Consider the following 121,896-nt stretch of genomic DNA (forward strand, 5'->3'; position numbering starts at 1 on the left):
CTAGGCTGTGGTTACTGTTCATCCTTGAGTTGTTCAAGACAGAGAAGAACCCAGGCAGTGGTCTGCCTACTCTAGAAGTCCAATAAGTAGTGCTAACTTTGAAAAGTAATTCTTAGAAGAAAATGTTGTGTCACCATTTGACACAACATTGAGAGAGGGAATGAGGGAGGGCAAAGGCAGAAAGTAGGGAGAAATGGTTTCATCCATGAACTTTTGATGTCTTTCTAAAGGATGCATAATGGGAAAGAGCTCCCCACACTCCACCCATGAGTGTTGTAAGGCATAAAGGTCAACCGAGGAGTATTGCACCAAAGAGAGATGGATCAGAGTTCATTTATAATCTGTGTGTCAGGGAGTCCATGACAATGCAAAATGTCAGCTGCAAACTATCCTTGCGACTTGCAATTGTGGAACCAACCTCACTGTCTCCTTGGTTCAAAAATTGGTACAAGTTGTGAATGAGCCATACATATGCATAGACTCATCCTTACCAAGTCTATAGTATTATATGTAATCACTGCAGGACTTTTTCTAGCTGGACAAGGGGAGTAGAGCATAGAAAATGTGGTTCTTTATTTTAAAAAATAAAAATCTCTGCCTCTACTCACCATCACATTAGGTTATGAAATATACGAGGACAGAAAAAGTAAAGGATGAATTGAAGCAGCATTAGCAACACCAACTAACCACAAATAGCTGGACAACTCAGTCCAAATCCCTGCTCTTGATGGAATTTTACTTAACAGATTCCTGTGGTCTCTAGTTCCCAGGATCCTTGACATCAGGGTAGGGCTTCCCATGATGTATTTATCTGCCCATTCTCAATCTGGAGATACAGTAAGGAGAAGAGGGCTGGGAAGGGAAAAGTTCCATCTGTCCAATGCCATAGGGGGATGAGGCCCCATTTGGGAAAACTTTTATTTTATCCCACAGTCCTATTTGTCTCTGTTTTCTAAGAGCTGGAGAAAGAGAGAGGGAAGAAAAGAGAGAGGGAGAAAGAAAGAATTCTCGTGACTTGGAAGCAGAAGACAATGCCCACACTTAGCAGGCCTCATGTTTGAAATGCTTCCCCAGAAACAGGACAGGCCACCCTACTGTCTTCACCCCAGTGGGCGGGGGGTAGAACAGTTGTTCTTTGGGCAAAGATAACTGCCCAGTTTGGGCTCCAGCCTTGCTTTGGCTTTCACTTCCCCATGAGAATCAAACCACTCAGCCATGAGTGAAGCATACCGACCACACTAAAGGAATTCAGAGACAGGACAGCAGTAAAGACTAGTTTTCCTTACAAGGAAGGTTTCCAGGCAGAGGGTGTGTTTGAACTAGGCCCTCAGGGTCTTCACAGAAGGATTGCTTCTCTAAACCTCCGTTTCCTCATCTTTAAAATGAAGAAACTGGATGGCCCTCAATTTCCTTATTAGCTTGACTCATTGAGAAGAGAAGGGCTTTCCCAGGAAGGGATGCCCGGCCCACCCACAGGTGGAAGATGCTGTTCTTGGAAATGATGCCCTCCCCAGACCCGCCGTCGCATTCACATGGACCACTTGGGGACCGGACATGCTTAACATCTGTCGTGAATGACTCCAGCCGAGCACATCTAGGGAAGAATTAGTTATACCAAGATAGTTATACTTTCCATGTTCGACCTGGGACATAGAAACTGTCTCCTCTTTTCCATCTTTAATGTTGGGGTAGGTTACAACTCACCATTGCTCCCTTGATTTGTCACTTCCAGGCCTGTAACGTTCAAGAGTTGTCACAAAGCCACACAAGGGCAGTAAATGACTAAGGTTCTGGTGCTCGACCAGAAGCCTTCAGAGACCAGTGATTAGCTGGTGACTCCTGGTGAGCTACTTTCCCAACTCTAAAATGTGGCTTGTAATAGTTAATGTAGGTGAAACAGTACAAGGCCAGGGACTGAAGCACTGAACAAGTGTTATTGTTAGTCATCTTTTAAAGACACAGCCATGCCAGTAAAGTGGTCATGAAAAATCTTACCTTCTATTTCCCACTGGGGGATGCTGTAAAATTTGAAGTCATGAGTATTAAAATACATAAACATCTATCTACTCATACATTGAGTTCCATCTACAAGTCTCTGCTGAGGATGGTTACATTGGGGAAAATGTCCCCTGGGGAAGGTTTTTTACCATTTCATTAACCAAACTCCCTTAGATTAGGAAGGTAGATAAACCAGTGTGGGGCAGTTCTGCTCTGTAATAAGTGAGGGGGGAGCAGGCTTCGGGATCTAAGAGGCAATGTTCAAACTGAAACTTCCAGTTGCCCTAAAGGAAATAAGTTTCAGCGCCACTGGCTTTGTTCATGGGATTTCTGGCCATGGCCAAGTAAGAAGATCAACAAATCTCCTGAAAAAGCAACTATAAAGCTGGGCAAATTTGACGAAAACAACGATTTCAGTGCCCTGGAATTTGACCAAAGGCATACAAAAAAATCTAAGAAACATTTATGCATGAAAAACTGCGAAGTACAGTGGAAGTCTGGCATCCTTGCCTGGGAAGGCTCCACCCCCCTCCCCAGGTCAGTGGAGGAGAATGTCCCACCAGGGCAGGAAGGCCGTGAGGACCAGCAGCTTCACAGCTGCAATCAAAAGGCCTTGCCTGATTTGGAGCAGTGGGCCACACCCGCATCCAACTGCACAGTCTGGAAACGACCATCCTGGCAGTGGATGAGCTGGTTATTCTATCAGACTGGGGTTGCGTTTGTGGTCGGGGCCAGCATATTCATGGCTGGGTCTGCGTGTGTGCACAGCAGACTGAAGAAAGCCCAAGCTAGCCGCACACTCCCAGCCAATCCTGAGGTTATACACAAGACACAGAAGGAATGCAAAAAGGCCAGGTGGAAAGGAGAAGCTTGGGGAAGACTTGAAAGTGACCCAGACTTTGCATGTGCCCACCCCCACCCCATCCACTCACAGACCCAGCAGTAGAGGACAGAAGCCTAACTGGCTCCAGGTGCTTGGGCAAAACCTCTGTCAGGTCTAAACAATCAAAAGGCAGAGAGTGTCATACTGGATTAAAAGCCAAGATCCACCTCGCTTTTGTCTACAAGAGATAAAAGACACAAAGATTTGAAGACACAAAGAGATCCAAAGTGAAAGGATGGAAAAAGATATCCAAAACAGTATCCATAAGAGAGTTCAAGTAGGTATACTCATATCAGACATGATAGACTAGAATATAAGACATATTACTAGAGCTATAAAGAAATATTTTATAACAATAAAAAGGTCAATACATCGGGAAATAGAATAATTACAAATGTAATATGTGAGGCCAAAATTGACAGAATTGAAGTTGAAATAAACAATTTCACAATAATAGTTGGATATTTTCAATACCCCCCTCAATAACCAATAGCAAAACTAGATATAAAATCAACAAGGATATAGAAGAGTTGAACAACACTATCAACCAATTTGCTCTGACTTATACAGGACACTCTGACTACAGAATACACATTCTTTTCAAGTGCACATGGAACAGTCCCTAGGAAAGAACATATGTTAGGCCATAAACCAAGTCCCAATGTATTTAAGCAGATTAATTATATGAAGTCTGTTCTCTGACTACAATGAAATTAAATTAGAAATCAAGAAAAGAAAGAACCGGTTCATCTGTACCAACTGGTTTGCAGGGCAGAAATAGAGACACAGATGTAGAGAACAAATGTATGGACACCAAGGGGGGAAAGGGGGGGGGGGTTGTGTAACGAATTGGGAGATTGTGATTGACATATATACACCAATATGTATTAAATGGATAACTAATAAGAACCTGCTGTATAAAAAGATTAATAAAATTCAAAAAAAAGGAAAGAAAGAAATATGGAAATCCCATAATATTTGGAAATTAAACAACACACTTCTAAATAATCCATGGGTCAAAGAAGTAATCACAAGAGTAAATCACAGTGGGCTGAATGTAAATGAAAACACAACATATAAAAATATGTGGATGCAAATAAAGCGGCGCTTAAATGGATATTTATAGCATTAAATGCTTATAGCAGAAAAAGAAGAAAGCTCACAAATCAATAACCTAAAGTTCCACATTAAGAAAGTAGAGGGCTTCCCTGGTGGCGCAGCGGTTGAGAATCTGCCTGCCAATGCAGGGGACACGGGTTCGAGCCCTGGTCTGGGAAGATCCCACATGCCGCGGAGCAACTGGGCCCGTGAGCCACAATTACTGAGCCTGCGCGCCTGGAGCCTGTGCTCCGCAACAAGAGAGGCCGCGATAGTGAGAGGCCCGTGCACTGCGATGAAGAGTGGCCCCCGCTTGCCACAACTAGAGAAAGCCCTCGCACAGAAACGAAGACCCAACACAGCCATAAATAAATAAATAAATAAATAAATAAATAAATAAATAAATAAATAAATAGAAAAGAAAGTAGAAAAAGAAGACCAATCTAAAGACAAAGCAAATAGAAGAAAGATAGTAATAAAGATTGGAAGTGAAATCAATGATATAGAAAACAGAAAAACAATAGAGAAAAATCAATGAAACCCAAATTTGTTCTTTGAAAAGATCAATAAAAATGAGAAGTCTTTAGCTGAACTGATGGAGGAAAAAAGATAAGACACACAAATTCCCAAAATGAGGAATGAAAGAGGGGACATCATTACTGATCCTACCGAGATGAAAAGGATTATAAAGGACTATTATGAACAAATTTATGCCAAAGAAGCTTAGATAAAATGGACAAATTCTTAGGAAGACAAAAATTATAATTACTTACTCATGAAGAAAGAAACAATCTGAATAGGACTCTAAGAAGTAGAAAAATTGAATTAGTTTACAACATCCCACAAAGAAAGCTCAGAACTTGATGGCTTCAAATAATTAAAGAAGATATAATATCAAATAATTAAAGAAGATATAACACCAATCTTTCATAAGCTCTTTCAGAAAATCAAGGGGGTACACTTAACCACTCATTCTGGGAGCCCAGTATTACCCTGATATTAAATCCAGACAAAGACAACCCAAGAAAAGAAAACTACAGACCAACATCCCCTAACGCACACAGATGCAGCTATCTTTAACAAGATATTAGCAAACTGAATCCAGCAACATATAAAAAGGATGATACACCATGACCAAGTGGGATTTACCCCAGGAATACAAGGTTGGTTTAACATCTGAAAAACAATGACCACAATACAGTATATTAATAGAATAAAGGACAAAATCCACATGATCATCTCAACAGATGCAGAAAAGCATTTGACAGAATCCAACACCCCTTTATGATAAAAACTTTCAGCATATTAGGAACAGGAGGGATCTTCCACAACCTGATAAAGGGCTTCTGGGAAAAAACCATAGCTAACATCATACTTACCAGTGAAAAAGTGAATACTTTTACCCTAAAATCAAAAACAAGGCAGCAATGTCCACTCTCATCTGTTCTTTTCAACACTGTACTGAAAGCTTTAGCCAGTAAGATGGAAAACAAAAGAACAACAACAAAAATTAAGCTCATCCAGTTTGGAAAGGGATAAATAAAATCATATTCTCAGAACACCAGATTCCGTATGTAGAAAATGCCAGAGAAGTCACATAAAATTAATAAGAACAAAAATAAAACAAGTTTAGCAAGGTTGCCTGACACAAGAAGCACATTAAATTATCAATTGTATTTTCATATGCTAACAATGAAAAATCCAAAAAGGAAATTAAGAAAACAATTCCATTTACAATAACATCACAGAGAGTCAAATACTTGGGAACAAATTAACAAAAGAAGTACAAGACTTGTACACTGCAAAACTACAAAACACTGTGGAGAAAAATTAAAGATCTAAATAAATGAAGAGATATTCCAGGCTCACAGATTTGAAGTCCTAATATTTTTAAGATGGAAACTCTCCCCAAATTGATGTATAAATCTAACACAATCCCTATCAAACTCCCAGTAAGCTTTTTTGTAAAAATTAACAACCTGATTCAATAAGAAAACTATGTGAAAATGCAAAAGACTCAGAGTAGCCAAAACAGTATTTTAAAAGAAGAACAAATTAAGGACTTATATTACTTAATTTAAAACTTACTATAAGACCACACTAATCAAAACAGTGTGGTGTTAACACAAGGATAGGCATATAGATCAGTGGCACAGAATTAAGTGTCCAGAAATAGATTGTCACTTTTACGGCCGGTTGATTTCTGTGAAGGTTCCAGACAATTAAATTCAATGATGAAAGGGTATTTTTTTTAATTGAAATGTAGTTGAAGTACATTAAGTGTATTATGTTAGTTTCAGGTGTACTATATAATGACTTGACATTTGCATACATTACGAAATGATCACCACGATATGCCTAGTAACCAACTGTTCCCACACAAAGTTATTATAATATTATTGACCATATTCAAAAGGGTAATACTTTCAACAATGTTTCTGCAACAACTGGATGTCCACATGCCAGAAAAAAAAGAACTTAGACCTTCATCTTGTAGTATAAACAAAAAAATTAAGCCCACGATGGATCATAGACATAAATGCAAAAGCTAAAACTATTGAACTCATAGAAGAAAACATAGGAAAAAATCTTTGTGACCTTAGATTGGGCTACACATTTTTACAAATGACACCAAAAGCAAGGTCTATAAAAATACTGATAAGTTGAACTTCAAAATTTAAAACATTTGTGCTTCAAAAGATACCATTAAGAAAATGAAAAGACAAGACATAGACTGGGAGATAATATTTGCAAATCATATATTTCATAAAGGACTTATATCCAAATTATATAAAGAACTTTCTGAACATGTTGATTTAGAAAAAACAAGTAATGCAATATAAAAATGGTCAAAAATGTGAACCAAAATTTCACCAGTGAAAATTAAAACCACAGTGAGATGGTACTACACACTCACTAGGATGTTTTTAATAAAAAAGACAAAATCAACTATGACAAGGATGTCCCAAAACTGTAGCCCTCATATGTTGCCAGTGGGAATTTAAAATGGTGCAGACACTTTGGAAAACAGCCCAGCATTTTCTTAGAAATTTAAAGTTACTACTTGATCCAGCAATTCCACCCCTAGGAATCTACCCAAGAGAAATGAAAACACATACTCACACAAAGATGCACATGCAGATGTTCAGAGCAGTATTATTCATAACAACCCAAAACTAGGAACAATCCAAATGTCCATTAATTGATGAATGGATAAGCAAAACGTGTCAATTGCATGCAATGGAATATTCAGCAATGAAAAGGAAAAAACTACTGATACATCCTGTGACATAGATGAACCTCAAAACACTGCTAAAACAGAGAGAAATAAGCCAGACACAAAAGGCTAATTATTATATGATTCCATTTGTATTAAATGTCCAGGAAAAGCAAATTTATAGAGACAGAAAGCAGATTAGTGATTGCCTAATTAACCTAATTAACTGCAAACAGGTTTGAGGGAACTTTGTGGGCTGATGGAAATGTTCTAAAACTGGATTGTGGTGATCATCAGACAACTCCGTAAATTTGTTAAAGATCATTAAACTGTACACTTATGATTAGTGAATTTAAAGGTATGTAGAGTATGCCTCGACAAAACTGTTTAAAAACTTGAAAACGTGAAATATAGAGATCTAAAAATCCAACTGCAATCCAGTTGGCTCTACTTTGCTATGAAACATTTCTGCTGCTGAAGTTAAGCTAGAATTTGGAATGATTATGTGAATCTAATTGATAGATCTCCAAGAAGATTGGTTTTAGGTACACAATGATATTTAAAGAAATAAACATTCAGTTAATTTCATTGTCTCTACAGCAATTTACTATTTGCTATGCTTTCTTCAGTGCAAGCTACTGCCCTACTCAGGTGGTATTACTGCTCAATGTAAGCAGTAATTAATTAAGAGCTCATCTCCCGTGCTAGAAGAAAGCAGAAGGACAAAGAAAGCCAAACAGATGTGCCCAAAATGAGTTTGATTCTTCTAGCAAGTTTCCTAATTACAAATAATACAAACATGTGCCATGGGTTGGAAAATACTCATTTCCTCTCAAGAATAGCAATAAAATAATTGGCCAGAAAAAGGAGAAACCCTTTAATTCTTATGTACTGGCAGTTGAAATGTGTAAGTATAAAATCAGCTCATGCAATGAATCAACTTTGATCATCATGACCAAGTGGGGAGGATGTTTGTGTGATAGAGGCGAGTTAAAGAAGAAAATGGCTTGTGTTGGGGCGTCAGTGCGTGGATTTGCCTTATCAGGTATCAAGATATTTTGAAACACTAGTAAATTGGCATTGTGATAGATGAACAGACCAAGGAAACCAGAGAACCCGAAACAGAGCCACATAATATTCTATCATATTATAATGAAAAAACAATACCTTAGAGTACATTGAAATTAAACATACTGAAATTGTTGGAAAACAATTGAAAACAGATTCAGCAAACTTTTTTCTGTAAATGTCTAGATAGTAAATATTTTGTGCTTTGTAGACCACATTCATCTCTGTCCCTTCTCCTCCTACCCCTTCTCTTCCTCCTTCATCTTCTTCTACAAACCTTTAAAAATGTAAAAACCACTCTTAGTTCAGAGTCCTGTAGAAACAGACCATGGGCAAGGGCCATAGTTTGCCAACCACTGATCTATAGTATTTATAAATGGAATACATAAATATAAAAATATATAAATATAAACAAAGGGCAGTTAAAATGAATATATAGATATACTTTCTAGACAAATCCTATAAAAATTTGTTGTATCAAAAATTATATTTCGGGGCTTCCCGGGTGGCGCAGTGGTTAAGAATCTGCCTGCCAATGCAGGGGACACGGGTTCGAGCCCTGGTCTGGGAAGATCCCACATGCCGCGGAGCAACTAAGCCCATGAGCCACAACTACTGAGCCTGCGCGTCTGGAGCCTGTGCTCCGCAACGCGAGAGGCCGCGACAGTGAGAGGCCCGCGCACTGCGATGAAGAGTGGCCCCCGCTCGCCGCAACTGGAGAAAGCCCTTGCACAGAAACGAAGACCCAACACAGCCAAAAATAAATATAAAATAAATAAATTAATTAAAGAAATGTTTAAAAAAAAAACTAAATATTAACATTTAAAAAAAAATTATATTTCAAGTTAAGAACTGAGAATAGCTAAAACACTATAAAGAAGTTAGGATGCTTCTTTCCCCAAACCTCAAAATTTATTATAAAGCTATGATGGGGCTTCCCTGGTGGTGCAGTGGTTAAGAATCCGCCTGCCAATGCAGGGGACATGAGTTTGAGCCTGGTCTGGGAAGATCCCACATGCCGCGGAGCAACTGGGCCCGTGAGCCACAACTACTGAAGCCCGCACGCCTAGGGCCTGTGCTCCACAACAAGAGAAGCCACCGCAGTGAGAAGCCCACACACTGCAATGAAGAGTGGCCCCCGCTTGCTACAACTAGAGAAAGCCCATGCACAGCAACGAAGACCCAACACAGCCAAAAATAAATAAATTAAATTAATTAATTAAAAAAATAAATAAAGCTATGATGGTTAAAATAGTATGGAATTAGTGCAAGGATAGACAGACAAACTGACGGGACAGGAAAAACCTAGAAACAAACCCATACATATGTGGAAAAAACAGCATTGCAGATCAGTGGGGAAAAGGTAGCTTCCCCATAAATGACACTGGAAACAATGTTTCCCCATAAGGAAGGAATATGGAATTGGATCCTTGCCTTATACCATCTTACAAACAGGTAAATCAATTTTAGGCACATTAAACACTTAAATATGAAAGCCTAAACTTTGGAACTCTAAGAGGAAAATATAAGAGAATATCTTTGTGATGTCAGAATAGAGAAGGGTATCTTAAATAAAACCCCAAAGTGCTAAAGTGACAAATTTGAATATTTTAAAATTGAGAATGTTTCTTCATCAAAACACCATAAAAAATGAAATGACAAGCCATAAAACGGAAGTAAATATTTGCAACATATATAACCAATAAAGGATTAATATCCAGAATATGTTAAAAGTTCTGACAAATCAATAAGAAAAAGGCAAACCCAACAGAAAAATGGAAAAAGAATGCAACAGTCTCTTCCCAGAAAAAGGAACTGCAAATGACCAGTAATCATATGAAAAGATGATCAACATTGTTAATAATCAGGACATTGTTAATAATCAGGAAAATGGAAAATTAAGCTGTAGCAAGACATTGTTTTGTCCCGAGCAGACTGGCAGATGTTGAAAAGACTGGGAAATACCCAGAACACTTAATACACTCTGGTAGAGGTATAAACTGGTCAAAATCCTGGTGGGGTATAAACCAGTAGAACCAATTTGAAAAATTATATTAATAAATGTAATAATATAAGGACCCAGAAATCCCACTCTTTGGAATTTACCACAGAGAAATTCCTACATTTATATACATATAAAATGCTAGGGAAATATACAATAATTTCGTAACAGCAATGTTTGCAGTAGCGAAAACTTGAAACCACCGAAATATCCAATGGCAGTACAAGATATGGTGTGTTTTTCTGATGGAATACTATACAGCACTGGGGAAAAAAATCAGTGAACCATAATTACACTCATCAATAGGAATGAACCTCACAAATATCAACAGAAAACAGTCTCAGAAGAATCCATACAACATGACACCTTATTTTGTATATGGTTTAAACATATTCAAAATGAAAAAATACATTGTTCAGGGTTACATATATTATGGAAAACCATAAAGAAATGTAAAGAAACAATAAGCAATCAACTTAAGGAAGTGGTTACCTCTCACAGGGGTCAGGGGTGGGTGAGATTTGGGAGGGGCACACGGGCACTTCAGAAGTATCAGCCGTGATCTACTTCTGGGCGGTAGGCACATAGGCATTGGGGTTTTTGTTGTTGTTGTTGTTGTTTTAAATTATTAGCACCTTTTAATTATTATTTATTTATTTATTTATTTATTTATTTATTTGGCTTCGTTTCTGTGCGAGGGCTTCTTCTAGTTGCAGCAAGCAGGGACCACTCTTCGTTGCGGTGCGCGGGCCTCTCACTATCACGGCCTCTCTTGTTGCGGAGCACAGGCTCCAGACGCGCAGGCTCAGTAGTTGTGGCTCACGGGCCTAGTTGCTCCGCGGCCTGTGGGATCTTCCCAGACCAGGGCTCAAACCAGTGTCCCCTGCATTAGCAGGCAGAGTCTCAACCACTGCGCCACCAGGGAAGGCCCAGGCGTTGGTTTTGATGATGATGATGATGTATATCTTGCATATAACATATATAATGTCTTCATAATATATTTTATAAGTTTAAATAAAAAAAATACTTGGCAGAAAGTAAAGTACAGTAAGAGTAAAGCACAGAAAACAAGAGTGTATTTTGTTTATGGACACACACAAATAGGAAAAGCAGAAAAAAAAAAAACCCCACCCCGTCAAGACACTCACTAATACAATAAATAGTGAGTTCCTTTGGAGGAGAATGGTGGGCGGTGGCAGGGATTGCTTGGGAAAGATTACAAAGAGATTTCAACTGTGATCTGTAACTTTCTATTTAAAACATAAAAATAGCTCAAGCTCAGATAGCAAAATATTCCTATTCGTGAACTCTGAGTGCTGGGTACGTAGGTGTTAGGTATCAGGTTGCCAGACCTCGCACAAAGAAAAGCTAAAAACAAAAAAACCCCAGGACACTCAAAGTGAATTTCAGATAAACTACAAATCATTTTTAGTATAAATAATTTTAATACGGTATATGTCCTATTGGGACAGCCTGTGTTTTATCTGGCAAACCTAGTTATATTAATCTCTGTATCTGAAATATAAGAAAAATATGCTTGTCCTGCTCATGTACGTTGTGAAAAATTTGCCAGCAATTACGTATTTAGAACGCACAGAATGAGCAGAGGGGATCACAGAATACCTACTGCCTGTATCTTCAAGTCTTCTGAAAAGGTCCATTTTCTCTGATTACTTAGCTCTGAAACCAGTGTACCTATCATTTATAAATGATAATCATCATTTATTACATGCTAAGCTCTTGACATGCATTATCTCCTTGGATCTCCTTACCCAGCCGTTCCTGGTATTACTGTTCTTAGGTTCCTTATAGTTTCTGGTAGTTGCCCAAGGCTCAGAAATTTGCCAGGGTTGCACAGCTGGTGAGTGCTTCCAAATCCATTGTTCCTTCCACCTGACCTTCGTCAAACATAAACACACACACACACAAACACACACACACACACACCCCGATCTTTCTCCAGGTCTCGCGGTCTCTCTCCTCCCGAACTTCCCCATCACTCTGTGTCTGGGTCCTCCTTTGGCCGGGAGCTCTGGTCACCTGTCTTGTTACCTCTCTACATACAGAACACCCTCCTTCTGAGATCACGTATCACTACCCAGTCCGAGCGTCAAACCTCTGGCTTCTAGTTTCAGCAGAGAGAAGGCACTCAGTACATATTTGCCAGGAGACTGGTCAGCATTTTTCCCAAGGGCGTCCTGGAAGGCAGCCGTGGACCTAGCCACTTCCAAAAGCTCTACTTTAAACACAGAGTCCCTTGCCTTTCAATGGTCACGTTCAAGTGCTCTGATCTCTTCTGGTCAGCAGAGAGCACGCCTGGGTCTTGAAGCCTCTAAGTGGACACCATGCCGGGGAGTCCAGAGATAATTTTCTTGTGAACTTCAGTATAAACAGCCCAAGCCCATGGCCACTACTAGTTTTCAAAATGCCCAACACAAAACCCTTTTTGTCACTCAGAAGGAAGAGTCCCTCCTGCCCCACAGAAGACCAGTTGGCTTCCTTTCAAATATGCTAATTGCCCTGCTTCCAAGTTTCAAGCCCCTTTTTTATGCCTGACTTAAAAATAAAGCCCTGACACTACAGGCTTGAATGGAAATGCTGATGACACTGAGCAGTGAGAACCAACTGCTATTCCAGAAAAGGAAACACGCGCAGAGGCAGCGGGCACGGTTCCAACCTGCGCACAGTAGGGCCGCCTCTTTCCAGCCTGGCCATCAGGCGGCTGCACAGGCCCAGGGCCCAGCCTGATGTCTGCACTGGGGACTCAAGGAAATGTGATCCCATCTTCCTGTTTTCTCCGGATAAAACTGGAGCTAGCTTGGGAATTCCCTGGCAGTCCAGTGGTTAGGACTCCGAGCTTTCACTGCCGAGGGCGTGGGTTCAAGCCCTGGTCCGGAAACTAAGGTACGGTAAGCAGCATGGTGTGGCCAAAAAAATAAAAAATAAAAGTGGAGCTAACTTTGCCTCTTTCAGTTCTGTCTGAGAGAGAGTTTGGACCCCTGCGCTTGGGAGGAGCCATTGCAGAAACTCCAGATAATCCACGTGCACACGTGGACCCAGGTCAGGGTCCTGCCCACTTGTGTGCAGTTTCCCTGTTCCCACTGCCCACTTTGTTTAAGAAGTCCAGGCTGCACGTAAAGCCGCTTTTCCTGGGTGACGCTGAGAGCTGTCGTCATAATCCAAGATCTGGGCCCCGATCCAAACGTTAGCAGCTCCATGTGGACAGCAGCCTTAACGCACCGTGTCAGTGGAGGTTGCCCCCCTATTCTAACCAGAATGAGTGAGAAGCTCGCCCGTGTTTTCATCTCCTTTAATGTAAATTCACCTGTGAGGTTGGTATAATTGTCCTCATTTTACAAATGAGGATCCTGAGCCTCAGAGGTTAAATCAGTTCAACAAATTGCCCTTGACCGCAGTGTGAAGAAGTGAGAGAGATGAAATTCAAAACCAACAGCGAGGGACTTCCCTGGTGGCGCAGTGGTTAAGAATCTGCCTGCTCATGCAGGGGACATGGTTAGAGCCCTGGTCCGGGAAGATCCCACATACCGCGGAGCAGCTAAGCCCTTGCGCCACAACTACTGAGCCTGCACTCTAGAGCCCGCGAGCCACAACTACTGAAACCCGCACGCCTAGAGCCCATGCACCGCAGCAAGAGAAGCCCCCGCTCACCACAACTAGAGAGAGCCTGCACGCAGCAACAAAGACCCAACACAGCCAAAATAAATACATAAACTTATTTTTTAAAAAAAACCAACAGTGAGATGGGATGGGGTTCAGGACACGCTGCCCCCAGTGATGGCACCCCGGCATCGTGAACGCTTCCAGCTGAAGGCGGTTGAGCAAACGGCAGGTGCAAAAGGTCACTGACACTCCCCCCAGCCCTTCTCCCCTGAGACAGGCCATAAATCCCTCATGGGAGAGGTGCCCTCCCCAGAGACAAAGGGACACCGAAAAGAATCCAAGCAAACAGGCCTGGCTAAGTTTCCCCCAGTTTACAACACTTACCTCGCCCTCTTTGACCTTCTGTATTTCTGCACGTCTGCCCGCGTTTCAGCAAACCCAGCAGAAAAGCACTCAGGGCTGACGGTTTCTACGAGTCTTCATTTCTTTATGAAGGCTCCCACGTCACGTAAAATTTATATCCAGTGAACGTGTATGCTTTTCTGCCGCTAATCTGTCTTTGTCAGTTTGATTTTCAGGCCCCGCCAGGGACCCTAAGAGGGTCCAGGAACACTTTTTCCTCCCCTATCGGTGACACACTGCACCCACCCTCGCTACTCAGAGACGGGTCCGTGGACCAGTAACCTCAGTATCACCTGGGAACTCGTTAGAAATGCAATCTCAGCCCCAGCTGGGACTCCTGGATCAGGAATTGCATTTTAACGAGCTCTCCAGGGCTTCCCGTGCATAAGGAGGTTTGAGAAGCGCTGACTGACACCCAGCCCTTCTCCAGTGACCCCTGCAGAACAGAGAGAGGTGAGTGTGGCCCTGTGGGGCTCTTGGGAGGTAAAACTGGGCATGACGTGAAGTGCTGAGGAGAGGGGCGTCCACAGAGGGACCGCACACTGTCACGCTGTGTCCCAGGGGTCTGCCTTGGATGCAATATGGGACAGAAGAAAGCCATAGTCTCTGGACATGGATACATTCCAACCCTGGTTCTGCCGTTTACTAGCTACAAAAGCATGTGAAAGTTGTTAAACCCTCTGGGTCTCAGTTTCTTTCTCTCCAAAATGAGAATAGAGCTACATCGTAGGTTGTTCTGATGTTCAATGAGACTGTGTGTGTGTGTGTGTGTGTGTGTGTGTGTGTGTAAACATACACAATGTGACTGGAATGTCACAGGTCATCAATAAGTGGGTACGTATTAAATATTAATATCCACATTAGATATTATGTCATCCAGAGCCTGAGGGTACATTAAACAGAGTTTTGCAAACACCAGAAACCGCTCTGGCTAGTTCAAGGGGTTCATGAACATCATTAATGGGGTTCACCGTTCATTAGGTGGTTTACGAAACTCACTGTCAGGGGCCGATTTGAGCGGGAGCGTCCTCCCGCCGCCCCGCAGGAGCCTGCCCCCCGAGCTCCCCGCTCGCCCTCTGCCCTCTCCCTCCCGGCTCTGGTCCAAGCCGAGACTCCGCCGTGGCGCATCTCACTGGCGGAGCCTGGATCCCAGTGGGAACGGGTTGCAAGGAGATCTGGGAAACGCGGTTGTCAGCGTGCAGGGGCTGCAGGTCCAGGAGGCACTCTGGGAGGGGAGGGGCTGGATGACGGGGGACAGTCACAGCAGCCGCCACAAGTCTGGGGGCAAGTCTTCACGAGGCCCTAAATAGGACAAGCTGATCTAGGGGTCGGGGCCCCCTCTGGGGGCTGGGGGGGAGGGGTAAGGATAGGTCAGCAGATGCGAGTAACTGGAGAGCAGAATGTCTCTCTGAGCTGCGGAACAGCCGGTAGAGAAGTTCCTTCCGGGGGCTGTGTGGGATTTGCTCTGGGGCAGGGAATTCAGAGGTGGCAGTTGGCAGGACTTTGCGGGGTGACATTAACAGGCAAGCTTTCTCTTTGTGCCCAGGCCTGGCACCCAGCCTGGAACCCACATTCCATCTGGGCCCCCTGATGCCCCCTGCAACCCTCAACCCCAGCAGCCATACTCCCTGGTAAGAGTTAATCCAGAAGGACATGTAAATTAGGGGCCGAGGGCTTGATGAACGACGTAGTCCCGGGGATGTGTCTGAACGTCGCTGGAGCTTTCCGGTAGTGAGTTTCCTGGCCATGGGAGCATGCAAGCGGAAGGTGGACACTCATGAGTCAGGGGTGATTCAGGCACCATATGGAGTATTGGGCCAACTGGCCTCCAGGCCCTTTCTAACCCTGACATGCAGTGCTGCTGTGGGGCCCCATGTCTTAACCCCCCAGAAAGAGGCTGTGGTAGGTAGGAAGGTAGCCACTGGGCAGACTGACAGGGGAGATTTGGAGCCAGGGCTCCTTACAACCTGCAAATCGTTGTCAGAGCGGTGTCTACTTCCCTAGTTCACTTAAGCACCTGACCAAGGGGCTTCTTAGAGGCAATAGTACCCCATCCCTCTATTAGACAATCTAAGCACTGTTCTGTGTGTGATTGACCTGAAACAGTTAATGCTCTTCCCAAAGAGGCCTGGCTTAGGCCCTGAAAGGACGAGAGGAATGCCCGCTTTTACAAACCAGCAAGAGTTGACACATAAAGAGTTGATTCTTTTTGTAATATTATGAATGTCTGTGGACCAGAACTGTTCGAAAATCTGAAACAACAAAACAGAACAAAATCGTGCGTTGTGGGTAGCAGATAGGATTACGGTTAAGTTTCTTTTACTCTTTTATTTTAATTTCTGTGACTATTTTTATAAAGTTTCTTTATAAAGACTTCAGAAAAAGAAATCATTTCTCTGGACTCAGAGGGCATTTCATTAATCACTGTATTAGGAAGATTCAGGACATGTTTCTATATTTGACTCATTTCATCTTTGGTGACTATAGGCCATCAGTGGGTCCAAAGGTCCTGGGTCCATCTAATTCCAAATCTGAGTTGACGGCGGCGTTTTCCGTCTGTGTGTGTCTTTGTTTTGCTTGGTTTGGTTTGATGTGGCCAGGTGGGCAGGTTTGAGGTGTTGGTATCCAAAGAGCAGCAGAGAAACAAGAAGCTCTGGAGTCTTTTGCTTTCTTACAAAAGCAAAAGTATTCCTTGCTGATCCACTGCTATGGTGCTGACCTCTGGGGAAAGATGGCGGCCTGAACCCTTGCCTCTGATTCTGGTCTTTCCTGAAACCCCACTGAACTATAACAGAGAGAACAGGGGAAGAGATACCAAGGTTTTGGAAGCTGGAAAGCAGATCAAAGCCAAATCCGGCAGTGCAGAAAGACAAGATTCTCCACCATTGACATGGCAACATCCTCAAAAACCCCAGGAAAAGGCTGACCGGGCACTTCCGGGAGCGGGGTTGAAGGAGGAGAGCTGCAGGGTGTTGGAGGAGCGGTTAGGTCTGCAGGTGCCCCTACCCCAACTGCCTCTCCGCAGCCCTGTAAGGAGACTGGAGATCTAGTCTATGCAGAAAGCAGACGGGACCATCATGCAGACGAGGACGGGGCCCTGCACTGAAAGGTGGGGGAAACCACACGCGCTGTGCCCACTGGGGTCTGCGGTGGGCAGCCCTCTCCTCTCCCTCATCTCCCAGAACGCCGACAGGCAGGTCCTCACCCCCCACGGAGGATGCTGGGGGCTCAGACGCTGGAGACGCTGACATCACACGGCCCGGGCAGATCACCCCACCAAGAAGCTGATAGTCGACAGCACCTCCCAACCCCAGGACAACGTCCAGCCAGCCTTTTACTCCCCGCTCGGTCATCTTCCCCTCCCTCTCCCCTCCTCTGACAGGCAGGGAGCTGAGTGTCTTTCCGCCTCAGGCCCCACTCCTCTTGGGCTCTCCACCCTTCCCTTTTGATCTTCCCAGTAAAGACACCTTGAACCTCTTCCTGTCAGAGAATAGAGCCTTCCAACTAGCAATGGAGCCACCAAGTCCCTTGCACCTTGTGGAGCCTCCTTCAGTCCCTTCCTACCCCGTCTCCCATCAGAGCTGATTTCCTCACCTCCTCCTTCTCCACCCACTCCAGACTGTCTTATGCCTCACAACCTCCCCAAGTCCGCCTGCCCAAGGAAGGGCATAGAAATCACTATAAACGAGAGACATCTCAATCCTCTTCTTGGCTCAGCAGCACCACTCAACGGTGTTGGCCACCACCTTCTTCCTGAAATACCCTCTTGCACTGGCTTCTACGGCATCCTGTTCTCCTAATTTCTCCCCTACATCACTGGCCACTTCTCAGCACCCCTGGCCGCCTCCTCCTCCCCTCCTCAACCTACCAATCCTGGCGCTCCTCAGGGTTCAGTCCTAGGCTTCCTACTTTTCTCAACTCTACACTCTGTCCTCAGCTGACCCTATTCACCTGTTCCCAAACCTGTGTCTCCAGCTCAGGCCCCACCTCCATGTCCAAGTTCAGATTTGGAGGTCTTGTAGCATCTCCAACTCAGCACGTCCAGACTGAACTCACCATTTCCTTGCCAACGTGCTCCTCCTCCAAAACCGTCCTGGTAAAGGGCCAACATCTGCAGAGAGAGTTGTGTCTGACACCCTCTCTTCACCTCTCATGCTCAAGCCTATACTAAGTCCTGTTGATTCTACCTCCAAACCATATGGCAAATCCATCTTTCTCCATCTCCACAACCACCACCCTAGTTCCAGCCCCCTGCCTCCTGACGGCCTGCCCCACGTTCATTCCTGCTCTCCAGTGTCATGCCCCTGCTTCACACTCTCCAGTGGTTTTCCACTGCTTCTAGGTTAGAACAGAATCTTTAACTTGGCTTCCCAGGCCCAGCCTAACCCAGTCCCTCCTCCAGCTTCCACTTTTGCCTTTCCAGCCACCCGGTCACTCCTTCCCCTCATGCCCCTGGGCCTCTGCACTTATTGCTCCCTCTGTTCACAGCATCCTTCCTTCCTTTCTTCCATCCTGGGTGTTACAGACTGAATGCTTGCATTCTCCCCAAAATTCATGTGTTGAAGCCCCAGTCCCCACTGGGACTATATTTGGAGACAGGGCCATTATGGAGACGATTAAGGTTACATGAGGTCATAAGGGTGGGGCCCTAATACAATGGGATTTGTGTCCATATTAAAAGAAACACCACAGGCCACTGGAGTTTCCCCCACCCCACCCAGGTGAGGACACAGCAAGAAGACAGCCAGCCATCTACACCATCTACAAGCTAGGAAGTGTTTCTTATCAAAAACTAAATTGGCTGGCACCCTTATCTCCAGAACTGTGAGAAATAAATTTCTGTTGTTTATTCTGTTACGGCAGATCTAGCTGATGAATACACTCAACTAACCTCTATCCTTCAGGTCTCTGTTTAAACCACTTTAAAAAAATTGCTGATTCCCCACTCCCATGCCACATTCCCATCTGGACAGGACCCCTGATACCCAGTGTCATAGCAGTTGTATTCTCCTTTGCAGTATTACTTTTCACAATAGCATTAATTAATTGTGTAACTATCAGTGCTTCTCCGCGAGTCTATGCTTGATCAACGTGGAGATAGCATCTGAGTTGTTCAGTGATGTGACCCCAGTGTCTAGCATAGGGTCCAGACACAGTAGATGCTCTATAAATATTTTTAAGATGTGATCATCTTAAAAACAGTCTCTGAATTTGAGGATATCTTTTGGAGCCGTAGAAAAATCTCCCAGTGGGACCTGGGCCTCCAAGGGAATGCTGGCTTTTTCCTTGTGGTCACCAGACTGTCCCTTACAGTGGTTCAAGCCTGTGGGCCCTGAGCTGTATACAAAATGCTGTGGCCTGTAACTGTGTGGTGGTTTGAATGTAGGTCAAATGCTAGGTCTGAATGACAAGCCTGTGATTGACCATCAGCGATGCAATCTGAGTAGATGGTAGTTCATCTGTGCAAGTGCGGGCTAGCCCCTGAGCGCACGGCCTCTCTCCCCAGAGCCCTGACTACACCCAGTTAGTCCCACAGAAGAAGCAGCTCTCGGGCCTTCCCCTGGCCTGGGCTATTTCTGTGCTCGGCCTAACATTCGCGGGTGGAATTGTCCCCACTCGTGGACTAAATGTTTGTATCCCCTCAAAATTCATATGCTGAAGCCCTAATCCCCAATGCAATGGTCTTTGGAGGTGGGGCCTTTGGGAGGTAATCAGGTTAAGATGAGGTCATGAGGACGGGACCCCCCCATGATGGAATTAGTGTCCTTATAAGAAGAAGAGACCAGAGCCGCCTCTCTCTCTGCCACAGGGGGATATAGCAAGAAGATGGCTGTCTGCAAGGCAGGAAGAGAGCCCTGAACTTGCTGGCACCTTGATCTTGGACTTCCAGTCTCCAGAATTGTGAGAAATAAATTTCTGTTGTTTTAACCACCCAGTCTGAAGTACTTTGTTACAGCAGCCCAAACAGACTAAGACCCCCCGCAATACCTCCTCCTCGTAAATCTGCACTGTATTCTCTCCCATCTGGAGATGGCCCACTTCCTCCCAGGGTCTCCGTGGAAGGCGGTTATTGAGTTTATTTTTGTTTGAGTCCTACCTGGGGACATTTTGCTGTCTGTGTAAAGTCTCACTATGAGGAAAGTACCTGCTCTTCATCTCACTCTCTAAACTAGAAAATTCATCTTTAACTAGAGAAAACATCACCTAACAGATTTCATGTGCACAGAGACAGACAGAGTTCACGCTTTCCACCATTTTTCATGCCCACGTGTTCTACTGATTCCTCACAGGTGACTGAGTCATTCCCTACTGTTGATCCAGGTTTTCTGACCTGAACATTTTTATACCGGTCACTTTTTTCTAACTCTTAGATTGTTCCTCAAAGGAAAGTTTCCTCGTTCAAGCATCTGAGTTATTTTATGGCTCTTCTATGAAGCCACAACTTTACGCAGAGCGCCAGCCATGCCCGGAAGAGCCTGCTCCCTCCCACACCCACCCATCCTAGGTCCTGCCGGCTCTCTTTATTTTAAATATTTCTTTCTAGACAGAGTTACGTTGGGATGAACAAGATGCCAGCGCTCAGAAAATCAGTCATCGTTCTGCCAACAATCAGAAATCTCTGCTTGAAGCCCCTTCCGTTCTGATGCTGACACAGCACTGTCCCCATTCTCAAAGCCACAAGTGATTTATTTTTAATATTAGTGATACTTCAAGGGGTTTAAGGGGATGCAGGGTGAAAGGGAAAGCAGACAAATGAACAGATAAGCAAGGAAGTGTTTCCTCTGCCAGCAAGGCACAGCATGCGTCGAAGGCCATCTAGTGGACCCACGTGGGAAAAAGGCTCAGAGCGGTGGCAGGGAGACCTTTCCCCAGGCACCCCGGGAGGGGAGCAGGCCCTTCAGGGCTCAGAGTCCTGTTTCCTCGCAGGAGGGAGAGCTGTAAGTCTCCCCAGCTCCCGTCAGCTCCCACGGACTATCATTTCTCATTTCTTGGAGGAGGCGATAGGACTGATGCGGGTGTGTGGAAACCAGAAGGGAACGAGAAAGAGTTGTTACGTCTACTAGACTGCACAAAGTTGGGGACTCGGTTAAAGGTATGAATCTCGAACACACGCACAACCACGATTCCCATAAATGGAGGCGCCAACGTTGCGGGTTTTTATTCATTCACCAAATGTTACTTGAGTTCCCAGTGTGTGAGCAGTACCGTGCACGTTGATGGCTCCAGCTAGGACCTACCATCTAAAGGAAGGGAAAAGACTTCCCCGTGGAAAGTTAGCTAATGGGAGAAGGCTGTGAGGTGTCAGGGGCGTGAGGTCCCCCTGCAGTAGAGAATCAGAGAAGAAGCTTCCACGGGGAGGTGGAATTTTTTTTCCTCATGGGTTTATTTTTGGTTATAGTTAAACAAAATAATACATACTTATAAAACTTGAAAAAAGCAAAAGTGGACGTTCCTCTCACTCCCCACGTACTTCCGTTCTCAGCAGGTAACCACCGTTTAGGGTTTGCTTTGTGTAACTCCAGGAGATTTTTTCTGCACTGGGTCTTCCTTGCTGCACGCAGGTTTTCTCTAGTTGCGGCAAGTAGGGTCTACTCTTCGTTGCAATGCACAGGCTTCTCATTGTGGTGGCTTCTCTTGTTGTGGTGGTTTCTCTTGTTGCAGAGCACGGGCTCTAGGCACGTGGGCTTCAGTAGTTGTGGCACACGGTCTCAGTAGTTGTGGCTCGTGGGCTCTAGAGTACAGGCTCAGTAGTTGTGGCACACGGGCTTAGTAGCTCTGCGGCATGTGGAATCTTCCCCGACCAGGGCTCGAACCCGTGTCCCCTGAATTGACAGGCGGACTCTTAACCACTGTGCCACCAGGGAAGCCCTCCAGGAGATTTTAAACTGTGCCTTAAAGGATGAAAATGTTTGGTCAGTGGAAGAAAATGGGACAGGGACGGGGTGGTGGGACTCCTTGGAATGGGAAGAGTTAACTCCAGATGGGCACCCACCCCATAATCATTGTGATATACTAATTTTCTGATGGTCTCAGGTCCCTTGAGTTTCTGATAGTACTTATAATTTAAAAAAAAAAAAAGAGAGAGAGAGAGAGGAAAAAGAACTAGTTAATTCATTCCAGATACCTGGCTTTTTTCAGATTCCCCAGATTTTTTTTTCTTCCTTGGTTTGACCACAAAGTGAACCTAAGAGTATGAATCATAAGCCTTCACCTCATGAATGTTTTATTCCAAGAACTTTGACTTTCAGAACTTTTTATATTGCCTTCAAATCCACAGGCAACTCAGTATTTTCCTGCTGCAGCTGGCCCTTGGAAGGAAGGGCTGTGTTTATCTGTAAGTGTGGCGGGAGGGCGTTCCCTCTGCAGCAGCAAGAACTTAACCCCCAATTCGGTTACCAGCAGCCTTGGTCTTTGCAGACCTCCTGGACTAGTTTCTGTGCCCTTCTTCTGGACAACCTGTACTTACCTCTGTCAGAGGACTCAAGGATCCACAGTAAATTGCTGTTAATTATTGGGCTATACGCAGCCCATAATATCCGTGCAGCCTGTCTACCTCAGTGGTGGTCTCAGTGCCTCGGACCTCTGATATTTGCAGAAGGAATGTATGAGTAATGACCATAGACGTTCTCTAGTCAAGAAGGGGCCACAGAGCCAAGCGCATCAGTCACCAGCCACGTGTGATAAGGTGACAGCTCACCCACAGCTGGGCATACTCCCCACGCAGGAAGTCGGATTTAGCCTCCTTTGTGGGTATCCCAGCTTACTCACCCTGGAGGAGAATTAGAACTTTCCAGGCTCCAACTGTCCAGTGCATGACACACTCTCCCTGACCCTTTCCCGGCCACCACTTCTCCAGGCGGCGGTGACCCACAGGCAGGGTGTGCCACAAAATCCTCATTAGCGTACCTCCTGGGTGGTGTCACCCCACGGCGTGTGTTTCCCTTCCCCAACCCCCCCGGACCTGCAGAGGGACCCAGCCCGCCGTACAGAGTGTGGACAGCCCAGCATTCATGTCTCCCCAGACCCCCTTGCCACCGACCTCTTGGTCCACATTTCCTGTCTCTTTCCCTTCTCAGCATCCTCGGGTTCTCTGTGTTACTAGGTGCTGCTACGAGAACAATCCCTCTAAAAATCTTCGAGACCCACGACAGGAAGAGCTGATTTCTTGCTTAAGCCACATGTCCGCTCTGGCTTGGTGGAGGACCTCTGCTCGCTACCGTCATTAAGAGACCCAGGTCGATGGACGTTCCTTCCCCAAACACTATCCCATGATCACAGTGGGATGAGGAAGGCGACACAGCAAATTACGCACAAGCTCCCGAAGCTTCTGGCCATAGTTCATTGGCCAAACAAGCCACACAGCCATGCCTCATCCCAGTGGGTATGCAGTACGGTCCTGCCACGCACAGCAGGACAGCAGAACTGGAACATCTGCACAGCTTTGGAGACGGACTACCAGACTCTCCCTTGCCCGACAGTGTGGTTGGACTTGTTTGTTAGCCAGCCAGGCTAACATTGGCCATCCTGCCCGACTCTCAGCTTTGCCTGTGTCTGCCGTTTTAATCCACCCATATTTGCAGGGGAATAAATCTCTCTGGCTGAGGAAACCAGGCCGCTACTTCCTGCCAGAGGAAGGAACTGATCATCATTCATGGGAGATCAAGAGGCCTATTATTAAACAATATTCCCAGAGAGTTTCCAAACACCTTCTCAGCCAGCAGTTTTCATGCAGCCAGCCAAGGAAGTTCCTCCAACATTGCTCAAGCCCATTTTCTGTGCCAAGGACTCTGGGAGGTGCTGGGCTTATACCTACCGACCACACACTGCCCCTGCTGTGAAAGAACTAACGTGCAGCAAGCAGAGTCAAAAATATCCGAAGCAAACCTTAACCTCGTTTGCTATCCCAGAACCGCAGTGGGCAGGGATAGGCAGAGGAAGGCACCCGCGGGGAGCGAGCCTGGAAACCCAGCATCAGTGGGGTCAGCCGTGCTCAGGAGTGAAGCTGCCTGGGTGGAGAGAGCTCAGCCCACGCCGTTGTCTATGGCAGAGAAGCTGTGTCAGGAAATCGTGTCATTGCCCAACTTGAGGCAGGACAAATAGAACATAAAGTTGTTACTTCCAGCAAACCAAGGCTTTACCAGTTAGTGAGGTGTCTAATGGCTTTTGGATGGCTGCAAGTCTCAGCTTCTCCACCTCCAGGAGGGCCACTCTCTGGGCTGTTTTGTCATCTGTAAAGTGAAGTTTTTGTGAGGCTTAAATGAGATACTATATACAAAGCACTTACCGCAGTGCCAGGAAATGTCAGCTTCTGCTAACGTCACTGGAAGCGGGTCCAAGCACCTGCAGTGGGTACCCAGGGCATTTGACATCTGGAGGGAAGAGTTTTTATCCCCCTCCCTCTTTTACAACAAAACAGTTTTCAGTAGTAATTAAGAAATGGAATAAATAATAATAACAGCCAGAAAAATGCAGTAAAGTTTTCCTTTTACTGAACTTTCTAGATAATGATGACAGCAAAACGTAAAATACAAAAGAAACACCCTGTACAACAAAGGAAATAAATTTCCAGTACAACAAAGGAAAGAAGCAATGGATTAGTGCTTTTTAATTACATTAATGTATTTTTTTATAAAGGAGGAAAAGGTATACCTAAAAATTAGTCCATCATGGTAATGAACAATACTATAGTTTCAGAGCAATTGAATAAAAAAGGAAGGCAAATACAAAACATAAATTTGAATTTTAAATAGTCACATTTTCAAATATCACTTACATTTAATCACGTATTTCATGTATGGAAAATTTGCACATAACAAAAGTATTATACCTGGCAGTTTGCACAGCTTCATGGTTTTAAATTTTAAAAATAAAAACCCCACGTGATCATATAGAATGCCAGAATAGAAGTCATATTCCACTTCGTCTCCACAACTGTACTGCTATCATCCTTTATTTCAAATCTACTGTTTAAACGCAGGAATATGCCGTTCCACAGAGGATTAGACATAAACTCAGAGTGAACTCGCTCAAAAGGGACGCAAGGGTATAGCTGAGCCCAGGCTAATCCAGGGCCAACGGCATCACTGGAATCTTCTGATTCACTTTCCCGTAGTGGACAAAGTTTATTCAGGATTGGGGTGGGCAGAATTCTAAGATGACCCTGAGATTTCCAGCCCCTGTGTCCAGGCACCATCTCCCATTAGTCAATCAAACACTCACTGAGGCGCTGCTGTGAAGGACTTTGCAGGTGGAATGAAGGTCTCCAATCAGTTGGCCTTTTAGGAAGATTATGGAGGTGGGCTCGGCCTGATCACAGGAGCCCTTTCAACCTGGGTGTAGAGTCAGAGACCCAGGAGATCAGAGATTTGAAGCAGGAGAAAGATTGGACTCACTGTGGCTGGTTTGAGGATGGAGGGGCCACATGGCAAGGCCCCCCCCACCTTAGGGGCCGAGAGCAGCCCCCAGCTGACCATCAGCAAGGACGTGGGAACCTCAGTCCTGCCACAACGAGGAACGGAATCCTGCCGCGAGAATGAGCTTGGAGACAGGTTGTTTATCCCCCGGAGCCTCCAGGTGAGGACTCGGGTTGGCTGGCACTGAGCAGAGAACGGGCTGGGCATCACTGTGCTGGATCCTAAGTATCACAGCTGCGAGCTAATGGGCAGGTGACGGGGTTGGTTGGTTTCGTCAGTTTTCAGCTTTATTGAAATATAATCGATGAGCAAATATTGTCTGTATTTAAGACGTACAACTTGATGTTTTGAGATACGTATACATTTTGATGTGACCACCCACAATCAAGCTAATTAACCTGTCGAGCACTTCACAGGGTTACTTAAGCGTTTCTGAGAACACTTAAGATTTAACCTCTCAGCAAATTTCACGTATACAGTATAGTATTGTTCGCTATAGTCACCAAGCTGTACATGAGATCCCAGAACACATTCATTCTGCGTAATGGAAGCTTTGTACCCTTTGACCAACATCTCTCTGTTTCCCTGCCCCCCCAGCCCCTGACAACCGCTGCTCTACTCTGTGCTTCTGAGATTGACTTTTTCTTAGTCTACATGTCAGTGAGCTCATGCAATATTTGTCTTTCTGGGTCCGGCTTCTTTCACTTAGCATAATGATCCTCTGGTTCATCCATGTTGTCACAAATGAATTGCTTTCTTTTTTATGGCTGAATAATATCTCTATATAGATATATAGATGAATATTTTCTCCGTCCATTCATCCGTCAAGGACCTTAGGTGGTTTCCACGTCTTAACTCTTGTGAATAGTGCTGCAGTGAACAGGGGAGTGCAGATGCGTCTTCTATAATGTCTTCTGACGTGCCTTCTAATCAGTCTATCTATACTGATTTCAGTTTTTTGAATGTATGTCCAGAAGTGAGAGTTGTTTTAAGCTACCACGTTTGTGGCCATGTGTTATGCAGAAATAGAAAAACTAATATAATGGATAAGTAACACAAATGTGCTAAAGTTTACATAAACATTATTTAAACATTAGTTTATTTAAACATTATTTGGCTGATTTGTTTCCTTCCCCTCCCACCTTTGCTGTTCAGCTTCCAGCGTTATTCAGCAACAAGTAATTAACCACCATCCCATCTTGGGAGGAGGCTTGGGCCCCATTCAGTCTCCCAACAGCCTGCAGTGCCGTGTGGGGCACTTTCGTTCTATAGCCCCGTCTCCATCCTTGGACTCAGAGGTATTTGGAGGCCCATCCGGAGGACTGGCAGTGGGAGAGCTGCCCACATGGGGAGGCTGCCTGGGAGCCAGCTAAGCCTCGAGGCGCCCTGGGCGGACTCTTGTGTGTGGCTGGCGGTGGAGGGGGGTGGACCAGGGGGACCGGGAAGGCATTGGGAACTGTCCGCTGTGAGCACCCCTCCCTGGCCACCCTCGACATAGGCAGTGTTTCCATCCCTCAGTGGAGCAAACTCAGATCCTCCCTCCATCTTCTGGGCTCTGTGCCTCTCAGACCTGGGGCATCCTCTCCTGATGTGGGGCATGGAACCCAGTCTCGTTCTTGCCACTTCTCCCAAGTATTTTTTTTCTGTGCCCAAAGCCGGGAAACCCCTTTGTCACCTGCTGACCAGTCACGTACGTCCCAAGGAAATGAGCACAGGACAGCCTCTGGTTGAAGTTTGTGCGTATAGTGAACCGCTTCAGGGGCCTTTTGTGAATGATATTCTGGAATAAAATGGTGACTGGGATCAAGTCCCTGCCCTTAGGAACCTCGGGAGCTGGGCGGAGTGTCTCTCTCGTGACCACCCATCTGCCCAGCTTTTCCATCCCATCCACCTGACCAGGAGCCTGGCTGTTTGGCTCTGATGATTGAATTAGGCTTTCTTCAGAGGTGGGAGCAGCTTGGCCTCCCAGCTCCGGTAACTGTTTCCAAACTTACCTCAAGTAACATTATTTTGATATATGTAGCACAAAAGTGTTTAAAGTGCACTTTATAAAAGAATGTGAAAGCTACTTCTACAAACAGACTAAAAAGAATTCTTTTTTTTTTTTTTAAGCAAAAGTGTTCTCATTTTGCCATTCACAAGATGCCTGAGAATGACTTGCAGAAATATTTTTCCCAAAGGTTACAAAATGCCTTGCATCATAGGTGGCTCTTTGATTTGGTAACAAAAAGTGATCACAGTAGCCTATTCACTTACAGAGATACCTCAAGCCTGGGGATACAGTCTAGAATTTTGTAGGCAGTTACTAACAGCTGCAGAAAAAAACACCGTGAATCCTGGGGCGGAGACGAATCATCATAAAAATTATAACAATGGAATCTGCAAGGACTAAAGAGCCGCAACGATAAAATAGCAGTCAGACTAATTTTAGCTGTAGAAACACATCCTATAGCCGACTGGCCTCCCTGGATTTAACCTCAACTCAGGTGAGCACCATTGTGAGCGCCTATTATGTGCCAGGGATGTACATGGGCCATAAAGACCAAGCAGCTGTGATAAGCTCCATCACTGAAAAAGTATCTTCCTTCTAGAAACACAGTGGAGGGAATAACTAATTTTCACCAGGACTTGGGAAGATTCCTGGGAAGAAATCCCTTCTGTCCACCGTTTGGATCTAAGGCAGGGAAACAAGAAGGGAGGAACCCAAAATATCTCGAGGCTTTCTAGCCTGGCTATCAGGACAGGTGAGGCTAACGAACCAAGCCCTTGGGGGTAGGCTTGGAAGGGCATGGGGGCTGAGTCTGCGCACCTGACGTTGGAGGTGCCTGCAGGATTTCACGTGGCTCTTGGGGAATTAAGGCAACAACAGCAACAATATATTGATATTTTCTCTTTTTCTAAGACTACAAACACACTCCATTTCATACTTTTTAAAAGGTGGGCTGCTAATCTTCTATAGCTGAGGTTCTTAAATTATTCTTGGCTATGCACTTGGATGTGTGTGAACTCAGAGCTCTCCTTCGTTTTCTCATCTCATGCCGGGGGAACCCAGATAATTTCTGGTCACAGCTGCAGATCTGGGGTTGTAAGTGATCTCCTGGAAAATAGCCGTAAAGTTGCTGAAATTATCCTTTAAAATGTTTTATTTCATTTCATGACATAAAATACTTGAGCTTTGTTCTTGTGGCTCAATCTTGATTCCTGACATTTCCCCAACCACGCTGTATTATCAAAGAGCTTCATGCATTTTTAAACAAAATGATCCTACTTCCCAGAGCCTTTCATTTCTTTTTTCAAGGGCTTCAACTTTTTAAAGATCAATTACACTTGCAAAAAATTCCAAAACATTACTAATGGTGGCTTCCATTACCCACATGTGAACTTTTAAACTTCTCCTTTAAACACATTCTTGGAAATTATTCAATCTTTTGTTTTTCTAGTAAAGTCATCTCTTTCTTAGTGTGCCATTATTTATGACTATGTAATTAATTTTTCCTTGCCTACCTAAATTTGTTGATGCTTAGAAATTACCCAACTTCGGCAGCATCCAGAATATAGATAAGGATGTAGATTCAATCCCTACCTTCTAAGAAATTCTAAGCTGCAAAAGTATATGTATTATTTTATCTTGATACTAGGATCACAAATTATATTTTTAAAGGTTAACTATGTAAAATATAAGACTTGCACATGGCAAAAATTCACCCAAACAATAAATTAATTAGATATTTAACAAAGCAAAAGAAAGGTACAGGGAAATGTTTGCAAAATATCCAACTGAAATGATTAACATCCAAATTACATACTTACTATGTAAGAGGTCTTACGAATCAATAAGAAAAAAACAAAACCCCCAATAGAAAAACCGGTAAAGAATACAATTACTCTTTTCACAAAAGAAATTCAAAAGGCATGAACTGTGAAAAAGGAAAACAACTTTAGTAATAATTAAAGAAATAAATATTAAAATAGAAATGAGGAAAAAAGCCTTGATTAGATTAACAACTTTTTTTTTTTTTTTAATTGGCTTACAAGACAAACCACAAACGTCTGATGTTGACCAGGATACAAAGACATGGACAAGCATTGTGAAGCATTGTGTGTTTCAGGAAAAGTAGGGACAACTTTTCCAAAAAGCAATTTGATGGTATCTATTAAAAATTTAAACATGCTTCTTAACCCAACAATTCCACGTCTAAGAAAACATACTAAGAAAAGAATCATCCACTGGTAGAGAGAACTCTGTAGAATTTTATTCATTGCTCTATTGTTTAAAATGAGGGGAGGGGATAAGATTTCCTATTTGTTTAACGACAAAAAATATTGCCTATTAAATAACAACAATGAAGCCAGTATTACTGAGGGGGAAATAAAGTTAAGTGATTGAAGTTTTTCCAAAAATGAGAATTCTTTGTTATATATACCATGGAGAGCAGCAATAATTCCTCATTCACTTGACATAATTTGGGGAACCTGGTGGTGGCTGAGTGCTGAGGAATGTCTATCAAACATTAAAATAAGGCAAAGGGCACTTTAAACCAGCGTAATGTTAATAGCTAAGAAAGCTCAGCTGGATCTATCATCATTTATGACAGAATCATTTGTAATAGATACATTAATTATTCATGTGAAAATAGCTCTTATAAAGTAAATTTAAGCATCTATGGAAAAAATTAATATTTCTTAAATCCATTTTTCCCACAATACAATGGTTTGATTTAAACCAGTGACTAAATTAATGAATGAATACTTACAAATTTATTATGAGTTTTGTTGTGACTTTTCAATCTATATATAAATGGAAAGAAACAATAAGAGTTTCAGTGTTATTAAGTGGATTTTGCCAGTAACCTAATCTTGGAGAAATTCCACTGAGTATAATTCCAGACTGACAATTTTCCCAATACATACTGTATATTACTTATTTTCCTAAACTCTTGCATTGTCTCTTGTCTGTTTTTACATTTTTGTTGTATTTGTTATACGTGTGGGGAAAAAAAATAAACTATGCCAAATTGGGATTACGATAAAAGGATGACTGCATTTCCTTTCAGTATTATTTTGGGACATTGTTGAACAGGCCTGCTCAAAGATTATTTGATTCTCTAGGGAACATACCTTTGTTTGAGTTATTAATTACTGCTAACTATGGCCCAGATTCTTAATTACAGGTTTGTGTCCAGTAGATTTGCAAAGATTTCTGTATGGTGAAGAAAGTTACACCAAAGGTTACAGTTTTCTTGCCCTATTAGGATAGTAACTAGTTTTGTCTCTGACACTGAGTCTTATGGGCTGAATTTTGTACCGCTCCCCCAAATTCATATGTTGAAGTCCTAACCCTCAGTACCTCAGAATGTACTTGGAGATAGAGTTTTAAAGAGGTAATTAAGTTAAAATGAGGTCATTGGGGTGGACCCTAATTCAATAGGACTGGTGTCCTTAGGGGAAGAGGAGATTAGGACACAGACACACACACAGAGCAGCCACGTGAGGACACAGGGAGAAGACGGCCGTCTATCAGCCAACCAGAGAGGGCGTAGAAGAAACCTACACTGCCGACACCTTGATCTCTGACCTCTAGCCTCCAGGATCATGAACAACTAAATTTCTTTTGTTTAGGCCCCCAGTCTGTGGTACTTTGTTATGGTAGCCTTAGCAAACTAATACACTTAGCAAAATCATTTCAGCATGCCTTTCCAAACTGAATAAATAAATTCTTGAATTCTCTGAAGAAGCTTTAACGTCTTGCTGAATCTCTCACTAATGTGTTAAATAAACCTTCTATGTTTGTATGAAATTCATGTTTTTAACCTTTTGAACATTATACTTTGACATAAAGCAATGAAATTACCTCCCTATTCTCCTATTGGACATTTATTCCAACTGAGTACTCATTTCCAAATGTCCTATTGTTAATTCTTTTGATATCTGATAACATATCAACCAGTATGTTGTGAGCCAGTATTTTCATCAGCTTTTATATTTTGTTTTTGTATTTTATTTTTAGCATCCCACAGGGACTTCAGTTAGAATGCCCTGTGCCAGCCTTTTTCCAGTTCATCCAGATAGTTCTCCTTCCTTCTTTGTGTTATCTTAGGTCAAAGGTTGCTAAAGGATTTGGGCCACTGAAAGGTCCAAGCCCTGAAAGGCTTTTTACAGAGGACAAGTGGGTGAGGGAAACTGAGGCTTTTCAGGCTTAAGAAAGCTGTTAGGGAGTCCGTCTGGCCCATCACGGGGGAGGGAGGCTTCTCTGCGGGGAGCATGACCCTGGAGATTCTGTATCAGCCCCATTTCAGTGATGTTAGCAGACATACAGTCTAAGAAAGCCCTTTTGCCATTCATCTGGGACCTTATCTTCAATCTCACCCATCAGAATCTGACACTTTATTCACAGCAAGACACCCTCTATTTATATTACAACAACAGCTATGCCACATCTCGGGGGTGGATTAAATTGGGGCCATTTACCTAAGACAGGGAACAGGCCTGATTCTTCAAAATGCAATGGGAGGTAGTTGTTCCTATTTAGAAAGATACTCAGTAATTTTCAATTAGGAAAACATGTATTAGCTTATTCACGGGACTTGGAGGCCACGAGGAAGCCCTTAGCCCAGGGTGGAAAGTGGTATCAGGGTGTCTGGAATAATTAGTTATTAAATAACTATGTAATTAAATAATTCACTTAAAATTAAATAAACGATTCACATAAAAATAAATAAGAAAAATTACATTTCAATTATAATTATAAATTTAGCAAAATTAGCGAGCACTAATGTAGAGGCCTGCTGGGTTGGGGAGGGCACAGGGAAGTAGAAGTCAGTTTGGAGGCTGGGGACCCTGGCCCTGAGTGAGTAGGCCCTGGGACAGGAAACGGAGAAACGACCACGCTTATTTTCTTTCATCCCCAAGAGGAAAAAGCAGTAAATATTTTAAGTGCCTGTTTTCTGGAAGGTGCTGTGCCGTCCACTGTCGGGGCCGGGGGCGTACCTGCTGGACCTGCCGCTGAGCTCAGGGCTGGGATAACAAGAGTAAACACTGTCCCCTTCAGGCACCTGGTGGTCATTGTCTTCACAACCAACCCTGAAGAGGAGCTAGTCTCCTCCCCTTTACAGGTGAGTGAATAAAGATCACGGAGTTAGGAACCTCGCTCACAATCACATAGTGGCCAAGCTGGGTACTAAATTCTGAACTCTGGTCTAATCAGTTCCCCAAATTCATCCTCTGTTAGGACACATGGGTACCAATAATTCCAATGTGAGTCATCAAATGAATTAGGCATGACCTGGAACCAATGAGCATTTTTCTTAAATGTTTTATCTCATCAGCAATAGTGTAACAATGATATGTAGCATTTTTAAAAGAAAATAATCATAATCAACAAAACCCTGTTCATCGACATTTGAAGGATAACCAATGAATCCCTATCTCAGTACCTTACAGCTTATGCCTTCTTCCTGTCTGTTTTGCCCATGATTTGATTATTTTCATTTGTCCTACTTTGGTATTTTTTGCATAGTTGTTTTGTTATCTGACTCTGGTCATGTCCCTAAAGTCCACCTTTGCTATATTGTACAAATTTGATTTTGACATTACACAAGAGTTCTTCTGATATCTTCCTCCAGATGAGGAGAACGAACCCACTCCAGGAATGCATTCAATCAACAAATATTTAGTAAGCTCCTAAAAAATATGTCGGGCACTAACAGTAAGTGCCAGGTTCTCAGGATACAAAAAACGAAAACAAGGTAGTCCCTGACCTTAATACACCTTAGATCTGGAGGAAAGAGAAGTGAACACTTGCAATACAGATGATAGCAACTAGATCATTCAGACCAACCCACCTGCTAAAGGCAACCTTAAAAGGTGAACAAAATATTTTTTAAAGAAAACTGAAGAGCATCATGGAGCTGAGAATGTGACAGTGAAATGCTACCAGGCCAAGATCCAGGAAAGGTAAAAAATCCAGAGGGATGAGTGATGCACTTGGAGTTGCCTTGGTGTGGGGGTATTTTTGAGCTGGAATAAGTGGCTCAGAGGTTCAGCTGCATTTTTAGAGCCTCCTGAACATGTAGGGACAAAAGACAGAGTCCAGAGCCTGCTAAGGGTGGGTACCCTGCTAAATTAATTCCCTACCTCAAGAAGGGACCACAAAGGCCTGATTTTGAGAAATAAGGGTAAGTCGAAGGTAAATCAGCCCTAGCATGGAATACAAACCAGATTTTGAGTCCTTTTGGTGACTCACAAAATCTCTACTACTGAAGATAGTTTAAGGTTATACTCTATTGCTAGAGTACCCACACATCTGACAGACAGAAATGAAAACCTTTTGTAAGGGAAGACAACATTATTCTGAACTTCAAATTATTTCTACATATCATTTCTCAAACATAATGTCAAGCACGTAATAAAAAATAATCAGGCACCACCTCACACCTAATAGGATGGTTATCAAAAACCAGAAAATAACAAGTATTGATGAGGACAGGATAAATTGGAACCCTTGTGCACTGTTGGTGTGAACGTAAAATGGTATAGCCACTGTGGAAAACATTGTGCTGGTTCCTCAAAAAATTAAATGTAGAATCTCCATGTGATCTAGCAATTCCACTTCTGGGTATATAGCCCAAAGTTGAAAGTAGCATCTCAAAGAGATATTTCTATACCTGTTTTCATAGCAGCATTATTCACAACAGCTAAAATGTAGAAACAACCTAAGTGTTCATCAGTGGATGAATGGATAAGCAAACTGTGGTCTATACACACAGTGGAATATTATTCAGCCTTAAAAAGGAAGGAAATTCTGACATACACTACAACATGGATGAAACTTGAGGTCATGATGCTGAGTGAAATAAGCCAGTAGCAAAAATACAAATACTGAATGGTTCCAGTTACATGAGGTACCTAGAGGAGTCAAATTCATAGAGACATGGAAAGTAAAATGGTGGTTTCAAAGGGCTAGAGGGAAGGAGAAATGGGAGAGTTATCATTTAATGAGTGTATAGTTTCCATTTTGCAAGATAAAAAGTGTTCTGGAAATGGGTGGTGATGAAGGTTGCACAACAATATGAATGTACTTATTAGCACTGAATTGTACACTTAAAAATTGTTATGATGGTAAATTTTATGTTAGGTGTATTTCACCACAATAAAAAAAATTGAGAAAATATTTGAAACAAACAAAAAAATTACCAGGCATCCAAGAGACAGATAATATTAATGAGAATTTTCAAGAACAACAAGAATTGGTGATCTTATTAAATTACACCCAGAAAGCAAAGATGATAAGCATGGAGGTTATAAAGATGCTGTTCACTCTGGAGCCCTTGATGACTGATCTGATTTCTTTTATTTTTGACAATGTTAGACGCAGTTTTCTTGTACCTCGAGTATTACACATTAAAGTGCAAAGAGCTGTCAAAAAAAAAAAAACAGTAAAAACAAGGACTCCAGACATGGGAATTGCCATATTATAAAACAACCATGCTCACTATGGTCAAAGAAATAAAAGCTTGAAAATTTTGGCAGGGAATCAGAAGGTGTAAACAAACAGAATCAAGTGTTTGTTAGGGATTCAGGGAAAGGGAGTGGAGGAATAAAAAGATGAAGCACTGGGATATTTAGGACAGTGAAATTATTCTGTATGATACTGTAGTGATGGGTACATGATGTCATGCATTTGTCAAAACCCATTGAACTGTACAACACAGTTAACCTTACAGTAAACATGGGACTTTAGTTACTAATAATGTATCAATATTGGTTCATTAATTGTAATAAATGTACCACACTGATGAAAGATGTTAATAATAGGGGGGTGGGGAGGGAGGAGGTATATGGTATAGTGCCTATACTATTGGCTTAATTTTTCTGTAGACCTGAAACTATTCTAAAAAATGATGTCTACTACTTAGAAAAAAAAAAAGGAGAATCACTAATATTTAAAAAACCAAATAGAAATTTTGGAAATGAAAATTACAATAACAAAAATAATTCCACAGATGAGTTTAACAGCTAATTAGAAACAAATGGAGTGAAAACTGAATGAGTTGGAAGATAGGTCAGAAAAAAAAGCTATCGAGAATGAAGCACAGAATGTGAAAGGGATGAAAAATACAAAAGAGGATTAGTGGCATAAAGAATAGAGTGAGGGACTTCCCTGGTGGTGCAGTGGTTAAGAATCTGCCTGCCAATGCAGGGGACATGGGTTTGATCCCTGGTCCAGGAAGATCCCACATGCTGCAGAGCAACTAAGCCCGTGCACCACAACTACTGAGCCTGAACTCTAGAGCCCACGAGCCACAACTACTGAGCCCACATGCCACAACTACTGAAGCCCACGCACCTAGAGCCCGTGCTCCACAACAAAAGAAGCCACCACAATGAGAAGTCCATGCACCGCAACGAAGAGTAGCCCCAGCTCACTGCAACTAGAGGAAGGCCGCATGCAGCAATGAAGACTTGATGCAGCCAAAAAAAAAAAAGAATAGAGTGAGAAGATGTTACGTACATGCAATTGGCATTCTAGAAGGAAAGGAGAAAGAAAATGGGGCAAAAATCAACATCTAAAGAGATTAAGATAATAGCTAATAATTTTCTAATACTGATGAAAGATATTAATTCCCAAATTCAAAATCTCATAAATTCCAAATAAGGTAAATGAAAATAAATCTATCCATAGACACCTCATAGTAAAATATAACCCTAAAGACAATGAGAAAAACTTAAAATCAGCCAGAGAATTAAAAATAGATTACCTTCAAAAGTTAGACAGCAGACTTCTCAGAAGTGCAGAAGTATGGACCAGAGGGTATGTTTTCAATGTGAAAGAGCATATCTGTCAATTTAGCATCCTATAAGCATCTTCAAGAAATAAGAACATTTCCAAATGAAAACTGAGAGTCTACCAGCAGCAGAATTACACTACAGAAAATTTGAAAATACTCATTAGACAAAAGGAAAGTAATGGCAAATGGATGGTAAAGATGCAGAGGGAATGAAGTACAATGCAAATGATAAATACATAGGCCAAGTTAAATGAATATCAACTCAAAAAGCAATGTAAATTAAAAAACACATAGAATAATTACGTATGACATCTAGGGCGTACAAGTGGGGAGGAGAACAGATGAGGGTAAATTTTCAAGGTTAAATTTTATTGTTCAGGAGGATAAACATACCAGTTATCATTAGACTCTGATAATCATGGCTGCATGTCATAATTTCTGGAGTAACTACTGCAAGAATGACCAAAATTTGAATATCTTTCAAACTAATACTAGGAAATATGTAATAATAAAATAATAAATCAAAAGTAAGCAAAGAGAAAAGAGAAAGGGAGGAAAGATAAAGCAAGTACTAAGAGAGTAGATTTCAACTAAATTATATTAGTAATTACACTAAATGTAAATTTTAACATTTTAAAATTAAGTTTTAAATTAAATGTAAAAATTTAACATTTTAACCAAATGTTACAGTTAAAAACTAAACATTGAATTTCTTTAAAATACCCTAAGCATATACTCTTTGCAGGAAGCACAAGTAAAATATAAAGATGCAGGCAGGTAGAAAGTGAGTTGTAATTTACCTAACACATCTTTTTTTATCCACCCATTTTCTGTATTGATTGATTTACCAGGAAGATAAAAGACTTTAAGATTTCTACACCTAACACCATGGCATCAAAATATATAAGAAACAATTGAAAAAGTACAGGGAGAAATAAATAAGTACACAGTGGTAGTGTGAGATTTTATGAAGAAGGAAATAGGAATAACCTGCAGAATTCATGTTCTTTACAAGCACACATGATTTACTATGCTATCAAGTAAGTCTCATCAAATTTCAAAGGATTGAAATGATTCATAGTGTATTCTCTGACACACTGCAATTATACTTGAAATAAATCACAAAAACACAGTCCTCATGTGTTTGGAATAAGAAACATATTTCTCATAAATCAAAATACAGCTCATAACGTAAGGTAGAAAATTATTTGAGCTATATGATAAAAAATACTACAAAAATAATAAAATTTGCTGAATGCAACTAAAACGGTAATTAGATGGAAATTTCTAGTCTTGAATTCAAATATAAGAAAAGCCTGAATTTAGGGAGCTAAGGGTCAGTGTCAGGAAGATAAAGATAACCCTCTTAAAAAGTACAAAACAGAAAATTATTCTGAAGTAGAAAATAAAAGATGAAAAATAGAAAAATACAATTAGAGAAGATCAACAAAGCTAAAAGTTGGTTCTTTGAAAGAGAAATAAAACTAATAAACATCTGGCAAGAGTTATTAAGAGAAAAATGAAAAGGCACAAGTAACTACTATCAGGAATGATATAGTTCTCATAGTTATAGATTATTAATAGATCTTATAAATATTAAAATGATAAGAGAATATTTTGAAGCACCTTATAATTTAAAAATTACTAGGAAAATTCAATTTACCAAATTGGCCCAAGGGAAAAGAAAAACTAAATAAACCTATAAGTATTTTAAAGTTGGACCTATAATTAAAACTTAAAAAAAAAAAGTCCAGGTTCAAGTGACTTCTAGAGTGAGTTCTATCAAGCTAAAGCCAGTATTGCACAAATGTTTAGGAGAATACAAAATAAGGCAATATTCCCCAACTCAGTGTATGACAAGCATAACTTCATATCCCAATCCAGCAAGTATAGTACAACAAAGGAAAAACATAGGGAATTCCCAGTGAAGAACATAGAAGAAAAAAAATCCTAAACAAAGTATTAGCAATTCAAGTTCAGCAATATTACAAACTATCATATGAAAAGGATAATATATCATGACCAAGTTGAGTTTATTCCAAGAATAACAATCATAATTCGCTACATTAACCAATTGAAAGGAGAGACATCATATGATCATCTCAATAATGCTGAAAAAGTGTTTGATTAAATACAACATCAGTGCATGATAAAACAAAAAAAAATTATCTTAGTAAGTTAGGTAAAGAAAAAAACTTGTGTAATCTGGTAAGTATTATCTATTTTAAGACCACAGTAAGTATATTTAATAGCTAAAGCATTGAAATCTTTCCCTTTGAGATGGGAACAAGACAAGGATACTTGCTATCATCTGTTTTATTCAATATGGTACTGAGGTAACAGTGATGTAAGGCAGGAAATAAACATATAAAGGCAGTAAAGGAAGAAACAAAAACTGTCATTATCCTTAATATAATTTTATCATAGAAAATACAAAATAATCTATAGAGGAGATCTTAGAATTATAAATCAAGTTTAGCAGTATTGCTGGATAGAAAGTCAGCACATAGCATGTGATCCAGCAATTCCAACTTCTAGGTAAATACACAAGAGAAATAAAAAAACATGTCCATACATTGGGAGACTGGGATTGACATATATACACTAATACGTATAAAATAATAAGAACCTGTAGTATAGCACAGGGAACTCCACTTCGCTGTACAGTAGAAACTAACACAACATTGTAAAACAACTATACCTCAATAAAAAAAAATGTCCATACAAAGACTTGCACAAGAATGTCCATAGCAGCATTATTCATAATATCCCAAAGGTAGAAACAACCCAAATGTCCATCAAGTAATGAATGGATAAATAAAACATGATGTATCCATACAATGGAATAGTATTCAGCAATAAAAAGGAAAGAAGTACTGATACATGCAACAACATGGATGATCCTTGAAAACACTGAGCTAAGTGAAAGAAGCCAGATGCAAAGAACCATATATTGTATGATTCCATTCATATTTGAAATATCCAGACTGGGTAAATCCATAGAGACAGACAGTAGATTAGTGGTTGCCTAGGGTTGGGGAGGATGGAGGAGGTGGGGGGGGTGACTACTAAGGGGTGCAGGTTTTCTTTTGGGAGTGATAAAAATGTTCTAAAGTTAATTGTGGTGATGGGTACAAAACTCTATGTATACTATACTAAAAGCCACTGAATTTTACGCTTTACATTCTCTGCTGGATTGAATTTCCTGCCCGAGAGAGTGGGGGAAGTGTCCACTCAGGCTAGAATCTTTTATCTTTAACCACATGGAGAAGCAGGAACTCTCCTACACTGCTGCTGGCAGTGAACATTGCTACAACCCCTTAGAAAATAATTTAGTATGCTGAATAAAAGTGAAGAAATACATACCTTGTGACCTAGCAGTCCTACTGCTAGGCATTTCTGGTAGAACAGAAATGCTTGCACATGTGTACCTAAGGACGTTTCATAGCAACATTATTCAAGATAGTCCCAAACTGGAAGCAACCCAAATATCCATGAATAGTAGAAAGGATAAATAAATTGTAGTATAGTCATACGAGCATGTGGAATGCTATACGGCAAAGACAATGAATTAACTACGACTAGATGCAGCCACATGGATGAATCCTAAAAACATAAGTTAAAAATGTCCTGATGCAAAAAATTAAGTGATTTCATATATAATATTCCAAACAGGTAAAACTAACTATACTGTTTAAGGATGCATATTACTAAGGTGATAAGACTGTTTAAAAAAGCAAAGATGGGATTATCATAAAAGTAAATACAGTGATTTTGTTTGTGGGAGGAATTATGATTGAGAAGGGCCAAGAGAGGCAATATTTCATTTCTTAACTTGGTTGATGGTTACAGGAATGTTTACATATTAGTATAAATTACTATAGAGTCAGCAAACTATGACCTGTGGGCTAAATCCTGCCTGCCACTTGTTCTTACAAATAAAGTTTTGTTGGAACACAGCCTCATTCATTTGTTTACATATTATAAACATATGGCTGTTTTTGCACTATAGTGGCAGAGTTCAGTAGTTGTGACAGAGACCGCCGTATGACCACAAAGCCTAAAGTATTTACTATCTTGTCCTTTACAGAAAACATTTGCCAACTCTTGTTTCATACTAATTTGTTAAGCTGTATTTTATATTTAATGTACTTTTTGTAGGTGCAGTATATCTCACCAAAAAAAAAAGGTTAAAAAAGAATGCAGTGTGATAAGTACAACGATGGCAGTATACTCATGTGGACAGGCTTTGGGGTCACATGGGCAGGGCTTGGAGTCTCATGAGAAGAGCTAGGAGTGTAAGGAGGTACTCTGGGGAGTTGATGCCTGAATGTGTCTTGATGGGTGAATAAGCATCAGTCTTATGAAAATGACAGAGGAACTTCTAATTTCTGGGAATCCAATGGGCTAGGTTACTCAAAATAATACTCCTGCTATAAATCAATGAAAAATAATATATGAAATATTTTTAGGTATATTAAAAGTACCAAAGAGCTGACAAGATAATAAGGAATTACCAAGACAAACATCTACATGGAAACCTAGACAGTCAAGTGAAGCTCTGTTGTTCCTTCCGCCCTGGAAGCCTCTGCCAATCTGGTCAAAACTGAGCTTGGATTTTCTTGGCTTCATAGGACAATGGCAGAAAAATCAACACCTAGGGCATGATCAGGGTGGAGTTGGTCTTAGGGGAGACCCTTCCTCCATAAAGGTGGGACCAACAAAAGGCTATTACTTCAGTAAACATCCCATGAGAGGATAGATTGTAAGGAAAATTTAATCGATACTGAGCAGAGTATAGGAAATAAAAATTTCCTTAAAGTCATAACCACAAGCCAGCCCTTGTGTGGATTTGCAGTCCACGACCATATCACCCGGTGGTCCAATAATACTCAAGCCTTGAGGTTAGTTTAAACATATGCTGGACTAGTAGTGTCCAAGACTGCTGACAAAAATAAGCAAAAATTCTCTCTAGAAGAAAGCACCTTCAGCCTAGGGCAGATAAAACCCCAAAGATAATTTTTCAAAAACAGTGGCCAACACATAGCCAAAGCAAACAAGCATGCAGAGTAACCAGACACCTTGAGCAAGAACTAGTACAGTGGTAGATTAGAGAAACTGAACCGCCAAGACTTCAGATAATCAACTGTCAGACAGAATATATAGCAAATACTTGGTACCTTTTTAAAAAGGAAAGCTCATAAAAATCTATAAAGTTATGTTTGCAAGAAATAAGAAAGTATAAATGTGATACAGCAGATATTAATAATAACCAAGCAGAACTTCTAGAAATGAAAAATACAATAATTGAAGTAGAAACTCAGTAAATGAATTAAACAAAAGAAGAAAAAAATCCATAAAGAGAGATTTAAAGACTTAGAAAATAGACTGAGAGAGTCTAACATCCATTTAATCAGAGTTCCAGAAGGAGAGAAGAGAGAGAATCGGATGGAAGAAATGTTTGAGGAGGTAATGGCTGAAAAGTTTTCACAACCGATGGAAGACACTGATCCATAGATTCCAGAAGCGCCACAAATTCCCTAGAAGGGTAAAATATAAGAAATTCACATCTAAGCCCATTGCAGTGAAGCTGAAGAACACTAAAATCAAAGAGAACTTAAAGGAAGACAGAGAAAAAAGACAAACTGCCTTCAACGAAAGAACAGGCTTACAACTGATTATTCGCTGTCAACAATGGAAGCTAGAAGATGGTGGAATATCTTCAACATGCTTAAGGCAGTAAACACCGTTCAAGAATTCTAAAACCAGTGTAAACATCTTTCAAGAAAGTGAGCAAAATGAAGATATTAAAAAAAAAAAAAACCTGAGAGAATTTTCCAAGAGCAGATCTTCAATAAAGATAATTCTAAAAGACAATCTTTAGGTAGAAGGGAAATGATGGGAGTAGCGTGATGAAAGAAGGAACAAAACAAACAACAAAAGAAAATGGAGAATATATTGGTAAACCAAAAGCAAAATTGCCTGTATAAAAAAATATTAACACTGGGAAGTGGTAAAAAGATAGAATTTAAATAAATGACATCTATATATAAGTAGAAAGGTAAAAGGAATTAAGCATTTTAAAGTTTCTTTTAGGCTAAACAAATCGACAGATTTTGACTTTGAGAAGTTAAATATTTATGTTGTAATTTCCAGGGTAATCATTAAAAAAAAAAAAAAAAGAAGATATTACTTCCAAACTACTAAAGAATAAAAAATGGAGTGATAAAAATAGTAAATTAATCCAAGAAAGGAGAGAAAATGATTTTTAAATTTATCATGATAGATGATGCTCAACAGATAATGAAACTAGTGACACAGACATCATGGTAGGAGGTCACTATTAAATGAAGTGAAAGCAGGCATTCTTTCCCAGCAATTATCAGAGGGAGGCCTAAGACAAGATCACAGACAGAATCTCTGTTTCACCATCTACACAAGCATGTGGGGGACTCAACTGCCCCTAGCTTCCTCTAAAACATTTGATGATTTCATGGTGTGTGTTTAAACATGTGTATTGTCCAAAGATGCTATAACTCGTATTTGCTATCCATCCCATCCTTAAAACTAAATGAATCCATTCTCCAGTGGGGCCCTGACAGCCCCTCCTCCCTTGACCAGCCTGTGGGTTTGCAAAGTCACTTGACCATCAACCTGTATTATGAATATTCCTCTCATTCCCGGCAAAGCTGCTTTATCCAGGAAGAAGAGTTGCCTTTCTTGGGTTTGAGGAACTCTCTTCCTTGTAAAAGACAAATAGTTTTTTCAGCTACACGAGAGCTGAGTTTGGGGGCCATTGTTTAAGCTTTCCTGTGCTGCATTTTGTGATAAATTGAGACTTTTGTTTTGTTTTGTTTTTCTTCCTTGCAGAGGAAATCAAATGCAGCAGAACTCTTTATGGTGGGCTGTATCTGAGGCGGCAAAGGCAACCAACTCAGGAAGTTCAAATGATGTCTCCTAGGATGGGCCCAAACAAAAAAACACCACCCCATCTAACAAAATAGAAAATATTATGCTGGAGCAAAAGATGCAAGGAATGGTCCTTTTAAGAAACACAAAACTCATCTCTTCTTAGAGGACATTTCTCATTAGTCATTCAACAAACATTGTCAGTATCTGTCCACCACTATGCTAGGTACTCCCTGCCTTAAGGAACTCGCTTTATAGAGGAGGGACTGCCCAGCACGAGCAATGCTGGATGGTTATGGGAGGGCACTGGGAACACCCACTTAAGCCGGTTGAAGAAGAAGAGGTCTGGGAAGCCTTCCAGGACAAGGGGAGATTAAGCTGAAGTCGGCTGGACACCAGTTAGCCAGGAGAAGATGAGAAGAAGTCCTGAGATTCCAGGCAGTGAGAGCAGCTTGTGCAAAGGCCCTGAGCCATGCAAAAGTGCAGCTCCTCATGGAACTGCAAGTTCTGTGCTTCGGGGAGGTGGGTGAGATGAGGCTAGAGCAGCAGTTGTTCAAATCTGAATAACTTCTGTAAGAATATTTGGAACTATAGGCTTCTCTCTGTGGAGAAGAAAAGAAATCCTCAGGTGTGTGTGGTCATGGACTTGTCATCATTTTTGGTAAACGGAGGATCCAGAGTGCGACAGAAATGTGAACGACCAGGGCACAGATTTAGTTGCAATAAAAATTGGAACTGTATGATCTTGAGCTAAATGCTCCACTTCTCTAAGGCCTCAGTTGATTTACCTACAAAACAATAAACATATCTATTCCACAGATGGATGGACGTGAAACTGTTTTGTGAGCACATGTGATATAATGGTAACAATGATTGCATTAAGGGTCACTGGGTTTACCATTAGTGTTATTACGATCACAATCTTCATACTTATCATATGACTACCATAATCATCATCATGGCAAGTTTAATAACTAACTTCCCAGCATGATGAGCGATGGAAAGGAAGAAGCACAGAGAAGATAAAGTGAAGGGGGAAAGGAGGGGAGGTGCGGGGACTCCAGACCCCAGAGGCCCCGGGGGTGCCGGCAGAGGGAAGCCAGCATGGAGGGCCAGGAGGAAGGCTGTGGCCTTGGCGTTTGGCTGGGCTGCAGAAGGGGAAGTGGCTCATTGTGCATCAGGCAGATAAATTAAAAAGTGAGTCTGTGAATCAACATTCTGTGACTCTCAGCATATTTCTTGAGCGGTTATGACCACACTCTTTTTATCTGTTTTTAAATAAAACTTCCAGAGCAAGGAAATCCTAAACCGATGGGTCTATTCAGGTTCCACGGGGCCTTCCAGTACACAGCCAACACGTGAGTTCAAGTGCTGAGTAGAGGAAAATAGGAGAAAGTCTGTTTGTATCATAGCAGAACACAGAATGTATAAAACATGACCCCGTATGTGTTTGCAATTCCACAGATTACCTCTCTTTGGATAGAGCCAACAGCTGACTTAAATCCTGCCACAGAAGCAGACTGAGCCATGTGCGATCGTGGAGGGGAGGGTGGGAGACAGGCCTTCACCCCAATCCCCAAGGAGAGGAAATGTTTCTAGAGCTTCTGGTTCACGCTGCTCCTGTGGAAGGGGTGGGTGCGATGAGCTCAGAAGGTGCCCCCCCATCTCCGGGTGTGGGATGGGTCCTGGGGAAGGAGAGATGGGAGCAGAGAGGTGGACACAGGAAGCAGGAGACAACGACCATTCGTTTAAACCAGCCTACGCTCCTGGGACAGCCCACAAGATCTGACTTATTCTGCACCGCAGTTCATACCAGTGTTTCCCAAACTTGGTTCCGTGGAACCCCAGCACCCTTTAAGAGGTTCATCCATGGTATCAGTGTCATGCAAAAGCAGACAAGTAAGCCAAAACATGGGGGAGGGGTGGGATTCTGTAGACAATTAAACTTGGAAACACTAAGTCAAACGGAGTGAAACAGACTTATTTCCCACAGGACCTCTCAGATCCTTTAATATGATAATACACCAGGGAATCACCAAGACAGAGATAGTATTTGGGAGTTTCAAAAAAAGAACCTTGTTTTTTTTTTTCTGCAGAACACTAAACCAGAGTCCTCATAATGCCATATTGATAAAACACTAGTGCTTATTATACTGTTGATAATGTACCGTATTTGAGTATCTGACATGTTGAAGAGAGTTCTTTAGGCAGATCTGAAAGTAGTGTGCGTGTATAAATGTCTTTCATGCATGATCCCCCCAGAATACTGATTATATATATATATGAAATAACTAAAATCATTTTATTAATTTTTTTTTTAACTTATTTTTTATTTTTGGCTGCATTGGATCTTCGTTGCTGTGCGTGGGCTTTCTCTAGTTGCAGCGAGGGGGTCTACTCTTCATTGTGGTGTGCGGGCTTCTCGTTGCAGTGGCTTCTCTTGTTGCGGAGCACGGGCTCTAGGCATGTGGGCTTCAGTAGTTGTGGCTCGCGGGCTCTAGAGTGCTGGCTCAGTAGTTGTGGCGCACAGGCTTAGTTGCTCCGCGGCATGTGGGATCTTCCCAGACCAGGGCTCGCACCCGTGTCCCCTGCATTGGCAGGTGGATTCTTAACCACTGGACCACCAGGGAAGTCCCTGAAATCATTTTAACAATTTCTTTTCAAGGGCAGCTGGACATAGGCAACAGTCACACGTTTATTGAGCATTTACTATGTGCCAGGCGCCATGCTAAAAGCTTTATCCACTTTCTTTTGGCCTCACAGCTACACTCGGTGGTAGCTACTATAGTGGCCCATTTCACAAATGAGGAAACTGCCACTTAGACCTCCCCCAAGAGTGGTTAAGCCCGTGGCCCTGTGCGCGCGGCCACTTATCGACTGTGTGACTTTGCATATGGTTTCTATGAGCCTTCTTTTCCTCCCTGTAAAATGAGGCAAACAAGAAAATTCAACTCGAGCGGACTCACAGCCTCATGTATAAGACCCCAAAGGGTGCTGTGTTCTCCTGCATGTGTGGGGTACTGGGGGAGAAATCTAAATTTTAGTGTGATCTTCTAGAGTTAGCCCATGTAATGATTCATTCAGCCCTCTGAGATCATGCCTGGTCTCCTTAGGTAAACAGGATTTATCTCTCAGGTTCATTTCCTTCCCCTGCCTTTCCCCAGGATGGCCCTCGGCCACATGGGGAGGGAGGTGGCTTGTGTGTGGGAGGATCACATTACTTACAGTTTAGGCCAGGCCACTCTTGAGAATGGCAAAGAGAGCTAGAAACAGTTGCCCAAGGGCTGCAGGCGTAAACTGGCAGTGTTCCAGGCAAACCCACCTACATGGATCCCCTGTCAGGCCTTGCCCTCTCCCCTGGCCGCTGAGACTCACAGGCCATGGCCTTGTCCTCTGGTGGCATCAAGGCCAACGTCTGTGGCTGGGCATGGTTGGACCTCAGTCACCCTCCATGGGGGACTTGCTCCCTCTCCCTAGTGAGGGCCCTGGAGGTCTGGCTGTATCTCCCCAAGGCTTCCTGCCAAGAGCCCATCCTGTGACCCTGAGCTACATGCCCGCTCTGACAAGGTCCCTAGCTAGACCTTCAACCACTATCTAATGTGTTCTCTTATACAGAATATTTGGGGGTAGTTCTGTTTTCATTCCCGTGGCTTTGTTAGGGGCAGTGATTGCTGTGGGTACCACCAGGGCAGGTACCATCGCAATGTGTCCTTCCTGAGGTCTCCACAACCCTGAGCATGCATATCTCATGTAGGTGCTTCATAAATATTCATTGAGCGATGGCTCAAACCCAGCCGTCCCTCTGCTGAGCCGTGATACACTTTGAAACGGTCACCTCCAGGTTGGTGTGCAATCAACCTGCTCCTCCCAGTCCTCCCTGAGAAGATAAAATACATGACAACTATTAGAAACGCATCCATTTGTCATAAGGAGATCTGCTCAGAGTAGCTCAAGTGAAAAGGCGGTTTGTTGGAGAACACAGAGGAATCCTGCGGAACTCAGCTTCAGGAGGGACAGCTGAGCCACCTGAGGACTAGAAGGTTCTCACACATCCGCCGTCTCCAGCCCTCCCCACCTGCGTCCGTGGCCTCTCACCTCAGCTTCCCTCGGCTCATCTGCTTCCTGGTCAAGGTTCTAAGAAGTGTTGCCCAGCTGAGGGGTCTGGGCGAGGGTCGGGTTGCCGGGGGTGGGAATTATCAGAGGCAGGTGGGCGATGGATGTCCCTGGACCGCTCAACTGCACGTAGACGAGGCTGAGAGGCACTGGGCAAGCTTCTAAGCTTCTGGCACAGCGATGACACGTGAAAAGTATATTTGAGAATGATGATCTTGACAAACTGTTTAGGTCTTGGACTGGCTCTTTGGGGTCTTAATGTTAGTGGTTTTTTAACCCAGGTGAAGACATGCTTCTTTTCATCAAACAGACTTTAACAATCTTTTGGCACCTATTGGGATGTTTACCTTTGTTCGGTAACAAAGCATCCAGGCAGATGTTCTTTATAAAGCATGCTTCTTACCTCTCTCTCTGCTGGGGAATTCCAATTGTGAATTAGCAGGAGGGGGTCACACAACCAATTGAAAGGCGTCTACTATCCTTTAGCAGCTTTCAGAAAGATAAGTCAAACATCGACTTTGTTTGGGGATGCTTTAGTGAAATTCATTTCATGGTGAGGATATCATGAGATAATTCCATGCAGAACAGTGGGGACCAAGCAGCTGTCAGAGTATGTTTTTATCAAAGAATAATATGAACTGTTAGGAAAGATGAAGGTTCGTCACGCCAGAAAGTCAGCTCATGCTACCATTTTTAAACTGCCTTAAAAAATTAATTCCTCCATGCTCATGAAAACCTTTAAAACAGTATTTCCAGAAGCCCAAAGTAATTACGTAATGTGCCTTTGCCCATTCTCTTGGAAAATTATTAAATGAATCAGGGTATGATTTATGATTTTGCGCACAGTCATGATTTGGACAAGTGCCTTTTGAGGTTACGTGACAGCCTAAAAAGAGGACTTATTAAATTCCTACTGTTCCTTTGCAAACAAGGAAACCACTTTCCATTTTTGTTTTCACTTGGTTTTCTATCAGACTTCCAGAAAAAAAAAATCCCACTTTTAATGTAACAAAAGAGTTCAAACGTGTTACTCTACAAATTACAATTTACAAGCATTCAGTGATGAATGAAGCCTGTTCCTTCTCATTCCACACGTTCTCAGAGTTCCCAGTAGATAATCCTGTCCGTCACATAGCATGTGGCCCGCCTTTCACGTGACCCCTGCGAAATGGGAGGAAGGAAAACCGTGGATCTGTGGAAAACAAGCTGTGCAGAAGTGGTACATCCCTGCGATGCTCCAAATCACGGATTTCAGATCAGGAAATGGCAGAGATGTGCTTGATGTGAAGTTGGATTTGCCCATCACTCACATGCCTGTAAATGTCGTGTCCCCATCAATTTCAACTAGAACGTGAGCCAGATACTCAGAAGGCGAATCTAGACCAAGGACAATTTTAACATATGATAGTGATTTGGAATCTCTCCAATGAGATTGTTCTGCTCCAGCACAGTTTGAAAGTCCCCATGGCTTATTAGTTTAGAGCCCAGTGATCTTAAAAGGTCTCTTCCAAGCGAAAGTGGAACATACAGTTGTCTGTTCTCTATAATTCTCTGTCCATACAGATGCTAACTACATTCTACATTCTTGACTAGATGCATTAGACTCATTAGCTGTATTTTAAAAAATACATCTATTGCCTGGAGACACCTGGTACATCCACAGAAAGTGGATAATTGCAAGGACTGAATGAAATTAAGCACCCCGGATCAGAGATGGTTTTGTGTGAGGATAAGGCACAGCTGGTGCCCTTTTAAAAGGTGAAATGAGGCGAATTGGATAATCTAGAAACCAAGTAGACTGAAGTAGGCAAAAGAAATTGATGTGCAGCTAAAAGAGATATATTCTCTGGAAGAGGGAGAAAAAGCTTTGTGTGCACAAAGTCTGACATCAGGAATTGGAAATCTTTTGATATAAACTTTAAGATTTCTTTTCCCTTGTAATGATATAGGACCTTTTGAGTGAAGATGCTGAATGTGAATTAGACGGAGGCTGGACTTTTCAGGTACAAAAGAGCATATACCTGTGTCTGGCTGTCTCATGAAAATTTTCGTTATGTCAGTTGCAATGAAATATTCTTTGAAAAGAAAATGGATTTTATACCTAATTCTACTTAGCAGTCTATGTGGCTATATGCTCAACCCAAATGAAAGCCTTAATTATGCTGCTAGTAAAAGAATCACGTGCAGAGGTAAACGTCCTTTGCACATCCAGCACATTAGGAAGGCAGAAGCTGTGAATAAATCTAAGAATGTTATTGGGCTAGTACGTACCTACTCAGAGGCTGCACCTGTAAGAGGGCTGGTTAAACTAGGGACACCAGCTGTTACCTGCTATGGATGAAATTAACCAGTCCTTCGGGTAGAGGGTGTGAAATTGATCCAGTGGCCTCATTTTTATAGTCCTCTAACCACCAGACCTCAACAGCTCTGGAGCAAGGTGAGGTAATGTTTGCATTTCATAGCATCTTATATTTGATGCAGTAAACAGCAAAGAGACCAGTGGTCAACCAGAGGGTCCTGGTGTCCCACTGTATTTCCATGGTCTGTCCCAGTGCCTGGTGCTGACTGGGACTCAGTAAATATGCAAATTTTACATAATCAGCAGTGACATAACAGGACCACAAGTTGGCCTTAAATAACGGTAAGCTCTTCTCTTGTTTATTTCCAATCTCTGTGGAAATGGGTGGGCATCTTGGGGAGTTTCTTGGGTGGCAGGGAGCTGCTGCAGGACCAGCAAGAGGGATGGAAGGAGCCATGCTTTCGGCTTCCACCGGCTACTGAGAAGGACGCCCACTGCTGGGGGTGAGCACTCAGGCCAAACAAAGCCCGTGAAGGGGCCTCACAGGGCTTCCGCCCAAGGCCCTGAGGATCCTGCCACCTCTTCTGGAAACAACCAGAGAAGGGCTGGTCTCAAGAGAGCTGCCTTGGAGGACCTGCTGTATCATCTTACCTTGTGGCTTCCTCTCTCCATCACTGCGGGTCCTCCGTCACTGTGGCCTTTCTGCTTTCCCCAGCAGAGTCTCCTGGCACTGCCTGAAACTGGTTGCTGCTAACCTGTTTCTTACCCACGCAGTTGGCGTCCCGTCCTTGCCGGGTATGAAGGAGTCTCTCCAGACATCGTTACCCTCGGTTCCTGGCTTGAGAGGGGCTCACGTGGGGTCAGCTGTCCCCTACTGGATGGTTTTTTAAAGCAGCCAGCCCTAAAAAAAAGGACATTCAGCTGAGAAGAGAAATAGGGCAGACAGCAGCTGCCATCACTTGTTAATTACAAGTCCTTCCCAAGTATCCGCCCATCCCACCACTACCCGCCCCCAAAAGAACCTCCCCAAGTTTCAGGACCAGGGTGATCCCTGGCACAGCTCCCCAAAGGAGAGCCAGGTGCCATCTAGGGTTGGCTCCAGGGACCTGTCAAAACTCAAGCCTCAGGCTCTGCAATGAACGTCCTGTGATGTCTCCTCTGGGACTGCCCTTGGAGCCTTACCCCTGATGCCCTGATGATGGGGTCCCCACTGAAGGGAGACCTCTGGGGTCCTCACTGACAACTATATCCCAGTGCTGTCACATGGAAGGCAGTCAGCACTATTTGTGGACTGAATCTCTGCCCTGCTTCTAGAAGTGGTTGTCAAATGTGCATGTGGTGTTATTGGTGGTGGCTGGATTTTTGTTTTGTTCTGAGATTTTTTTTAATTTTGGTAAAATACACATAGAACATAAAATTTGAGATTTTAACCATTTTTAAGTGTACAATTCAGTGGCATTAAGTACTTTTACATCGTGATGCAACTATTGCCACTATTAATCTCCAGAACTTTTTCATCATCCCAAACTGAAACTCTGTACCCATTAAACAACTCTCCATTCTCTCCTCCCCCCGCCCCTGGTAACCGCCATTCCTTCTGCCTCTATGAGTTTGACAGTCCTGGGTACCGCATATAACGGAATCATCCTTTTGTATCTGGCTTGCTGCACTTAGCATAATGTCTTTGAGGTTGCATGTTGCAGTCTGTATCAGATTATCAGAATTTCCTTCCTTTTTAAGACTGGATAATAATCCATTGTGTGTATCTACCACATTTTGTTTATCCAGACATTGGTTGATGGACAAGTGGGTTGCTTTCATCTTTGGGTTATTGTGACTAATGCTGCTATGAACATGTGGGTACAAATTACAAGTATCTATTCAAGTCCGGCTTTCAATTCTTTTTTTTTTTTTTTTTTAATTCTATTTATTTTGGGCTACGTTGGGTCTTCATTGCTGAGCACAGGCCTTCTCCAGTTGGGCGAGCGGGGGTCACTCCTCATTGCATTGCGCGGGCCTCTCATTGCGGTGGCTTCTCTTGTTGTGGAGCATGGGCTCTAGGTGCGCGGGCTCAGTAGTTGTGGCGCACGAGCCTATCTGCTCCGCGGCATGTGGGATCTTCCCAGACAAGGGCTGGAACCCGTGTCCCCTGCACTGGCAGGCGGATTCCCAGCCACTGCGCCATCAGGGAAGTCCCCTGGCTTTCAATTCTTTAGGGTACATACCCAGAAGTGGAATTGGTGGATCATATGGTAATTCTATTTTAAATTTTTTTAGAACCTGCCTGTTTTTATAGCAGCTGCACCATTTTAAGTTCCCACCAGCAGTGAACACCATTCCAATTTCTTCACATCCTCATCAACACTTACTTTTTTGTTTTTCTTTTTCTTCCAATTTTATTGACCCATAATTAACATACAGCACTGTATAAGTTTGTGTCCAGCGTAATAACTTGACTTACGTACATCATGAAATGATGACCACAAATTTAGTGAGTATCCATCATCTTATACAGATACAAAACTAAAGAAATGGAAAAAAAAAAACCTTTTTCCTTGTGATGAGAACTCTTTGGATTTGCTGTCTTAACTTTCATATATAACGAAGAGCAGTGTTAATTATATTAATCATGTTGTACATTACATCCCTAGTACTTATTTGTCTTATAACTGGAAACTTGTACCTTTTGACCACCTTCATCCAATCCCCACCCCTCCACCGCCAGCCTCTGGTAACCACAACTCTGATCTACGAGTTTGTTTGTTCGTTTTTGAAGTATAATATAATTGTTATGTTAAGTATAACATAACAGCACTATGTTAGTTCCTGGTACAAAACATAGTGATTCGATATTTCTATACATTTCAAAATGATCACCATGATAAGCCCAACTACCATCTGTCAGCCTACAAAGATGTTACATAACTATCGACCATATTCCGCACACTACATTTCATACCCATGACTCATTTATTTTGTAACTGGAAGTTTGTACCTCTTAATCTCCCTCACTTATTTCTCTCCTCTCCCCAGTGCCCCTCCCTCTGGCAAGCACCCATTTGTTCTCTGTATCTATGACTGTTTCTGTTTAGTTGCGTTTGTTCATTTGTTTTCTTTTTTAGATTCCATATACAAGCAAAATCATACAGTATTTCTCTTTGTTTGACTTATGTCACTTAGCATAACACCCTCTAGGTCCCTCCACGTTGTCGCAAGCAAGATTTAATTTTCATGGCAGAGTAATATTCCACTGTATATAGATACAACATCTTCTTTATCGTTACTCTTTAAAAGAAAATAGCAGCCTCAATGAATGTGGAGTGCTATTTCATTGCGGTTTTGATCTGCATTTCCCTAATGACTAATGACATTGAGCATCTTTTCATGTGCTTATTGGCCATTTGTATGTCTTCTTCAGGCGAACACATTCATTCAAGTCCCTTGCCCAAATTTTAAGTGGGCTGTTGTTGTTGTTCAGTTGTCCAATGTGGTTTTTTTTTTTTTAACATCTTTATTGGAGTATAACTGCTTTACAATGGTGTGTTAGTTTCTGCTTTATAACAAAGTGAATCAGCTATACATATACATATGTCCCCATATCTCTTCCCTCTTGCATCTCCCTCCCTCCCACCCGTGTTTTTAATCTAGATGAAGAAATCCTTACCAGAGGCTCTCAAGCAGTCAGCAGTCCAAGGAACAGTGGCCTGACTGAGCTCGTGCTCACGCCACTCGCCCTATGTTTACTAGCTGCTTAATACTTAGAACAATCACACATACCCCGCCAGAGAAGGGAGGTTAGGAGAGAATAAGCAGCTCAGTCTCACAGCAACGTATTAACTAAATAGCTCTTGAAGGCAAGGACCACCAGGGCCGGGCTGCAGACCAGGGGACTCATCCAGGGCAGGAGCTCTCACCCCGGCTCAGCCTCTCAGAAGTCCTGACCCAGCCACGCTGAAACTCCCAGGACCAGTGGGTCTCACCACCGGGCGCACGTCAGCATCACTAACCTCCAGGGCAGCTTATAACACGGGGTTTGGGACTTCCCTGGTGGTTCAGTGGTTAGGCCTCAGCGCTCCCAATTTAGGCGGCCCGGGTTTGATCCCTGGTCAGGGAACTAGATCCCGCATGCCGCAACTAAAAGCCTGCATGCCGCAACTAAAACCCAGTGCAGCCAAATAAATAAATTTTTTTTTTTAAATCAGGTTTGTATAGGCCCAACCCCTCAGACCTCAGACCCTCTAGGGGTGGCGCTGGGGCAGTGATGTTTTTGAAACGTGCCCAAGTGACTCCAAAGTGCAGTCAGGTTGACGACCACCGCTCACCAAACACCGTGAACCGACTTAAAATGTGTGCGTCCGTTGGTTTTTGTTTGTCGTTTCCCTGTCGGACTGCTTGTAGCGGGGGAAGAGCGGCACTTGGGTTTCTGTCCTACAAGCTTTTGATCCTGGGAAAGAGAGGACGCCGCCTCCCAAACTCTCACAGCAGGTGCAGGGCGTGGCCCGACGCCGTCCCGAGGCCCGCGCGCCCCCCAGGCTCCCACGCACGCGCCCTAGCTCCGCCCCCAACGAGCTCCCCCGCCCCCCTGCGAGCCCGCGCGCCACGCCGCCACGTGGCGCTGCCCCGCCCCGCTCGCGTTCCCCGCCGGTGCCCCGCGCCCCCGCGCGCCCCGCTCTAAAGTAAACACCCCGGAGCGGCGGCGGCCGGACGGTGCAGCGCCTCCGCCCGCTCGCCGCCTCGGTGCCGCGGGCGGGTCCAGCCATGGCCGAGGGCGTGGCGGCCTCCGCCTCGGGCGGCGCTGGCGGCTGGGGCCTGCACGGCGGCATCATCCAGTGGTGAGCGGCACCGCGGCGGGACCGGGACCGCCCCGGCGGATGGGGGGGGGCGAGGAAGGGGAGTGTGGCTCTCTCGGCTGCTGTCCCCAGGACCTCGGACCAAGTGCCAGGGGCGACCGCCTGCGCCCCCGGGGCCCTGGTAAAAGGCTCAGAGGACAGCCGTTCACACGCAGGACCAGCGCGTCTTCATGCTGGCTGGGATGGGACTGCGCACGCACACACACGCACACACGGTGGGGCAGTGTGGGTTTCCCCCCTGGGGCCTCCCCTGTTGGTCACGCTTCCCGTGGGAAGCAATCCAGCCAGCCCTCCACCGGGGGGCTTGTTGGTGGGTCTGGGTTTACATACACATCTGATAGCACGAGGGCTAGGCCAGGAGAGGAAATGTTTTCTCTCAGTGGGCGATCCAGAATGGGATGTTTCCTAACTTAAAGCAAAGCAGTTTTTAGCTCTAACAATGCATTCCACATTTGAGAAATTCACTTCTGGCTATTTAAATAGAGGAAGAAAAAGCTGGAAAGAAAAATATCATCAGCCCTCGGGACTGATGAACTCATGGGTCTGTAGCGCTTCATAAATAGGAAAATAATTGAAACCAGTCCGAAAACATTCGTTTTAGAAGGTGAATAACTAGTAGATAGCTGATTACTTGGTTTTTTAAGTTTTAAGGAGTATTTCTCAAGAAAGAAATACTTTCTGAAAAAGTTCAGTGAGTGAAATAGAAAAATGAAGGGGAGTGTTTGTGATTAGAAGCCAAAAAGGCCTAAATGGTCACCCCTCTCCTCCAAAAGAAAATTTTTGATATATTTTCCCTTGCATAAGAGAAAAAAATCAAAAGAATAAATATTTTAAAATCTAAAACTATTAAAAAAAAAAAAAAAAGAACCACAGCACACACAGTGTTTTTAGAGTGTTGCACAGCAGGACTCTATTTCTTTCACACTTAGGCCCCTCAGCATATCTGCACCTTCAAGTTTCAGGTCACCATTTAGTAAATTAGAGTTTCTAGGACTTGAATAAGTCCAGAGACTCGAAAGAATGATTAGGGTTTCAGAAAATACCTACATGTTCTCCTCAGGTCATTTGTGAACTGACAGGGTCCCGGCTGCCCACAAAGCAGATGCCCTAAGTCACTTAGGATGGTGTTCAAGTCCTGTGTCCCAAACTCCTGTCCCTGCAGGCCTCGGACGCAGGGGGCCAGGCTATGCTCTTCAGGTGGGGGGAGGCGGGGCCGTGGAGGCGAGGAGGGGCAGAGTTTCCCTTGGAAGACTGCTCTGGAGGCATCCCATCTATGAGGTGCGATGCTTGACAGGTCACTCTGCAACCCACCTGGGTCCTTGGACTCTTTTTTTTTTTTTTTTAAATATTTATTTATTTATTTATTTATGGCTGTGTTGGGTCTTCGTTTCCGTGCGAGGGCTTTCTCTAGTTGCGGCAAGCGGGGGCCACTCTTCATCGCGGTGCGCGGGCCTCTCACTATCGCGGCCTCTCTTGTTGCGGAGCACAGGCTCCAGACGCACAGGCTCAGTAGTTGTGGCTCACGGGCCTAGTTGCTCCGCGGCATGTGGGATCTTCCCAGACCAGGGCTCGAACCCGTGTCCCCTGCATTGGCAGGCAGATTCTCAACCACTGCGCCACCAGGGAAGCCCTTGGACTCTTTAATCAATAGAAGTTGATAAGACTCCAGAGGAGGAATTCAGGTAAGGCTTTATTGGGACTCGTGCTACAGCAAGAGGGAGTGAAAACCAGTAACAGGTCCCCTTGCTTGCTCTCCGTGGAGGACGGGCTGTCGGGCCGGGAGGGGGTGCTTAGGTGGTGTGCCCACCCCTTGGTGGTGCTATGTGCAGGGATCATGTGCGGGGCCCTGCTTTTGCTCCCAGCTCCTCAGAAGTGGCAGTTGGGTTTTGGCCTTTTTGTATCTTCTTGTTCATAATTTGCCCCAACTGCATGTGCATGCAGTTACGTGTAGTCCCTTATGTCAATAGTTTCTTTGTATTCTGATGCTCTGGGAGACGTTTGTCCACGGCAAGCACTCTGGTAAAGGGTCCCAGGTCCCAGCCTGTCTCAAGTGGTGCTGGTGGTTTGAACATTGGCATTAAAAACGCAGCTGCAACCACTCCACGCTGGTTAGGATGGCCCTTATCAAACAAACAAAAATAGAGGATAACGAGTGTTTGTGAGGATGTGAAGAAATTAGAACCCTTGTGCACTCTTGGTGGGAATGTAAATTGGTGTAGCCGCTGTGGAAAATAGGATAGTGGTTCCTCAAAAAATTGAAAATAGAACCACCATGTGATCCAGCAATTCCCCCTCTGGGCATCTGCCCCAAAGACTTGAAAGCAAGGATTGGAACAGATATTCGCATCCCCGTGTTCATAGCAGCGTTATGCACAATAGCCAAAGATGGAAGTAATCCAAGTGTCCATCAGCAGATGAATGGATAAACAAAATGTGGTCTGTACATACAATGAACTATTATTCAGATATAAAAAGGAAGGAAATTCTGATACAGACTGCAACGTGGACGAACCTTGAAGACATTAAGCGAAATGAAATGAGCCAGTCACAAAAGGACAAATAGTATATGATTTCACTTATACGAGGCACCAAGAGGAGTCAACTTCATAGAGACAGAAAGGAAAATGGTGGTTGCCAGGGGCTGGGGGAGAGGGAACGGGGAGTAGCGTTTCTGGCCGGTACAGAGTTTCAGTTTTGCGAGACAACCAGAATTCTTTGGATGGATGGTGATACACCAGCAGTTGCACAACAGTGAGAAGGTACTTAATGCCACTGAACTCTGCATGTAAAAATGGTACATTTTATGTTACATATATTTTGCCAGAATTAAAACATGAACAATTTTTTAAAAACCAAACACAGCAGAGCCCCTCGGTTTGTAACAGAGCTTGGCGTCCTGGAAGGTGTTAGAAGATGGCCAAGGAGACCAGCTTCCTGGAAGAGTGGCGGTCGGTACCGGTGGGCGAGGTGTCCAGATGCCCAGAAACAGCTCAGGCTTCCGAGTGAAAGCCCAGGGACGGGCTGATGGTTGTCGCGCGAAAGAAACGCTCCGTTTTTAGCATATTCGTTGTTTCATCTCCCAGTCAGTCCTGCTTGGGCTTCCAGTGTTCCTTAGAGACTTCAGTGTCTCTGCCACCAACTTGTGATAAGTTCTCCAAGGGCAAAGAAAGGTCCCGCAAGGAGCAAGAAAGGTCCCGCCTCTGGAAACCGAAGTACTAGAAGTTTTCTGTTTCACGGGCAGGAAGGATCGTAGAAATGGGGAGAGAAGTGGTCAGACTTCTGAGGAGCACAGAAGGGTGAAGTGACCCGATTTCCTCGGCTGAGGGTACAGATCCAGCAGGTCGGACAGGTGGGACCCCTGGCTCAGACCTCAGGCAAAAAATCTAAATGTCACCTAAACCCTACGCACGCCGAGCCTGGCTATAGACTAAATAACTGTCTCCTGCATATAAATACGGCTTTCAGATTTCTGCAGACTCTTGAGGTTCATGAGGTGGAAATTTACTTTGAAAGGTACAGAATTCGTAATAGCCTTTGATCAGGCTGAATCAAAGGGTACGGTCACTCCCAGTGTCACATTTTTCTTTATGAGGAAAAGGAGCCCTCAGAAACGTGAGAGCTGCAGGACCCGGTGTGGGTGCTCTGAAGTTGCCAATGATCAGATTGTCCATCACTCAAAACGAGGAGAGCGTCATGAGATTCTCAAGATCTTAGCTGTCAGCTTCGTCTGATGGTGAGACCTGGGGAAGGCGATTATGCACCCAAGGAAGGAACTGAGTGATCTGATCGACTCCAGACTTGGACAGGCTTTATAATCACGTATCGCCAAAAACCGTATTGGTGGCTCCGTGTGAAAGCAAGCCTTGGCCAGTCTCACCTGCCAGGAGTCCTGGCCAGCCCTACTGCCTGCATATGCTCATCCCGCCCCCCCACCGGACCCACGTGTAGTTTCAGAGTCAGGCTCACCTGCAGTAGCTGCTTCTGTGCTGCCGGTCCGCCAGCGTGGACGCCTTTCTCGCTTCCATTCAGGATTTTGGAGGTGGACGTAAAAATGATAACAGTAAGAGCTGCTGTGTGCCAGCCAGTGTACCAGCCACATCCCATGCCTGGATTTCTCATCACAAAAACTCCAAGAGACGTCTCAGAGTCAGAACCTGCACCTGGGTCTGTGAGCTTTGGAGCCCTGGGTCAGAGTCATGGTCGTAAGTTCCTCTGGGCGTGGAGACTAAATGCGGAAGCACGTACTCTTTGAGCTGAAGTAAAGGCACCATCTGAACGTAGACACTCTTACAGGACCTTCCACTTGTCCACTTAGTGTGTGCTGCCTCCTCCCACGGGCCATCCGTGAGATCTGGCTGTGAACTTTGGGGAGAAGATGAAAGGCCCTGGGCTGAATCTCCGGGAGCAGCAAAAGTACCAAGCATTGGCGCTGGGCTCACCACCAGGAGGCAGCCCTTTCTCTGAGTGTGGGCAGAGAAAAGACTCTGGTCCTGGACCTTGGTGGGATATCATTGATGGTATAATTTGGTCTTAATTGTCTACCCAGATGGCAGTCAGACTCAGCAGTGTCATTTTGAAATAGGAGGACAAGAGGCCCAGAGCACATGAATTTCAGTGACAAGGAAGAACAATTGGCAAAAGTTTACACTCGAGCTCATTTTGGAAAGTATTTTGCACATTTCTTTTTTAAGAATACCATTCCATGACTACATCGGAAGTAGCTAAGAATAGACAAAAGTGAGCTTGCACTTAATGTTGGTCACGTTTTGCTGCCCCTCCCCAAAGTTAGCCAGTGTTTTCCTGTGACACTTCCCATGTAGGTTTTTTATATGTCAGCAAATGTCTTAATAAAATAAATATCAATATCTCGTGGATCTGTGAATTTGCCACTGCCCCACACACCACCAGTGACATTACCCCGCGTTCAACCGTGAAGCAAATAATTGGTGCCCCAGCAGCTGTAATTAATCCATTGTGAGGTGTCCAAAGTGTCAGGTTCCCACCCTGATGCTATGGGAGAGTCTCAGAAAATCCCCTCCTTGGGCTTGGACTGGGTTGAATGGTGTCCCCTCCCAAAATGCATGTCTGTCTGGAATATCAGAATGTGACTTTGTTTGGAAATAGGGTCTTTGCAGATGGAACCAGTTAAGAGGAGGCCCCACTGGATTAGGGTGGGCCCTAAATCCAGTGATGGTTGTCCTTATAAGAAGAGATGAGGAGGGACCTCCCTGGTGGCGCAGTGGTTAAGAATCCGCCTGCCAATGCAGGGGACACGGGTTCGAGCCCTGGCCTGGGAAGATCCCACATGCCGCGGAGCAACTAAGCCCGTAAGCCACAACTACTGAGCCTGCGCTCTAGAGCCCGCGAGCCACAACTACTGAGCCCGCTCGCCTAGAGCCCGTGCTCCGCAACAAGAGAAGCCACCGCAATGAGAAGCCTGCGCACCACAACGAAGAGTAGCCCCCGCTCGCCGCAACTATAGAAAGCCCGTGCACAGCAACCAAGACCCAATGCAGCCAAAAAAAAAAAAAAAAAAAAGAGGCGAGGAGACAGCCAGGTGAAGGCGAGGGCACTAGAGTGATGTGTCTACAAGCCAAGGAATACCAAGGGTTTCTGGCAGCCACCAGCAGCCAGGAGGAAAGCGTGGAGCACATGCTTCCTCAGCGCCTCTGGAAGGAACCAACCCGGCTGACACCTTGATTTGGACTTTCAGCTTCCAGAACTGTGACAGAATATGTTTCTGTTGCTTTCAGCCACCTGGCCTATGGTAATTGGTTACCTGAGGAAACCAATACAGGGCCACAGCTTCCCCTCACCCCGCCGTCCACCATATGTTGACTTTTCCTCCTTCCAGGAAGCAGATGGGGTTAACAACTGTGGTCTCTTGCTCTCAAGGAAAGTTAATGTAGGCCTCAGCCCAGAAAATAAGCTGTAGGTCATCAGTAAGAAAGGAGGAGATGCATTGTTGGTAAATTCCCTGCTAAAGAATTCTTCGGTGTTTAAAAACTGCGCTGGCTTGCTTTGTGTATTTCTTGAAAAGAATGAGGAGAAACCTGCCAGTCTGTCCCCAGTCAGAAAAGGGAAGGCTGTGATTGGGTGTCAGTGTGGACCACACCTTCTAAGCCCAGTCGCCTGCACTGCCTGCCCCCTCACTCCCATACCTGCTGCTGGAACAGGCACCTGGCTGTCCCCTCGGGGCTGCACCCTGGGCTGTGAGCCACGGGCAGAGCCCCTCGTTGCCAGGGGACCCCACCTGCCCCGGGGCCCAGGAACATTTGGGCCATTGAAGGTCCCACCCCGAGCAGGGGCCTGGGAGCTGCAGATCACATCTGAACGCTACCGAGCTCTGCACCCAACGGGAAGTAAAGGGCAGGGAGGGTGGCCTGCCTCTCTGTCCCTTGGTGTCTTCCATCTTCCATCTCATTACAATTTAAAGAATCAAAATGTAGTGGCCCGCCCTAAATCACTCGGGTTTAACAGTCGTGCAGATGACTGCTTCAGGGGGAGGGGGGAAGGGGAGGAGTTGTGCACACCTGTCCTGGGTCACAGGCACACGGGTCCTAGGAAGCCACATGGGCTCCAGCTGTCACCTGCAGGGGTGATCGGCTCTACAAGGGGTGGGGGGCATTGTGTTGTGTTTTAGCGAGTAAATCTCTACGTCACAGTGAGAGACCTTGGCTGCCACCTTTACAAAGTTACATGAAGCAGCGTCTGCTGAGCCCAGTAATTTGGGCTTCTTTTTAATATGCCTGTATGCCAAAAAGATTTAAAAACAACAAGAAAACCTCACCATAGTCTAAATCAATATTCTGAACTCTGGGCTGAGCACATTACAGATGCTGATGGGTGAGACTTTGCATTCGATGAAGTAAGCATATTTCATTTTGTTGGGTCCCTTGCTTGTGTCTGACCCTTATCAAAGTGTCCCACTCTAGAAAAACTGATGCCAACCTTCTCTTCCTGCTCTTCTTCCTCCCCGCCCCCAGGTTGGTTGACAACTTCTGCATCTGCGAAGGGTGCAGTGTGCCTCACTGCCTCATGTATGAGATGTATGTGGAGACCTGTGGGCAAAATGCTCAGAACCAAGTCAACCCAGCCACGTTTGGGAAGGTAGGTTGCGAAGATAAAAATACATGTCCACTGAGTAAAAAAAGCATGCAGGTTAATGATGAGGAAATGCTGGGATTTATTTGGGTCTGATGGCTTCTCAGTGGATATAACTGGCTTCACCCTGGGAACCAGCCCGACGGCTAACATACATCCTCATCTCCATCTGAAAGCCATTCCGTCCTTTGTGCATACTTCATAGTGAGGGGCCAGGAAAGTTCAAGGATGGGGTGGCAATTCACCCAAGAGAATGCAGCTATGGCAGCCTCAGATACCCCCAATTCTCAGCCAGGCTTGCTGGGCCATTATTCCCTGCATAGAAATGCCACAGCTCAGGACCCCACAAGCTCAAAGAGCCACTTTGTGGTGTCAGACAGCTTATGCTTCCCACAATTCAGTTGTTCCTAGAGAACTCACGGGCTCTCAAAGGTTTCCTCTGGAGGTTAAGAAGTCTGTCAGGGGTTTGTTTAGACCACGCAATACACAGCAAACGTTAGCACAAGGATGGCCCCTCTGAGACCCTCCACATCTAACAGATATTTATTGAGCAGCTGCTATGTGCCGGCACTGTTTTAGGTGCTGAGTGTACAACAGTGAACAGAACAGAGAAAAATTCCTGCCTTTACTGCATTTATTATATTATAGTTGAGGGAGATAAAGAAGGTAAAATATACAGTCTGTTAGGTGGTATAAATGCTAAATGGAGTGGAAGGAGGAAAGGACTGTGTGTGTGTGACTGTGTGTGTGTTTTAGGGGGAGGACTTGTCATTGGAGGGAAGGCAAACAGGGAAGGCCTCCCTGAGAAGTAACATTTGAGTCCAGATTTCCAAAAGATGAGGCAGTGAGTATGGGGCTACATGAGCAAAGAGCAGTGCAGACAGAGCCAGCGCAAAGGCCCTGAGGCAGGAGGGGGCTCAAGTAGCAAGGAGGCTGCAGTGGCTGGAGGGCAGAGACCAGGGAGAGACAACCAGGGGGTCAACTCAGGGAGGTGGGAGGAGCCCAGGTGTGCAGGGAGCAGACAGGGACGCAGCAGTGGATGTCGTGAGAAGGGGTCAAAGTCTGGGTGTATTTGGAAGACAGAGCCAATAGGATTTGTTGATGGAAAGAATTAATAGAATCACGGGGCTTAATTGTTATTAAATTAACAATAATAACTTTCAATCGTATATTGCATCGTATTAATTTTCAATCCAGTTTTCAGGAATAGACAGACATCCACTCAAAACAAGTTAAAAGGAGAATTTTTTTTAAGGGATATCTCATTTCATCCAACTGCAAGAAGTCTGACTGGGCCTCATAGAGTTTAGTCCATTACTACCCAATAAAAATGTAAGAGGAGCCATAGATAACAATTTTAAATATTCTAGATCCTCATTTTAAAAGTTTTTTTAAGGTGAAATTAATTTTTTATAACTTTTAAATTCAATCCAAAATATTCAAAATACTATCGTTCAACATGGAATCAGCATTTAAAAATGAATGCGTTGTTTTTTGCATTCTCTTCTTCGTGCTGGATCTCAAAACTCCGACACGTCATTTTACATGTACAGCCCATTTCAATTCGGACCAGCCACATTTCAAGTGCTCAGTGGCCACATGTGGCTGGTGGGTCCCCTCTGAGACAGCCCGCGACTAGGTTCTACGTCACCAGGCATCTCCTCTCTCTCCCTCCGGTGTGTCTGTATGTAAACCACTGGGCCACTGCTTCTCCGCGCTGGGCTGCTCCAGGCCCCTTCCCAGAAGCCAGCTTCTGCCACCACTTCACGACTTCCCGTGATGCTGTCCGTGACCACCTGCCCCAGGGTCCCACACTGTAATGGTCTTCAGGCGAGAGAGGCCCACAGGGAGGACAGGTGGGTGGGAGGAAACAGTTGGCATCCTTGAGGCCTTGTCTTGTGTCACAGCCATCAGCAGAGGCCGGTAGCGTTCGAAGTCAAGGAACAAACCAGGAGTGGTTACGGTGGGGGGTCCCACCGCCAGTTACAATGCTTGGGCAGCAAATCTGGTCTCCTTCTTTATGGGTCAGTCCTCTTTCCACCTGCTACTCCCTCAGAACTATCCTGGGCTTCCAAGAGAACTTGGAGGTCACTGGTCCAACCCCACATCCAATGCAAGAGCCCTTCAAAAGCACCTCTGGCTGGGAGCTTTTATGAGAACAAAATGCCCTCTCCGGGCAGAGACAGCCATGGGGGCTCGGAGCTGGGAGGGGGGCAACGTGTTTCTGCAACGAGGAAGCTGCTCTTCCTCTGGGCAGACACGGTCCCTCCCCAGGATCCATGCTCGGCAAGCAGAGCACAGGCGGATGGAAAGCCACCCGACTCCTTGCGGGCCTGGGGACAGCTCACAGCCTGCAGGATCAGACCCCTGCAGGGGCCACCTGCCCGGGGCTGAAATGACCTGGGGGACAAGCCTGCTCACGCCCACAGAGATGCCAGTTCAACCTCTCCCTCCCATCTTTCCTCCCTTCCTTCTTGCTCCCTCTTTCTCAGTGGTCCTCAGTGGACAGAATGGAATTGGTTCATGACACGCTCTTACCTTCAATCCACTCACAGCCTGATTCCCTCTGGGTCTTCCGTTCTTTTTAACAATGTTATAAGCATCTGTGAACCCACCGCCCCGTATGAACCATATGGCCAGATCCCTGTATCCCATCTCACTGTCTTCCCCGCTGGTGGGAACCATCAACCCCTTCATCGTTATCTTGCCTTTTTAAAAAGAGTTTTAGTGCATTTGTATGTCCTTCTGTTTTTGTTGTTTTCTTCTTTTTGATCTTTGACCCCCTTCACCCATTTTGACTACCCCCATCCCCGACCTCTGGCAACCATCAATCTGTTCTCTGTTTCAGTGAGATTGGTGTTTTTGTTTTTGTTTTACTGTTGTTTTTTACATTGCATATATAAGCAAGATCATACCATCTTTGGCTTTCTCTGTCTGACTTAATTTATATAATGTATTTCTTTTAAAAGCCCATTTTTTTTAATTTTTGTGACTTAACTTTTTAAGAAGGAGGGTCATGTTATATGTGACTTAACTTTTTTTTTTTGTGACTTAACTTTTTAAAAAGGAGGGTCATGTTATATGTCATCTTTTGGAACTTGTTCCACTTATTATATCAGGATTCCTCTACATTCATTTGACTGTTGTGTAGTAGTTCAGTTTACCCATCTTCTCTCCCTTTGATGAGCATTTGGGCTGTTTCCCAATTTTGCTGTCGTGAACATTCACGTGTGTATCTCCTACTATGCACGTGGAGATGTTCTCTTGGGCGTGTGTGTCCGGGGGTGAACTTGCAGGCTGACGGGCTGTGTGACTGTGACGTCTGGGGACGGGACCAGATCGTTTTCTGAAATGATGGCTTCCGTTGCCCTCCCACCAGCAATTCTGTAGATTCCAATGATGTTTCCAAAACACTGACATTTTTAGACCCATTTCTCTAGCCACAGTCGTCACCCCTGAAACACAGTCATTGGTGGAAGCTCTGCACTTTGGATAATCATAAAATAGGGAGTAGAATCTTCTAATACGGAAGCTGCTCAAATATTGGAAACAATTGTTTAAACCTTTGTGTCTGCCCTTCTTCATTGAATACTCTTCGGTCCCAAATTTTTACTTCCTGACTACTTGTTTCATTATGACTTCAGTTTATTGGTGTTTCTCTTCAAAGGTAGGTTCCCCAAGGGTACAGCCCAGTGTCTCAGGAGGGCTCAGAGGACGGGGCTTTTATTTTTCTTTTTTAACTTTTTGGGCTACTGTTGGCTTTCATGTGTCCGTGCCAGTCCGCTGGTTTCATTTTAAGCTTGTGATCCAAAAAAAGAAAAAATAACCCTTCTGTATTTTTTTCATACGAATTAAAAGTAAGCTAGCCCTCCCAAAACTGCTTTATAAACTGTAAAGCACTCCATGTAGATACAATATGTTGTCCTTGTTATCAGACTTTGGTCATTATGCCCGTGACCGTGGGAACCCAAGAGTGGCTGTTCCCTTATTCCGAGTTGGCAGCTTCTTAGTGCTGACCTGCCGTATCTTCTAGACTCATAGTCATCCAGTCTTCTCAGCCTGCTGAAGCTCACACGTGGGAATAGCACGTCTCTTATCCCTCCTTCAATAAATCAAAAGCAATGTGGACACGTGCAAGGTGTTAGGCTCTGGAGCTCGCTGGGTGTCTCCGGAAGGTTTTCCAACCAGCCAGGAATTCCCCCGGCTGTCTTATCACTCAGCCCACATTTTGTCCTTTCTTCACTAGGCACATTGGGGCACTTCCTCAAGGGCTTTGCTAGTCTGGGTATCCTGGCACTAAGCCATTTCCTTATCTGGCAGCCTTATCAGATGGGAGTGGGGTGACTTGAGCTTGACACGTCTTGGTTCTGGATGATCTCTACTTCCTTTTTTAAGAAATCAAAGGCTCCTTTTCAAAACCTCTCTCAGATTTTCTTCTAAGTGGTTTCCCCTCAAGGGCAGTCCTACTGCAGGGTGTTCCGAAAAAAGAGTTAAAAAGAGCCTCTGGTGCGTGACCATGGGCATTTGTCTAGCATTTTTGATCTTCCTACTTCCCTTCGAATCCATCCCCCAAGACACTGAGGTCCTAGCTTTCAGTTCTCGTTGGGAATTTGCCCAAAGAATGAGTCAGTTCAGTGGTGCTGGTCTTGGAAAGGGACCCTGAGCTGCTGAATCTGTGACTCAGTGGAGAAGGGAGAGGAAGGGGAAAAGGATGTGATCCCAAAGCTTGTTTACAAGAGAAACAGCAAAATACCCACTTCTCATTTCCTGCCTCCCCCCCGGGATTGGGGTTGATTCCAGACTCCACACCAAGTTCCTGTGCAGATGTTGGGGTGTTTCTTGCTCTGCTCGGCAGTCCCGGCTACATGACAGGTCGTCTCACTCCCAGTGCAAGTGATGGCTTATGTGGATGAGGAAATTTCCCAAAGGCTGACTTCCTTTTTTTAAAGTAACATTTCCTGATGTTTTTCTGATTATGAAAGAACACATTCCCTTTATAGAAAATGTGGGAATTCGAGAGAAGGGTAAAAAAGAAGAAGAAGATAAATGCCGGCTACAACCTCACTGTCCAGAGATGCAAGCACATGTGTGGTTTATTTGCAGGCCCCCGGCACACTCACATACACGTGCCAGCAGGAGCGGGGAGTGATCACAGAGGCCTCTCTGTTTGTTTCCCACGTCCCTTCGGTCCTGCCCACGCGGTGGTTCTTCCTCCCTCCTGACGGAGCATCTGAGCGGGCAGCCTGACCTCTCTAGAGCTCCTTGGGTGACACAAAGCCCCATTGTCCTTCTAGTTTACCAGACAGTATCCGTCTGACGCTTCGAATGTCCAGCCCCATATAACGTCCAAACTCTGAGCTGGGTTTAACGTGGAATCGCTTCCGCAGTCCTCCAGCGAGGTTTCTCGCCAGCAGAGAACTAGTTGCGGGGGTCTCCTCTTCCTCCCTCCCACATTTCCTGCCACCTTGCTGGGTGTTGGTTGGACCCCGTGGGAGGGGAAGGTAAAAGCGGCTGCAAAGTTTCTACTGCACAGCTTCACACTTGGGGAGGCCAGGCAGACCCTTGTCTCCTGGTGCCTTTGTTGGCTTCTGCAGGGCAGCCCTTGGGAATGTTCTAGAATGCATCCCTGGCCTTGGTGAATGGCTCTGAAGCCTGACTGCCCATCCTGGGGGGCCTTGCTGGGCAGAGTCTGGGCTCTCCCAGCTGTCAGCTCTTTATCACGGGTGACCAGCGTCTGGCCGTCGAAACTTCTCAGCCACTCTTGGCCTGAACAGGCTGTGGGTGAGCTGAGCCAGGGCAGCAGCTGTGCCCCTCTGCCTTCCCCCCAAGGCCACTGGCTGGCCAGCCGTCTCTCGTCCATCCGGAGTCCTCTGCCCAAGCCAGGCACTGACTGCTAGGGCCTCACGATCAGCCCTTCAGGCAAATCTGTGAACCCGCTTCCCCTGGGCCCCAGGTGACTGGACCATCCCGTCCTGCACACCCTTCATAGGTCAGGGAGTGGTCTTGCTGCAAGAAACCCCCTTACACATCCTCCTTGTCGTCCTCTCTCTATCTCATGGTGGGCGATTTGAGTCGAGGACTTTTTAGAGTTTTATAACCAAATTTTAGCTGAAAGCCTGAAGGTGCAAGTCCCCCTGGCAGGGGGGTGTCTCAGTTCACCTTGCTGCCTGCCTCTGTCTTCACGCCCCAGCCTCTTGTGTGGACACCACAAGGATGGATGGATTGGAAGATCAATGTGTGGATGGATGGATGGACGTGTGGATGGTCAAACAGGTGGATGGACAGACAGACAGACAGGTAACCCTAAGCCTAGAATCAGACTAACTAGTTTACAATCCTGGGCAAGTTATTTAACTTTTTTGTGCCTCAACTTCGTCATCTGTAAAACGAGAATATTCATAATGTTAATAATAGTACCTCCTTCATGAGAGGCTTTTAAGAAATTCATGAGAAAAACACACGTAGAGAGAGTTGGACAGTCCTGGCACATAGGAAGCAACCCAGGGCCGTTAACTTTTATAATTACGTACATAACATATTTTCACTTAGAATGTCATAAACATTTTCACATTAAAATATTTCTAAATGCATGGTGTAGAATGGCTGTGAAATATTTTTTTGGTTGTTCCAGAATTCATTTAACCATTTTCCTTATTGGAAATTTATGATGTTTATAATTTTTCTCTATTCTGAGTAACATAAGTCTCCATCTGTATCTGGTAATTTCCCTCAGAGAGATTCTAGACAATTGTGAGCCCACGTGATAGTTCTTGATATTCTTACCCAAATCCATGATATCCTTGACCTAGGGAATTTGTTGGGTAAGAACTACACTTAGCTGTTTCAACTGGCATTTATTGTATGGTTAGGGAAGGTGAGTCCTTTGGCGTGTGTTTTGGTTATGTGTATCCTTCATGTATGCACATTATTATCCGATCACTTTCTATTGGGGTATTAGTGTTTTTCCTATTGATTTATGTGAGCTCTATATACTAGGTAGATAAGTTTTTTTTTTACTTATTACATCTTTTGGAAATGATCATCTCAGTCGCTTTTTAAATTGTAACTGTGGTGTTCCCGATTAGAAAATGAAATCACAGGATAGTCTGGGGTTGGAAATACTCAGTAAAATAAGACGTGTGGATTACTGTCCTGCCAGGCAACTAGGAATTTGTTTCTGCTTCTCCCTCCAAAACACCAGATGATATGCCAGGGCCTTGAACCTGAGCCTGCTGCATGCTTGCGGATAATTCTTTTCGGTAGCTATTATTTTACAACTAGACCTAGAGGGGAGGGTTTAAGTGATTTTCTCAAGAGAAGATGAAATGGTCAATCTGTGGTTGAAAGTAGGAACTTCTGGCTCCGAATTCTGCCTTTAGACGTGGCTGACGTTTTCTTTTAACTCCTGTTGTCATTTATTTTCTCGTACGTTCTGGTTCTCCTTCCCTGAAGAAGCCTCGATTTGGCCTCGTGACCTCGATATGCCAAGACCTGCCTCTCCATCCCTGACTTGTGCCTTCCCACCTGGGCTTGGGCGGCTTCCTGGAGGAAGAGGTGGGGCCTGGCGCCAGCCAAGAGAAACACTTCAAGACACTGTCAAATCCTGCTGCTTTTGGAAGCTAAGAATAAAAAAAGGAGGAAGGCAGAAGCGGAGGCTGAGTGACTCTGGAGCAAATTGTAGAAAATCACAGAAATCATTACACGACAGCTTGGAACATCCTGCCTTCCTGCTTTGTATTTTTGTAATTTTACCACAATCCAGGATTTCCCTTTTCAACAGACATCCACTTGGATACCATGCTTGTCATGGACCTGTGAACGACCTGTAAACCTGTAAATAAAAACAGACTTCTGATTTTTTTAAATGTAATTGGTCATAGACATCATATCAGTGCTGTCTAACAAAACGTACATCAGAAAGATGGTGGGGTTTGGGACTTCCCTGGCGGTCCAGTGATTAAGACTCTGCGCTCCCAATGGAGGGGGCAGGGGTTCGATCCCTGGTCGGGGAACTAAGATCCTGCATGCCGCATGGCACGGCCAAAAAAAAAAGATAAGATAACGGAGAGATGAAACGTTGAGTCAGAAGTAACTCTGTTATTCAATATTTAACAGCATTTGCTAACAAAACCTTTAAAATGAAAAAATTAGGTAAACGAATAATAAAAAAAGTGAAAATGCCAATCACATTGGAAAAAAGAAACTGGTAAAATTCATGGCACACTCGCATGCTGGACTATTTTGCAGTGTTAGTATTGATACTTCTCTGTTTTCAGAGGATTTTTAATGACAAGGGGAAGTGTTTATGGTACAAGTTGGAGGGAAGAAAGTGGAAAGCAGAACTGCAGACATGCTAATTGTGCGATGCAGGTATTTCCTATGTAGACCCACAGAATCCATGTACACAGTGAGGCTTTGGAAAAAAGATGGGAATGGACCACATTGAGGTTTACATGGCAGTATCCCTCTGAGTTTTGTGTTTCCTTCTTTATACTTGTCTGACTTTTCCAAATTTCAGTTACATATATTTTCTTAATGATCAGAAAAGAGGGAATACAGTTTAAACGTGGTAAGAGATGAAGCTGGAAGTTCTATTTCTAAATTTTCAAATTGCAGCTATAAATCTGGCTTATTCTTTTAGCTCGTGCACTTGGTTTTCCCTGATCTTGGCACCCGGAGGCTGGGCACAAGAGGAAATGCCAGGTAGGTTGATCATTTTTGTTTTATTTTATTATTTTTTTAAATAACACTTATTTCTTAAAAGTTAACATGTGCATAATAGAAAACCAAAAAACAAAAGAAGCAAAAAACAAAGTCATCCATCATCACAAGCAGTTTGTTTTATTTTAAATGTTAAAAATACACATTTTGAAAAATCACAAAATGGGTGACCAAAGAAATGCAAAACTAAACAAACGATAAATATCAGCTCTTACCAAAGAGTTCCTATAATTATATGAAATTCCCAGTGCCTGATATAATTCAGGTGATGCCAGGACCAAATATGAGTCTCTATCTTCTTGAAAGATTTTGTTAAAATACATAAGTCACAGTGTATTTTCCTGTTTCTGACACTTCCAACGTTTAGACATGTAAATGTCTAATTGTTGAAATAATTAAGTAACTATATCCCTAGAACAATAAAACTGTTTTAATTACTCCTTGAACTAAAATTTCTAAGTGTTCATCTAATTCGCATATTTGAATTCTATTCAGGAGACAGAAGGTACCCGGGCGATATTTTTAACTTGAAAGGAAATTCCAGTGTTATCGGGTGCATCCTGTTATAATTGTCACTCAATTATCATTGTTATTTGTCGTTTGTTTTAAATCAAGAAAAATCAGGAGAAATCAGTGAGATCAGGACATCAGTAAGAAGGGGTGGAAGCCAAACTAGGGAAGGAGCCTGCCACTCTTGAAGGAGTGGAAAGCATGGAAGAGTTTGCCAAGCTAAACACTGAGCAACAGTTAATTTGAAAAAATTTTGTGGGGCTGCTAGGAGCCCATACGAGCTGCTGCCTTTCCCCGGCTCAGCAGAGGAGGAACCAGCCTTCCTACTGGGGGTCTGAGAACCTGAGTCCATTCAACAGAGGGGACACTGGCATCGGTCCACCTCCCTTTGAGAAAGTCAATGGCGGAGGCAACCAGAGGCTTTCCCTGTGGCATCTCTCTAAGATTCGAGTGTCATAAGTCGGGAAAGCAGAGGAGAACATCTGCAAGCCCGTTTCAAAGTTGATGCATGTGAAATAGTATGAAATTGTCCACCTAACAGAGCTTGGTCAGGCCGCATGACTGATTAGCTTTTCCTAATAAATGGAGTCAGTGATGAAACCCAGAGAAGAACTCTGTCTTCCTTGGCTAGTCTGTTCTGTGTCTTCTCTAAAGCACGCCAGTGGTTTGACATCATCTTGAAGACAACCTTTATTTTTCAGGTATCATTACGACGGGATCTGTATCAAGAAAAGTTCTTTCTTCTATGCCCGGTACTGCTACCTGCTGGGTGAAAAAAGATATCACAGGTTAGTGCCTGTCATTTAGGTATTTTGGTCATAGGTCACAGCCTGATCAATATTAGGACCGTTCGTACTTTGGTTGAACCTAACTTGGCTGTTGTGCCGTTCATCCTTCTTAAGGATGGAAGCACACATCACATCACCATGCCTCTGACACGGGCCACATCGTTGGCCAGAGAAATGCATATCGCGTTCACTTCCTCGGATACTGTTCATTTTCATCCTCATCTCAATTGCCAAAGCCGTTTTGCACAAAGTCTTTGTCCTTCTCGATCCCTCTGTCAAATTTGACAGAATTAGCCACTTCCTGCTCGAAACTTCCTCTAGCCCTCAGGACTCTGCATCATCCAGTTCCTTCCCCAGAATGAGCCCTTCTTGGTCTCCTTTTCTCTCCCCTCCCCCCCCCAGGGCATGCATCTCCCTGAGATCCAACCCTTCATAATCCATGATGCTCTTCCCACACTTTGGCCCCAAGACACCTCATCCCTTTGTGTCTTCCACCTGTCTCTCCGTCCATGGATGACGACTCCTTCTAAATCACTTCTGCTTCTCCTCGTCTCTCCCACCTCCTAGGCTTTTCTGTCTGGCTGTCTACTGGACGTTTCCATCCAGAAGACCCACTGGTACCTCACACTGAGGATGCAGAAATTTAACTTCATACTCTTTCTCCGGCCACCTCTGCCTCTTGACGTCCATATTTCCATCTGTGATCCCAATAGATATAACCCGTGCAGAGTGTCACCCGAAAGCCATCCCTGACTCCCTCAGGTCACAAGTCCTGTTAATTCTTCCCTTTCGGGTCTCCTGACCACTCTTCATGGTTACTGATGTTTCCTTGAAGCCCTGGTCATCTCACATCAAGATTATTTCCGTGGATCCCACGTGACCTCCCTCTCCTCAGCCTCACCTCTCTGTAGACACAGCCGTGAGTAAAGCAATGACACTCCAGTAAAAATTAATTTAAAAAATTAAATTAAAAGTATAATAATAAATAAATGGAAGGAGTAAGAAAATAATTGATAATCTTGATTTGGCAAAACTTAAAACTTCTTTATCTTAAATAATTAAAGGGAAATTCCGTGTATCTATGGGCCACATTCTTATAATAGATATAATTTAACAAATATAGTACTTAATAGTAAAATATTCATGTTAATCCATGTGAAGGCTGAGAACCCAGCACGACCAAAACCAAAAAGAGATATTTAACAAAAGAGAAATACGAATTCCGAAACATATCAAGAAGCCTTAATACCTTAAGGAATTCTGTGAAAACTGTTTTTGTAACACTACTCATTAATATAAATACAAACCCCTAAATTTCAAAATAAGTAAATAAACACAACTGTGAGACTAACCTCCCCACAATTCTGCATTTTCTTTGTCTCTTTCTTGCTCAGAAACATTCAGGAGCTTGCCCTTACCTCCTGCGCGAAGCCTACGCACCCCCCTCTCCCAGACTGGTGTCCGCCCCCCAGATCCTTCCTACTGCACTTTCCAACCCGGTTGCCAGTTTCTCCCCCATATAAACTGCCGGTTTCAGCCATGCTCACTTTTCTCTGAAAATGTCAAATGCGGTTCTGCCTTTGCTCCCGTCATCCTGTCCTTGCATGCTGTCATTCCTTCTTCTCTCTGTCTCATTGGACCTTCCTGAATCCTGTCCCTTCCCTGGGACACACCTCAGGGACCACCTGCTCCAGGGAACCGTCCTCAGCAGCCCCAGCTCTAGGGAAGACCCCCTCCTCCACTGCCGCACGCCGCTCACTGGCTGTCGACCCAGCCAGCGTTTCCTCTTAATTCATACGTTGTTCATGGATCCTTCATGTGGCATAAATAGAGGAGCACGTACCCAAGTAGCCAGGGTCAATTTTACCTTTACTTCTAGCCCAGCATAATGAATAAGAGGGCCCCTTTCGCTCTCCAAAGGGCTCTGGTGTGGACAAGAAACTATAGCGAATTATATGAGCACCTTTTGTATGAGGTACCCTGCGTTGTTAGGCAGCGGCCGAGGAGGAGCCACAGGGAACCACCAGTACGGGTAAGACGTGGACCCTTCTCTCTGACGGCTTCATAGCGGGACTAAATGTACATTTCGCTTGATACCAAGTGTAACGTGACGGGTGTCGGAAGTGTACACAAGGTCCCGTGAGAACTCAGAGGTGGAGAGCGCACGTCTTGGGCCAGGGGATCAGAGGGGCCCGGGAGAGAGGCGTGCTTTGAACGAAGCTGTGAAGGACAGAGCTTTGACGGCTGGAGAGGGAGGCGGGAGGGAGAGGATGTCCAGGCTCAGGGAGGGAGGTGAGTGTACACAGAGGTGTGACGGCAGAGGCTCCCTGCCGTGCAGGATGCGGAGATGGGGTGCAGCACCAGCCTGGGGAAGGGACTTGAATTCGATGCTGGGGGCGGGGTGTCTGTAAGCCTCTGGAGTCGTCCTCTGGGAAACAGGGTGGTGTCATCATGGGAACCTCTGCAAGGCCAGGAACCATGGAGCTTGTTTTATCCCCAACGTTGCCTGGAAACACAGTGTCGGCCCTGAAGTAGCTGTTGAAGAATGAAAAACTTGGAATTAAGGTTTAAAGAGACTAGACTGGAAGGAGAGGGTGACAGCGGCCAGGAGATGGTCCTCAGTCTTTCTGATGAGCGCCTGGACCAAAAAGGAGGCAGAGCTGCAGGACCCTTCGAAGGCAGGGTCTTCGGATGGTCGAGCCTGTGTCCACAGACGGAGGCAGGGATGACTCAGGCCAGCCCGTCCCACCGAAACCTCGAACTCAACCTCAAGTCAAGTCCTAATTACCTGCTTCCCACCAGCTCCTCCTCTTACATCTCTTATTCAGCCCTTCGTCACAAAGATGGAAAAATGAGAGCAGCGAAAATAGAGAAGTTAGGGAAGGGAGTCGGAAAGATGAGAGATTTGTTTCAGTCATAGTCGGACCTTTCCTTGTGCAAAGGGGATCTCTCACTTGCTGACGTGTGTGTGTCTTTGTTTGCCCAGAGCACCCAGCAGGCGGTGTGGAGAGCTCTGCATGTGCCCACGTGCACACACACAAGGAAAACAACGAACAGGGCAAGAACTGGGCCCGGGTGAGAGGCCATTAGTGTCCTGAGGCCTCTGCGTTGATGTCACAGAGAAAGGGGCTGGAACGGGTCTTTGTGGGGAAAAATAGGCTTTACCCTCATCGAGGAAGAGGAGGGCTTCAGGGGACAAAGGTCAGGACGAGGATGACATTGGCTTATTCTGGAGATCAGCCCAGCAGCAGGTGCTTTTAATGTCCTGTGCCCCACACATGTCTGGTAATAGATGAACTCTAAAGTCTTGGCCAATGAAGAGATTTTTTTTTTTAAAGCATTAAGGTTGTTTTTTTTTTTGAATTTTATTTTATTTATTTTTTTATACAGCAGGTTCTTATTAGTCATCAATTTTATACACATCAGTGTATATATGTCAATCCCAATCGCCCAATTCATCACACCACCACCACCTCCCCACCACTTTCCCCCCTTTGTGTCCATACGTTTGTGCTCTACATCTGTGTCTCAGTTTCTACCCTGCAAACCGGTTCATCTGTACCATTTTTCTAGGTTCCACATATATGCGTTAATATACAATATTTGTTTTTCTCTTTCTGACTTACTTCACTCTGTATGCCAGTCTCTAGATCCATCCACGTCTCTACAAATGACCCAATTTCGTTCCTTTTTATGGCTGAATAATATTCCGTTGTATATATGTACCACATCTTCTTTATCCATTTGTCTGTCAATGGACATTTAGGTTGCTTCCATGACCTCGCTATTGTAAATAGTGCTGCAATGAACACTGGGGTGCACGTGTCTTTTACAATTATGGTTTTCTCTGGATTTATGCCCAGTAGTGGGATTGCTGGGTCATATGGTAATTCTATTTTTAGTTTTTTAAGGAACCTCCATACTGTTCTCCATAGTGGCTGTATCAATTTACATTCCCACCAACAGTGCAAGAGGGTTCCCTTTTCTCCACACCCTCTCCAGCATTTGTTGTTTGTAGATTTTCTGATGATGGCCATTCTGACTGGTGTGAGGTGATACCTCATTGTAGTTTTGATTTGCATTTCTCTAATAATCAGTGATGTTGAGAAGCTTTTCATGTGCTTCTTGGCCATCTGTATGTCTTCTTTGGAGAAACGTCTAGTTAGGTGTTCTGCCCATTTTTGGATTGGGTTGTTTGTTTTTTTAATATTGAGCTGCATGAGCTGTTTATATATTTTGGAGATTAATCCTTTGTCCGTTGATTGGTTTGCAAATATTTTCTCCCATTCTGAGGGTTGTCTTTTTGTCTTGTTTGTAGCTTCCTTTGCTTTGCAAAAGCTTTTACATTGCATTAGGTCCCATTTGTTTGTTTTTGTTTTCATTTCCATTACTCTAGGAGGTGGGTCAAAAAGGATCTTGCTGTGATTTATGTCAAAGAGTGTTCTTCCTATGTTTTCCTCTAAGAGTTTTATAGTGTCCGGTCTTACATTTAGGTCTCTAATCCATTTTGAGTTTATTTTTGTGTATGGTTTTAGGGAGTGTTCTAATTTCATTCTTTTACATGTAGCTGTCCAGTTTTCCCAGCACCACTTTTTGAAGAGACTGTCTTTTCTCCATTGTATATCCTTGCCTCCTTTGTCATAGATTAGGTGACTATAGGTGCGTGGGTTTATCTCTGGGCTCTCTATCCTTTCCATTGATCTATATTTCTGTTTTTGTGCCAGTACCATATTGTCTAGATTACTGTAGCTTAAAAAGCATTAAGGTTTAAGGGTAAGTTTCTTACCGATGCCATGTTTTAAGAAATACAACATGTATATTTTGAAGGCAGAATATAATAAATGTTAATACAGTTGTTAATCTCTGAACTATGCTGGTGAAACTGTCTTCTATTTTATTATACGACATCTTTTACATTAGGACCTGTGTGACCTTTTAAAAATTAGGTCTGAAAATAAAAACTTCATCTCTCTGCTTTCCAGGTAATGAAAACTATATCTCTCATCCATTCATTTATCTGTTCATTCAACAAATATTTAAGTTCCTACACTAAGTCAGGCCCTGTTCTAGCCACTGGTGATGAAGCAGTAAGCAAGATAAACAAGGCCTTCCCGCTGGTCAGGTTTATTTATTTTTTTAATTATTATTTTTTTTGCCCCAGCTTTTTTTTTTTTGGCCATGCCATGTGGCATGCAAGGTCTTAGTTCCCCAACGAGGGATCGAACCCGTGTCCCCTGCAGTGGAAGTGTGGAGACCTAACCACTGGACTGCCAGGGAATTCCCCCTCTGGTCAGTTTTAGTTGGGGAGAAAGACAGTCAAAAAGGAACGATAGTGAGATTGATCTGAAGACAGTAAAATGCAGTCATGGGAGGCCTCCCTGGGAAGATATGCCTTTGGAGCAGAAATGTGAAAAAAGCAAGTGGCCAAATGAAGATCTGGGGGACAAGCATTCCGGGAGGGGAAAGAGCAAGTGCAAAGGGCCTGGGGCAGGGATGAGTGCAAAGAAGAGCGAGGAAGTCTGAGGGTGGTGGTTGGCATGAACAGGAGAGTGGGCGGAGGGGGATCTGAAAACACAGGCAGGGCCCGCAGGTGTTGGGAAGGAGGCAGGATGTTATTCCGAGTGTGATGTGAGCCGCTGGGGAGACTCAGGCTGGGCAGTGAAGCAGGCTGATTGGCATGTCAAGTGGAGATCCTCTGGCAGCTGTGCTAATTCTGGGCTGTAGGAGGAGATGGAAGAGGAGGAGGAGGGGCCCGTGAGGAGGCTTAGCAGCAGCCCTGGCAGAGATGCCCACCGAGACTACTCGCTGGAATTCGTTTCATTCTCTGAAAGAGGCAGCATAATACCAAGCAATACTACACGTGGACAGGAGCAGAGACTCTAGGACAGACTCCCCGACTCCACCTCTAGTAAGCTGTGTGATCTTAGGCAAGTCACTCGACCTCTCTGTGTCTCAGATTCCTCACCCATTAACAAGGATACTAATATCTATGTCACAGGGTTGTTGTGAAGATTAAATGAATTAATACAAGGAAAATGCTTAAAACAGTACCTGGCACATAGTAAACATTTAATAAGACTCCTCAGCATATTGCCCTTGGCTTTGATGTATTTATTTTAATATATCTGCATGATTTTTTCATAGTGTTATGTATATTATTTTTATTTTGGCTCTTGTGTTTTTCGGTTCTATCATTCCCATTTGGTTCTGTTGTATAACTTTTGTTTCTTTGCAGAGGTTTTCTATTTTTTTAATCTGTTTCAAAAGAATTCATAATTACTTGGAACACTTTTATAATGACTGTGTGAAAATCTTTGTCACATAATTCCAACATCTGGTTCATCTCAGTGTTAGCGTCAGTAGATTGTCTTCTCTGATGCAAATTGTGATTTACCCAACTCTTAGTATTATGGGTGGTTTCCTTCCTCCCTCCCTGCCTTCCCTCCTTCCTTCCTTCCTTCCTTCCTTTCTTTTGTCATTGAGGTATAATTGATATTCAACATAATATTAGCTTCAGGTGTACAACATAATGATTGGATATTTGTGTATATTGCAAAATGATCACCACAATAAGTCGAATTATCATCTGTCACCATACATAGTTACAGAATTTTTTCTGGTCATGATAACTTTTAAGATCTACTCTGTTAGCAAATTTCAAATATGTGACACAGTATTAGTAACTGTAATCATCATGCTATACGTAACATTCCCAGGACTTACTTATTTTACACCTGGAAGTTTGTACCTTTTGTCTCCCTTCACCCCTTTTGCCCACCCTCCAGCACCACCAGCCCCTCCATCCCTGGCAGCCACTGTATCTATGAGCTTGGTTTTTGCTTTTCTTTTTCTTTTTAGATTCCACGTGTAAGTGAGATCATACAATATTTGTCTTTTTCTCTCTGGCTAATTTCACTTAGCATACTGCCCTCAAGGTCCATCCATGTTGTCCCAAATGGCAAGATGTCATTCTTTTTTATGGCTGAATATTATTCCACTGTGTATATATACCATAATTGCTTTATTCGTTCACCTGTCAGTGGACACGTAGGTCGTTTTCATATCTCGGCTGGTGTAAATAATGCTGCAGTGATCATGGAGGTACATGTATCTTTTCAAGTTAGTGCTTTTGTTTTCTTCAGATAAATCCCCAGGAGTGGGATTGGTGGATCATATGGTGTTTTTACATTCCCACCAGCAGTGCACAAGGGCTCCCTTTTCCCCACACCCTCTCCAGCACTTGTTCTCTCCTGTCTTCTTGATGACAGCCATTCTAACAGGTGTGAGGTGAGATCTCATTTTTGGTTTTGATTTGCGTTTCCCTGATGATTAGTGTTGTTGAGCATCTTTTCATGTACTTGTTGGCCATCTGCATGTCTTTGTTGCAAAAATGTCTGTTCACATATTCTGCCCATTTTTAATTGGATTGTTTGGTGTTTGCTATTGAGTTGTATGAGCTCTTTATATTTTGGTTATTAACCCCTTATCAGAGAGATGATTTGCAAATATTTTCTCCAATTCCATAGGTTGACTTTTCACTTTGTTGATGGTTTACTGTGCACAAGGTTTTTAGTTTGATGTAATCCCACTTCTTTGTTTTTGCTTTTGTTGCTTTTACTTTTGGGGTCAGATTTCAAAAAAAATCGTCACCAGGATCTGTGTCAAGGAGCTTACCACCTATGTTTGCTTCTAGAAGTTCTTCTAGGCTCAGATCTTACATTCAGCTCTTTAATTCATTTTGAGTTAATTTTGTGTATGGTGTAAGAGAGTGGTCTAGATTCATTCTTTTGCATGTGTCTGTCCAGTCTTCCCGGCGCCATTTATTGAAGAGACTGTCCTTTCCCCATTGTATATTCTTAGGTCCTTTGTCGTGAGTTAATTGACCATATATGTGTGGGTTTATTTCTGGGCTCTCTATTCTGTTCCACTGATCTTTGTATTTTAGGGGTGATTTTCTATCGTATCCTGGGCGTTTGGGTTATGTTAGGAGACTTGACCCTGTTTAAATCTTCTCCTTTAGCAGGCAGTCACCCGATTTGGGCTTAGCATATAGGATCTGGGCTGTAGTTCCAGTGACAGTTTAGTTTTCTGATCATGCTGTTCTGATCTGTTTCACTCTTCTGGCGCTGCTGGGGCTTGTGATCAGTTACTTACTGGGCCACCTGCAGGGGCTGAACCCACCTCCATGGGCCACCTTCTCTGGGGAGCTGGGAGAGCCAGAGTGCTGGGCCTTCATCCCCTTACGCCACCTGGTGTAGGGCAGGGAGACACCAGTCTCTGCTGGTATTACCCCTGTGGGTAGACCGCCTGCCCTGCTGAGCTCCAGGTGTGGAGTGGGTGCTGAACTGGCAAGGGGCTTCAGTACTGTCCCTGCATCAGCGTCCCGGGGCTGGTAGGGGGTGCTCAGCCCACCAGCACTTCAGAGCTGCCGCTGTGGGCATTTGGGGTGGCCAGCTCCTGCTGTCTCTGTCAGGCTTCCCTCTCCTGGTCCTCTTGGGATTCAGGTCTGTGCCTGTTGACAGTTCTGGGTCCCAGGTCCCTCCTGTGTGCAGTCCAGATACACATGGGCGATCAAAACAAAACAGCGAACTCATCACCTGGTTGCTTCTGCAGTCCTGTACTCCCAGGCAGTCCACCGTCTTCTTTCCAGCTTTCAGAGCCCTTTCCTCATGGGCCATTGAATCATCTCCAGGGTATTGGTTTGGATTCGAGGGCAGGAGCCAGGAAAAGTGAATCTACAGCCTGTTCCCTGGACACGAATCAAGCTACTCCAGAAACTTTTGGAAAAAAGACCGTATATACTTTGTAAATCAATGTTAATGGTGAATGGAATGCTTAATTATATGATTGTTCCTCATAAATTAAAGTAGGATGAGTTAAAATATGATGATGGGGGACTTGCCTGGCAGTCCAGTGGTTAAGACTCCCTGCTGCCAATGCAGGGGGCGAGGGTTCAATCCCGGGTTGGGGAATTAAGATCCCACATGCCGAGCGGCCAAAAAAAATAAGTTAAAAAAAAAAATATGAAGTAGAAATCGATAGTCCAGAGATCCACTTTAAGAATGAGACACTGGGGCCTCCCTGGTGGCGCAGTGGTTAAGAATCCGCTTGCCAGTGCAGGAGACACGGGTTCGAGCCCTGGTCCGGGAAGATCCCACATGCCACGGAGCAACTAAGCCTGTGCACCACACCTACTGAGCCTGTGCTCTAAAGCCTGCGAGCCACAACTACTGAAGCCCACGTGCCTAGAGCCCGTGCTCCGCAACAAGAGAAGCCACCGCAATGAGAAACCCGTGCACCGCAATGAAGAGTAGCCCCCGCTCGCTGCAAAGAGAAAGCCCGCGCGCAGCAACAAAGACCCAGCGCAGCCAAAAATAAATAAATAAATAAATTAAAAAAAAAAAAAGAATGAGACACTGGTTCATTGCAGCTCTGTTTACAATAGCCAGGACATGGAAGCAACCTAAGTGTCCATCGACAGATGAATGGATAAAGAAGATGTGGCACATATATACAATGGAATATTACTCAGCCATAAAAAGAAACGAAATTGAGTTATTTGTAGTGAGGTGGGTGGACCTAGAGTCTGTCATACAGAGTGAAGTAAGTCAGAGAAAAAGAAATACTGTATGCTAAGGTATATATATGGAATCTAAAAAAAAAAAAAAAAGGTCATGAAGAACCTAGGACAGGAATAAAGACACAGACCTACTAGAGAATGGACTTGAGGACACGGGGAGGGGGAAGGGTAAGCTGGGACGAAGTGAGAGAGCGGCATGGACGTATATACACTACCAAACGTAAAACAGATAGCTAGTGGGAAGCAGCCGCATAGCACAGGGAGATCAGCTCGGTGCTTTGTGACCAGCTAGAACTGTGGGATAAGGAGGGTGGGAGGGAGATGCAAGAGGGAAGAGATATGGGGATATATGTATATGTATAACTGATTCACCTTGTTATAAAGCAGAAACTAACACACCATTGTATGTAAAGCAATTATACTCCAATAAAGATGTTAAAAAAAAAGAAAGAATGAGACACTGTAACACAACACTGTAAATCAACTATACTCCAATAAAAATTTTTTTAAAAAAGATGATGGAGCCTTTGGATTGGGACAGAATGGTGTAGACACATTTCTTTCTGCTTCTCCCTGCTCAGCACAACTGTAAACCCTGGAAATAATGCAAGAAGCAACCAGAGGAAAACTCTGAAAGGTGGTAAGAAGAAAGTGAGTGAGTTGGGAACCCCAGGGCTACACACAGCACAGAGGTGGGGTATCCCGCGACCCCCGACCCTAGACCCAGTGTTTCCCACCCCCCCGACCGAGCACGAAAAAGCATCCCAGACAGACTCATTCTTCTAACAATACCAGGCAAGGGGAAGCGCTAGGGAGATTCCCACCAAATATGAACAGCCAGAGGAAACACTCTCCTTCCTCGCTGGGTCTGAGACATCCCTTTTCCACCAGGAGATACTGGGAATGTGAGCCCACCTGTCGGGCGAGGCCCAGCTACAGCAAGCAGCCTGGTCCAGGAAGGCTCTTTGTCCCCCCAGCCCACCCAAGAAGCAGCCAAGGAGTCCAGCTGACGGAATCCCTCCGCTACAGAGGGAAATCCCTGCCCTGCCAGAGAAAAGCTCTCCAGCCCCTCAGGCCACACCAACAGGGAGCTCTCAGCCCAGGCTAAGATTGACTACAGAGATGCAGTGAGGATACACAGATCAGAAGGAAGAGAGAGGCACCGTCTGGAGGGATCCACGTGCACCCTTTCTCCTGCTCTCGCCCTGCCCCGAGGGCTCACACAGAGCACAGCCCTCTGTGCAGGAAAAGCACAGCAACACGCGTGTGATGCTTCAGCTCAGGGAAGCCCACTGGAGACTGCACACTCAGAGGCTTTACTAAGGGCTGGTCCCATAAGCACCTTCTCCCTAGCACGTGCCAAAACCACCGAGAAACGTTACTCAGCATCAACTACATTGTGTGCAGAAACAGCCCAGGCACAGTGAACCCCTCTTACTTGTTGCTTGTTGACTGGAAACACTCCGGGAGCCCAGTTTTCAGATGCCAGCTGAGGGCCAGTCTGGCAAGCAGGCCTCTCTAAGGATAGCAGTCTCAGGCCTGCCGTGTTCTGTCTTCTCTGCACAAGGGCGTGACCTTGTGAATAAGCTAAGAAAACACCAAATTGCACTCTTTATTTTTATTGAAGTATAGTTGATTTACAGTGTTGTGTTAATTTCTGCTGTACAGCGGAGTGATTCAGTTTTACATACATATATACATGTTCTTTTTTTATATATATTCTTTTCCATTGTGGTTTATCACAGGATATTGAAGAGTCCCCTGTGCTCTGCAGTAGGACCTTGTTGTTTATCCATCCTATGTACACTGGTTTGCATCTGCTAATCCCAAACTCCCACTCCATCCGTCCCCCACCCCACCCACCTTGGTAACCACAAGTCTGTTCTCTATGTCTGTGAGTCTGTTTCTGTTTCATAGATAAGTTCATTTATGTTATATTTTAGATTCCACATGTAAGTAATATCGTATGGTATTTGTCTTTCTCTGTCTGACTTACTTCATTTAATATGATAATCTCTAGGTCCATCCATGTTGCTGCAAATGGCATTATTTTACGGCTGAGTAGTATTCCATTATGCATATATACCACATCTTCTTTACCCATTCATCTGTCGGTGGACATTTAGGTTGTTTCCCTGTCTTGGCTATTGTGAACAGTGCTGCTATAAACATAGGGATGCATGTATCTTTTTGAATTCGAGTTTTGTCTGGACATATGCCCGAGAGTGGGATTGCTGGATCAGATGGCAACTCTATTTTTAGCTTTTTGAGGAACCTCCATACTATTTTCCTTAGGGGCTGCACTAACTTACATTCCCACCAACAGTGTAAGAGAGGTCCCTTTTCTCCACACCGTCTCCAGCATTTGTTACATGTAGACTTTTTGATGATGGTCATTCTGACTGGTGTAAGGTGATAACCTCATTGCAGTTTTGATTTGCATTACTCTGATAGCAATGTGAAGCATCTTTTCTTGTGCCTGTTGGCCACGTGTATGTCTTCCTTGGAGAAATGTCTATTTAGTTCTTCACCCATTTTTCGATTGGGTTGTTTGTTTTTTTGTTGTTGAGTTATATGAATTGTTTGTATATTTTGGAGATTAAGCCCTTGTTGGTTGCATCATTTGCACATATTTCCTCCCATTCCATAGGTCGTCTTTTTCATTGTTTACGGTTTCCTTTGCTGCAAATTGCACTCTTTAAAAGGGTGAATTGTATGATGTGTGAATTATCTCTCAATGAAGTTGTTTTTTAAAAAAAATCCCAGCAAGGTTTTTTTGTAGACACAGACGGCTTGTTCTAAAAGTTATATGGAAAGGCAAGGCCCTAAAATAGTTCAAACAACCTTGACAAAGAGAATCAAGTGGGAGAAAACACTACCTGATATTAAGGCTCACTATACAGCTATAGTAGTCAAGACAGTGTGGTTTGGTGGAGGCATAGACACGGAACAGGGACAGAGAACCAGAAATAGACCCGCTCAAATATGCTCACATGATTTTTCACAAAGGTGCAAGAGTAGTTCAGTGGAAGAAGACTAGCTTTTCAACAAACGGTGCAGGAACAACTAGACGTCCACGTGCAAAAAAGTGAACTTCACAACTGATACAAAAATTAACTCAGGATGGATCATACACTTACATGTAAAACATAAAAATATTAAATTTAAAAAAACAGGAGAAAATCTTTGGGGTGTACCCTAGGGTTAGGCAAAAAGTTCTGAGGCTTGACACCAAAACCATGATCCATAAAAGTAAAAACTAATGAGTTGGACCTCATCAGAATGAAAACTTTTGTTCTGTGTGTGACCTTGTGAAGAGGAGGGAAAGATAAGTTCCACCCTGGAAGAAAATACCTACAAGCCACACATCCGACAAAGGACTAGTGCCTGGAATATATAAAGAGCTTTCAAAACTAAACAGTAAAAAAAAAAAGTCCAATTAGTAAGTGGGCAAAAGACGTACCCATACATCTCCCTGAAGAGGATCTACAGATGGCCAATAAGCACATGAAAAGATGTTCAGCATCATTCATCATTATGGAAATTCAAATTAACACCACAATGAACACACACCTATCAGGTTGATTAAAATAAAAAATAATGACAACACGAAATGACGGTGATGATGCAGAGAGACTCATACATTGCTGATGGGAATGCAAAATGGTCCAACCGCTCTGGAAAATAGTTTGGCAGACTCTTCTAAAACTAAACATACAATTACCATTCAAACCAGCAATTTCACTCTTGGACACTGATCCCAGAGAAAGGAAAACTTCTGTCCCCACAAAAACCTGCACACAGATGTTCATAGCAGCTTTCTTCATAATAAGCAAAAACTGGAATCAGCCCTGATGTCCTTCACTGGGGGACTTTAAACAAAGGAGGGTACGGCCATGCCATGGAATACCGTGCAGCAGCGAAGGGAGCAAACTATTGATACAACCGCTTGGCTGAATCCCCAGGGAATTACACTGAGTGAAAAAACTATCTCAAAAGGTTCCATACTGTATGATCCCATTTATAAAACATTTTGAAATGACAAAAATTTTTTTTCTTTTTTTTTAATTGAAGTATAGTTGATTTACACTGTTGTGTTAGTTTCAGTTATACATGTATGTATATATGTATCATATTCTTTCCCATTGTAGTTTATCATAGGATACTGAATACAGTCCCCTGTGCTATACAGTAGGACCTTGTTGTTTATCCATCCTATATGTACTAGTTTGCATCTGCTAAGCCCAAACTCCCAATCCAGCCCTCCCCTGCCCCCTGCCCCCTTCCCCCTGGGCAAGCACAAGTCTGTTCTCTATGTCTGTGAGTCTGTTTCTGTTTCTTAGATAGGTTCATTTGTGTCATAAGTGATAGATGGTATTTGGGAAATGACCACGTTTTTGAAATGAAGGACAGTTTCCTGGTTGCCCGGAGTTAGGGACCTGGGGGTGAGGGAGCAAGAGGTGGGTGTGGTTACAGAGGGGCAGCACCAGGGACCCTCGTGATGACACAGACGTTCTGTGTCTCGTCTGTGGTATCGAATGCACGCATCTCCATAGGTGATAACACTGTGTTGAACATATGCAAAAAGGAGTTTAAGTGAAACTTGGGAAATTCGCGTAAGATCGGTGAATCTGTATCAGTGTCAAAAGCCAGACTGTGACGTTGTACTGTAGATGGGCAAAATGTTGCCATCGGGGGAGATGGGGCAGAGGGCAAAAGGGAGCTCTCTGAACCATTTCTCACCGCTGCTACCTCGATTACAAATAATGCATCAAGCCTGACCCTGCAGTCCAGGAAAACACGGGATGGCGGGTCCCCTGAAGTAGCTGGTCTTCCCCCGCCCCTGTCTTCTGCTGGCGCCCAGGGGCCCTTCCCGCAGAGTCGGGCTCACTCCTGTGTCCCAGGGCGCCCTCCTCACTGTGGCCTGCAGCACAGCTGTTCACGTGGTACCCTAGCCGGGGCCCGCCCTGCTGTGCACCTGGGAGCAGGCAGCCCCACGGGCAGGGAGCTGTGTCCGCCCAGGGCACACGCTCAGGGCCGGCTTCTGAGAGCACGAGCTCGCCAGCGTTTAGACCCCAGCTGAGCATTTCCCTTGTTCCCCAGAGTGATGGCCCCAGTGAGGCAGGCGTTTCTCCACGGGTGCAGCCACTGAAGTCTGATTTACTTTCCTGCTCATGTTTGCCTAAGGGAGGAGTAGGCATCTGCATTTTTCAAGGGCATCTTGTCTGCTCTTTTTTTTTTTCTCTCGACCGCGTGTTAAGGAAAGGCATGGAGCCCCTGATGAGGGCGTCAGCATAGAGATTTGGCCGGGAGCCAGCGCTGGTGGCTTTAAGGGACTCTGGGGTCTGCCTCCGCATCGCCGCCACCACGAGGTGCTGCAAAAAAGCATGCAATCTAATTAAAATCAGTTTAGTCTTGAGGTGAGCCCCTGTCTCCCCCGTGTTGCCCCTCCAAGCCCCATCAGAGGAGAAATTCTCATGCTCAGCTCTCTGCCACCATCCACCCCTCCCCCTCCCCCATGCCAGCAGAAGCCGCAGGAGGACACGATCCCCAGCCAGGGACCCCCTTTGTTGGACACCTGACAGGTGGCCCAGGAGCAAGCAGACCGGGAGTCCTGGTGTCAACAGCATTTGTTTTCCCTGGGGGGGCGAGGGGGGCAGGTTGTGGTGGATTCCACTGAAAACTGCTGAGGCAGCGCCTGCCCTGAACCCAGGAGAGACCAAGGCTTGATTTTCAAAACCAATGAGAAGCTTGAGGCTATTTTTTTTTTGAGGAAAATGACTATAAATATGCAGTGTGGGGCTTCCCTGGTGGCGCAGTGGTTAAGAATCCGCCTGCCAATGCAGGGGACGTGGGTTTGAGCCCTGATCCGGGAAGATCCCACATGCCGCGGAGCAACTAAGCCCGTGTGCCACAACTACTGAGCCTGCGCTCTAGAGCCCATGAACCACAATGACTGAGCCCATGTGCCTAGAGCCCGTGCTCCACAACAAGAGAAGCCACCGCAATGAGAAGCCCGCGCACCGCATCGAAGAGTAGCCCCCACTCGACACAACTAGAGAAAGCCTGTGCACAGCAATGAAGACCCAACGCAGCCAAAAATAAATAAATTTAAAAATATATATATGCAGTGTGTGCCAGATGAAAAGGACCCCTTCCCAAAATCCAGGACGTTTCCCACCCTGCTCCAGGGTAACAATTTTACAGGAAACAGGCCTCCCAGATCCCAGTCTTGTTTAGCTGGCATCCAGGCTGAGTCCTGACCTAGAACCTACTGGAGAATTGAGGCCAAAGTATAAAATGCTCTATTATCATCAGGGGAGGGGGAGGGGAATGGAGAGAGAGAGAGAAAGAGTGTGTGTGTGTGTGTGTGTGTGTGTGTTGTTGTCACATCTAGAGAAACAGCTCTGCTTAACTCAGGTTTATTCTCTATCTCTTAGGCCAAATCCCTGGCTCTTATGTTACAAGGAAAACTTTGACAGATGACTCCCCATTCTATCGCACGTGACTTCTGACATCAATGGGACAGAGGCTCACGTTTCTCTCAGGGTATATGGAAACTAACCGTTGCCCTCATTCCTTCCCCAGCACACCACACACACACACACACACACACACACACACACTCTCTCTCTCTGTCTCTGTCTCTGTCTCTCTCTCTCAGCTTTTCCAACATAGCATATTAAAGGCCTTTAGAAAGCTTCTAAAATTGGGCCTTCCCCAGTCTGCGCCTTTGTTCTCTGCGCCTTTGTTCTTCTGCCAGCTCATGAGCCCAGGGGGCTGCCCGGTGGCCCTGAGCCCGCAGAACCCAGGGCTGCTGGGTCCACAGCTGGCTAGTTGTGCTGACAAAGCAGAAAGGCTCAGGGTTCATCTTTCAGACTCACCACCCCAGGAGGGTGAGTTGACAGGGAGCCGTCAGCTGGGCGATTGTGGGCACTGAGGACCCAAGGATGTCAGAACATCAGGAGTTACCTCGGAGCTTTGCTTTCTGTCCGTGCAGCCCTGGTACCTGCAGGAGCTGAACCCTCCCGGGGCCAGGGCTCTATCGAGCCCCATGCGGCCTCCCTCTCAGGTATAATCAGGGGTCCAAGTTGCAACCCGCATCTGGGCCTTGTCCGCCCTATGCATTGCAAGGCTGGTTAGAACTTGTTAAGGTTAAAAAAAAATAGGCGTTACCTGATCGTTGTCTAGCAGCTCAAAAAACATAGGTGTAGAGGATCCTGCCCCAGACTGCACCTTTGCTTGGGGAAGGTTTTTTGTTTTATTTATTTATTTATTTATTTATGGCTGTGTTGGGTCTTCGTTTCTGTGCGAGGGCTTTCTCCAGTTGCGGCGAGCGGGGGCCACTCTTCATCGCGGTGCGCGGGCCTCTCACTATCGCGGCCTCTCTTGTTGCGGAGCACAGGCTCCAGACGCGCAGGCTCAGTAGTCGTGGCTCACGGGCCTAGTTGCTCCGCGGCATGTGGGATCTTCCCAGACCAGGGCTCGAACCCGTGTCCCCTGCGTTGGCAGGCGGATTCTTAACCACTGCGCCACCAGGGAATCCCTCGGGGAAGGTTTTAAAAGCCGGTAATGCTGTGAAGCTCCCAAACTATCTCACCTGTTCAGAGTGTCCCTCACATGCTCATCTCCAGCCGAGACGCCAAGACAAGGCAACGTGCTATCTGCTGAGGAAGGCTGGCATCCAGTTGCTGAGTTTTGTCTCCGGAAGGTGAATGTGAACAAGTTAGACTTTCAACACTTTTAAAGGTGTCCCACCAGGTCATCATTTTGCCATTAAGTTGCTCATAAAATCTAATGGGAATAGAGTTAAGCAATGTAAAAGCAACAGCCCCCAACGCCGAAAATGACAAAACCACGACGCTCACCTAACCCGGTTTAAAAAGAAGGTTGTTCTTCCTAAATGGGAAAAGAATGAAAAAGAATAGATATATGTATACGTATAACTGAATCACTTTGCTGTACACCTGAAACTAACACAACATTGTTAATCAACTATAGTCCAATATAAAATAAAATAAAATCTAAAGAGAGAAGGTTGTTCTTTTCCACTTTAAGTTTCAAAACTCTCGCGTCTTCCTTTGCCCTCCTCATGTACGTTATTTGTTTTCATGCGCACATATGTGTCTTACAAGACGGAAATAGTGGAAGAGGTAATAGAGGTGAAGATGTGAAGTTAGAGCTGGGTTTCTGGCTCTGAATTGTTTCTCGTTTCCCATACGTGAAATGGGAATAATAATGAATTATTATCCACCAGCTAACGGATCGTTGTGAGGGCTAAGGTGATGCACGTAAGGCGCCTAGCAGTGGGTGAATGCTCAGTATATTTCAGTGATTAGCATTAATATAATCAAAATTATATTAAATAAAGCTTTTGCAGTCATAACACCCATCCTGATATGAATACAAATATTGACTGTTTAGATATAAAAATATCAAGTTGAGGGTATCTTCTCCTAATCAAAACCAAAATAACTAATTCGTGTGCTCTGAGTAAAAATTGAAATCAGGCCCTCCACTGATGAGAAGATGAAGCACCTTCCCTCAGAAATCTGACACTGAACAAGTATGGGACGTGAATTCAGTTTTATTACACTTTTATCCTCTTGCCTTTGTAATTGCTTCACGTTGTTTCACTGCTGTTAGAATGATTTGCAAGGGCAAATGTCGATGCCCAGATGATGTAAATGAAAGTCTGGATTAATAACAACAGATGTCAAAACCTGAGAATGTGGATGCAAATTGCAGTTAGGACTGAAAGAAAGTTAAATGCCAGAAGGCATATTAAACTAACACGACATTTTAAAGATTTTCCCCGGGGAAAAAAAGGATGAGTCATGTGGCATATAATCATGTCTCAGCCCTCTTTACGTTGGACCCTTCTTAGCCCAATTGATCGTAAAAACTAATTAAAGTAAAATGTGGTTTTTATGTCTATGCCTTTAAAGCATCTCAAGAAAAAAAAAAGGTGGGGGGGGGGAATTCCCTGGTGGTCCAGTGGTTAGGAACTGGGCAAGTTCACTGCCAGGGCCCGGGTTCGATCCCTGGCTGGGGAACTAAGAGCCCACAAGCTGTGCGGCCAAAAAAAATAATTTAAAAAATTAAAAAAATAAAGCATCTCAGGCCTCAGAGGATGATGGAAGAAGACCTCCTTTTGAGCTGGAAGCACTTTCTTCCCAGTAAGGTCAGCTCTGGATGTTTGGTATGGTTTTCTTAGAGCCCTATTTTCACAATGACTCTGCTTTTGATCACAACCTAATAAATGTCCCAAAGGACTGAATCGGAACCACACATGGGAAATGACACAGGGACAGTGACCGCCCCCCCCTCCCCCCCGCCAGAACACGAGGCCATCCTGGCTGGACCCTGAGAGCTAAAACTATCACCTCCAGTGCTGCTTCAGCCCCTCACCCTGAGCGCCCCTGCTCTCGGGTGGAAGACCCCTCGGTGGGGCACCTGTCTGCCACAGTCCCCCCTTCTAGCCTAGCCCAGCCTGACCTGCAAGATCAGAGCACAGTCAACGCCTGCAGTGTTCACTCGGCCAGATGCTCTGGGCGCCGACGCCCTTGACCTGGACCTCCACGGACCTCCTCTCGCAGTAGGGCTGGTCTCCGGCAGCTGTTCTCTGCTCAGCTGCTTTGTAGCGTGGCTCTAATATTGCCACCCTCTACCTCATGCAGATTTTCATGCCTCTTGGCTTGCATGGGACCTCTGAAACTAGGTAATCTTTTAAATAGATAATTAAGATCTTACTGAACCTACATGCTGACCCACGCGATGAGCCATTTATTGAATGAGGACCTTCCAAAGGTGGGAAGAGACAGCCTCTCCGTTCCTTGAACAAGAGAGCTGTCATCGTCTGGCTGCGTGGAGATGAGGACTTTCTAACAGATGACCGAATCTCTCCGTGAGGTTGACATGTTTCTGTTTCCCATTATTGTTGTCTCAGTGCATAAAATCCCCCAATTAAATGCTACAAAAATTGCATATCTCACCAGGGAGGATAAGAGCATTGCATCCCCTTTTCGGCCTCACATAGGCCTCTGCATGGCAAGGAGTCCCCTTTCAGTCTTCCTTGTAACACCACCCTCCTTTCAATGGCTGTTGAGTTAAACTCATACTCTACATTGAACCGATGGCGGAAACTTAGGAGTTTCACTTACAAATCCAAAATTACTGAATATCACTCTCAGTGGCTTAGCCTCCAAAGCTTCCTGAGTCAGGGTTGGGGGAGGGGTGAGCCATAAGGTGGAGGGTTTCCCTTGTCCTTCCTTTAAGTCAGAAACCAGACCTTCTAGCTTCCAGATTCCTGAGTATCCAAAGGAATGTCCCAGGAAGATGGCTGTTACCATCCAAAGACTTTAGTAAGTGCCCTCCAAGTACAGGGCTGTGATAAGTACCAACCAAAGCACGCTAACCAATCACAAGGGAAGCTCCCCTGAGCTGATCAAGCTGGCGGTTTATAGGCCTGTAAACTGTTGAACTAATAAGAGAAGAGGATGGGCCCTCTGACGTAGGTTCCCCTGACGGCCTGTACTTCAGCTGTCATAACAATGACTTTGCAATTATTCGTGTTAACAGCTTTTCTCCTCCACGGGCTGTAACCTCTCAGAGGGCGGACCTCGTCCGTCACGACCACAGCTGTATCCCCCAGGGCCTAGCGTGATGCCCCGATATAGTAGGTACGCAGTAAATAATGGACGCATGAATGAGAAATGGATGGACGAAGCGGAATACATTCACGGTCTTGCATTCATTTTCCAAAGAAGACATATTAGGAGCAGCAGGAGAACAGACGTGGATTGTGGAGAAGCTGCTCTCCCTCCAATTCAGCTGAGGGACGCCTCACAAGTGATTCTTACGCATCTCTTAAAGATGATCCTATTTTTCTACTTAGATTCCTTTTCTATTAGCCCTTTATTCAATGAACTTTTGTTTCCGACATCTTCTTGTCTTCTTTCATTCTAGGTTTTATGCTTTCAGGTGGTGATTGTTGCTTGTTGTTTTTGTTGCTATAATGTCTCAGAGTCTTTGTGGCCATGGGCTGTTCATGGATTTTACCTGGAGAAACTCCATCATTGTCCACACCTACCCAAGATGTCATTGAGACATGACAGATGGAACTCCCGAGACATTTCAGATTCTCCGTCAGTCCATCATCCTGGATCTCCTCCAGGTTGAACAGATTCCGTGTCCTGAAACCCTTTTGCCAATGAGCAGTCCACAGTACACTTCCTGTTGTGATAACAGCTCTTACTGAACAATGAAGAGGGTGGCTTTCTAGTGGGTGTGTAGCCAGACCCTGAATCTATCTGCCCTGTTTTGAAATAGAATATCATGCAGAAACATTGATCACATGGGTATCAAGTGTTCTGTCCAGATTTCCATGGAGAATGGACTGACCCAAACCTTCAGAAGAGAGCTCCCAGGGCTGTAGAGAGGCTGGGAGGGGATGTAGGATCTGCCTGTGTGAGATGAAAGCCATTTTCCTCCACCCCGCTCCGACTCCCACCCCGCCCCAGGCCATCCCTGCCTTGAAGACCATGGTCTTGCTTCCAGAAGCAGAGCGTTCGCCTGCTACCTTCCTCTTTGCATATTTACATAGAATTCAAAGAGTCAGGCGTGAGGACGTGTGTGGAGTGGAAGCCGCAGCCACAGCTCTGGGCAGGGCGTGGAGAAGCCAACACCTCCGGCATCTGGAGGATGCACATTTCCTGTGCAAAGCGGGGGGCCCTGGGCTCCCAGTTTCTCGATGCCCACAATTAAAGGGGAAATGCACCACACCGCATAGATAGAACTGAATCTGTTCTCTGCGACATATAAATAAATGTCTCCAGTACGATATATGAACCCAAGAGGCATGGCGATGTGGAACTTACATCTTATTATTCATTCTCAGTTTCCTTGTTCTGTGAAGCTGCCCTGCTTCATCCATCAACTCAGAGGATATTATCGTTTCTGAGTAGATCATTTTCAAAGCCCCAAATCAGAAAATAGAAGACTTCGTTTCCATGATAATTTTTCTTTTCTCACTGGAGCAGGTCCTACCCATGATGACATCATATTCTTGCTTCTGAGAGGAATAAACCTATAAAAATAAATACGTGGTTGTCCCAGTTACAGAAATGGATTAAAAAAAACAAAAAACTCTAAGCAGGTGATAATCAGCAGTTGTGGAAAGAAACTTGGAGGAGGGTTTTGAAATCAAAGTTACCCCCCCAACAAGTAACCTCACTGCCAAAGAAACTCTATGCTTATGCTCAGAAACGAGTGTCTAACTGAAATTATTTCTCTGTTGTCTGTTATGTCACAGTGGAGACGTCGTTGCCTTTGAAAAATCTGCTAATTATAACAGCATTCTCCAAGAAGAAGGAGCAGTGAGTGTTGAATAAAATAGATTTGTTATGATAGACCCTGGAATATTCAGTAATTGCTGAATTAGATGCAACTGTTTTCCTGTGTGTAACATTCTTACTATGGGCAGCTCTCAACCACTCACCCCTCCAGCCAGGACTGTTGTGTGTCCACTGTGTACACACGGTGTGTGAGGACAGGGGAGGTCCCTGTCCTCAGGAACAAACTACCTAGCTACTCATCAGTCATTTAACAGTGTTTCTTCTGCTATAATTAGAAAAGAAGCATAGGTTATTAGCAATAAATCTGTGTGAAAGTGTCTCCAATTACATGTATAACTCTTTGAATTAGGACGCCAGAACTATGAATAGCTAATCTGTGACATCACGAGGTGAACTTTTCTTTGGTTGCCCAGGATGACAGGATAGCACTTTGCTACGACAAGTGGCATTGAGTAGACATCCTTTGAAAAGCCTGTTTTGTGACCAGCCCTCTTGAGGGCTGAATGGGGTGTGAAAGAAAAGTAAAAAACAAACAAACAAAAAGCATATTCCCTATACTTGAATAGAATACAGTTTCGTAGCTGGGGAGCTAAGACAGACATAAAACTATGGGTGTGCTGTGAGGGGCCCGTGCCCGCTACAGGGGGATTGGGAACTCCGCAGGGGGGGAGGGAGGAAGGATGTGGGCCAGGAGTAATTAGGGAAGGCTTCATGGAAGAGGTGGCCTGTGTTTGTTTCCTGTTGCAGCTGTAACATACTAGCACAAATTTCATGACTTAACGCAAACTTATTATCTAAAACTTCTAGAAGTTATGAGTGTGACTAGTTCTCACCAGGCTAAGAGCAAGGGGTTGACAGGGCTACATCCCTTCTGGGGGACCTGGAGGGGAGAGTCTGTTCCCGGCCTTTTCCAGCTTCTAGAGGCTGCCCACATTCCTTGGCTTGTGGCCACTTCCTCAGCCAGCGAAGGCAGGCTGAGTCCTTCTCATGACACCATCTCTCTGGCTCTCTGCAGCTGGGAAAGGCTCTCTGCTTTTAAGGACCCTCGTGATTACATTGGGGCCACCTGGAGGATCCAGGGTCACCTCCCCATCTCGGGGTCCTCAACCGTAATCACATCTGCAAAGCCCCTCTGCCACATAAGGTTCCAGGGACTAGGATGTGGGCGTTTTCGAGGGGCTGTTCTTCCACCTGTCTTGCTGCCCTTGAGCTGGTCCTGGACAGGGTCGCTGAGATCCTCTTTTTAGGAGGTGTTGATCTTGAGGGAATATGTAGCCTGCATTCATGCTGGGGGGTGTGCGGGCAGTGAGAACCAGAAGTGAGGATGTCGGGGAGAAGTAGACTCAACATGAGGTCCAGATGGTGGACAGCTTGTCAATGCCAGGCTGGGGAATTTGGGTGTCACCCAAGAGACTGGGGGAAAACCACTGAGGCATCTTCAGAAGGAGAATGACAGGATACATTTGCTCTGGGGGTGATAATTCTGGGAGCAGTGTCTTCAAGAATGCAGGAAGGACAAAAGGCATCAAGAGAATCCATAGAGTAACTCAGGGGTGGCAGGTGGTGCCTAGAGGCACAGGTGATGACAGGAAGGTCCTCCGGCGTTTCTCCAGGGGCTGACACTTAGTACCTGCTCACTAAAGGTGGGTGGAATAAATGAATTATAATAACCCCAATGACTTTTCTTGGATCTCATGAAGATCCCAAGCTGTATTTAATACACCTAAAAAAATCTAAATAGACTTTCTCACTCTTTTCTTTGTCATTTTGCTGAATTATTTCTCCAGAACAGGAATCCCGCTGATTCTTTCCTGAACGCCTTGTCCCGCAGAGATGCAGACTTTAGTGGTTCTGCACCAGACACTCGCTCCCTTTAGATTTTTGATTGTTTACATTACGAAGAAAAGATTTCAATTCACGATTTTCTTTTTTTTTTTTTTTTTTTTTCTGAAAGATCAGTTCTTTTCACAGGAAGAGTCCAAAAGGAATTGACTTCAGGAACGCAATGAATTTACTTATTATTATTTTTGGTCGTAGCTTCCGTTTCCATTCTGACCGTACTGTGTTTTCAGATGACTTCTTCTGCACAGGTGAAACTGTGAAGTATCGGAAATTAGAATTTTGAATTCCAATTAGAGGTAGCCGTGTTTAATGTAGGGATTTCTGCAGAGTTGGACAACACAGCCTGCCCGGAGCTGCGGTCTCAGCTTGAGATGCGTAAGGCTCACTTGGGGAGCTGGTTAAAGCAAGAGATTTCTGGCCTCGTGTGATTCGCGAGGGCCCTAGCGCTATGAACTTCAGGCACCCCAGGAATCCTGATGTAGTTGGTTTCAGGGCCGCCCTTGAGAAAGACGGGCTTGGATACTGGCAGAATCAGCGTCACGAGAGTATTGATGAGCCCGGGAGGTCACGTGTGCTGCAGAGAAAGTGGACGTGGTTGGGATCGTGCAGCGTGAGAGGAGAGGGTAGCCCAGGGTTGGAAAGGAGGATCCCTCAGTTCTTCTCCAGTAGCAGCACTGGTGGCCAGGCCAGTGAAGTCCCTGCGACAGCCCCATTCTTCCTGGTGACCAGCCCGAGCATTGTCCCCCCAACCCACATCCTGGAAGCGGACCCATCAGAGGACTCTGAATGTTGCCAGGGTTAATGGTAGGAATGAGGGTGGAACAGCCCCCAGTGGAAACCAAACAGCACCCCATGGAATGATGCCTCTTGATCTATCACCTTTCTGTGCTACTGCTTTATTTATTTAGACATCTACACCCTTACTTTCTTCCAAAAATATTAACAACGGGAGTTTAACTTGGCATCTTCACAGTATGTAGTGCATAATGTGCATTTTTCTGGGGAGAAGCTCATTTGTTTTCATCACATGCTCAAAGGGGTTCAGGACCACAAAAGAGTTGAGAAGTAACAGATTTTAGGTCCTTAAGAAGACCGTTGAGTGTGACCCTAAACGCCCCTGGACTTCAATGTGATATTGGCTGATAACAAGGAAGCATCAGCTCAGGAGAAAGCTGGCGGCGGCTGTTCTCTGTGGGTGCAGCGCGCAGCTGGGGGCGCTCCCGGCCCTAAGGATAGGGGCTGGCGGTTCAGAAGGCTGGTCTGACCTCCAGTGGCTTGTAGACAAGAGCCTACTGCAAACCCACGTCAACGAGCTACTAAGCAAGATACAAGCGAGTAGCTCGGTAAGGCTCTGAGCGCGTAAGAACGGAGAGAGCTAAGGAGGAACTGCTGACCTTGGAACTGTGCTGCCACATGGCGGGCCATTAGGTTGGAGAAAATGAAGGGGAGCCAGCCCCCCCGCCCCCGAGGTGCAGTCCAGCAGGCTTAGCTACTTAACTTCCAACCCCCAGGGATGCTTTCACCGACTCTATTAAAATGGAAGTTATTCAAAAGGCGGCTGGGAAAATCCTGAAGAAGTAATTTCAAATACAGTTGATGTCCTTCATTCACACCAGGGGCGACCATGCCTCCCCTTGCTCTGGGTGGGGGGGGGGGCGGAGGAGGGGGTGGGGAGGGGAGGCGGGGAGAACATCCAGGATGACAAAAGGCAGGAATATTGAATTCGCTTTCCGCCATGTTGCCTTTTTCCATCCTTGATGGAAAGGTTTTACATTCTGTAATCTGTTCTTCTAAAGGAAAGTCTGTGCCCCTCATTTTCCTTGTCCTTTAGGCCCTGAGTTTTTTTTATATGACTAACCATTTGTATAATCCAGGCACGGTGACCCAGACAGGATATGGTTTTAGTTCAAGGAGGGACAATGAGATAGACAAGAGTTGTAGAATGTATTTATGGCATCAAATTATTCATAGGTAATATTTTTACTGTACGTCACTATTCAGCATTTGTAATACACGGCAGTAAGAGTGCAATATGTTAAATCCTAATTCCTCCCTGATGACTGTAGTGCATAGACTTACAGAGGAAGGTTAGTATTATTTGCGATGAAATATAAGGGCAAATTGCTGGGATCAGTAGTGTGTCCAGAGGTGTGGATAAAAGATTACTCCACAGCAGCAGTGTAATTATCGCCTGGCTTAAAGAAATAATCCATGTGTCAATGGTTTTTAGGGTGCCAGTCGTTCGCCGAATAAGACAGACCCAGTTGGATCGCCTTTGTCTGAATTCAGGAGATGTCCATTCTGGGAGCAGGAACTGGCAAAGAAGTACTCCTACAAAACAGTAAGCCTGCATGCATCGGGGAGATTAACGTTCACGCCTTGGCTGCCTGGGGGCAGTAAATGGCTTCTTAGTTTGCCTGTGATCATAATCGTACCAGTTGGAGTAATGCTTGCCTTCTCCCAGACCAGGGAGAACCAGCATTCCCTCCTGGGCTTGATGGTGGTCAGGAAATTCAGGGCTTCTCTTCGTGTCCTATAGAAAGGCTCCACGTGGGACCACGTTGTCATCTTTTAGAATGAGGGCCTCCCCATGACAGAGCAGGGAACACATATGTGCATTTCCTAGAACCTGGGCTGGGGGGTGTGGAGGGAGAAATTGGGGTTAGGAAAGAAAGTTGTCAAAGATCGGTGGCCTTTAGAGCGGGTGGTGCAGATCCTGGAAATGTATGAGTTATGGCATCAGAAATGGAGCTACATCAATTTCAGGCCAATAAGTTATGCATTACTCCACGTAGCTAAAAAACACGCGGCCCCAGGAAAGAGCCCAGCTGCTGTCATAGCCAAATGGCAACACAAGCAGCATCTTAGGGGCTCAGAAAGGTCTTTGAGGAGCAGTTCATTCTGGAAGTGGGCTGCAAACTGAAATGATTCTCCGTATCCTTCCTAGATGGCCTTTCTTGCTGATGAATACTGCAACTATTGTCAAGACATTTTACAGAACGTGAGGAACCAAGAACTCAAGAGAGTAGGTTTTATCTGCAAAATACCAGCATTAATGACTTGTTCTTAACCTTTCTACTTGAAAAGACCCCTCGAGGGATGTCTAGTGGGAATTCATTGGCTGAAGTGCTTAGAATGAAGCTATTTTATAGTCAGTGAGCTCTTGAAGGTGCTATTTTTATTCAGTTTAATCATCTGGAAGTGTTCCAAGGTGCTCATATGGACCACTTTACGCTTTAAATAAAAATTCAGCTATTTTTAGATCCTAATTCCAGCTGATTTGGAATCCAGTATTGGTAATGTTATTTACCCTGGAATTCTCCGTGATGCTTCAGAGCCGTTATTGATACACGGCTAACTGAACAAGAAGCAGTTCGAAGCAGGGTGCTCTGACGTGGGTATCATGATGATTGTATTTTATTCTAGAATTGACCGTGGAAGACACGAGTAAATCTCTTAACCATTCTGAATTCTGCCTTTTGCTGTATAAAATGAAAATCCAGGGAAGCAGGTGCACATTTAAATGAAAAGTTTTCTGAGGCCTCCGTGTTCTAAGCACTTCACCTTTGGGAGATAATTTTTTTTTTTTTTAAACATCTTTATTGAAGTATAATTGCCTTACAATGGTGTGTTAGCTTCTGCTTTATAACAAAGTGAATCAGTTATACACATACAATATGTTCCCATATCTCTTCCCTCTTGCTGGGAGATAATATTCACTCAGCATGAACGCATTTTGTACTTTGTGTAAAGCACTGGCGTGAGGGAGGGACCACGCGGTCTTCAGAGTGGCCCCTGGCCTATTAATGCCGTGTTGTAAACATCCATGCGTGTCGGATAGCTAATCCATTCCTTCTTGGAACTTCCCTGGTGGTCCAGTGGTTAAGACTCCACCCTTCCAATGCAAGGGACGTGGGTTTGATCCCTGGTCAGGGAACTAAGATCCCACATGCTGTGTGGCATGGCCAAAAAAATTAAAAAAAAAAAAATCCATTCCTTCTTGCCTTCAGTGCTTCATCAAGTACTAACTGAATTCTTACCCTGTGACCAGCACCGTTTCTGGAACTAGGAAGGTATTCCCCAGGAGGCTGGAGAAGCGTATAGTCTGGTACTGAAAGGAACGATGTAAGCCAATGAACATGATACCGTATGGAAAGTTCTAGAACACAGTGTGATGGACGGTTCTGGGTGCCCAAGGGAAGAGGAACAGAGACAGCTGGAGCGGGCTCCCCCGGGGGAGGCCACGTTGCCGGCAACTCTCTTAGAAAAGCAGAAGTTCAACAGACTCGAAACGGGGTAGAAAAGGGATTCCAGGCGGAATCAGTGGTGCCAGGCAAAGGCAGCAGGATGGTCACCGGCATCACAGGACAAGAAGGTCGCTGTGGCCGGATTTATCTCTAAAGGAGAGAAGCCAGAGGGGAGGTGGGAATCGGCCGCTGCTAGGAAGGACCTCTGGAAGACCCTGACTCACTGAGGAGACGGGTTGGCAGTGACATCCAAGGGCCATATTGGAGCAGAGGGTGCGAAGGAGGTTTTGTCGCAGTCAAGGTGAGAAGGAAGGAGGGTTGGATCGGGAGATCCAGTGGCAGTGACATCAGAGAGAAAGAGGGACAAATCAGAAATACTTCTGAAGCAGGCGCATCGGGATTAGATGATTTGGGACCTGGGTGCTGGGGGGGTGGGCTGAGGTGGTGCTGTCTCATCCAGACCCGCGGGCCCCAAAAGCCTCCAGCCTGGGAGTCGAAGGATTAATATGTCCTGCTCATCCCACACTTGTCTTTTTCGTTAAATATCTACGAGTCTCTTGGGAGACGTCTTCTCTAGAAGAGAGTTTAAAATCAGGTAACTCCAGGGTCAGGCCTCACTCCCTTGACAGCCTGCACAGAGGGAACAGTTTCTTGCCTGGGGTCACTGGAGGGCCCTGGGGTCAGTATTGTGATGTCTCAGAATATCTGAGCTGCAGGAATCCCCAAAGGCAAGAGTCCTCATGAGCTGACAACTCAGGTTGGCCACCTGGTCCAAAGATGGGATCTGAAAAGTCAACATGGGGGAAAACAAAACAGAAGTTGTCCACAGGAGTCTTTAAAGAAGGCTCCTTTGTGCAATAGAATCGCACCAGTTCCCTTTAGTCTACACCGTCCTTAGGTGAATTCTGACATGATGTCAAGGAGGAAGTGTCTTTTTTTTTTTTTTTAATATTTATTTATTTATTTATTTATTTTGGCTGCACTGCGTCTTAGTTGTGGCATGCGAGCTGTTAGTTGCGGCACGCATGCAGGATCTAGCTCCCCGACCAGGGATCAAACCCGGGCCCCGTGCGTTGGGAGGGTGGAGTCTTACCCACTGGACCACCAGGGAAGTCCCGAGGTGTCTTTGATTCCATACTGTTACACCTCTTCCTGAGCCGAAAAATAATTGAGGGGGTCAATCAGTCAATGAAAGTTTATTCTAAACTCTGGTTTGTACCCCTGGGGCCTGATCCTCATCCTATTGTAATCAGTAGGAGCCCCCTTGTGGTCAGAAACAGCCTTCCTTCCAGAAAACTGCCTCAGGAAAAAGGTGGTCCACGTTCTCCCACCCAACTGACAGGTGGTCTCTGATGGGTGTAAAATCGCTTCTGAGATACAGCTTGGAAAAGCCAATAGGCAGAGCTTTATGTGGGTTGGGATGAAATTCATTCTGTTACCATTTGGGGCTGATGAAGAGCGGGGGCGGGTGGGCTGGAGTGGCCTCACCAGGCACAAAACGAGCGTTCAGAGATACGTGCCGTTCTTTACATCAGGTGGAGGACTCACTCACGTCCTTCTGGAAATCTCTGCAGCAGGACACAGTCATGCTCATGTCGTTGCCTGACGTGTGCCAGCTCCTTAAATGCTACGACAGACAGCTGTACAAGGTAGGAGGAAGTTCCTTCGAGGTGCTGGTTTGTATCCTTCCCAGAAATTGGTACCAGATGCTGGGGTTAGACCCGCAGCCCTCACTCTCGGCGGTGTCCGTGGGGTTGGAGAAAATGGAGAAGGTCTCCTCCTAAGACCTTCTGAGGAGTCAGTCGTGGGGCCCCTGGACCCTGAGCCTTGGATCTTTCCCTAAGACTCAGCTTTTCTTTCTGAATTCACTGAGAACCTGAGTTACCTCATGTAGAGAAAAAGCCAGTACACATGGTGACCTGTGGCTCTGGTGACCCGTGAACCCTGAACTGAGTCAGGGTTCTTCCTCTGATATTTCAGCAAAAGAGAGCTTTTTAAAAGGAGTAATTGGAGTAGTTGCTTTGCATTATATATAACTGCCAGGGCTTGTGGGTTTGTTTTTTTAAGCTCTGGAGTGATTATTATAGTTTGGGGGTCAATTATATATAATTTCTACAGTGAAAATGTGTTCCCCTTGAGCTAGTCATGAACTTCTACCTTTTATTATTTTCTTAGGAAAAAAAAAAATCCAGGGCTTCTAAATTTTTACCACAAAGGTTGAAAACTGGAGGCTGGGTCCAGCCCTTACATATTTTGGGCTGACCTCCCCTCCTCGCCCCCCACCCCGTACTGGCCAGCATTTGTGTTGTTTAAATTTTTGAATCAGTTATCAATACTTGGAAATCTTGGAAAGAATTCCGATTCCGGCTTCTCCAGCCTGATGTCCTGCCCAGTGGGCAGTGGCCAGGGCTGCGAGGTGGCCGAGCCCTCAGCAGGTAGAGACCCGGCCTCTCTCTCTGTCTGTGGCTCACGTGACCTGCGGCCACTCGTAACCAGAGGCTGTCCACACCGGCCGGCAGGCACATGTCTTGACACTTCCGTTGTAGGGAATTGAGGACGTTCTCCTTCATGACTTTTTGGAAGATGTTTCTATTCAGCATCTGGAATCTGTCCAGTCGTTTAGTAAGAAGTTTAAGCTGTGGCTCCTCACTGCTTTGGAAGGTTTTCCGGCCCTCTTACAGCTCTCCAAGCGCAGAGGTAAGTTTCGACGGACAACATAAATGCTGTGAGAGTAGATGAACTTTCCACGTGGGGCAGGCCTCCTCCCCTCTTGTGTTAACTCTGTCCTCAGGCACTAAACTGCAGTCCACAAGGCCTGGCCGCTTCGGCTCTCCCGGCTTTTCCTGTAGTGCCCACAGGGGATGCCTGTGCAGATACACCCACACCCTCTTACCGTTTCCGCCTCGTGAATCGCGGCAGGGCCAAGGGAACGGGGAGGTAGGAAAGGGCAAGGGGGAGGCGGGCCGTGCCTCCGCTCTCTTGAGCCAGCAGCGCTCAGCTCACTGCCCACCCAAGCGGCGCCGGCGAGGGTTCCGACCCCAGCATCCTCCCGCCTCTCTGTGCTCTGGGTGGGCCCCCGCGAGGCTCAGAGATTATCTCGCCCTCCTTAGAAATTCCCACCCGTAGCCTGACTTGCTCAACTCCAGGCCGCCAGGCATTCACACCCATGTGGCTCCAGTCACCCTGGTGACTTTCCCCTCCATCCGGCTGCCAGGGCGCAGTGTCTCAACACTACCCGCTGTCGCAGAAGGCTGTTCGTCCGCTCGAGCCTGAGACGGCTTCCTCTTGGGAGCCCGAGCTGTTCCGCTGGCTGTCCCCGGCCTCCCTGCATCTGACCCCTTGGTATCCCTCCAGCTCCGTGGCCCTTGTGAACGCCAGCACACACCCACTGTGTGGGTCGCGTGTTTTACGGTCCTGGAAATTCCCGGTTTTCTCCCTCCTGCCTTTGTGAGGTTCTCCATCACTGCCTCTAGCTCTCCCCGCCCGCCAAGCCCTCACCACTTCCTTCCCTTCCCCTCTGCAGGTCTGCCACCCTTGCGCCCTGTGTGCTCTCTCCCCCGAGGGCCCGCAGAACAGGCCACGTCTAACCTTCACCCACCCCTGGCATCCCCAGCACCCCGGGCTGTGTTGATCCCTGTCTGACCCACTTGGAAAAGTTCACATGCCCAGGCTGGGCCCTCGGGCCCGTGTGATTGCCAGCCGAGAAGGCAGCAGGAAGGGTCCTGCAGGGAGAAAGTGAGGTCTGGAACTTGCTGGGAAAGGGGGCGCATGAAAGGGGTCCAGTTTTCCCGTGGCCCCTTCACCACCTGCGCTAATCCCAGCCCTTTGGCTCTCCAAACCCCCTCTAGGATCTTCAGTAGCTTCCTGGTTGATGGGCCTGCCTGCAGCCTTGCCCCGCCTCGGTCACGCGCCCTTCCCCTCCCAGCAGGTGCTCTATAACAGCGGTTCGATCAATTCACAACTGTCCACGGCCCCCATTGCCCGGATGGTCCTCTCTCCTTCCCTGCTTGGCCTCTGGCCCGACCCTGTCCCCCTGCCCCCTGACCCACTGGCGTTCCCCAGCACCGCAGACTGGTCGTCCCCAAGGGGCCCTTATTCCTACTGCTGTCTGTGCCTAGTCGCCCCCGCCCCCCGCCATTGCTCCCCGCCAGCTCCTACCTACGCGTTGAGGCCCAGGCAGAATGTCCCCTTCCAGATGAAGCCGTCCCTGATACCTTCTTCCGCTAGGACCGCTCACTTCCTTCTCCCTGTGTCTCACGTTGCCGGGAGCACTTACTCTGCCGTTGGGACGCTGTTTGTGCCCCCGGTAACCTACCCTTCGTGGGGAGCCCCTGGGGGTGGAGGTCATTCCCCTTCATCCAGCCGTGCAGCCAGCACCCAGCAGACGCTGCACGAATGTCCCCGGGAAGTGAATATGTGAATAAATGAATAAATGAGTACATCCAGGAGAGCGCCTCCTCTCTCATGTTTTCTCATTTCTGATCGTTTCCCGAGGAGAGCACGTAGAGATGAGAAGTTGGGGGAAGTCAGGGTTCCTGGGAAAAATCCTCAACTTCATGGAGCACACGGCAGACGCTGGAGGACATAATTTTCCTGGCGTTGCGCGAGCTGGGGGTGCGGTTTAGGCAATGCGCCCCTGCCGGGATCTCAGAGCCACTTGGGAAGGGGTGAGCGGGCGGGGGTGGGGGTGAGGGTGCTGGGGGCCTGGCTGGGTGGGGCAGGTGGACGGCTCCGCCCTCCTGGGCAGATGGGCGTGCCACCTGTATGCGCTGCCTGCAGGCGCCTCCTCGTCCCTGCCTTCCTGCGTGCAAACTTGAAGTTACAGTATCAATAATGGCCGTGTGTATTCTTCTTCACAGAAGTTACTGTGTTTGTCAAAAGACTAAGAAGAAAGACATACCTTTCCAACATGGCAAAGGTAGGTTTCAGGCAACCAGACAGGAGGGGACAAAGCAGCTTTCCCAAAGCGAAAAGTGAAGGCTGCCAGTGTCCCTCAGAGCGGGCAGCAGGCCCTGTGCAGGGAGGCCGGCCCACCCACCTGGAGGGCAGAGGACAGCTTGCTGGGCCCCAGGTGCTCAGCTGGAAGCCACCCCCTCCTCCCCTCCGGCCTCCAGGCTCTGCCCGTGGAGGAGAGGACGCAGGGCCAGCAGGTCAAGGTTCTAAAGTTCCAGAGGGAGGCCCCCCAGGGGTGGCGTCCCGGGCAAGCCAACATCAGAGGTGGAAGGGCATCGTAGCAGAGCCTAGGACAGACGGACGGGCAGACAGACCCTGCACCCTGTGCATATGGCCCTGTGGACTCTGTGTGTCGGGGCCACCAGGTCCTCGGCTTCGACCTTCTCACTCCTGGGTGTTAGGGGAGGGGAGAGGGGGGCTGAAGGAGAGGTTCTAGGATCTGTTCTGAAATCCCACGGCGGCAGATGGGGACGGAGCCTGGGACCGGCCCTCTGCCCCAAATCAGCCCCGGCCAGGGGGTCGCCCAGCCAGGCCCGCCCTTTGACCATCTCCTTCCTCCACCAGAAGGGTTGTTTCTCCTTCTGAGCTAGAGGCCCATCAGGTTCTTGGCACTTTCACCTTCCCGACTGGGGGCGATGGCAACGACCTTGCAACCCGACCTCCATCCCTACCCACTGGGGCGGCCAGCTCAGGGTCGAGAGCCTGCCCTGCTGGGAGCTGCACCTTTACACTCACTGTTCCAGGAGAGTTCACTTAATACCCAAGGGCCCCTTTCCTCTCCGTAAAACAGACACGGCTGTAGTGCCTGCCCTTGGGGCTGGTGTGAGGATGACTCACCGCTCGTCCTGCAGACCCCGAACACGTAAGGGATAGGTTTGTCCCATTGGACGGCGGAGACCCAATTCGCTGCCCAAGGCTCCCCAGAGGAAGGACAGGAGAGCTTCTGGGTCCCCACAGCCGTCCTGCAGAGTCCGGCCGCCCTGTTGCTTCTCCAGAACCGCATTTGCCTGGCAGAGCCCAGTCACCACTGTTTCCGTCTCGAGAGAATTCAGGCTCCCTGCTCGGGGTGCAGAGGACAAGGAACCGGGAGGAGGAGCTGCAGGGCCCTGAGACATCTGCCCGGGAGCAGAAGTGTTCTAAATGCTGAGTTTCAGAAAGGCAGTTCTAGAATGTGTGCAATTTGAACATTTTGATTGTCATTTAGGATTCAGTTGTAACGGGCAAAAATACCCAAATCCACTTTTCTTTCTCTTCGACAGCAAGAAAATTTTGGTAATTTGGAGAGGGGGCATTAGGCCCAAGTAAGATGACAAGATTTCATTAAGTGTAGCGTTTGCCGTTTGTCTTTAGACCATGAGAACGGTGCTGGAAAACAGCAGGAGAGCCAGCCTCCTGAAGTCGGATCTGCACGCCATCATCCGTCAGGGCGCTTTGGATATTTCCGAGAAAGCCCTGAGGAGTAACCCGAGCGGCACTGGCGACCTGGAGGAGAACACAGAGATGAAATGTAATCCTCTTTCCTCGGCTGCTTGGTTGCAGTGTTTGGTATATAGTCAGGGCTGATATGGCCATCACTGATTTATAGATTTCCTAGTAGAGTTAGAACGTTCCTCTTAGACGTTATAATTTATCTGCTTGCACACCTCTTCCTGCAGAAGGTGAGGAGTGCCCCGAGAACCCTCTTCCAGGGCCTGCCCTGGGGTCCGTAGTGCCAGGACATATTTGCCGAGTGAGTGTGGTTGCTGATTGACAGTATTTCTTGTCTCCTTTGGAAAACCCTCCTGCATCCCTCTTGTAGATGCACAGATCGCCTCTTCGGGCCTGAGTGGGATTGACTTAGCTCTCTACCTTGCCAGTTTCTGCTCTAACTGTAGTTTCGTTTGTTTGTTTGTTTGTTTCCACACCCTCGCAGCTTGTGGGATTTTTAGTTCCCCGACCAGGGATTGAACCCAGGCCCACGGCAGTGAGAGCGCAGAGCCCTAACCACTGGACCGCCAGGGAATTCCTGCACCAAGTGTTATTTTTAACAATGTGAAGTTTAACGGTGGTGCTTTGACCTTATTTCACTACTTTACAAACAAGTGCTATATAAGCCCATGAATATTCTTGCCCTTTGCTATTTATTGTCCGGGGAAGGGGGAATTTCCCCCTCTACCCGTCTTGAGTCCTCCTGGCTGGACTAATAATCAACCTGACGCAAGACAGGTTCACAGGAGAAAAAGACACAAATTTTAATTCGTGTGCACAGAGGTCTTATAGAAATAGGACCTAAGAAGTAGACAAAGAAACTTAGGTTTTGGGGTGCCCAATTAGTGAAGAAGCTAAACAGAATTGGGGCTTGGGTAGTAAATTAAAGAACTAACATGGTTTGGGACTTCCCTGGCTGTCCAGTGGTTAGGAGTCCGTGCTTTCATGGCCGAGGGCCTGGGTTCAATCCCTGCTCGGGGAACTAAGATCCCACAAGTTTGGTGGCGCAGCCAAAAAAAAAAAAAAGTAACATGGTTTGTTTACACATGGTTTGTTCTCAGCCTGAATTCCCTGTCTCTGGGGATAAGGGTGTCTCTTCACATCCTGGTGCCGGAAGGGCACCTCTCACACCAGAGATTTATTTCCTGTTTTCAGGGAGACCGAGGGGGAGAGTCAGTGTCCTCCTGTGTTGGCCGTTTCTTAAGTAACTTTTCAATCAAATTAACCAATATGCCACTGAGGCACATATTGGAGCCGCCTACTCTGGGCCCCGACACTATCTGACAATTGTAGTTAATCTTAAGGAAGAAAATCTCCATTCTGATGCCAAAATCCGGCCTCTGTACACTGGTGCGAGATTAAATCTCAGAGCTGTGGGTGAAGTAGAAAGAAATAGCTTTATTGCTTTGCCAGGTAAGCGGGCCACAGCGGGCTCATGCCCTCAAGACTGTGTCTCCCAACTTGGAGCGGGTCGTGAGGCGTCTTATAGTGTTTTAGGAGCAGGGCGTGGTCAGCTCGTGGACACTCTTCTGATTGGCTGGTGGTGAGGTCATCGGGCGTCGGCATCATCAACCTTCTGGTTCCAAGCGGTCTGGGGTCTCTCTGCTCGTGGGCAGCAGACAGTTAACTTCTCCCACCTGGAGGAGGTTTCAGTATCTGCAAAACAGCTCAAGGGACATGGCTCAGAATATTCTCTAGAGTCCTTGAGGAGGAACTAAAGGTCCTTGACTGTGTTTAATGGCTGAAGTATTATTATTTTGTCTTGCTTGCCTGTTTTCCTTTCTTTCTGCATTTTCTCACTTCTCTGATTAAATTTCTTCTTCGGCTGAAGTTTTTCTACAGACAACAGGCAGGCGGAGGACACGGGTGGAGGTGTATTCTGGGAAGGCCCCGGAGGGTGCTGCCTCAGTTACAGTTCCACGCGTGGTGGCATCACTGGGAGGGGACAGTCGCCACAGCAGGAGGCTCCCCACTCGGGGGGGCCGGGAGCTGCTTCAGGAGGGGCTGCAGACCAGTTACCACCTCCTCCCCCAGTCTCTAGGCTTTGGTGTGAGGGCTGCCGGGAGGGGTCAGCCATGCATAAAGCTGCCCCCCAGTGCCTGAAGCCCCTCAAGGCGTGGGCTGTGGGCTTCATCACGGCCCACCCAACACGGGGCTGGCACACGGGGGCACCTCAGCATTTCACGACCAGATGGCTACGTGGGTTCAGCGATGCATAAAAGCACCGCAAAGTATCCTGCCCTCTTCCTTTGACCTTGAGGTGGGGCTGACTTGGTAGGATTGTACCAGCTATTAAAATAACGAAATGGGTCCTTACTTGTTGCAGAGTAGCTCCCTCCCCCCACCGCTTGCCTGTCCCAAATCCCAGATCCTCCCCTCCAACCAGACCAGCAGCTGAAAGGTGAACACCTAACCCAGCAGGCTTCAGGGCAGTGGAAGCACCCCCTCCCAGGCCACTGGCTTCCCCAGCAATCCCAGCTGGCCACCCAAACCTTGCTCTCAACCCCAGCCCAAGCCCAGGGAGACCCAGGAGGCATGAGGCCTCTCCCCCAGCTGCCCGTCAGCCTGCTAGGGGCTCCTGGGCTCCTGTTGGCATCCTTGCGTGTCCTTTCCAGAGGACACGTTGCTGGCAGGGAGACAGCATGACCCCTGGCAGACGAATGCCTGAGATGTGCCTGGAAGATCTTCCAGACGGAGCCTGACCAAACCTGCACCAGGGGTATGGCAGCCCACTGGGTTTTCTAAATCTCCTTGGCACACAGGGGCACTCAGACAGGTGGAGGAGGGGCCAAAGGCTGAACTTCCACTCTCAGCGCTGCCTGCATGGGTGTGGGACCCAAGTCCCAACGTCGCACACTTGGGCTGCAGCCCTTGGGCCTGTCCTGACAGGGTCTGTAGCCCTGGGCAACTCACCTAACATCCCTCGGCGGCTTTGATGTCCACCGTCAGTTAAAGGACTTGAACAAACCGCCCCCTTTATAAAAATGGCAGGGATGGGTGAGGTCGCGTCTGTATCCTGCAATGAGCTCACTTGGAGCCGGGTTCTGTGTAATTACAAGGTGTAGTTATGATTTCAAACTATTTCTTCCCATTTCAACAAGTAGCCCAGGGGATTGCTAGAAGGCAAGACCACAGAGCTCTGAACCAGACAACCTGGGGTGACAGATCCAGCCCAAGGCAACCTTTGTGTTCAAAATGAGGGCGAGGCCCCAGGGGATTCCTTTGAACTGCAGCGCGGATGTTATCCCCTAGGTCACCTGGGATACAAATACCTACTGGGGAATTCTGCTCTACTGCTCACAATCATTGGGTTTGTTTTGTCTGTTGATAGGTTTGAGCAGTTTAATTTCTTTGCTGGGGACGTCAGCAGACCTCAGCGTATTCCTGAATTGTCTGTGTTCAAATCTCCAAACATCTGTCTTCCAGGTACAAAACCATGATTTTTTTTTTAAGAGAAGAAGTGGGTGTGGGTCATTCTAGCTACATTATAGCACTGAGTGCCCAGGACCTGGTGCAAAGGAAAAGGTTTTCTCTGGCACTCTGGACAGAAATGTGTCAAGGCCGGGACGGGGGTTCAGGATGGAGAAGTGGTGTCTCAGAGGCTGGCACATCATGCAGCTCTGTGTGTGTGTGTGTTTGCTTGCAAGTGAGCACATGTGTGCATATGTGAGCATGTCTGTGCGTGGGAGCGCATGTGAGTGGGTGTGGGCAGGTAAGTGTTGGTGTGCAGTGGAGTATGTGTGCCCCAAGCAGGAGTGTTTAGGAGGGAGATGGGTTTGTCTGTTTGGGGAGAATGGTACTCATCTGGGGATTTTGCAGACAGTCCCAGTAAGATGTCAGGCTTGGGTTCACAGAAGCCAAGATGAATTGGCTTTGGACGCGGGCGGATTTGGTCCTTCTGCTGGACATGTCACTTGGACTGACTTCTCAGTAGGCCCGTTGGCTTGACTGTCATCATCACCCTCATCAGCAGTCACAGTACCAAATCAGGTCCAGCTGCTTGCAGCTCAAAAATCAGTACTCAAGAGAGGCAGATGTTGGCAGAAAGGGAAATTGCCTTTGAGCAGAATACCGGCAGTCCGGGGAGACGGTAGACTCAGTGTCCCCCAAAACCACCTCCGAAGATTCTGCTCGGCCAAGAAAGTGTTTAAAGCGGAAAAGGGAAGTCCTCTCAGTTAATCACTGAGATAGGGGGTCAGAGTGGTGCCATGCCCCACGGTGTGCAGGCTTGTCGACTTCCTGTGCTCGCTCTTTAGATGCTCTCCTGTTCACACAGTTTGTTCTTGAGATTACTAAGGGGGAAGCTGAGGAAGAGATCGGTCATCTGTTAATTACTTCTTCATTTCTGTTTCTTTGATCTATGGAAAGAACCAACAAGTTAGGCAAAGTATCGTGTGATCAAAAGGTTTGAAAGGTGTGCTAGGGCCGGAGATGAGTAGAGCATGGGGGCGCCTGGTTTAAGGTTAGTGACGAGACGAAGGGACCTCCTGCAGAGAGCTCTTTTCTGCCCAAAGCTGCCCACAGTCACCCTGTGAGAGCGGAGGATGCCGTCAGGGGACGCCCCAGCACCCTGGCCCCAGTGGGCCCGAAACACGGGGCCTCCCACCCCTCAAGGCATCGTACTCTGAAGGCCAAGGCAGCAGGAGAAGACCTTGACGAGGGAGTTGGGTTCCACTGGGAGGTGAAGGGCAGATAGGATTAAAAGAAGCTGAGAAAGGGAGACACCGTTCCCGAGACAGGACGGCAGGAGCGGAGTGGGCGTAGGGAAAGTGGGGGACCGGTCTAGGGAAGAGGGGGACATCTCTGCAGCAGAGAGCAAGGACCTGGAGGGCCTGGGACCAGAACGTGACTCGGGTTTTCTCCTTAAGCCTCCAGCCACATGTCTTCCTGCCCCCTCCATCTCCCCCAGAAAACCCAGGAAGGAGCTTGAAAGCTGGTCCTAAGCCTTGGCAGGTGTCTGTTTCCATTCTTTGCTCCTTGGATATAGTCTTTCCAGATTCCGTGTGGTTTTGATTCCCCCTCCTTGGTCCTCGGCAAAGCTCACTTGCACCAGTGGTAACGTGCGCGGGTGCGTAGCTGCAGAGACAGCGATTCATTCGACAGGATGAAGCTCTCCATCCTCTGGTCCTTGTTTCAGACACTCACACAGCCTCCACTTCACCCCCGCTGAGCCACTGAGACCGTTGGTACCGGTCCTGCGTGCAAGACCGTGTAACGCGGTGTTTCCGTCCTCACCCCTGCAGCATCACGCATGAGGCGTCTTCGAAAAATGGTGGTTTTGTAACTGCCTGCCTTTGAAGGGCTTGTTTTTGTAAAACAACCTGGCTGATAAAAAAAACCACAAACTATTGTCAATGAGATACTCAGACTGTTAAAATGTGAACCCTCGGGCTTGTCCAAGATGACTAATGGCCTCAAGTTGTTAGCACCTGGCAGAGCCAGAGGAGAGAAACGCTCAGCTCTGTCGTGCTTCATTTCGTTCCCCTGCTTCTCGTGCAGTTTGGGCCCAGGAGTCATTTCTAAATGTAGGAACCTGAGGTATCACGCTGCCGGCGAGAGGAGGAAAGCTGGGTAAATGTCTGTGTTCACGTGTGAACGTTTGTACGGAGATCGCCCACAGCGCCTTCTCTGGATGGTTTTAGGAAGCATCCCTGTGTGTGTTGAACACCAGCAGGGCTCCCCCCCAAGAGCCCCGTTCCAGGTGGTCCCAAGTCGTGGGGGGAGGGTGCCGCTGCCGAGGGAGGTCTGTTCCCAAACCCCAGTTCACATGCCCGACGCACAGTGAGGCCACACAAACTGAAAGGCTAGAGTTTGGAGCAGAGAAAGGTTTACTGCAGGGCCGAGCAAGGAGACGAGGAAGGAGATGGGTGGCTCGTGCTCAGAATACCCTGGAACGCCCGGCAGGGTTTCAACAAAGCAATTTGAAAGGCCAGGTGAGGGGAGGGGCCGGGTCTCAGGGTGTGTGGTCAGCTCGTGCACAGTTCTCTGATTGGTTGATGGTGATCAGTCCTTAGGCCCCAGCAGGTCTCATGATCATCAAGTAGTTAATTTCTTCCATTTGCTGGGGGGGGGTTTAGCATCTGAAACTCAGGAAATATGCATGAGATACTATTATCTAGGTACTTCAGAGAGGAGCTACAGCAGAGGATATTGGGGGAGGGGGGGTTCTGTCCTGGGAGGGCCCCATAGGGTCCCGCTTGGTTACAGGTCCACACCCACCCAGAGCCCAGGGCGGGCCTTTGGGGGCTCTCAGTGGGGGCTGAACAGAAACCGAGAGGGAAGGGCATCTCCTTATTCCCGGCCAGTCCCTGCCGTTCTTCCTCGGAGACTTGCGGTTGAGTCCCTGAGTGGTCCTCACACGGGAGACTCAGAGAGGCTCAGGGGGTTCACTCCAACCTGTGCTGGAAATTACATACGACTCTGTTGGTTTGTAACTCGCCTGAAGTGTGGCCCGAGGCTGCTGTCAATCTAGTGGGGAGTTCCTTAGTCTGCACGTGGAGGCATCTCCCCGGTACCCAGTTTAGTGCCACTCAGGCCATCCGATGACCTTGGCTCCGCTGGACACACAGGTGGGCCTTCCGGGCCTCAGATAATTCACCCGGCACAGCGGCCAGCTTTGTGCTTTGCAAAGTCGGCACCCTTCCTTCCATCGCTGTGGGACTCTGGGCCCCTTCTTCACAGTATCAGACTTGCCAAGTGTAAATTAGCCCCCGACCCTCTCGGAGGCAACTGCCAAGGGGGCTGCAGCAAGGCCGTCCTGCAGGCCTCCCTCCTCTGTTGCTCCCCACAAGTGACCTTTTTCTAAAAAAATTGTGTGGGATTAAAAAAAGGAAGTAAGCCGCTCTCCCACCTCCTGCCTTCTCCCCACCCACTTCAAAGGGTTCTGCCTGGAACCATCCCCACAGGAGACGGTGCAAGACCGGGCCCAGGCCTGGGCCTCCTCGCACCTCGTCTTTCCTTCTTCCTGCCCCGCTTTGGCCTCGTGAGACTGTCTGTGCACCACCCGTGGGTGCATTTGACAACAGGCTCGCCTTGATTTTTATCATAAACCCCAGCATTTTTTTCTCTCTAAAATGTCACAGCCGAGCAGAAGCAAAGAGGAGTTGATCAGATTGGCCGCCAGCTTCCAGCTGAGATGGAATTTCCTCCTCACGGCCGTGAGCAAAGCTATGACCCTCTGGCACAGAGACAGCTTCGGTAAGTCCGAGAACACACAGCATTTTGTATTCTACCTTTTACAGATGTTATGACAGCCTAAGCGTTTTCCACATTGCTACCTGGAACCCACTCGTCTTTTTCTCACCTTTTCATGTAAAATACAACACACAGAGAACCACACACACAAAAAAGCATATTAATCTTTTCATTATGGCAATATGATAGTTCATCAAACAGCTGGACCACGCCTCACTCTCCTGTCAGTGAAAATAATCAATCAACAATCTAAAATAAGAATAGAAAAGGGTTTTATTTGAGCCAAACTGAGGACTAGCCTGGAAACCAGCTTCCCAGATGACTCTGAGAAACTGCTCCAGAGAGCAGCACAGTTTTATATCTTGTCAGAACAAAGAACATTAAACAAGTCAGGGTTTCATTTCTTCAAGGTTATTTAAAAAAAAAAACAAAAAACAAAAAACCAGCAAGTACCCAGCGAGTCAGTATGGCCTTGTCACCTGGGAAGGGGGACTTACCATCAAAGGAGTAACCAGTATCGGTGTCCCAGGAAGGGAGGCATTTAATCTTTATTTTTAACATGGACATTCTTTACTTCTGGTCAGTGTGTCCTCTTCTCTAATAATTAAAGCAGAGGTACAGTGTAGGTTTGATAGGCCACACACAGGCTATTTTAGTTAACATCAAATCCAAGTTCACTCATGTATAAGCCAGAATGACTTCCCTGTATCTCAATATGTGGACATGTCTTTTGTCACTCCCCTGCCATCATTGTCGGACGCGCGGGAAACCTCCCCTGGCATTTGAATTGTGCGCTTTCAGACATTGTGAGAAAAGCAGCAAGCGTCCTCTTTTTCTTCATCTCCCAACTGAGATGGACCAAAAAATGGGTTCTTTGGGGGCACCCGGATTTAACCTTCAGGAATAAGAGTTGATCAAGTCCCCACTGCGTGCAGATGGTGGAAAGAGTAAAGCAGTGTCTGTTTTGCCAACTTTCTGGTCCAGTAGAGGGTCTTTCTGGGCCCGGGGGGTCCCATCTGTCACAGCTGTGGTACAGACACAGCACAGGAGAGTCGCGGGGAGGGACAGTCACCACTGAGCCCCCCAGCCCCGCGGAGGGGATCACTCGTTTCAGCAGATGTCGTGCGTCCCTGCAAAGTCCCAGGCACCTTCCTGGGCACTGCACACACGGCCGTGGACAGACAGACAGACAGAGCCTCCAGCCCACAAACTCACACACCTATCAGGGCAAGGAATCCCTGCCCCAGGGCTGCCAAACGCCCTTGCGGCGGGTACACAGAACAGGAAGAGCAGACAAGCCCTGTTCTAGACCATTCTGCAAACACTGGGGCTCTTGGGAGGGTTGTGGCTGTACACAGCCATATATGTGACCCCCATTCGTCACGAGGCTCACCCCACAGATGAAGATGAGGGCAGAGTTCAGGTGCAACCACAGAAGGAAAGCCAGCTCTGTAGTTAGTGCTGTCGACTGAAAAAAATGCACAGCCTGAAAGTGGAGAGTTGTGTTTTATTCGGTGGACAAAACTGAGGACTAAGGTCTGGGACACAGCATCTCAGATCACTCCGAGGGACAGCTCCAGAGAGGCAAGGCGGGGGCCAGGGTAGATAGGAGCAGTTTTTGCAACAAAGACCAGGTCGTTGGAACATCAAAAGACGACTGTTAATTAAAGAAAACCAGACATCTCAAGGTAAGGAGTTCAGCACTTTCCTGCGTTCGGGAAGATGCAAGAGTCTGGGCTCCTTGCTGTCATCCCTTTGATGTGCTCCTCGGCTATCTGGGGCCAGTACCCTGCGTTTTCTCTTCCTGGGTCTCCTCAGGGTGCACGGCTGCGGGCGGCCGCAGCAGCTAATTGCTAGATGGGGGGCATCCTGCCTCTACCCTGAGTTCCCTCAGGGCTCACGGTCTGGGGCGGCTGTCATGTGATGGCTTGATGGCTGCAAAATCCTTTGTTTACTGATAAGGCAGGTGGCCTTCTCACCTCACAGTGCGTTTCCCCTCTGCCTTCTTGGACCTTCGTATGAAGTCAGAGTATTCACACCACTAGTTTTTCCCCTTCACGTGGACCGTGGTTTCACGAAGTTAAACAAGCCAGGAGTTGTTTGTGGGTCCGGCTTATTCCAGACCAGGCCATTGCCTCTCATGGGGCCAGGTTCTCTCACCTGAGATCTAGCAGAGAATAGTGAATATTGTATAAAGCTTTGAAATGGACAGGAAGGGTCAACACACCCTTCTGGGCTTCCATGGTCTCTGAGTTATTTTACAAATCTTGTAAATTGTATCAAACAGATAATAATGCAGATGATTCTCCTCCACACAAATGCAAACTAGTGTGTCAGCAGGATGCAGCTGGTAACTGCCCTGAGCACAGAGCTGTGCGGCGTCTGTTTGCAGATTACTGTCCGTGGCATTCTTTGTTGTCTGTGTATGTTTCGTGTCTTGAATTCTCTCTCTCTCTTTTTTTTTATAAATTTATTTATTTATTTTTGGCTGCGTTGGGTCTTCATTGCTGCACCCAGGCTTTCTCTAGTTGCGGTGCGCGGACTTCTCATTGCGGTGGCTTCTCCTGTTGTGGAGCACGGGCTCTAGGAGAGCGGGCTTCAGTAGTTGTGGCACACGGGCTCAGTAGTTGTGGCTTATGGGCTCTAGAGCGCAGGCTCAGTAGTTGTGGCGCACGGGCTTAGTTGCTCCGCGGCATGTGGGATCTTCCCGGACCAGGGCTCGAACCCGTGTCCCCTGCATTGGCAGGCAGATTCTCAACCACTGCGCCACCAGGGAAGTCCTGAATTCGCTTTTGAATCAGTTGCAACATCTTACTAGTTCCCTCATTAATTGAGTCCCATAAAATCTTTGACACACATTCATTTTATATCTGTATAAGAGTCGTGGTTTTACCTTCATTAAGTAATCATCTTTTAACGATTATAATAGGCCAGATCTCCCCCCACCCCCCTTGCTCAGATGAACATTAATTATCCTTTTCTTTTCTGGAACCAAAGGCCCTAGGATTCAGAGCACTCAGCAGAGCCACACGCCCTACTGTCCCCCACCCCAGGCTCCCTAAGGACAACCCTTGCGGGCCCGCGTGAGAGAATGCGCCCCTTGCCCGCCTCCCTCCAGGAGATGCCGCCGTGCTACACGTGCCAACCACAGGCGGCCGAGGGGCACGTCCTCCAGCTCCGGGAGCGGCGCCCATTTCTCTGTAGGGTTGCTTTCCTCCCATCTCACACTAGCTGGGTTTACGTTCCCTTCCGTGGCTCAGGCCATTAAGCTCCCTGTGCTTTCCGTCCAAAAGCCGCCTTGCTGGGGTCCTCTGGGTACGGGACGCCGCGCAGGTGACGGACGCTGCCCGGGGCCCTCAGGATCAGCCAGTAGGAGTGAGGCTTTAGTGCCCAGGAGTTCAAGGCCCCAGAAAAGCTGTTAGTTTCACGGGGATCTGTTTACTTGTCCATCTGTCTATCTACTTACTCATTTGGGGTTGTTATTTCAATGTAGGCTCCTGGCATCTGTTTCATTTGCTGCTTTTGGAATATGTGATTCACATACTTCAGTCGTGCATCGAGGAGGACGAGGAGGGCGATGACGTGGGAAATCTCAAGGAGATGCTACCAGACGACCAGCCTCTTGTCCCGCCAGACCAGGAACTCTCCCGCCCTCCAGACCCGTCCCCAGCTCAGGAGCGTAGAAGCCCGAGTGCGGATCCCCCCCGGGTGACGCTGAGACACAAGAGCCACAGCCAGTGTGCCACGGAGGGGAGCAGCGTGGTCGTCAGGGTCCCGGGCTTCCTGGTGGACATCGTCACGGGCGACAAGGTACAGATGCTGGAGCGCCAACTTCCGTCGTGTTTTCAGGGAGATGAGAACTGCCAGGTGGTTAGGAAGCCCACAGAGGGTATACGTTGTCCAAACGAGGGTACGGGATTCTAGCTTCATCTCAGCTTTAGCTGATTTTGCCAGGGGTGCTGATAACGGCATGTCCGTTGACCGGTGGTCAGCTCTGAGACGTGCCCGGCTTGACGAGAGGTGTGGAGTATGGGGACGGCCCGAGCCTGGCCTTCCCAGAGCCTGCCTGGGACGGTTAGACTCGCTGAGCAGGAGATCACTGCCACTCAACAGAGTGACATGCCCTGAAAATGCCTCTGGCGGCGTTTAAAGAAAGGAAACGTTGAATAGTCTGAATAGAAAGGATACTGAAAAGATGGAATTGGGGTCCATCTTGAAAGATATAAAAATAAGAATTGCGGGAATTCCCTGGCGGTCCAGTAGGTAGGACTCGGCGCTTTCACTGCCGGGGCCTGGGTTCGACCCCCGGTCAGGGGACTAGGATCATGCAAGCCACGCAGCGTGGCCAAAGAAATTAAAATAAAATAGCAAAAATAAGAATTGCTATTTATCGAACACCTGCTACGTACCCTTGATATACATTCTCTCAAAACCATACAACCCGGCGCAGTATCTGTTCTTATCATTTTCATGCCATGGATGAGGAAACGGAGGCTCAGAGAAGCTAAGCGAGCGGCCCAGAGTCACACAGCAAGTAGATAGCAGAACAGAGAGTGGTGCCCAGGCCTACCTGATCTCAAGTCCATTCTTCTCCCACAACACGAGATGGGAGGAGGCGGGTCCAGGCCCCGAGGAGAGTAGGACACAGGCTGCAGAGGTCTGAGGTGGGGCCTTGAATGCCGGGAAAAGGAGCCGGATTGATCAGGAAGCAGCTGATGCCCCTCTGTTGCTGCAGGGCAGGGGAGTGGGCTGGTTGGAAAAAAATCTTGACAACCGTCAGTACTAATTTCTAAAACTCCTATACGCATGTTTGGAAGTTTAGCCTCTTTACATAGCATTGTTTTCACACCCACGAGTTCCGCTTTTGAGTAGATGAGGGGTTTGCTTAGCAGGAGACCACTGAAGGCGGGGGCGTGACCTCGACCTGAGTGAAACGTGGTCCCGGCCATGTGGCTGACTTACGCCTGAACTGTCCTTGCCCTGCAGTCCTCAGAATAACCAGAACCTTCCCTGGGCTTTCCTTCCTCATTCCAAGTGCACAGAACCTGGACAGACTGTTACTGAGCACAGCCGAACATGGTCAGACAAAAATAATAGGATCAGGAGCAGAAGAGCTGCCTCTCTCGTGGTCACCAGCCCTCTGTCTCTGTTTGGTCTCCGTTTGCTCACCTTGCGACAGTAAATTCGTATATCCAGCTGCCTTCCGTGGTCTCAGTGCTGCAGGTTCCGACATGTGTCTGTAAATAAGAAACTCATCCCCTCCGGGAGTGTGTATGTGGAGCCCACAAGACGGCTGAGACAGGAAACAGGGAAATACTGGCCCCCGATAAGGGACCCACGGCGGGGGAGGGGCGCTGGGCTGCCCGAGAAGAGGACCAGCTGGGGGCGGTTCAGGCCCCCCTCTCGAGCTGGTGATTCAGGGCTGTGGGCAGACGGAAGGCCCAGCCAAGTCTGGAGAAGGGACCAGTTGGCCAGGCTGTGCCCTGGAGAGCCCTCTCCCGGCTCCTGACCCTGTGGAGAACACACCCCGTCCTGGCAACAGGGCCCCATGGCGGGGCTCACCCCAGTCACTTGGGAGCCCCAGTAGGACACGCGTCTGTGCTGGACATCAGCACCACGTGTGCAGATCCCTGCTCACTGGCTGGGGCGAGGGACCAGCTGACATGCCCCTTGGTCACCAAGGTAACAGGGAGTCAGCTTATACCTCTTGGGCCACAGTTGGAAGCGGGTGGAGAGCAGACCCTGCTGAGCCCCCTGTGCTGGGCATTTAAAGGCACCATTTCAGCAACGCAGTGAGACACTGTTATCATTGCCCCCATTTCACAGATGGTGTAACTGAGGCTCATGAGGGGTTGAGTCATGTTCCCAAGGTAACGTTGCTAATAATTGTCAGAGCAGGACTCCAAATCTCCGTAGATCTTCCCAGGCTGTCGTTTCTTAGCACCCTCTCTCCCCAGAGGCTACTACCTACCATGTGCTTTAATTCCAAAAGCAGTGAGTTGGGAGTAGATTAAAAATTCTTCAAGTCTGATGATTTGGGAAAATAAGCAGGCAGTTCTGGTACATAACTTCCTGGGTTCAAGTTCCCCATCATCCACTCATTAACTGAGAACCTTGGGCAAGTTGCTTAATTTATCTGCTCCTCGGTTTCCTCATCTGCAAAATGGAGATCAAAATATCTAATTCCACAGGGCTATAATGAGGTTTAAATAAGTTAATTATTGTAAAATTCTTAGAGCATAGTAAGTACCCATAACTCCAGTCATCATTATTATTTCTCCACCAGAACCTCCTAATCTGAACACCTTTCCAGAACACTCTCTACCCAATGCCCTAGCCACTCTGAAGTTCATGGCAAGGGGTTCGTTCCATCTATATTTAATTGGTGGAAACAGTAGAGGAGACATTAAATATTTTATTGAATGACATAATAAAGCAATACAAACAGATAAATGTCAGATAATCCAAGGTGATAGGCATTAGAGTTTAATTAAACCTGTTTCTGCTCGTGCGAGCCTGCTGAATTAGCTATAAGGACTTAATCTAACACCAAAAAATTACGCTCATCTAATTTTCATTGCATTCATTAGTCAGTACTTGCACTCATCGTCAACAAAAAAGCGCACCCTCCGTGTCCCGTCTGCATTCATCTGCCATGGGCTATCGCCCGTTCAGCTGCACATCTGGGGCTGCCCTGTGCCAATGGTAACAATTCAAGTGAGCAATCCCCATTGCCATCTCCAGCTGTCACTCTTCTCCATTCTAGCAATGCTCAAAACAGTAAGATGCCAAGACTTGTTTTAGAATAAAGGGAAAAATTACACTGATACTAAATAAAGGCTATGCTTCTTAAAAACCTACTACACAGTTTTCAGTTTAGGTCGTGTACTCAAGTATTAAAGCATGGCAAAAATATTTAAAAATAAGTGACTTCAGTTATAGGGTAAAGGTGGAGACAGTTTTTTTGAGAGAGAGAGGGAGAAGAAAAATATCTTTTCATTGGTTGGTGATGGTTATTGTTGAGTTTAGAGAGCATGGGTGAGAAATGTACTGTCACTAACCTCACGTTCAAAGTTATCTCGTGCGCATCCTTGTCACAATATGTTAGCTTATGGGAAGGGGGGAGGCTATTGAAGAAGTCACACCAAGAAAATACATCTCCGCCGGTTTGAAAGTAATCATGTCGGAGGATTTGCCCATCTTCCGAGTACCCTTGGAGCTGAGGGTGGCATATTACCCTTGTTCCTCCTGCAGGAAGGCTGGCTCAGGCAACTAGATGACTGAGAGCTGGCACCTGCGCCAACATCAGACTCTGTGAATCTCTCATGTCAGTTACTACCCAGCAGAGTGTTAATTTAACCAATGACGGTTTTCACAGATTTCCCCCTTTATATACTGGTCTATTTGATGGGTGTTGCGGGGAGGGTCTATGTGGGAACTTGAGCCAACTCTGTCGGCTCAGAACTGCCAAGAAAGCAGGGATCTGTGTCTGTCTGGAAGGCAGCCAAGGTGATGCACATTACTCCTGACTTTTGGAACCGACCTGGGCTCTCCGTGTCTTTAATGGCAGCGTTCTTTTGCTCTCTGGCCTCACAAACAACTACAGACCCCCCATTCCTGTCCCTAAAGGGAGCCCACTTGCTGCCACTCCCCCCGACCCCTGTCTCGTGCACCATCCCGGGTTTGAGATTCCTCACAGCCCCTGAGCGCTCCCCAGAGAAATCAGGGTCCCCTGTAGTAGGTCCCAGGGTGGGACGAGTGTGGGGTAGAAGAATTCAAATGGTGGGTTCTGAAACAGGGAATAATGTAACTTCCTCTTCCCATCGTTTCTTTTCAACATTTTCCCCCTGCAGCTCATCCAGGTATTATTGGAAGATAAGGCCACTGAAAGCACCATCAGACTCAACCTTCCTCTGGAACGAGAAACCCTCATAACCCTGAAAGATGGACAAAAATTTGTGATTCACGTATCAGATGTATCCCAAAGCTCTGAGAATATTTATTTTAGGGACAGTAATGCTGACACCTAAGATTATTTATTTGACTAGGGCCTGAGAAAACATAGAGTTTTCATTCTTAAGATTACGGTAAATGCTAAAGCTTTTGTATTGATAAGAAAGAAGATTTTATGTACATGATAGAGGTAGCACTATCTCCTGTTTATATGTATTTCAAGGAGTTGGTTTTGATGAATCATATAAACTAATATGGAGAATACTTTTTGCCTCTGTTGCTTTGCTTTGGGGCTTTCCCAGTATTTCTATGGGGACTAAAGAGAAATTTGAGAAATCTTGTTGGTAGTGAAAACATGATCATTCTCCAGAGAAAGATAAAGTTTACAGAATAACAGCTGGTACAAGCAGTCAAAGGCCCATCGTAATATTTTTCTTCCCCTTGGTAGTGCCCCAGTCAACATAGAATTTGAAGAAAGATCCCCTCAGGCAGTGAGCAAAAGGAAAAAACTCAGTTATTT

The 121,896-nt window shown here is 45.9% G+C and overlaps 1 protein-coding gene across 2 annotated transcripts; it reads left to right on the forward strand.

Moving 5' to 3' along the window:
- Positions 1 to 54,544: 54,544 nt before the first annotated feature.
- On the forward strand, positions 54,545 to 121,466 carry RFX8 (regulatory factor X8). Of its 2 annotated transcripts, XM_036873403.1 has the most exons (15): positions 54,545 to 54,643; positions 61,648 to 61,771; positions 70,407 to 70,468; positions 71,698 to 71,784; positions 93,678 to 93,741; positions 97,793 to 97,903; positions 98,510 to 98,587; positions 101,345 to 101,458; positions 102,356 to 102,506; positions 104,669 to 104,727; positions 106,113 to 106,269; positions 109,561 to 109,655; positions 113,312 to 113,426; positions 116,917 to 117,233; positions 121,277 to 121,466. In XM_036873403.1, the coding sequence occupies exons 1-15, from the start codon at positions 54,570 to 54,572 to the stop codon at positions 121,451 to 121,453; spliced, it is 1,785 nt and encodes a 594-aa protein (XP_036729298.1). In that variant the 5' UTR covers positions 54,545 to 54,569; the 3' UTR covers positions 121,454 to 121,466. The 2 variants fall into 2 exon arrangements, with proteins under 2 accessions (XP_036729298.1, XP_036729299.1); XM_036873404.1 differs by lacking the exons at positions 54,545 to 54,643; positions 61,648 to 61,771; positions 70,407 to 70,468; positions 93,678 to 93,741 and having other exon boundaries at positions 71,707 to 71,784.
- Positions 121,467 to 121,896: the final 430 nt, after the last annotated feature.

Source organism: Balaenoptera musculus, chromosome 13 (assembly GCF_009873245.2).
Source record: "Balaenoptera musculus isolate JJ_BM4_2016_0621 chromosome 13, mBalMus1.pri.v3, whole genome shotgun sequence".
In the NCBI taxonomy this organism is placed as follows: domain Eukaryota; kingdom Metazoa; phylum Chordata; class Mammalia; order Artiodactyla; family Balaenopteridae; genus Balaenoptera; species Balaenoptera musculus.

Coding starts and splice junctions, on each gene's coding strand:
- RFX8 (XM_036873403.1), top strand. CDS start 54,570: ATGGCCGAGGGCGTGGCGGCCTCCGCCTCGGGCGGCGCTGGCGGCTGG. Junction 70,469..71,697: donor GGCACAAGAGGAAATGCCAG/GTAGGTTGATCA, acceptor TTTATTTTTCAG/GTATCATTACGACGGGATCT. Junction 109,656..113,311: donor TCCAAACATCTGTCTTCCAG/GTACAAAACCAT, acceptor AAAATGTCACAG/CCGAGCAGAAGCAAAGAGGA.